This window comes from Stegostoma tigrinum (assembly GCF_030684315.1).
Source record: "Stegostoma tigrinum isolate sSteTig4 chromosome 35 unlocalized genomic scaffold, sSteTig4.hap1 SUPER_35_unloc_1, whole genome shotgun sequence".
Taxonomy (NCBI): domain Eukaryota; kingdom Metazoa; phylum Chordata; class Chondrichthyes; order Orectolobiformes; family Stegostomatidae; genus Stegostoma; species Stegostoma tigrinum.
The window spans coordinates 2174215-2303936 of record NW_026728047.1 but is presented as its reverse complement, the minus strand read 5'-3'; positions in this window follow the sequence as shown (position 1 = coordinate 2303936).

Below are 129722 nucleotides of genomic sequence, written 5' to 3'. Positions count from 1 at the left end.
GCCCCTCTGTGTCAGCCCCTCTGTTTCTCGCCCTCTGTTTCAGCCCCTCTGTTTCAGCCCCTCTGTTTCTCCCCCTCAGTTTCAGCCCCTCTGTTTCAGCCCCTCTGTTTCAGCCATTCTGTTTCAGCCCCTCTGTTTCTCGCCCTCTGTTTCTCGGCCTCTGTTTCAGCCCCTCTGTTTCAGCCCCTCTGTTTCAGCCCCTCTGTTTCTCGCCCTCTGTTTCTCGCCCTCTGTTTCTCGCCCTCTGTTTCTCGCTCTCTGTTTCTCGCCCTCTGTTTCTCGCCCTCTGTTTCAGCCTCTCTGTTTCAGCCCCTCTGTTTCAGCCCCTCTGATCCAGCCCCTCTGTTTCAGCCCCTCTGTTTCTCGCCCTCTGTTTCAGACCCTCTGTTTCAGCCCCTCAGTATCAGCCCCTCTCTTTCAGCCCCTCTGTTTCTCGCCCTCTGTTTCTCGCCCTCTGTTTCTGGCCCTCTGTTTCTCGCCCACTGTTTCAGCCCCTCTGTTTCAGCCCCACTGTATCAGCCCATCTATTTCAGCCCCTCTGTTTCAGCCCCTCTGTTTCAGCCCCTCTGTTTCAGCCCCTCTGTTTCTCGCCCTCTGTTTCTCGCCCTCTGTTTCATCCCCTCTGTTTCTCGCCCACTGTTTCAGCCCCTCTGTTTCTCGCCATCTGTTTCAGCCCCTCTGTTTCAGCCCCTCTGTTTCAGCCCCTCTGTTTCAGCCCCTCTGTTTCAGCCCCTCTGTTTCTCGCCCTCTGTTTCTCGCCCTCTGTTACATCCCCTCTGTTTCTCGCCCACTGTTTCAGCCCCTCTGTTTCTCGACCTCTGTTTCAGCCCCTCTGTTTCAGCCCCTCTGTTTCAGCCCCTCTGTTTCAGCCCCTCTGTTTCTCGCCCTCTGTTTCTCGCCCTCTGTTTCAGCCCCTCTGCTTCAGCCCCTCTGTTTCAGCCCCTCTGTTTCTCGCCCTCTGTTTCTCGCCCTCTGTTTCTCGCCCTCGGTTTCTCGATCTCTGTTTCTCGCCCTCTGTTTCTCGCCCTCTGTTTCAGCCCCTCTGTTTCAGCCCCTCTGTTTCAGCCCCTCTGTTTCAGCCCCTCTGTTTCAGCCCCTCTGTTTCTCGCCCTCTGTTTCTCGCCCTCTGTTTCAGACGCTCTGTTTCTCGCTCTCTGTTTCTCGCCCTCTGTTTCTCGCCCTCTGTTTCAGCCCCTCTGTTTCAGCCCCTCTGTTTCAGCCCCTCTGTTTCTCGCCCTCTGTTTGTCGCCCACTGTTTCTCGCCCTCTGTTTCAGCCCCTCTGTTTCAGCCCCTCTGTTTCAGCCCCTCTGTTTCAGCCCCTCTGTTTCAGCCCCTCTGTTTCTCGCCCTCTGTTTCTCGCCCACTGTTTCTCGCCCTCTGTTTCAGCCCCTCTGTTTCAGCCCCTCTGTTTCAGCCCCTCTGTTTCAGCCCCTCTGTTTCTCGCCATCTGTTTCTCGCCGTCTGTTTCTTGCCCTCTGTTTCTCGCTCTCTGTTTCTCGCCCTCTGTTTCTCGCCCTCTGTTTAAGCCCCTCTGTTTCAGCCCCTCTGTTTCAGCCCCTCTGATTCTCGCCCTCTGTTTCAGCTCCTCTGTTTCTCGCCCTCTGTTTCTCGCCCACTGTTTCTCGCCCTCTGTTTCAGCCCCTCTGTTTCAGCCCCTCTGTTTCAGCCACTCTGTTTCAGCCCCTCTGTTTCTCGCCCTCTGTTTCTCGCCCTCTGTTTCAGACCCTCTGTTTCAGCCCCTCAGTATCAGCCCCTCTCTTTCAGCCCCTCTGTTTCTCGCCCTCTGTTTCTCGCCCTCTGTTTCTCGCCCTCTGTTTCTCGCCCACTGTTTCAGCCCCTCTGTTTCAGCCCCACTGTATCAGCCCATGTGTTTCAGCCCCTCTGTTTCAGCCCCTCTGTTTCAGCCCCTCTGTTTCAGCCCCTCTGTTTCTCGCCCTCTGTTTCTCGCCCACTGTTTCTCGCCCTCTGTTTCATCCCCTCTGTTTCTCGCCCACTGTTTCAGCCCCTCTGTTTCTCGCCATCTGTTTCAGCCCCTCTGTTTCTCGCCCTCTGTTTCAGCCCCTCTGTTTCAGTCCCTCTGTTTCAGCCCCTCTGTTTGTGCCCCTCTGTTTCAGCCCCTCTGTTTCACGCCCTCTGTTTCAGCCCCTCTGTTTCAGCCCCTCTGTTTCTCGCCCTCTGTTTCTTTCCCTCTGTTTCTCGCCCTCTGTTTCAGCCCCTCTGTTTCAGTCCCTCTGTTTCAGCCCCTCTGTTTCAGCCCCTCTGTGTCAGCCCCTCTGTTTCTCGCCCTCTGTTTCAGCCCCTCTGTTTCAGCCCCTCTGTTTCTCCCCCTCAGTTTCAGCCCCTCTGTTTCAGCCCCTCTGTTTCAGCCACTCTGTTTCAGTCCCTCTGTTTCTCGCCCTCTGTTTCTCGGCCTCTGTTTCAGCCCCTCTGTTTCAGCCCCTCTGTTTCAGCCCCTCTGTTTCTCGCCCTCTGTTTCTCGCCCTCTGTTTCTCGCCCTCTGTTTCTCGCTCTCTGTTTCTCGCCCTCTGTTTCTCGCCCTCTGTTTCAGCCCCTCTGTTTCAGCCCCTCTGTTTCAGCCCCTCTGTTTCAGCCCCTCTGTTTCAGCCCCTCTGTTTCTCGCCCTCTGTTTCAGACCCTCTGTTTCAGCCCCTCAGTATCAGCCCCTCTCTTTCAGCCCCTCTGTTTCTCGCCCTCTGTTTCTCGCCCACTGTTTCTGGCCCTCTGTTTCTCGCCCACTGTTTCAGCCCCTCTGTTTCAGCCCCACTGTATCAGCCCATCTATTTCAGCCCCTCTGTTTCAGCCCCTCTGTTTCAGCCCCTCTGTTTCAGCCCCTCTGTTTCTCGCCCTCTGTTTCTCGCCCTCTGTTTCATCCCCTCTGTTTCTCGCCCACTGTTTCAGCCCCTCTGTTTCTCGCCATCTGTTTCAGCCCCTTGTTTCAGCCCCTCTGTTTCAGCCCCTCTGTTTCAGACCCTCTGTTTCAGCCCCTCTGTTTCTCGCCCTCTGTTTCTCGCCCTCTGTTACATCCCCTCTGTTTCTCGCCCACTGTTTCAGCCCCTCTGTTTCTCGACCTCTGTTTCAGCCCCTCTGTTTCAGCCCCTCTGGTTCAGCCCCTCTGTTTCAGCCCCTCTGTTTCTCGCCCTCTGTTTCTCGCCCTCTGTTTCAGCCCCTCTGCTTCAGCCCCTCTGTTTCAGCCCCTCTGTTTCTCGCCCTCTGTTTCTCGCCCTCTGTTTCTCGCCCTCTGTTTCTCGATCTCTGTTTCTCGCCCTCTGTTTCTCGCCCTCTGTTTCAGCCCCTCTGTTTCAGCCCCTCTGTTTCAGCCCCTCTGTTTCAGCCCCTCTGTTTCAGCCCCTCTGTTTCTCGCCCTCTGTTTCTCGCCCTCGGTTTCAGACGCTCTGTTTCTCGCTCTCTGTTTCTCGCCCTATGTTTCTCGCCCTCTGTTTCAGCCCCTCTGTTTCAGCCCCTCTGTTTCAGCCCCTCTGTTTCTCGCCCTCTGTTTGTCGCCCACTGTTTCTCGCCCTCTGTTTCAGCCCCTCTGTTTCAGCCCCTCTGTTTCAGCCCCTCTGTTTCAGCCCCTCTGTTTCTCGCCCTCTGTTTCTCGCCCTCTGTTTCTTGCCCTCTGTTTCTCGCTCTCTGTTTCTCGCCCTCTGTTTCTCGCCCTCTGTTTCAGCCCCTCTGTTTCAGCCCCTCTGTTTCAGCCCCTCTGTTTCTCGCCCTCTGTTTCAGCTCCTCTGTTTCTCGACCTCTGTTTTTCGCCCACTGTTTCTCGCCCTCTGTTTCAGCCCCTCTGTTTCAGCCCCTGTGTTTCAGCCACTCTGTTTCAGCCCCTCTGTTTCTCGCCCTCTGTTTCTCGCCCTCTGTTTCAGCCCCTCTGTTTCAGCCCCTCTATTTCAGCCCCTCTGTTTCTCGCCCTCTGTTTCTCGCCCTCTGTTTCTCGCCCTCTGTTTCTCGCTCTCTGTTTCTCGCCCTCTGTTTCTCGCCCTCTGTTTCAGCCCCTCTGTTTCAGCCCCTCTGTTTCAGCCCCTCTGTTTCAGCCCCTCTGTTTCTCGCCCTCTGTTTCAGACCCTCTGTTTCAGCCCCTCAGTATCAGCCCCTCTCTTTCAGCCCCTCTGTTTCTCGCCCTCTGTTTCTCGCCCTCTGTTTCTCGCCCTCTGTTTCTCGCCCACTGTTTCAGCCCCTCTGTTTCAGCCCCACTGTATCAGCCCATCTGTTTCAGCCCCTCTGTTTCAGCCCCTCTGTTTCAGCCCCTCTGTTTCAGCCCCTCTGTTTCTCGCCCTCTGTTTCTCGCCCTCTGTTTCTCACCCTCTGTTTCATCCCCTCTGTTTCTCGCCCACTGTTTCAGCCCCTCTGTTTCTCGCCATCTGTTTCAGCCCCTCTGTTTCAGCCCCTCTGTTTCTCGACCTCTGTTTCAGCACTTCTGTTTCAGCCCCTCTGTTTCTCGCCCTCTGTTTCAGCCCCTCTGTTTCAGCCCCTCTGTATCAGCCCCTCTGTTTCAGCCCCTCTGTTTCTCTCCCTCTTTTTGTCGCCCTCTGTTTCAGCCCCTGTGTTTCAGCCCCTCTGTTTCAGCCCCTCTGTTTCAGCCCCACTGTTTCTCGCCCTCTGCTTCTCGCTCTCTGTTTCTCGCCCTCTGTTTCTCGCCCTCTGTTTCAGTCCCTCTGTTTCAGCCCCTCTGTTTCAGCCCCTCTGTTTCAGACCCTCTGTTTCTCGCCTACTGTTTCTTTCCCTCTGATTCTCGCCCTCTGTTTCAGCCCCTCTGTTTCAGTCCCTCTGTTTCAGCCCCTCTGTTTCAGCCCCTCTGTTTCAGCCCCTCTGTTTCTCGCCCTCTGTTTCAGCCCCTCTGTTTCAGCCCCTCTGTTTCTCGCCCTCAGTTTCAGCCCCTCTGTTTCAGCCCCTCTGTTTCAGCCACTCTGTTTCAGCCCCTCTGTTTCTCGCCCTCTGTTTCTCGCCCTCTGTTTCAGCCCCTCTGATTCAGCCCCTCTGTTTCAGCCCCTCTGTTTCTCGCCCTCTGTTTCTCGCCCTCTGTTTCTCGCCCTCTGTTTCTCGCACTCTGTTTCTCGCCCTCTGTTTCTCGACCTCTGTTTCAGCCCCTCTGTTTCAGCCCCTCTGTTTCAGCCCCTCTGTTTCAGCCCCTCTGTTTCAGCCCCTCTGTTTCTCGCCCTCTGTTTCAGACCCTCTGTTTCAGCCCCTAAGTATCAGCCCCTCTCTTTCAGCCCCACTGTTTCTCGCCCACTGTTTCTCGCCCTCTGTTTCTGGCCCTCTGTTTCTCGCCCACTGTTTCAGCCCCTCTGTTTCAGCCCCACTGTATCAGCCCATCTATTTCAGCCCCTCTGTTTCAGCCCCTCTGTTTCAGCCCCTCTGTTTCAGACCCTATGTTTCTCGCCCTCTGTTTCTCGCCCTCTGTTTCTCGCCCTCTGTTTCATCCCCTCTGTTTCTCGCCCACTGTTTCAGCCCCTCTGTTTCTCGCCATCTGTTTCAGCCCCTCTGTTTCAGCCCCTCTGTTTCTCGACCTCTGTTTCAGCCCCTCTGTTTCAGCCCCTCTGTTTCAGCCCCTCTGTTTCAGCCCCTCTGTTTCTCGCCCTCTGTTTCTCGCCCTCTGTTTCAGCCACTCTGTTTCAGCCCCTCTGTTTCAGCCCCTCTGTTTCTCGCCCTCTGTTTCTCGCCCTCTGTTTCTCGCCCTCTGTTTCTCGATCTCTGTTTCTCGCCCTCTGTTTCTCGCCCTCTGTTTCAGCCCCTCTGTTTCAGCCCCTCTGTTTCAGCCCCTCTGTTTCAGCCCCTCTGTTTCTCGCCCTCTGTTTCTCGCCCTCTGTTTCAGACGCTCTGTTTCTCGCTCTCTGTTTCTCGCCCTCTGTTTCTCGCCCTCTGTTTCAGCCCCTCTGTTTCAGCGCCTCTGTTTCAGCCCCTCTGTTTCTCGCCCTCTGTTTCTCGCCCACTGTTTCTCGCCCTCTGTTTCAGCCCCTCTGTTTCAGCCCCTCTGTTTCAGCCCCTCTGTTTCAGACCCTCTGTTTCTCGCCCTCTGTTTCTCGCCCTCTGTTTCTTGCCCTCTGTTTCTCGCTCTCTGTTTCTCGCCCTCTGTTTCTCGCCCTCTGTTTCAGCCCCTCTGTTTCAGCCCCTCTGTTTCAGCCCCTCTGTTTCTCGCCCTCTGTTTCAGCTCCTCTGTTTCTCGCCCTCTGTTTCTCGCCCACTGTTTCTCGCCCTCTGTTTCAGCCACTCTGTTTCAGCCACTCTGTTACAGCCCCTCTGTTTCTCGCCCTCTGTTTCTCGCCCTCTGTTTCTCGCCCTCTGTTTCTCGCCCTCTGTTTCTCGCTCTCTGTTTCTCGCCCTCTGTTTCTCGCCCTCTGTTTCAGCCCCTCTGTTTCAGCCCCTCTGTTTCAGCCCCTCTGTTTCAGCCCCTCTGTTTCAGCCCCTCTGTTTCTCGCCCTCTGTTTCTCGCCCTCTGTTTCTCGCCCACATTTTCAGCCCCTCTGTTTCAGCCCCACTGTATCAGCCCATCTGTTTCAGCCCCTCTGTTTCAGCCCCTCTGTTTCAGCCCCTCTGTTTCAGCCCCTCTGTTTCTCGCCACCTGTTTCTCGCCCTCTGTTTCTCGCCCTCTGTTTCATCCCCTCTGTTTCTCGCCCACTGTTTCAGCCCCTCTGTTTCTCGCCATCTGTTTCAGCCCCTTTGTTTCTCGCCCTCTGTTTCAGCCCCTCTGTTTCAGTCCCTCTGTTTCAGCCCCTCTGTTTGTGCCCCTCTGTTTCAGCCCCTCTGTTTCACGCCCTCTGTTTCAGCCCCTCTGTTTCAGCCCCTCTGTTTCTCGCCCTCTGTTTCAGCCCCTCTGTTTCTCGCCCTCTGTTTGTCGCCCTCTGTTTCAGCCCCTCTGTTTCAGCCCCTCTGTTTCAGCCCCACTGTTTCTCGCCCTCTGCTTCTCGCTCTCTGTTTCTCGCCCTCTGTTTCTCGCCCTCTGTTTCTCGCCCTCTGTTTCAGCCCCTCTGTTTCAGCCCCTCTGTTTCTGCCCCTCTGTTTCTCGCCCTCTGTTTCTTTCCCTCTGTTTCTCGCCCTCTGTTTCAGCCCCTCTGTTTCAGTCCCTCTGTTTCATCCCCTCTGTTTCAGCCCCTCTGTGTCAGCCCCTCTGTTTCTCGCCCTCTGTTTCAGCCCCTCTGTTTCAGCCCCTCTGTTTCTCGCCCTCAGTTTCAGCCCCTCTGTTTCAGCTCCTCTGTTTCAGCCCCTCTGTTTCAGCCCCTCTGTTTCTCGCCCTCTGTTTCAGCCCCTCTGTTTCAGCCCCTCTGTTTCTCGCCCTCTGTTTGTCGCCCTCTGTTTCAGCCCCTCTGTTTCAGCCCCTCTGTTTCAGCCCCTCTGTTTCAGCCCCACTGTTTCTCGCCCTCTGCTTCTCGCTCTCTGTTTCTCGCCCTCTGTTTCTCGCCCTCTGTTTCAGTCCCTCTGTTTCAGCCCCACTGTTTCAGCCTCTCAGTTTCAGCCCCTCTGTTTCTCGCCCTCTGTTTCTTTCCCTCTGTTTCTCGCCCTCTGTTTCAACCCCTCTGTTTCAGTCCCTCTGTTTCAGCCCCTCTGTTTCAGCCCCTCTGTGTCAGCCCCTCTGTTTCTCGCCCTCTGTTTCAGCCCCTCTGTTTCAGCCACTCTGTTTCTCGCCCTCAGTTTCAGCCCCTCTATTTCAGCCCCTCTGTTTCAGCCACTCTGTTTCAGCCCCTCTGTTTCTCGCCCTCTGTTTCTCGCCCTCTGTTTCAGCCCCTCTGTTTCAGCCCCTCTGTTTCAGCCCCTCTGTTTCTCGCCCTCTGTTTCTCGCCCTCTGTTTCTCGCCCTCTGTTTCTCGCTCTCTGTTTCTCGCCCTCTGTTTCTCGCCCTCTGTTTCAGCCCCTCTGTTTCAGCCCCTCTGTTTCAGCCCCTCTGTTTCAGCCCCTCTGTTTCTCGCCCTCTGTTTCAGACCCTCTGTTTCAGCCCCTCAGTATCAGCCCCTCTCTTTCAGCCCCTCTGTTTCTCGCCCTCTGTTTCTCGCCCTCTGTTTCAGCCCCTCTGATTCAGCCCCTCTGTTTCAGCCCCTCTGTTTCTCGCCCTCTGTTTCTCGCCCTCTGTTTCTCGCCCTCTGTTTCTCGCACTCTGTTTCTCGCCCTCTGTTTCTCGACCTCTGTTTCAGCCCCTCTGTTTCAGCCCCTCTGTTTCAGCCCCTCTGTTTCAGCCCCTCTGTTTCAGCCCCTCTGTTTCTCGCCCTCTGTTTCAGACCCTCTGTTTCAGCCCCTAAGTATCAGCCCCTCTCTTTCAGCCCCACTGTTTCTCGCCCACTGTTTCTCGCCCTCTGTTTCTGGCCCTCTGTTTCTCGCCCACTGTTTCAGCCCCTCTGTTTCAGCCCCACTGTATCAGCCCATCTATTTCAGCCCCTCTGTTTCAGCCCCTCTGTTTCAGCCCCTCTGTTTCAGACCCTATGTTTCTCGCCCTCTGTTTCTCGCCCTCTGTTTCTCGCCCTCTGTTTCATCCCCTCTGTTTCTCGCCCACTGTTTCAGCCCCTCTGTTTCTCGCCATCTGTTTCAGCCCCTCTGTTTCAGCCCCTCTGTTTCTCGACCTCTGTTTCAGCCCCTCTGTTTCAGCCCCTCTGTTTCAGCCCCTCTGTTTCAGCCCCTCTGTTTCTCGCCCTCTGTTTCTCGCCCTCTGTTTCAGCCACTCTGTTTCAGCCCCTCTGTTTCAGCCCCTCTGTTTCTCGCCCTCTGTTTCTCGCCCTCTGTTTCTCGCCCTCTGTTTCTCGATCTCTGTTTCTCGCCCTCTGTTTCTCGCCCTCTGTTTCAGCCCCTCTGTTTCAGCCCCTCTGTTTCAGCCCCTCTGTTTCAGCCCCTCTGTTTCTCGCCCTCTGTTTCTCGCCCTCTGTTTCAGACGCTCTGTTTCTCGCTCTCTGTTTCTCGCCCTCTGTTTCTCGCCCTCTGTTTCAGCCCCTCTGTTTCAGCGCCTCTGTTTCAGCCCCTCTGTTTCTCGCCCTCTGTTTCTCGCCCACTGTTTCTCGCCCTCTGTTTCAGCCCCTCTGTTTCAGCCCCTCTGTTTCAGCCCCTCTGTTTCAGACCCTCTGTTTCTCGCCCTCTGTTTCTCGCCCTCTGTTTCTTGCCCTCTGTTTCTCTCTCTCTGTTTCTCGCCCTCTGTTTCTCGCCCTCTGTTTCAGCCCCTCTGTTTCAGCCCCTCTGTTTCAGCCCCTCTGTTTCTCGCCCTCTGTTTCAGCTCCTCTGTTTCTCGCCCTCTGTTTCTCGCCCACTGTTTCTCGCCCTCTGTTTCAGCCACTCTGTTTCAGCCACTCTGTTACAGCCCCTCTGTTTCTCGCCCTCTGTTTCTCGCCCTCTGTTTCTCGCCCTCTGTTTCTCGCCCTCTGTTTCTCGCTCTCTGTTTCTCGCCCTCTGTTTCTCGCCCTCTGTTTCAGCCCCTCTGTTTCAGCCCCTCTGTTTCAGCCCCTCTGTTTCAGCCCCTCTGTTTCAGCCCCTCTGTTTCTCGCCCTCTGTTTCTCGCCCTCTGTTTCTCGCCCACATTTTCAGCCCCTCTGTTTCAGCCCCACTGTATCAGCCCATCTGTTTCAGCCCCTCTGTTTCAGCCCCTCTGTTTCAGCCCCTCTGTTTCAGCCCCTCTGTTTCTCGCCCTCTGTTTCTCGCCCTCTGTTTCTCGCCCTCTGTTTCATCCCCTCTGTTTCTCGCCCACTGTTTCAGCCCCTCTGTTTCTCGCCATCTGTTTCAGCCCCTTTGTTTCTCGCCCTCTGTTTCAGCCCCTCTGTTTCAGTCCCTCTGTTTCAGCCCCTCTGTTTGTGCCCCTCTGTTTCAGCCCCTCTGTTTCACGCCCTCTGTTTCAGCCCCTCTGTTTCAGCCCCTCTGTTTCTCGCCCTCTGTTTCAGCCCCTCTGTTTCTCGCCCTCTGTTTGTCGCCCTCTGTTTCAGCCCCTCTGTTTCAGCCCCTCTGTTTCAGCCCCACTGTTTCTCGCCCTCTGCTTCTCGCTCTCTGTTTCTCGCCCTCTGTTTCTCGCCCTCTGTTTCTCGCCCTCTGTTTCAGCCCCTCTGTTTCAGCCCCTCTGTTTCCGCCCCTCTGTTTCTCGCCCTCTGTTTCTTTCCCTCTGTTTCTCGCCCTCTGTTTCAGCCCCTCTGTTTCAGTCCCTCTGTTTCATCCCCTCTGTTTCAGCCCCTCTGTGTCAGCCCCTCTGTTTCTCGCCCTCTGTTTCAGCCCCTCTGTTTCAGCCCCTCTGTTTCTCGCCCTCAGTTTCAGCCCCTCTGTTTCAGCTCCTCTGTTTCAGCCCCTCTGTTTCAGCCCCTCTGTTTCTCGCCCTCTGTTTCAGCCCCTCTGTTTCAGCCCCTCTGTTTCTCGCCCTCTGTTTGTCGCCCTCTGTTTCAGCCCCTCTGTTTCAGCCCCTCTGTTTCAGCCCCTCTGTTTCAGCCCCACTGTTTCTCGCCCTCTGCTTCTCGCTCTCTGTTTCTCGCCCTCTGTTTCTCGCCCTCTGTTTCAGTCCCTCTGTTTCAGCCCCACTGTTTCAGCCTCTCAGTTTCAGCCCCTCTGTTTCTCGCCCTCTGTTTCTTTCCCTCTGTTTCTCGCCCTCTGTTTCAACCCCTCTGTTTCAGTCCCTCTGTTTCAGCCCCTCTGTTTCAGCCCCTCTGTGTCAGCCCCTCTGTTTCTCGCCCTCTGTTTCAGCCCCTCTGTTTCAGCCACTCTGTTTCTCGCCCTCAGTTTCAGCCCCTCTATTTCAGCCCCTCTGTTTCAGCCACTCTGTTTCAGCCCCTCTGTTTCTCGCCCTCTGTTTCTCGCCCTCTGTTTCAGCCCCTCTGTTTCAGCCCCTCTGTTTCAGCCCCTCTGTTTCTCGCCCTCTGTTTCTCGCCCTCTGTTTCTCGCCCTCTGTTTCTCGCTCTCTGTTTCTCGCCCTCTGTTTCTCGCCCTCTGTTTCAGCCCCTCTGTTTCAGCCCCTCTGTTTCAGCCCCTCTGTTTCAGCCCCTCTGTTTCTCGCCCTCTGTTTCAGACCCTCTGTTTCAGCCCCTCAGTATCAGCCCCTCTCTTTCAGCCCCTCTGTTTCTCGCCCTCTGTTTCTCGCCCTCTGTTTCTGGCCCTCTGTTTCTCGCCCATTGTTTCAGCCCCTCTGTTTCAGCCCCACTGTATCAGCCCATCTATTTCAGCCCCTCTGTTTCAGCCCCTCTGTTTCTCGCCCTCTGTTTCTCGCCCTCTGTTTCTCGCCTCTGTTTCATCCCCTCTGTTTCTCGCCCACTGTTTCAGCCCCTCTGTTTCTCGCCATCTGTTTCAGCCCCTCTGTTTCAGCCCCTCTGTTTCAGCCCCTCTGTTTCTCGCCCTCTGTTTCAGCCCCTCTGTTTCAGCCCCTCTGTTTCTCGCCCTCTGTTTGTCGCCCTCTGTTTCAGCCCCTCTGTTTCAGCCCCTCTGTTTCAGCCCCTCTGTTTCAGCCCCACTGTTTCTCGCCCTCTGCTTCTCGCTCTCTGTTTCTCGCCCTCTGTTTCTCGCCCTCTGTTTCAGTCCCTCTGTTTCAGCCCCACTGTTTCAGCCTCTCAGTTTCAGCCCCTCTGTTTCTCGCCCTCTGTTTCTTTCCCTCTGTTTCTCGCCCTCTGTTTCAACCCCTCTGTTTCAGTCCCTCTGTTTCAGCCCCTCTGTTTCAGCCCCTCTGTGTCAGCCCCTCTGTTTCTCGCCCTCTGTTTCAGCCCCTCTGTTTCAGCCACTCTGTTTCTCGCCCTCAGTTTCAGCCCCTCTATTTCAGCCCCTCTGTTTCAGCCACTCTGTTTCAGCCCCTCTGTTTCTCGCCCTCTGTTTCTCGCCCTCTGTTTCAGCCCCTCTGTTTCAGCCCCTCTGTTTCAGCCCCTCTGTTTCTCGCCCTCTGTTTCTCGCCCTCTGTTTCTCGCCCTCTGTTTCTCTCTCTCTGTTTCTCGCCCTCTGTTTCTCGCCCTCTGTTTCAGCCCCTCTGTTTCAGCCCCTCTGTTTCAGCCCCTCTGTTTCAGCCCCTCTGTTTCTCGCCCTCTGTTTCAGACCCTCTGTTTCAGCCCCTCAGTATCAGCCCCTCTCTTTCAGCCCCTCTGTTTCTCGCCCTCTGTTTCTCGCCCTCTGTTTCTGGCCCTCTGTTTCTCGCCCATTGTTTCAGCCCCTCTGTTTCAGCCCCACTGTATCAGCCCATCTATTTCAGCCCCTCTGTTTCAGCCCCTCTGTTTCTCGCCCTCTGTTTCTCGCCCTCTGTTTCTCGCCCTCTGTTTCATCCCCTCTGTTTCTCGCCCACTTTTTCAGCCCCTCTGTTTCTCGCCATCTGTTTCAGCCCCTCTGTTTCAGCCCCTCTGTTTCTCGACCTCTGTTTCAGCCCCTCTGTTTCAGCCCCTCTGTTTCAGCCCCTCTGTTTCAGCCCCTCTGTTTCTCGCCCTCTGTTTCTCGCCCTCTGTTTCAGCCCCTCTGTTTCAGCCCCTCTGTTTCAGCCCCTCTGTTTCTCGCCCTCTGTTTCTCGCCCTCTGTTTCTCGACCTCTGTTTCTCGATCTCTGTTTCTAGCCCTCTGTTTCTCGCCCTCTGTTTCAGCCCCTCTGTTTCAGCCCCTCTGTTTCAGCCCCTCTGTTTCAGCCCCTCTGTTTCAGCCCCTCTGTTTCTCGCCCTCTGTTTCTCGCCCTCTGTTTCAGACGCTCTGTTTCTCGCTCTCTGTTTCTCGCCCTCTGTTTCTCGCCCTCTGTTTCAGCCCCTCTGTTTCAGCCCCTCTGTTTCAGCCCCTCTGTTTCTCGCCCTCTGTTTCTCGCCCACTGTTTCTCGCCCTCTGTTTCAGCCCCTCTGTTTCAGCCCCTCTGTTTCAGCCCCTCTGTTTCAGCCCCTGTGTTTCTCGCCCTCTGTTTCTCGCCCTCTGTTTCTTGCCCTCTGTTTCTCGCTCTCTGTTTCTCGCCCTCTGTTTCTCGCCCTCTGTTTCAGCCCCTCTGTTTCAGCCCCTCTGTTTCAGCCCCTCTGTTTCTCGCCCTCTGTTTCAGCTCCTCTGTTTCTCGCCCTCTGTTTCTCGCCCACTGTTTCTCGCCCTCTGTTTCAGCCCCTCTGTTTCAGCCCCTCTGTTTCAGCCACTCTGTTTCAGCCCCTCTGTTTCTCGCCCTCTGTTTCTCGCCCTCTGTTTCAGCCCCTCTGTTTCAGCCCCTCAGTTTCAGCCCCTCTGTTTCTCGCCCTCTGTTTCTCGCCCTCTGTTTCTCGCCGTCTGTTTCTCGCTCTCTGTTTCTCGCCCTCTGTTTCTCTCCCTCTGTTTCAGCCCCTCTGTTTCAGCCCCTCTGTTTCAGCCCCTCTGTTTCAGCCCCTCTGTTGCAGCCCCTCTGTTTCTCGCCCTCTGTTTCAGACCCTCTGTTTCAGCCCCTCAGAATCAGCCCCTCTCTTTCAGCCCCTCTGTTTCTCGCCCTCTGTTTCTCGCCCTCTGTTTCTCGCCCTCTGTTTCTCGCCCACTGTTTCAGCCCCTCTGTTTCAGCCCCACTGTATCAGCCCATCTGTTTCAGCCCCTCTGTTTCAGCCCCTCTGTTTCAGCCCCTCTGTTTCAGCCCCTCTGTTTCTCGCCCTCTGTTTCTCGCCCTCTGTTTCATCCCCTCTGTTTCTCGCCCACTGTTTCAGCCCCTCTGTTTCTCGCCCTCTGTTTCAGCCCCTCTGTTCCAGCCACTCTGTTTCTCGACCTCTGTTTCAGCCCCTCTGTTTCAGCCCCTCTGTTTCAGCCCCTCTGTTTCAGCCCCTCTGTTTCTCGCCCTCTGTTTCTCACCCTCTGTTTCAGCCCCTCTGTTTCAGCCCCTCTGTTTCAGCCCCACTGTTTCTCGCCCTCTGTTTCTCGCCCTCTGTTTCTCGCCCTCTGTTTCTCGATCTCTGTTTCTCGCCCTCTGTTTCTCGCCCTCTGATTCAGCCCCTCTGTTTCAGCCCCTCTGTTTCAGCCCCTCTGTTTAAGGCCCTCTGTTTCAGCCCCTCTGTTTCTCGCCCTCTGTTTCTCGCCCTCTGTTTCAGACGCTCTGTTTCTCGCTCTCTGTTTCTCGCCCTCTGTTTCTCGCCCTCTGTTTCAGCCCCTCTGTTTCAGCCCCTCTGTTTCAGCCCCTCTGTTTCTCGCCCTCTGTTTCTCGCCCACTGTTTCTCGCCCTCTGTTTCAGCCCCTCTGGTTCAGCCCCTCTGTTTCAGCCCCTCTGTTTCTCGCCCTCTGTTTCTCGCCCTCTGTTTCTTGCCCTCTGTTTCTCGCTCTCTGTTTCTCGCCCTCTGTTTCTCGCCCTCTGTTTCAGCCCCTCTGTTTCAGCCCCTCTGTTTCAGCCCCTCTGTTTCTCGCCCTCTGTTTCAGCTCCTCTGTTTCTCGCCCTCTGTTTCTCGCCCACTGTTTCTCGCCCTCTGTTTCAGCCCCTCTGTTTCAGCCCCTCTGTTTCAGCCCCTCTGTTTCTCGCCCTCTGTTTCTCGCCCACTGTTTCTCGCCCTCTGTTTCAGCCCCTCTGTTTCAGCCCCTCTTTTTCAGCCCCTCTGTTTCAGCCCCTCTGTATCTCGCCCTCTGTTTCTCGCCCTCTGTTTCTTGCCCTCTGTTTCTCGCTCTCTGTTTCTCGCCCTCTGTTTCTCGCCCTCTGTTTCAGCCCCTCTGTTTCAGCCCCTCTGTTTCAGCCCCTCTGTTTCTCGCCCTCTGTTTCTCGCCCTCTGTTTCTCGCCCTCAGTTTCAGCCCCTCTGTTTCAGCCCCTTTGTTTCAGCCCCTCTTTTTCTGCCCCTCTGTTTCTCGCCCACTGTTTCTCGCCCTCTGTTTCAGCCCCTCAGTTTCAGCCCCTCTGTTTCAGCCCCTCTGTTTCAGCCCCTCTGTTTCTCGCCCTCTGTTTCTCGCCCTCTGTTTTTCGCCCTCTGTTTCTCGCCCTCTGTTTCAGCCCCTCTGTTTAAGCCCCTCTGTTTCTCGCCCTCTGTTTCTCGCCCTCTGTTTCAGCCCCTCTGTTTCAGCCTCTCAGTTTCAGCCCCTCTGTTTCTTCCCCTCTGTTTCAGCACCTCTGTTTCTCGCCCTCTCTTTCAGCCCTTCTCTTTCTCGCCCACTGTTGCAGACCCTCTGTATCTCGCCCTCTGTTTCAGCCCCTCTGTTTCAGCCCCTCTGTTTCAGCCCCTCTGTTTCACCCCCTCTGTTTCTCGCCATCTGTTTCAGCCCCTCTGTTTCAGCCCCTCTGTTTCTCGCCCTCTGTTTCTGCCCCTCTGTTTCAGCCCCTCTGTTTCAGCCCCTCTGTTTCAGCACCTCTGTTTTTCGCCCTTTGTTTCTCGCCCTCTGTTTCAGCCATACTGTTTCTCGCCTTCTGTTTCAGCCCCTCTGTTTCTCGCCCTCTGTTTCAGCCCCTCTGTTTCACGCCCTCTGTTTCAGCCCCTCTGTTTCAGCCCCTCTGTTTCTCGCCCTCTGTTTCAGCCCCTCTGTTTCAGCCCCTCTGTATCAGCCCCTCTGTTTCAGCCCCTCTGTTTCTCGCCCTCTGTTTCTCGCCCTCTGTTTCAGCCCCTCTGTTTCAGCCCCTCTGTTTCAGCCCCTCTGTTTCAGCCCCACTGGTTCTCGCCCTCTGCTTCTCGCTCTCTGTTTCTCGCCCTCTGTTTCTCGCCCTCTGTTTCAGTCCCTCTGTTTCAGCCCCTCTGTTTCAGCCCCTCTGTTTCAGCCCCTCTGTTTCTCGCCCTCTGTTTCTTTCCCTCTGTTTCTCGCCCTCTGTTTCAGCCCCTCTGTATCAGTCCCTCTGTTTCAGCCCCTCTGTTTCAGCCCCTCTGTTTCAGCCCCACTGTTTCTCGCCCTCTGTTTCAGCCCCTCTGTTTCAGCCCCTCTGTTTCTCGCCAACAGTTTCAGCCCCTCTGTTTCAGCGCCTCTGTTTCAGCCACTCTGTTTCAGCCCCTCTGTTTCTCGCCCTCTGTTTCTCGCCCTCTGTTTCAGCCCCTCTGTTTCAGCCCCTCTGTTTCAGCCCCTCTGTTTCTCGCCCTCTGTTTCTCGCCCTCTGTTTCTCGCCCTCTGTTTCTCCCTCTCTGTTTCTCGCCTTCTGTTTCTCGCCCTCTGTTTCAGCCCCTCTGTTTCAGCCCCTCTGTTTCAGCCCCTCTGTTTCAGCCCCTCTGTTTCAGCCCCTCTGTTTCTCGCCCTCTGTTTCTCGCCCTCTGTTTCTCGCCCTCTGTTTCTCGCTCTCTGTTTCTCGCCCTCTGTTTCTCGCCCTCTGTTTCAGCCCCTCTGTTTCAGCCCCTCTGTTTCAGCCCCTCTGTTTCTCGCCCTCTGTTTCAGCTCCTCTGTTTCTCGCCCTCAGTTTCTGCCCCTCTGTTTCAGCCCCTCTGTTTCAGCCCCTCTGTTTCAGCCCCTCTGTTTCAGCCCCTCTGTTTCTCGCCCTCTGTTTCTCGCCCTCTGTTTCTCGCCCTCAGTTTCAGCCCCTCTGTTTCAGCCCCTTTGTTTCAGCCCCTCTGTTTCATCCCCTCTGTTTCTCGCCCACTGTTTCTCGCCCTCTGTTTCAGCCCCTCTGTTTCAGCCCCTCTGTTTCAGACCCTCTGTTTCAGCCCCTCTGTTTCAGCCCATCTGTTTCTCGCCCTCTGTTTCTCGCCCTCTGTTTCTCGCCCTCTGTTTCTCGCCCTCTGTTTCAGCCCCTCTGTTTCAGCCCCTCTGTTTCAGCCCCTCTGTTTCTCGCCTTCTGTTTCTCGCCCTCTGTTTCAGCCCCTCTGTTTCAGCCCCTCAGTTCCAGCCCCTCTGTTTCTCGCCCTCTGTTTCAGCACCTCTGTTTCTCGCCCTCTCTTTCAGCCCCTCTCTTTCTCGCCCTCTGTTGCAGACCCTCTGTTTCAGCCCCTCTGTTTCAGCCCCTCTGTTTCTCGCCCTCTGTTTCAGCCCCTCTGTTTCTCGCCCTCTGTTTCCGCCCCGCTGTTTCTCGCCCTCTGTTGCAGCCCCTCTGTTTCAGCCCCTCTGTTTCAGCCCCTCTGTTTCAGACCCTCTGTTTCTCGCCCTCTGTTTCTCGCCCTCTGTTTCAGCCCCTCTGTTTCAGCCCCTCTGTTTCAGCTCCTCTGTTTCTCGCCCTCTGTTTGAGCCCGGCTGTTTCAGCCCCTCTGTTTCAGCCCCTCTGTTTGAGCCCCTCTGTTTCAGCCCCTCTGTTTCTCGCCCTCTGTTTCTCGCCCTCGGTTTCAGCCCCTCTGTTTCTCGCCCTCTGTTTCAGCCCCTCTGTTTCAGCCCCTCTGTTTCACCCCCTCTGTTTCAGCCCTTCTGTTTCAGCCCCTCTGTTTCAGCCCCTCTGTTTCTCACCTTCTGTTTCAGCCCCTCTGTTTCTCGCCCTCTGTTTCAGACCCACTGTTTCAGCCCCTCAGTATCAGCCCCTCTGTTTCAGCCCCTATGTTTCTCGCCCTCTGTTTCTCGCCCTCTGTTTCTCGCCCACTGTTTCAGCCCCTCTGTTTCAGCCCCTCTGTTTCAGCCCATCTGTTTCAGCCCCACTGTTTCAGCCCCTCTGTTTCAGCCCCTTTGTTTCAGCCCCTCTGTTTCTCGCCCTCTGTTTCTCGCTCTCTGTTTCTCGCCCTCTGTTTCAGCCCCTCTGTTGCTCGCCCACTGTTTCAGCCCCTCTGTTTCTCGCCCTCTGTTTCTCGCCCTCTGTTTCTCGCCCTCTGTTTCTCGCTCTCTGTTTCTCGCCCTCTGTTTCTCGCCCTCTGTTTCAGCCCCTCTGTTTCAGCCCCTCTGTTTCAGCCCCTCTGTTTCAGCCCCTCTGTTTCTCGCCCTCTGTTTCAGACCCTCTGTTTCAGCCCCTCAGTATCAGCCCCTCTCTTTCAGCCCCTCTGTTTCTCGCCCTCTGTTTCTCGCCCTCTGTTTCTGGCCCTCTGTTTCTCGCCCATTGTTTCAGCCCCTCTGTTTCAGCCCCACTGTATCAGCCCATCTATTTCAGCCCCTCTGTTTCAGCCCCTCTGTTTCTCGCCCTCTGTTTCTCGCCCTCTGTTTCTCGCCCTCTGTTTCATCCCCTCTGTTTCTCGCCCACTGTTTCAGCCCCTCTGTTTCTCGCCATCTGTTTCAGCCCCTCTGTTTCAGCCCCTCTGTTTCAGCCCCTCTGTTTCTCGCCCTCTGTTTCAGCCCCTCTGTTTCAGCCCCTCTGTTTCTCGCCCTCTGTTTGTCGCCCTCTGTTTCAGCCCCTCTGTTTCAGCCCCTCTGTTTCAGCCCCTCTGTTTCAGCCCCACTGTTTCTCGCCCTCTGCTTCTCGCTCTCTGTTTCTCGCCCTCTGTTTCTCGCCCTCTGTTTCAGTCCCTCTGTTTCAGCCCCACTGTTTCAGCCTCTCAGTTTCAGCCCCTCTGTTTCTCGCCCTCTGTTTCTTTCCCTCTGTTTCTCGCCCTCTGTTTCAACCCCTCTGTTTCAGTCCCTCTGTTTCAGCCCCTCTGTTTCAGCCCCTCTGTGTCAGCCCCTCTGTTTCTCGCCCTCTGTTTCAGCCCCTCTGTTTCAGCCACTCTGTTTCTCGCCCTCAGTTTCAGCCCCTCTATTTCAGCCCCTCTGTTTCAGCCACTCTGTTTCAGCCCCTCTGTTTCTCGCCCTCTGTTTCTCGCCCTCTGTTTCAGCCCCTCTGTTTCAGCCCCTCTGTTTCAGCCCCTCTGTTTCTCGCCCTCTGTTTCTCGCCCTCTGTTTCTCGCCCTCTGTTTCTCTCTCTCTGTTTCTCGCCCTCTGTTTCTCGCCCTCTGTTTCAGCCCCTCTGTTTCAGCCCCTCTGTTTCAGCCCCTCTGTTTCAGCCCCTCTGTTTCTCGCCCTCTGTTTCAGACCCTCTGTTTCAGCCCCTCAGTATCAGCCCCTCTCTTTCAGCCCCTCTGTTTCTCGCCCTCTGTTTCTCGCCCTCTGTTTCTGGCCCTCTGTTTCTCGCCCATTGTTTCAGCCCCTCTGTTTCAGCCCCACTGTATCAGCCCATCTATTTCAGCCCCTCTGTTTCAGCCCCTCTGTTTCTCGCCCTCTGTTTCTCGCCCTCTGTTTCTCGCCCTCTGTTTCATCCCCTCTGTTTCTCGCCCACTTTTTCAGCCCCTCTGTTTCTCGCCATCTGTTTCAGCCCCTCTGTTTCAGCCCCTCTGTTTCTCGACCTCTGTTTCAGCCCCTCTGTTTCAGCCCCTCTGTTTCAGCCCCTCTGTTTCAGCCCCTCTGTTTCTCGCCCTCTGTTTCTCGCCCTCTGTTTCAGCCCCTCTGTTTCAGCCCCTCTGTTTCAGCCCCTCTGTTTCTCGCCCTCTGTTTCTCGCCCTCTGTTTCTCGACCTCTGTTTCTCGATCTCTGTTTCTAGCCCTCTGTTTCTCGCCCTCTGTTTCAGCCCCTCTGTTTCAGCCCCTCTGTTTCAGCCCCTCTGTTTCAGCCCCTCTGTTTCAGCCCCTCTGTTTCTCGCCCTCTGTTTCTCGCCCTCTGTTTCAGACGCTCTGTTTCTCGCTCTCTGTTTCTCGCCCTCTGTTTCTCGCCCTCTGTTTCAGCCCCTCTGTTTCAGCCCCTCTGTTTCAGCCCCTCTGTTTCTCGCCCTCTGTTTCTCGCCCACTGTTTCTCGCCCTCTGTTTCAGCCCCTCTGTTTCAGCCCCTCTGTTTCAGCCCCTCTGTTTCAGCCCCTGTGTTTCTCGCCCTCTGTTTCTCGCCCTCTGTTTCTTGCCCTCTGTTTCTCGCTCTCTGTTTCTCGCCCTCTGTTTCTCGCCCTCTGTTTCAGCCCCTCTGTTTCAGCCCCTCTGTTTCAGCCCCTCTGTTTCTCGCCCTCTGTTTCAGCTCCTCTGTTTCTCGCCCTCTGTTTCTCGCCCACTGTTTCTCGCCCTCTGTTTCAGCCCCTCTGTTTCAGCCCCTCTGTTTCAGCCACTCTGTTTCAGCCCCTCTGTTTCTCGCCCTCTGTTTCTCGCCCTCTGTTTCAGCCCCTCTGTTTCAGCCCCTCAGTTTCAGCCCCTCTGTTTCTCGCCCTCTGTTTCTCGCCCTCTGTTTCTCGCCGTCTGTTTCTCGCTCTCTGTTTCTCGCCCTCTGTTTCTCTCCCTCTGTTTCAGCCCCTCTGTTTCAGCCCCTCTGTTTCAGCCCCTCTGTTTCAGCCCCTCTGTTGCAGCCCCTCTGTTTCTCGCCCTCTGTTTCAGACCCTCTGTTTCAGCCCCTCAGAATCAGCCCCTCTCTTTCAGCCCCTCTGTTTCTCGCCCTCTGTTTCTCGCCCTCTGTTTCTCGCCCTCTGTTTCTCGCCCACTGTTTCAGCCCCTCTGTTTCAGCCCCACTGTATCAGCCCATCTGTTTCAGCCCCTCTGTTTCAGCCCCTCTGTTTCAGCCCCTCTGTTTCAGCCCCTCTGTTTCTCGCCCTCTGTTTCTCGCCCTCTGTTTCATCCCCTCTGTTTCTCGCCCACTGTTTCAGCCCCTCTGTTTCTCGCCCTCTGTTTCAGCCCCTCTGTTCCAGCCACTCTGTTTCTCGACCTCTGTTTCAGCCCCTCTGTTTCAGCCCCTCTGTTTCAGCCCCTCTGTTTCAGCCCCTCTGTTTCTCGCCCTCTGTTTCTCACCCTCTGTTTCAGCCCCTCTGTTTCAGCCCCTCTGTTTCAGCCCCACTGTTTCTCGCCCTCTGTTTCTCGCCCTCTGTTTCTCGCCCTCTGTTTCTCGATCTCTGTTTCTCGCCCTCTGTTTCTCGCCCTCTGATTCAGCCCCTCTGTTTCAGCCCCTCTGTTTCAGCCCCTCTGTTTAAGGCCCTCTGTTTCAGCCCCTCTGTTTCTCGCCCTCTGTTTCTCGCCCTCTGTTTCAGACGCTCTGTTTCTCGCTCTCTGTTTCTCGCCCTCTGTTTCTCGCCCTCTGTTTCAGCCCCTCTGTTTCAGCCCCTCTGTTTCAGCCCCTCTGTTTCTCGCCCTCTGTTTCTCGCCCACTGTTTCTCGCCCTCTGTTTCAGCCCCTCTGGTTCAGCCCCTCTGTTTCAGCCCCTCTGTTTCTCGCCCTCTGTTTCTCGCCCTCTGTTTCTTGCCCTCTGTTTCTCGCTCTCTGTTTCTCGCCCTCTGTTTCTCGCCCTCTGTTTCAGCCCCTCTGTTTCAGCCCCTCTGTTTCAGCCCCTCTGTTTCTCGCCCTCTGTTTCAGCTCCTCTGTTTCTCGCCCTCTGTTTCTCGCCCACTGTTTCTCGCCCTCTGTTTCAGCCCCTCTGTTTCAGCCCCTCTGTTTCAGCCCCTCTGTTTCTCGCCCTCTGTTTCTCGCCCACTGTTTCTCGCCCTCTGTTTCAGCCCCTCTGTTTCAGCCCCTCTTTTTCAGCCCCTCTGTTTCAGCCCCTCTGTATCTCGCCCTCTGTTTCTCGCCCTCTGTTTCTTGCCCTCTGTTTCTCGCTCTCTGTTTCTCGCCCTCTGTTTCTCGCCCTCTGTTTCAGCCCCTCTGTTTCAGCCCCTCTGTTTCAGCCCCTCTGTTTCTCGCCCTCTGTTTCTCGCCCTCTGTTTCTCGCCCTCAGTTTCAGCCCCTCTGTTTCAGCCCCTTTGTTTCAGCCCCTCTTTTTCTGCCCCTCTGTTTCTCGCCCACTGTTTCTCGCCCTCTGTTTCAGCCCCTCAGTTTCAGCCCCTCTGTTTCAGCCCCTCTGTTTCAGCCCCTCTGTTTCTCGCCCTCTGTTTCTCGCCCTCTGTTTTTCGCCCTCTGTTTCTCGCCCTCTGTTTCAGCCCCTCTGTTTAAGCCCCTCTGTTTCTCGCCCTCTGTTTCTCGCCCTCTGTTTCAGCCCCTCTGTTTCAGCCTCTCAGTTTCAGCCCCTCTGTTTCTTCCCCTCTGTTTCAGCACCTCTGTTTCTCGCCCTCTCTTTCAGCCCTTCTCTTTCTCGCCCACTGTTGCAGACCCTCTGTATCTCGCCCTCTGTTTCAGCCCCTCTGTTTCAGCCCCTCTGTTTCAGCCCCTCTGTTTCACCCCCTCTGTTTCTCGCCATCTGTTTCAGCCCCTCTGTTTCAGCCCCTCTGTTTCTCGCCCTCTGTTTCTGCCCCTCTGTTTCAGCCCCTCTGTTTCAGCCCCTCTGTTTCAGCACCTCTGTTTTTCGCCCTTTGTTTCTCGCCCTCTGTTTCAGCCATACTGTTTCTCGCCTTCTGTTTCAGCCCCTCTGTTTCTCGCCCTCTGTTTCAGCCCCTCTGTTTCACGCCCTCTGTTTCAGCCCCTCTGTTTCAGCCCCTCTGTTTCTCGCCCTCTGTTTCAGCCCCTCTGTTTCAGCCCCTCTGTATCAGCCCCTCTGTTTCAGCCCCTCTGTTTCTCGCCCTCTGTTTCTCGCCCTCTGTTTCAGCCCCTCTGTTTCAGCCCCTCTGTTTCAGCCCCTCTGTTTCAGCCCCACTGGTTCTCGCCCTCTGCTTCTCGCTCTCTGTTTCTCGCCCTCTGTTTCTCGCCCTCTGTTTCAGTCCCTCTGTTTCAGCCCCTCTGTTTCAGCCCCTCTGTTTCAGCCCCTCTGTTTCTCGCCCTCTGTTTCTTTCCCTCTGTTTCTCGCCCTCTGTTTCAGCCCCTCTGTATCAGTCCCTCTGTTTCAGCCCCTCTGTTTCAGCCCCTCTGTTTCAGCCCCACTGTTTCTCGCCCTCTGTTTCAGCCCCTCTGTTTCAGCCCCTCTGTTTCTCGCCAACAGTTTCAGCCCCTCTGTTTCAGCGCCTCTGTTTCAGCCACTCTGTTTCAGCCCCTCTGTTTCTCGCCCTCTGTTTCTCGCCCTCTGTTTCAGCCCCTCTGTTTCAGCCCCTCTGTTTCAGCCCCTCTGTTTCTCGCCCTCTGTTTCTCGCCCTCTGTTTCTCGCCCTCTGTTTCTCCCTCTCTGTTTCTCGCCTTCTGTTTCTCGCCCTCTGTTTCAGCCCCTCTGTTTCAGCCCCTCTGTTTCAGCCCCTCTGTTTCAGCCCCTCTGTTTCAGCCCCTCTGTTTCTCGCCCTCTGTTTCTCGCCCTCTGTTTCTCGCCCTCTGTTTCTCGCTCTCTGTTTCTCGCCCTCTGTTTCTCGCCCTCTGTTTCAGCCCCTCTGTTTCAGCCCCTCTGTTTCAGCCCCTCTGTTTCTCGCCCTCTGTTTCAGCTCCTCTGTTTCTCGCCCTCAGTTTCTGCCCCTCTGTTTCAGCCCCTCTGTTTCAGCCCCTCTGTTTCAGCCCCTCTGTTTCAGCCCCTCTGTTTCTCGCCCTCTGTTTCTCGCCCTCTGTTTCTCGCCCTCAGTTTCAGCCCCTCTGTTTCAGCCCCTTTGTTTCAGCCCCTCTGTTTCATCCCCTCTGTTTCTCGCCCACTGTTTCTCGCCCTCTGTTTCAGCCCCTCTGTTTCAGCCCCTCTGTTTCAGACCCTCTGTTTCAGCCCCTCTGTTTCAGCCCATCTGTTTCTCGCCCTCTGTTTCTCGCCCTCTGTTTCTCGCCCTCTGTTTCTCGCCCTCTGTTTCAGCCCCTCTGTTTCAGCCCCTCTGTTTCAGCCCCTCTGTTTCTCGCCTTCTGTTTCTCGCCCTCTGTTTCAGCCCCTCTGTTTCAGCCCCTCAGTTCCAGCCCCTCTGTTTCTCGCCCTCTGTTTCAGCACCTCTGTTTCTCGCCCTCTCTTTCAGCCCCTCTCTTTCTCGCCCTCTGTTGCAGACCCTCTGTTTCAGCCCCTCTGTTTCAGCCCCTCTGTTTCTCGCCCTCTGTTTCAGCCCCTCTGTTTCTCGCCCTCTGTTTCCGCCCCGCTGTTTCTCGCCCTCTGTTGCAGCCCCTCTGTTTCAGCCCCTCTGTTTCAGCCCCTCTGTTTCAGACCCTCTGTTTCTCGCCCTCTGTTTCTCGCCCTCTGTTTCAGCCCCTCTGTTTCAGCCCCTCTGTTTCAGCTCCTCTGTTTCTCGCCCTCTGTTTGAGCCCGGCTGTTTCAGCCCCTCTGTTTCAGCCCCTCTGTTTGAGCCCCTCTGTTTCAGCCCCTCTGTTTCTCGCCCTCTGTTTCTCGCCCTCGGTTTCAGCCCCTCTGTTTCTCGCCCTCTGTTTCAGCCCCTCTGTTTCAGCCCCTCTGTTTCACCCCCTCTGTTTCAGCCCTTCTGTTTCAGCCCCTCTGTTTCAGCCCCTCTGTTTCTCACCTTCTGTTTCAGCCCCTCTGTTTCTCGCCCTCTGTTTCAGACCCACTGTTTCAGCCCCTCAGTATCAGCCCCTCTGTTTCAGCCCCTATGTTTCTCGCCCTCTGTTTCTCGCCCTCTGTTTCTCGCCCACTGTTTCAGCCCCTCTGTTTCAGCCCCTCTGTTTCAGCCCATCTGTTTCAGCCCCACTGTTTCAGCCCCTCTGTTTCAGCCCCTTTGTTTCAGCCCCTCTGTTTCTCGCCCTCTGTTTCTCGCTCTCTGTTTCTCGCCCTCTGTTTCAGCCCCTCTGTTGCTCGCCCACTGTTTCAGCCCCTCTGTTTCTCGCCATCTGTTTCAGCCCCTCTGTTTCAGCCCCTCTGTTTCTCGCCCTCTGTTTCAGCCCCTCTGTTTCAGCCCCTCTGTTTCAGCCCCTCTGTTTCAGCCCCTCTGTTTCTCGCCCTTTGTTTCTCGCCCTCTGTTTCAGCCCCTCTTTTTCTCGCCCTCTGTTTCAGCCCCTCTGTTTCTCGTCCTCTGTTTCAGCCCCTCTGTTTCAGTCCCACTGTTTCAGGCCCTCTGTTTCCGCCCCTCTGTTTCAGCCCCTCTGTTTCACGCCCTCTGTTTCAGCCCCTCTGTTTCTCGCCCTCTGTTTCAGCCCCTCTGTTTCAGCGCCTCTGTATCAGCCCCTCTGTTTCTGCCCCTCTGTTTCTCGCCCTCTGTTTCTCGCCCTCTGTTTCAGCCCCTCTGTTTCAGACCCTCTGTTTCAGCCCCTCTGTTTCAGCCCCTCTGTTTCAGCCACTCTGTTTCTCGCCCTCTGTTTCTCGCCCTCTGTTTCTCGCTCTCTGTTTCTCGCCATCTGTTTCTCGCCCTCTGTTTCAGCCCCTCTGTTTCAGCCCATCTGATTCAGCCCCTCTGTTTCAGCCCCTCTGTTTCTCGCCCGCTGTTTCAGCCCCTCTGTTTCTCGCCCTCTGTTTCAGCCCCTCTGTTTCAGCTCCTCTGTATCAGCCCCTCTGTTTCAGCCCCTCTGTTTCTCGCCCTCTGTTTCTAGCCCTCTGTTTCTTGCCCTCTGTTTCTCGCTCTCTGTTTCTCGCCCTCTGTTTCTCGCCCTCTGTTTCTTGCCCTCTGTTTCTCGCTCTCTGTTTCTCGCCCTCTGTTTCTCGCCCTCTGTTTCAGCCCCTCTGTTTCAGCCCCTCTGTTTCAGCCCCTCTGTTTCTCGCCCTCTGTTTCTCGCCCTCTGTTTCTCGCCCTCTGTTTCTCCCTCTCTGTTTCTCGCCTTCTGTTTCTCGCCCTCTGTTTCAGCCCCTCTGTTTCAGCCCCTCTGTTTCAGCCCCTCTGTTTCAGCCCCTCTGTTTCAGCCCCTCTGTTTCTCGCCCTCTGTTTCTCGCCCTCTGTTTCTCGCCCTCTGTTTCTCGCTCTCTGTTTCTCGCCCTCTGTTTCTCGCCCTCTGTTTCAGCCCCTCTGTTTCAGCCCCTCTGTTTCAGCCCCTCTGTTTCTCGCCCTCTGTTTCAGCTCCTCTGTTTCTCGCCCTCAGTTTCTGCCCCTCTGTTTCAGCCCCTCTGTTTCAGCCCCTCTGTTTCAGCCCCTCTGTTTCAGCCCCTCTGTTTCTCGCCCTCTGTTTCTCGCCCTCTGTTTCTCGCCCTCAGTTTCAGCCCCTCTGTTTCAGCCCCTTTGTTTCAGCCCCTCTGTTTCATCCCCTCTGTTTCTCGCCCACTGTTTCTCGCCCTCTGTTTCAGCCCCTCTGTTTCAGCCCCTCTGTTTCAGACCCTCTGTTTCAGCCCCTCTGTTTCAGCCCATCTGTTTCTCGCCCTCTGTTTCTCGCCCTCTGTTTCTCGCCCTCTGTTTCTCGCCCTCTGTTTCAGCCCCTCTGTTTCAGCCCCTCTGTTTCAGCCCCTCTGTTTCTCGCCTTCTGTTTCTCGCCCTCTGTTTCAGCCCCTCTGTTTCAGCCCCTCAGTTCCAGCCCCTCTGTTTCTCGCCCTCTGTTTCAGCACCTCTGTTTCTCGCCCTCTCTTTCAGCCCCTCTCTTTCTCGCCCTCTGTTGCAGACCCTCTGTTTCAGCCCCTCTGTTTCAGCCCCTCTGTTTCTCGCCCTCTGTTTCAGCCCCTCTGTTTCTCGCCCTCTGTTTCCGCCCCGCTGTTTCTCGCCCTCTGTTGCAGCCCCTCTGTTTCAGCCCCTCTGTTTCAGCCCCTCTGTTTCAGACCCTCTGTTTCTCGCCCTCTGTTTCTCGCCCTCTGTTTCAGCCCCTCTGTTTCAGCCCCTCTGTTTCAGCTCCTCTGTTTCTCGCCCTCTGTTTGAGCCCGGCTGTTTCAGCCCCTCTGTTTCAGCCCCTCTGTTTGAGCCCCTCTGTTTCAGCCCCTCTGTTTCTCGCCCTCTGTTTCTCGCCCTCGGTTTCAGCCCCTCTGTTTCTCGCCCTCTGTTTCAGCCCCTCTGTTTCAGCCCCTCTGTTTCACCCCCTCTGTTTCAGCCCTTCTGTTTCAGCCCCTCTGTTTCAGCCCCTCTGTTTCTCACCTTCTGTTTCAGCCCCTCTGTTTCTCGCCCTCTGTTTCAGACCCACTGTTTCAGCCCCTCAGTATCAGCCCCTCTGTTTCAGCCCCTATGTTTCTCGCCCTCTGTTTCTCGCCCTCTGTTTCTCGCCCACTGTTTCAGCCCCTCTGTTTCAGCCCCTCTGTTTCAGCCCATCTGTTTCAGCCCCACTGTTTCAGCCCCTCTGTTTCAGCCCCTTTGTTTCAGCCCCTCTGTTTCTCGCCCTCTGTTTCTCGCTCTCTGTTTCTCGCCCTCTGTTTCAGCCCCTCTGTTGCTCGCCCACTGTTTCAGCCCCTCTGTTTCTCGCCATCTGTTTCAGCCCCTCTGTTTCAGCCCCTCTGTTTCTCGCCCTCTGTTTCAGCCCCTCTGTTTCAGCCCCTCTGTTTCAGCCCCTCTGTTTCAGCCCCTCTGTTTCTCGCCCTTTGTTTCTCGCCCTCTGTTTCAGCCCCTCTTTTTCTCGCCCTCTGTTTCAGCCCCTCTGTTTCTCGTCCTCTGTTTCAGCCCCTCTGTTTCAGTCCCACTGTTTCAGGCCCTCTGTTTCCGCCCCTCTGTTTCAGCCCCTCTGTTTCACGCCCTCTGTTTCAGCCCCTCTGTTTCTCGCCCTCTGTTTCAGCCCCTCTGTTTCAGCGCCTCTGTATCAGCCCCTCTGTTTCTGCCCCTCTGTTTCTCGCCCTCTGTTTCTCGCCCTCTGTTTCAGCCCCTCTGTTTCAGACCCTCTGTTTCAGCCCCTCTGTTTCAGCCCCTCTGTTTCAGCCACTCTGTTTCTCGCCCTCTGTTTCTCGCCCTCTGTTTCTCGCTCTCTGTTTCTCGCCATCTGTTTCTCGCCCTCTGTTTCAGCCCCTCTGTTTCAGCCCATCTGATTCAGCCCCTCTGTTTCAGCCCCTCTGTTTCTCGCCCGCTGTTTCAGCCCCTCTGTTTCTCGCCCTCTGTTTCAGCCCCTCTGTTTCAGCTCCTCTGTATCAGCCCCTCTGTTTCAGCCCCTCTGTTTCTCGCCCTCTGTTTCTAGCCCTCTGTTTCTTGCCCTCTGTTTCTCGCTCTCTGTTTCTCGCCCTCTGTTTCTCGCCCTCTGTTTCAGCCCCTCTGTTTCAGCCCCTCTGTTTCAGCCCCTCTGTTTCTCGCCCTCTGTTTCAGCTCCTCTGTTTCTCGCCCTCAGTTTCTCGCCCACTGTTTCTCGCCCTCTGTTTCAGCCCCTCTGTTTCAGCCCCTCTGTTTCAGCCACTCTGTTTCAGCCCCTCTGTTTCTCGCCCTCTGTTTCTCGCCCTCTGTTTCAGCCCCTCTGTTTCAGCCCCTCAGTTTCAGCCCCTCTGTTTCTCGCCCTCTGTTTCTCGCCCTCTGTTTCTCGCCGTCTGTTTCTCGCTCTCTGTTTCTCGCCCTCTGTTTCTCGCCCTCTGTTTCAGACCCTCTGTTTCAGCCCCTCTGTTTCAGCCCCTCTGTTTCAGCCCCTCTGTTGCAGCCCCTCAGTTTCTCGCCCTCTGTTTCAGACCCTCTGTTTCAGCCCCTCAGAATCAGCCCCTCTCTTTCAGCCCCTCTGTTTCTCGCCCTCTGTTTCTCGCCCTCTGTTTCTCGCCCTCTGTTTCTCGCCCACTGTTTCAGCCCCTCTGTTTCAGCCCCACTGTATCAGCCCATCTGTTTCAGCCCCTCTGTTTCAGCCCCTCTGTTTCAGCCCCTCTGTTTCAGCCCCTCTGTTTCTCGCCCTCTGTTTCTCGCCCTCTGTTTCTCGCCCTCTGTTTCATCCCCTCTGTTTCTCGCCCACTGTTTCAGCCCCTCTGTTTCTCGCCCTCTGTTTCAGCCCCTCTGTTCCAGCCACTCTGTTTCTCGACCTCTGTTTCAGCCCCTCTGTTTCAGCTCCTCTGTTTCAGCCCCTCTGTTTCAGCCCCTCTGTTTCTCGCCCTCTGTTTCTCGCCCTCTGTTTCAGCCCCTCTGTTTCAGCCCCTCTGTTTCAGCCCCACTGTTTCTCGCCCTCTGTTTCTCGCCCTCTGTTTCTCGCCCTCTGTTTCTCGATCTCTGTTTCTCGCCCTCTGTTTCTCGCCCTCTGTTTCAGCCCCTCTGTTTCAGCCCCTCTGTTTCAGACCCTCTGTTTCAGCCCCTCTGTTTCAGCCCCTCTGTTTCAACCACTCTGTTTCTCGCCCTCTGTTTCTCGCCCTCTGTTTCTCGCTCTCTGTTTCTCGCCATCTGTTTCTCGCCCTCTGTTTCAGCCCCTCTGTTTCAGCCCATCTGATTCAGCCCCTCTGTTTCAGCCCCTCTGTTTCTCGCCCGCTGTTTCAGCCCCTCTGTTTCTCGCCATCTGTTTCTCGCCCTCTGTTTCAGCCCCTCTGTTTCAGCCCCTCTGTTTCAGCTCCTCTGTATCAGCCCCTCTGTTTCAGCCCCTCTGTTTCTCGCCCTCTGTTTCTCGCCCTCTGTTTCTTGCCCTCTGTTTCTCGCTCTCTGTTTCTCGCCCTCTGTTTCTCGCCCTCTGTTTCAGCCCCTCTTTTTCTCGCCCTCTGTTTCAGCCCCTCTGTTTCTCGTCCTCTGTTTCAGCCCCTCTGTTTCAGTCCCACTGTTTCAGGCCCTCTGTTTCCGCCCCTCTGTTTCAGCCCCTCTGTTTCACGCCCTCTGTTTCAGCCCCTCTGTTTCAGCCCATCTGTTTCAGCCCCACTGTTTCAGCCCCTCTGTTTCAGCCCCTTTGTTTCAGCCCCTCTGTTTCTCGCCCTCTGTTTCTCGCTCTCTGTTTCTCGCCCTCTGTTTCAGCCCCTCTGTTGCTCGCCCACTGTTTCAGCCCCTCTGTTTCTCGCCATCTGTTTCAGCCCCTCTGTTTCAGCCCCTCTGTTTCTCGCCCTCTGTTTCAGCCCCTCTGTTTCAGCCCCTCTGTTTCAGCCCCTCTGTTTCAGCCCCTCTGTTTCTCGCCCTTTGTTTCTCGCCCTCTGTTTCAGCCCCTCTTTTTCTCGCCCTCTGTTTCAGCCCCTCTGTTTCTCGTCCTCTGTTTCAGCCCCTCTGTTTCAGTCCCACTGTTTCAGGCCCTCTGTTTCCGCCCCTCTGTTTCAGCCCCTCTGTTTCACGCCCTCTGTTTCAGCCCCTCTGTTTCTCGCCCTCTGTTTCAGCCCCTCTGTTTCAGCGCCTCTGTATCAGCCCCTCTGTTTCTGCCCCTCTGTTTCTCGCCCTCTGTTTCTCGCCCTCTGTTTCAGCCCCTCTGTTTCAGACCCTCTGTTTCAGCCCCTCTGTTTCAGCCCCTCTGTTTCAGCCACTCTGTTTCTCGCCCTCTGTTTCTCGCCCTCTGTTTCTCGCTCTCTGTTTCTCGCCATCTGTTTCTCGCCCTCTGTTTCAGCCCCTCTGTTTCAGCCCATCTGATTCAGCCCCTCTGTTTCAGCCCCTCTGTTTCTCGCCCGCTGTTTCAGCCCCTCTGTTTCTCGCCCTCTGTTTCAGCCCCTCTGTTTCAGCTCCTCTGTATCAGCCCCTCTGTTTCAGCCCCTCTGTTTCTCGCCCTCTGTTTCTAGCCCTCTGTTTCTTGCCCTCTGTTTCTCGCTCTCTGTTTCTCGCCCTCTGTTTCTCGCCCTCTGTTTCAGCCCCTCTGTTTCAGCCCCTCTGTTTCAGCCCCTCTGTTTCTCGCCCTCTGTTTCAGCTCCTCTGTTTCTCGCCCTCAGTTTCTCGCCCACTGTTTCTCGCCCTCTGTTTCAGCCCCTCTGTTTCAGCCCCTCTGTTTCAGCCACTCTGTTTCAGCCCCTCTGTTTCTCGCCCTCTGTTTCTCGCCCTCTGTTTCAGCCCCTCTGTTTCAGCCCCTCAGTTTCAGCCCCTCTGTTTCTCGCCCTCTGTTTCTCGCCCTCTGTTTCTCGCCGTCTGTTTCTCGCTCTCTGTTTCTCGCCCTCTGTTTCTCGCCCTCTGTTTCAGACCCTCTGTTTCAGCCCCTCTGTTTCAGCCCCTCTGTTTCAGCCCCTCTGTTGCAGCCCCTCAGTTTCTCGCCCTCTGTTTCAGACCCTCTGTTTCAGCCCCTCAGAATCAGCCCCTCTCTTTCAGCCCCTCTGTTTCTCGCCCTCTGTTTCTCGCCCTCTGTTTCTCGCCCTCTGTTTCTCGCCCACTGTTTCAGCCCCTCTGTTTCAGCCCCACTGTATCAGCCCATCTGTTTCAGCCCCTCTGTTTCAGCCCCTCTGTTTCAGCCCCTCTGTTTCAGCCCCTCTGTTTCTCGCCCTCTGTTTCTCGCCCTCTGTTTCTCGCCCTCTGTTTCATCCCCTCTGTTTCTCGCCCACTGTTTCAGCCCCTCTGTTTCTCGCCCTCTGTTTCAGCCCCTCTGTTCCAGCCACTCTGTTTCTCGACCTCTGTTTCAGCCCCTCTGTTTCAGCTCCTCTGTTTCAGCCCCTCTGTTTCAGCCCCTCTGTTTCTCGCCCTCTGTTTCTCGCCCTCTGTTTCAGCCCCTCTGTTTCAGCCCCTCTGTTTCAGCCCCACTGTTTCTCGCCCTCTGTTTCTCGCCCTCTGTTTCTCGCCCTCTGTTTCTCGATCTCTGTTTCTCGCCCTCTGTTTCTCGCCCTCTGTTTCAGCCCCTCTGTTTCAGCCCCTCTGTTTCAGACCCTCTGTTTCAGCCCCTCTGTTTCAGCCCCTCTGTTTCAACCACTCTGTTTCTCGCCCTCTGTTTCTCGCCCTCTGTTTCTCGCTCTCTGTTTCTCGCCATCTGTTTCTCGCCCTCTGTTTCAGCCCCTCTGTTTCAGCCCATCTGATTCAGCCCCTCTGTTTCAGCCCCTCTGTTTCTCGCCCGCTGTTTCAGCCCCTCTGTTTCTCGCCATCTGTTTCTCGCCCTCTGTTTCAGCCCCTCTGTTTCAGCCCCTCTGTTTCAGCTCCTCTGTATCAGCCCCTCTGTTTCAGCCCCTCTGTTTCTCGCCCTCTGTTTCTCGCCCTCTGTTTCTTGCCCTCTGTTTCTCGCTCTCTGTTTCTCGCCCTCTGTTTCTCGCCCTCTGTTTCAGCCCCTCTGTTTCAGCCCCTCTGTTTCAGCCACTCTGTTTCTCGCCCTCTGTTTCAGCTCCTCTGTTTCTCGCCCTCTGTTTCTCGCCCACTGTTTCTCGCCCTCTGTTTCAGCCCCTCTGTTTCAGCCCCTCTGTTTCAGCCACTCTGTTTCAGCCCCTCTGTTTCTCGCCCTCTGTTTCTCGCCCTCTGTTTCAGCCCCTCTGTTTCAGCCCCTCAGTTTCAGCCCCTCTGTTTCTCGCCCTCTGTTTCTCGCCCTCTGTTTCTCGCCGTCTGTTTCTCGCTCTCTGTTTCTCGCCCTCTGTTTCTCGCCCTCTGTTTCAGCCCCTCTGTTTCAGCCCCTCTGTTTCAGCCCATCTGTTTCAGACCCTCTGTTGCAGCCCCTCTGTTTCTCGCCCTCTGTTTCAGACCCTCTGTTTCAGCCCCTCAGAATCAGCCCCTCTCTTTCAGCCCCTCTGTGTCTCGCCCTCTGTTTCTCGCCCTCTGTTTCTCGCCCTCTGTTTCTCGCCCACTGTTTCAGCCCCTCTGTTTCAGCCCCACTGTATCAGCCCATCTGTTTCAGCCCCTCTGTTTCAGCCCCTCTGTTTCAGCCCCTCTGTTTCAGCCCCTCTGTTTCTCGCCCTCTGTTTCTCGCCCTCTGTTTCTCGCCCTCTGTTTCATCCCCTCTGTTTCTCGCCCACTGTTTCAGCCCCTCTGTTTCTCGCCCTCTGTTTCAGCCCCTCTGTTCCAGCCACTCTGTTTCTCGACCTCTGTTTCAGCCCCTCTGTTTCAGCCCCTCTGTTTCAGCCCCTCTGTTTCAGCCCCTCTGTTTCTCGCCCTCTGTTTCTCGCCCTCTGTTTCAGCCCCTCTGTTTCAGCCCCTCTGTTTCAGCCCCACTGTTTCTCGCCCTCTGTATCTCGCCCTCTGTTTCTCGCCCTCTGTTTCTCGATCTCTGTTTCTCGCCCTCTGTTTCTCGCCCTCTGTTTCAGCCCCTCTGTTTCAGCCCCTCTGTTTCAGCCCCTCTGTTTCAGCCCCTCTGTTTCAGCCCCTCTGTTTCTCGCCCTCTGTTTCTCGCCCTCTGTTTCAGACGCTCTGTTTCTCGCTCTCTGTTTCTCGCCCTCTGTTTCTCGCCCTCTGTTTCAGCCCCTCTGTTTCAGCCCCTCTGTTTCAGCCCCTCTGTTTCTCGCCCTCTGTTTCTCGCCCACTGTTTCTCGCCCTCTGTTTCAGCCCCTCTGTTTCAGCCCCTCTGTTTCAGCCCCTCTGTTTCTCGCCGTCTGTTTCTCGCCCTCTGTTTCTTGCCCTCTGTTTCTCGCTCTCTGTTTCTCGCCCTCTGTTTCTCGCCCTCTGTTTCAGCCCCTCTGTTTCAGCCCCTCTGTTTCAGCCCCTCTGTTTCTCGCCCTCTGTTTCAGCTACTCAGTTTCTCGCCCTCTGTTTCTCGCCCACTGTTTCTCGCCCTCTGTTTCATCCCCTCTGTTTCAGCCCCTCTGTTTCAGCCCCTCTGTTTCTCGCCCTCTGTTTCTCGCCCACTGTTTCTCGCCCTCTGTTTCAGCCCCTCTGTTTCAGCCCCTCTTTTTCAGCCCCTCTGTTTCAGCCCCTCTGTATCTCGCCCTCTGTTTCTCGCCCTCTGTTTCTTGCCCTCTGTTTCTCGCTCTCTGTTTCTCGCCCTCTGTTTCTCGCCCTCTGTTTCAGCCCCTCTGTTTCAGCCCCTCTGTTTCAGCCCCTCTGTTTCTCGCCCTCTGTTTCTCGCCCTCTGTTTCTCGCCCTCAGTTTCAGCCCCTCTGTTTCAGCCCCTTTGTTTCAGCCCCTCTTTTTCTGCCCCTCTGTTTCTCGCCCACTGTTTCTCGCCCTCTGTTTCAGCCCCTCTGTTTCAGCCCCTCTGTTTCAGCCCCTCTGTTTCAGCCCCTCTGTTTCAGCCCCTCTGTTTCTCGCCCTCTGTTTCTCGCCCTCTGTTTCTTGCCCTCTGTTTCTCGCCCTCTGTTTCTCGCCCTCTGTTTCTCGCTCTCTGTTTCTCGCCATCTGTTTCTCGCCCTCTGTTTCAGCCCCTCTGTTTCAGCCCATCTGATTCAGCCCCTCTGTTTCAGCCCCTCTGTTTCTCGCCCGCTGTTTCAGCCCCTCTGTTTCTCGCCCTCTGTTTCAGCCCCTCTGTTTCAGCTCCTCTGTATCAGCCCCTCTGTTTCAGCCCCTCTGTTTCTCGCCCTCTGTTTCTCGCCCTCTGTTTCTTGCCCTCTGTTTCTCGCTCTCTGTTTCTCGCCCTCTGTTTCTCGCCCTCTGTTTCAGCCCCTCTGTTTCAGCCCCTCTGTTTCAGCCCCTCTGTTTCTCGCCCTCTGTTTCAGCTCCTCTGTTTCTCGCCCTCTGTTTCTCGCCCACTGTTTCTCGCCCTCTGTTTCAGCCCCTCTGTTTCAGCCCCTCTGTTTCAGCCACTCTGTTTCAGCCCCTCTGTTTCTCGCCCTCTGTTTCTCGCCCTCTGTTTCAGCCCCTCTGTTTCAGCCCCTCAGTTTCAGCCCCTCTGTTTCTCGCCCTCTGTTTCTCGCCCTCTGTTTCTCGCCGTCTGTTTCTCGCTCTCTGTTTCTCGCCCTCTGTTTCTCGCCCTCTGTTTCAGCCCCTCTGTTTCAGCCCCTCTGTTTCAGCCCATCTGTTTCAGCCCCTCTGTTGCAGCCACTCTGTTTCTCGCCCTCTGTTTCAGACCCTCTGTTTCAGCCCCTCAGAATCAGCCCCTCTCTTTCAGCCCCTCTGTTTCTCGCCCTCTGTTTCTCGCCCTCTGTTTCTCGCCCTCTGTTTCTCGCCCACTGTTTCAGCCCCTCTGTTTCAGCCCCACCGTATCAGTCCATCTGTTTCAGCCCCTCTGTTTCAGCCCCTCTGTTTCAGCCCCTCTGTTTCAGCCCCTCTGTTTCTCGCCCTCTGTTTCTCGCCCTCTGTTTCTCGCCCTCTGTTTCATCCCCTCTGTTTCTCGCCCACTGTTTCAGCCCCTCTGTTTCTCGCCCTCTGTTTCAGCCCCTCTGTTCCAGCCACTCTGTTTCTCGACCTCTGTTTCAGCCCCTCTGTTTCAGCCCCTCTGTTTCAGCCCCTCTGTTTCAGCCCCTCTGTTTCTCGCCCTCTGTTTCTCGCCCTCTGTTTCAGCCCCTCTGTTTCAGCCCCTCTGTTTCAGCCCCACTGTTTCTCGCCCTCTGTATCTCGCCCTCTGTTTCTCGCCCTCTGTTTCTCGATCTCTGTTTCTCGCCCTCTGTTTCTCGCCCTCTGTTTCAGCCCCTCTGTTTCAGCCCCTCTGTTTCAGCCCCTCTGTTTCAGCCCCTCTGTTTCAGCCCCTCTGTTTCTCGCCCTCTGTTTCTCGCCCTCTGTTTCAGACGCTCTGTTTCTCGCTCTCTGTTTCTCGCCCTCTGTTTCTCGCCCTCTGTTTCAGCCCCTCTGTTTCAGCCCCTCTGTTTCAGCCCCTCTGTTTCTCGCCCTCTGTTTCTCGCCCACTGTTTCTCGCCCTCTGTTTCAGCCCCTCTGTTTCAGCCCCTCTGTTTCAGCCCCTCTGTTTCTCGCCCTCTGTTTCTCGCCCTCTGTTTCTTGCCCTCTGTTTCTCGCTCTCTGTTTCTCGCCCTCTGTTTCTCGCCCTCTGTTTCAGCCCCTCTGTTTCAGCCCCTCTGTTTCAGCCCCTCTGTTTCTCGCCCTCTGTTTCAGCTACTCAGTTTCTCGCCCTCTGTTTCTCGCCCACTGTTTCTCGCCCTCTGTTTCAGCCCCTCTGTTTCAGCCCCTCTGTTTCAGCCCCTCTGTTTCTCGCCCTCTGTTTCTCGCCCACTGTTTCTCGCCCTCTGTTTCAGCCCCTCTGTTTCAGCCCCTCTTTTTCAGCCCCTCTGTTTCAGCCCCTCTGTATCTCGCCCTCTGTTTCTCGCCCTCTGTTTCTTGCCCTCTGTTTCTCGCTCTCTGTTTCTCGCCCTCTGTTTCTCGCCCTCTGTTTCAGCCCCTCTGTTTCAGCCCCTCTGTTTCAGCCCCTCTGTTTCTCGCCCTCTGTTTCTCGCCCTCTGTTTCTCGCCCTCAGTTTCAGCCCCTCTGTTTCAGCCCCTTTGTTTCAGCCCCTCTTTTTCTGCCCCTCTGTTTCTCGCCCACTGTTTCTCGCCCTCTGTTTCAGCCCCTCTGTTTCAGCCCCTCTGTTTCAGCCCCTCTGTTTCAGCCCCTCTGTTTCAGCCCCTCTGTTTCTCGCCCTCTGTTTCTCGCCCTCTGTTTTTCGCCCTCTGTTTCTCGCCCGCTGTTTCAGCCCCTCTGTTTAAGCCCCTCTGTTTCTCGCCCTCTGTTTCTCGCCCTCTGTTTCAGCCCCTCTGTTTCAGCCTCTCAGTTTCAGCCCCTCTGTTTCTTCCCCGCTGTTTCAGCACCTCTGTTTCTCGCCCTCTCTTTCAGCCCCTCTCTTTCTCGCCCACTGTTGCAGACCCTCTGTATCTCGCCCTCTGTTTCAGCCCCTCTGTTTCAGCCCCTCTGTTTCAGCCCCTCTGTTTCAGCCCCTCTGTTTCTCGCCATCTGTTTCAGCCCCTCTGTTTCAGCCCCTCTGTTTCTCGCCCTCTGTTTCTGCCCCTCTGTTTCAGCCCCTCTGTTTCAGCCCCTCTGTTTCTCGCCCTTTGTTTCTCGCCCTCTGTTTCAGCCCCTCTGTTTCTCGCCTTTTGTTTCAGCCCCTCTGTTTCTCGCCCTCTGTTTCAGCCCCTCTGTTTCACGCCCTCTGTTTCAGCCCCTATGTTTCAGCCCCTCTGTTTCTCGCCCTCTGTTTCAGCCCCTCTGTTTCAGCCCCTCTGTATCAGCCCCTCTGTTTCATCCCCTCTGTTTCTCGCCCTCTGTTTCTCGCCCTCTGCTTCAGCCCCTGTGTTTCAGCCCCTCTGTTTCAGCCCCTCTGTTTCAGCCCCACTGTTTCTCGCCCTCTGCTTCTCGCTCTCTGTTTCTCGCCCTCTGTTTCTCGCCCTCTGTTTCAGTCCCTCTGTTTCAGCCCCTCTTTTTCAGCCCCTCTGTTTCAGCCCCTCTGTTTCTCGCCCTCTGTTTCTTTCCCTCTGTTTCTCGCCCTCTGTTTCAGCCCCTCTGTATCAGTCCCTCTGTTTCAGCCCCTCTGTTTCAGCCCCTCTGTTTCAGCCCCTCTGTTTCTCGCCCTCTGTTTCAGCCCCTCTGTTTCAGCCCCTCTGTTTCTCGCCAACAGTTTCAGCCCCTCTGTTTCAGCCCCTCTGTTTCAGCCACTCTGTTTCAGCCCCTCTGTTTCTCGCCCTCTGTTTCTCGCCCACTGTTTCAGCCCCTCTGTTTCTCGCCCTCTGTTTCAGCCCCTCTGTTCCAGCCACTCTGTTTCTCGACCTCTGTTTCAGCCCCTCTGTTTCAGCTCCTCTGTTTCAGCCCCTCTGTTTCAGCCCCTCTGTTTCTCGCCCTCTGTTTCTCGCCCTCTGTTTCAGCCCCTCTGTTTCAGCCCCTCTGTTTCAGCCCCACTGTTTCTCGCCCTCTGTTTCTCGCCCTCTGTTTCTCGCCCTCTGTTTCTCGATCTCTGTTTCTCGCCCTCTGTTTCTCGCCCTCTGTTTCAGCCCCTCTGTTTCAGCCCCTCTGTTTCAGACCCTCTGTTTCAGCCCCTCTGTTTCAGCCCCTCTGTTTCAGCCACTCTGTTTCTCGCCCTCTGTTTCTCGCCCTCTGTTTCTCGCTCTCTGTTTCTCGCCATCTGTTTCTCGCCCTCTGTTTCAGCCCCTCTGTTTCAGCCCATCTGATTCAGCCCCTCTGTTTCAGCCCCTCTGTTTCTCGCCCGCTGTTTCAGCCCCACTGTTTCTCGCCCTCTGTTTCAGCCCCTCTGTTTCAGCTCCTCTGTATCAGCCCCTCTGTTTCAGCCCCTCTGTTTCTCGCCCTCTGTTTCTCGCCCTCTGTTTCTTGCCCTCTGTTTCTCGCTCTCTGTTTCTCGCCCTCTGTTTCTCGCCCTCTGTTTCAGCCCCTCTGTTTCAGCCCCTCTGTTTCAGCCCCTCTGTTTCTCGCCCTCTGTTTCAGCTCCTCTGTTTCTCGCCCTCTGTTTCTCGCCCACTGTTTCTCGCCCTCTGTTTCAGCCCCTCTGTTTCAGCCCCTCTGTTTCAGCCACTCGGTTTCAGCCCCTCTGTTTCTCGCCCTCTGTTTCTCGCCCTCTGTTTCAGCCCCTCTGTTTCAGCCCCTCAGTTTCAGCCCCTCTGTTTCTCGCCCTCTGTTTCTCGCCCTCTGTTTCTCGCCGTCTGTTTCTCGCTCTCTGTTTCTCGCCCTCTGTTTCTCGCCCTCTGTTTCAGCCCCTCTGTTTCAGCCCCTCTGTTTCAGCCCCTCTGTTTCAGCCCCTCTGTTGCAGCCCCTCTGTTTCTCGCCCTCTGTTTCAGACCCTCTGTTTCAGCCCCTCAGAATCAGCCCCTCTCTTTCAGCCCCTCTGTTTCTCGCCCTCTGTTTCTCGCCCTCTGTTTCTCGCCCTCTGTTTCTCGCCCACTGTTTCAGCCCCTCTGTTTCAGCCCCACTGTATCAGCCCATATGTTTCAGCCCCTCTGTTTCAGCCCCTCTGTTTCAGCCCCTCTGTTTCAGCCCCTCTGTTTCTCGCCCTCTGTTTCTCGCCCTCTGTTTCTCGCCCTCTGTTTCATCCCCTCTGTTTCTCGCCCACTGTTTCAGCCCCTCTGTTTCTCGCCCTCTGTTTCAGCCCCTCTGTTCCAGCCACTCTGTTTCTCGACCTCTGTTTCAGCCCCTCTGTTTCAGCCCCTCTGTTTCAGCCCCTCTGTTTCAGCCCCTCTGTTTCTCGCCCTCTGTTTCTCGCCCTCTGTTTCAGCCCCTCTGTTTCAGCCCCTCTGTTTCAGCCCCTCTGTATCTCGCCCTCTGTTTCTCGCCCTCTGTTTCTCGATCTCTGTTTCTCGCCCTCTGTTTCTCGCCCTCTGTTTCAGCCCCTCTGTTTCAGCCCCTCTGTTTCAGCCCCTCTGTTTCAGCCCCTCTGTTTCAGCCCCTCTGTTTCTCGCCCTCTGTTTCTCGCCCTCTGTTTCAGACGCTCTGTTTCTCGCTCTCTGTTTCTCGCCCTCTGTTTCTCGCCCTCTGTTTCAGCCCCTCTGTTTCAGCCCCTCTGTTTCAGCCCCTCTGTTTCTCGCCCTCTGTTTCTCGCCCACTGTTTCTCGCCCTCTGTTTCAGCCCCTCTGTTTCAGCCCCTCTGTTTCAGCCCCTCTGTTTCTCGCCCTCTGTTTCTCGCCCTCTGTTTCTTGCCCTCTGTTTCTCGCTCTCTGTTTCTCGCCCTCTGTTTCTCGCCCTCTGTTTCAGCCCCTCTGTTTCAGCCCCTCTGTTTCAGCCCCTCTGTTTCTCGCCCTCTGTTTCAGCTACTCAGTTTCTCGCCCTCTGTTTCTCGCCCACTGTTTCTCGCCCTCTGTTTCAGCCCCTCTGTTTCAGCCCCTCTGTTTCAGCCCCTCTGTTTCTCGCCCTCTGTTTCTCGCCCACTGTTTCTCGCCCTCTGTTTCAGCCCCTCTGTTTCAGCCCCTCTTTTTCAGCCCCTCTGTTTCAGCCCCTCTGTATCTCGCCCTCTGTTTCTCGCCCTCTGTTTCTTGCCCTCTGTTTCTCGCTCTCTGTTTCTCGCCCTCTGTTTTTCGCCCTCTGTTTCAGCCCCTCTGTTTCAGCCGCTCTGTTTCAGCCCCTCTGTTTCTCGCCCTCTGTTTCTCGCCCTCTGTTTCTCGCCCTCAGTTTCAGCCCCTCTGTTTCAGCCCCTTTGTTTCAGCCCCTCTTTTTCTGCCCCTCTGTTTCTCGCCCACTGTTTCTCGCCCTCTGTTTCAGCCCCTCTGTTTCAGCCCCTCTGTTTCAGCCCCTCTGCTTCAGCCCCTCTGTTTCAGCCCCTCTGTTTCTCGCCCTCTGTTTCTCGCCCTCTGTTTTTCTCCCTCTGTTTCTCGCCCGCTGTTTCAGCCCCTCTGTTTAAGCCCCTCTGTTTCAGCCCCTCTGTTTCAGCCCCTCTGTTTCAGCCCCTCTGTTTCAGCCCCTCTGTTTCTCGCCCTCTGTTTCTCGCCCTCTGTTTCAGCCCCTCTGTTTCAGCCCCTCTGTTTCAGCCCCTCTCTTTCAGCCCCTCTGTTTCTCGCCCTCTGTTTCTCGCCCTCTGTTTCTCGCCCACTGTTTCAGCCCCTCTGTTTCAGCCCCACTGTATCAGCCCATCTGTTTCAGCCCCTCTGTTTCAGCCCCTCTGTTTCAGCCCCTCTGTTTCAGCCCCTCTGTTTCTCGCCCTCTGTTTCTCGCCCTCTGTTTCTCGCCCTCTGTTTCAACGCCTCTGTTTCTCGCCCACTGTTTCAGCCCCTCTGTTTCTCGCCCTCTGTTTCAGCCCCTCTGTTCCAGCCACTCTGTTTCTCGACCTCTGTTTCAGCCCCTCTGTTTCAGCCCCTCTGTTTCAGCCCCTCTGTTTCAGCCCCTCTGTTTCTCGCCCTCTGTTTCTCGCCCTCTGTTTCAGCCCCTCTGTTTCAGCCCCTCTGTTTCAGCCCCACTGTTTCTCGCCCTCTGTATCTCGCCCTCTGTTTCTCGCCCTCTGTTTCTCGATCTCTGTTTCTCGCCCTCTGTTTCTCGCCCTCTGTTTCAGCCCCTCTGTTTCAGCCCCTCTGTTTCAGCCCCTCTGTTTCAGCCCCTCTGTTTCAGCCCCTCTGTTTCTCGCCCTCTGTTTCTCGCCCTCTGTTTCAGACGCTCTGTTTCTCGCTCTCTGTTTCTCGCCCTCTGTTTCTCGCCCTCTGTTTCAGCCCCTCTGTTTCAGCCCCTCTGTTTCAGCCCCTCTGTTTCTCGCCCTCTGTTTCTCGCCCACTGTTTCTCGCCCTCTGTTTCAGCCCCTCTGTTTCAGCCCCTCTGTTTCAGCCCCTCTGTTTCTCGCCCTCTGTTTCTCGCCCTCTGTTTCTTGCCCTCTGTTTCTCGCTCTCTGTTTCTCGCCCTCTGTTTCTCGCCCTCTGTTTCAGCCCCTCTGTTTCAGCCCCTCTGTTTCAGCCCCTCTGTTTCTCGCCCTCTGTTTCAGCTACTCAGTTTCTCGCCCTCTGTTTCTCGCCCACTGTTTCTCGCCCTCTGTTTCAGCCCCTCTGTTTCAGCCCCTCTGTTTCAGCCCCTCTGTTTCTCGCCCTCTGTTTCTCGCCCACTGTTTCTCGCCCTCTGTTTCAGCCCCTCTGTTTCAGCCCCTCTTTTTCAGCCCCTCTGTTTCAGCCCCTCTGTATCTCGCCCTCTGTTTCTCGCCCTCTGTTTCTTGCCCTCTGTTTCTCGCTCTCTGTTTCTCGCCCTCTGTTTCTCGCCCTCTGTTTCAGCCCCTCTGTTTCAGCCCCTCTGTTTCAGCCCCTCTGTTTCTCGCCCTCTGTTTCTCGCCCTCTGTTTCTCGCCCTCAGTTTCAGCCCCTCTGTTTCAGCCCCTTTGTTTCAGCCCCTCTTTTTCTGCCCCTCTGTTTCTCGCCCACTGTTTCTCGCCCTCTGTTTCAGCCCCTCTGTTTCACCCCCTCTGTTTCAGCCCCTCTGTTTCAGCCCCTCTGTTTCAGCCCCTCTGTTTCTCGCCCTCTGTTTCTCGCCCTCTGTTTTTCGCCCTCTGTTTCTCGCCCGCTGTTTCAGCCCCTCTGTTTAAGCCCCTCTGTTTCTCGCCCTCTGTTTCTCGCCCTCTGTTTCAGCCCCTCTGTTTCAGCCTCTCAGTTTCAGCCCCTCTGTTTCTTCCCCTCTGTTTCAGCACCTCTGTTTCTCGCCCTCTCTTTCAGCCCCTCTCTTTCTCGCCCACTGTTGCAGACCCTCTGTATCTCGCCCTCTGTTTCAGCCCCTCTGTTTCAGCCCCTCTGTTTCAGAACCTCTGTTTCAGCCCCTCTGTTTCTCGCCATTTGTTTCAGCCCCTCTGTTTCAGCCCCTCTGTTTCTCGCCCTCTGTTTCTGCCCCTCTGTTTCAGCCCCTCTGTTTCAGCCCCTCTGTTTCAGCACCTCTGTTTCTCGCCCTTTGTTTCTCGCCCTCTGTTTCAGCCCCTCTGTTTCTCGCCTTCTGTTTCAGCCCCTCTGTTTCTCGCCCTCTGTTTCAGCCCCTCTGTTTCACGCCCTCTGTTTCAGCCCCTATGTTTCAGCCCCTCTGTTTCTCGCCCTCTGTTTCAGCCCCTCTGTTTCAGCCCCTCTGTTTCAGCCCATCTGTTTCAGCCCCTCTGTTGCAGCCCCTCTGTTTCTCGCCCTCTGTTTCAGACCCTCTGTTTCAGCCCCTCAGAATCAGCCCCTCTCTTTCAGCCCCTCTGTTTCTCGCCCTCTGTTTCTCGCCCTCTGTTTCTCGCCCTCTGTTTCTCTCCCACTGTTTCAGCCCCTCTGTTTCAGCCCCACCGTATCAGCCCATCTGTTTCAGCCCCTCTGTTTCAGCCCCTCTGTTTCAGCCCCTCTGTTTCAGCCCCTCTGTTTCTCGCCCTCTGTTTCTCGCCCTCTGTTTCTCGCCCTCTGTTTCATCCCCTCTGTTTCTCGCCCACTGTTTCAGCCCCTCTGTTTCTCGCCCTCTGTTTCAGCCCCTCTGTTCCAGCCACTCTGTTTCTCGACCTCTGTTTCAGCCCCTCTGTTTCAGCCCCTCTGTTTCAGCCCCTCTGTTTCAGCCCCTCTGTTTCTCGCCCTCTGTTTCTCGCCCTCTGTTTCAGCCCCTCTGTTTCAGCCCCTCTGTTTCAGCCCCACTGTTTCTCGCCCTCTGTATCTCGCCCTCTGTTTCTCGCCCTCTGTTTCTCGATCTCTGTTTCTCGCCCTCTGTTTCTCGCCGTCTGTTTCTCGCTCTCTGTTTCTCGCCCTCTGTTTCTCGCCCTCTGTTTCAGCCCCTCTGTTTCAGCCCCTCTGTTTCAGCCCATCTGTTTCAGCCCCTCTGTTGCAGCCCCTCTGTTTCTCGCCCTCTGTTTCAGACCCTCTGTTTCAGCCCCTCAGAATCAGCCCCTCTCTTTCAGCCCCTCTGTTTCTCGCCCTCTGTTTCTCGCCCTCTGTTTCTCGCCCTCTGTTTCTCGCCCACTGTTTCAGCCCCTCTGTTTCAGCCCCACCGTATCAGCCCATCTGTTTCAGCCCCTCTGTTTCAGCCCCTCTGTTTCAGCCCCTCTGTTTCTCGCCCTCTGTTTCTCGCCCTCTGTTTCTCGCCCTCTGTTTCATCCCCTCTGTTTCTCGCCCACTGTTTCAGCCCCTCTGTTTCTCGCCCTCTGTTTCAGCCCCTCTGTTCCAGCCACTCTGTTTCTCGACCTCTGTTTCAGCCCCTCTGTTTCAGCCCCTCTGTTTCAGCCCCTCTGTTTCAGCCCCTCTGTTTCTCGCCCTCTGTTTCTCGCCCTCTGTTTCAGCCCCTCTGTTTCAGCCCCTCTGTTTCAGCCCCACTGTTTCTCGCCCTCTGTATCTCGCCCTCTGTTTCTCGCCCTCTGTTTCTCGATCTCTGTTTCTCGCCCTCTGTTTCTCGCCCTCTGTTTCAGCCCCTCTGTTTCAGCCCCTCTGTTTCAGCCCCTCTGTTTCAGCCCCTCTGTTTCAGCCCCTCTGTTTCTCGCCCTCTGTTTCTCGCCCTCTGTTTCAGACGCTCTGTTTCTCGCTCTCTGTTTCTCGCCCTCTGTTTCTCGCCCTCTGTTTCAGCCCCTCTGTTTCAGCCCCTCTGTTTCAGCCCCTCTGTTTCTCGCCCTCTGTTTCTCGCCCACTGTTTCTCGCCCTCTGTTTCAGCCCCTCTGTTTCAGCCCCTCTGTTTCAGCCCCTCTGTTTCTCGCCCTCTGTTTCTCGCCCTCTGTTTCTTGCCCTCTGTTTCTCGCTCTCTGTTTCTCGCCCTCTGTTTCTCGCCCTCTGTTTCAGCCCCTCTGTTTCAGCCCCTCTGTTTCAGCCCCTCTGTTTCTCGCCCTCTGTTTCAGCTACTCAGTTTCTCGCCCTCTGTTTCTCGCCCACTGTTTCTCGCCCTCTGTTTCAGCCCCTCTGTTTCAGCCCCTCTGTTTCAGCCCCTCTGTTTCTCGCCCTCTGTTTCTCGCCCACTGTTTCTCGCCCTCTGTTTCAGCCCCTCTGTTTCAGCCCCTCTTTTTCAGCCCCTCTGTTTCAGCCCCTCTGTATCTCGCCCTCTGTTTCTCGCCCTCTGTTTCTTGCCCTCTGTTTCTCGCTCTCTGTTTCTCGCCCTCTGTTTCTCGCCCTCTGTTTCAGCCCCTCTGTTTCAGCCCCTCTGTTTCAGCCCCACTGTTTCTCGCCCTCTGTTTCTCGCCCTCTGTTTCTCGCCCTCAGTTTCAGCCCCTCTGTTTCAGCCCCTTTGTTTCAGCCCCTCTTTTTCTGCCCCTCTGTTTCTCGCCCACTGTTTCTCGCCCTCTGTTTCAGCCCCTCTGTTTCAGCCCCTCTGTTTCAGCCCCTCTGTTTCAGCCCCTCTGTTTCAGCCCCTCTGTTTCTCGCCCTCTGTTTCTCGCCCTCTGTTTTTCGCCCTCTGTTTCTCGCCCGCTGTTTCAGCCCCTCTGTTTAAGCCCCTCTGTTTCTCGCCCTCTGTTTCTCGCCCTCTGTTTCAGCCCCTCTGTTTCAGCCTCTCAGTTTCAGCCCCTCTGTTTCTTCCCCTCTGTTTCAGCACCTCTGTTTCTCGCCCTCTCTTTCAGCCCCTCTCTTTCTCGCCCACTGTTGCAGACCCTCTGTATCTCGCCCTCTGTTTCAGCCCCTCTGTTTCAGCCCCTCTGTTTCAGAACCTCTGTTTCAGCCCCTCTGTTTCTCGCCATCTGTTTCAGCCCCTCTGTTTCAGCCCCTCTGTTTCTCGCCCTCTGTTTCTGCCCTTCTGTTTCAGCCCCTCTGTTTCAGCCCCTCTGTTTCAGCACCTCTGTTTCTCGCCCTTTGTTTCTCGCCCTCTGTTTCAGCCCCTCTGTTTCTCGCCTTCTGTTTCAGCCCCTCTGTTTCTCGCCCTCTGTTTCAGCCCCTCTGTTTCACGCCCTCTGTTTCAGCCCCTATGTTTCAGCCCCTCTGTTTCTCGCCCTCTGTTTCAGCCCCTCTGTTTCAGCCCCTCTGTATCAGCCCCTCTGTTTCATCCCCTCTGTTTCTCGCCCTCTGTTTCTCGCCCTCTGTTTCAGCCCCTCTGTTTCAGCCCCTCTGTTTCAGCCCCTCTGTTTCAGCCCCACTGTTTCTCGCCCTCTGCTTCTCGCTCTCTGTTTCTCGCCCTCTGTTTCTCGCCCTCTGTTTCAGTCCCTCTGTTTCAGCCCCTCTTTTTCAGCCCCTCTGTTTCAGCCCCTCTGTTTCTCGCCCTCTGTTTCTTTCCCTCTGTTTCTCGCCCTCTGTTTCAGCCCCTCTGTATCAGTCCCTCTGTTTCAGCCCCTCTGTTTCAGCCCCTCTGTTTCAGCCCCTCTGTTTCTCGCCCTCTGTTTCAGCCCCTCTGTTTCAGCCCCTCTGTTTCTCGCCAACAGTTTCAGCCCCTCTGTTTCAGCCCCTCTGTTTCAGCCACTCTGTTTCAGCCCCTCTGTTTCTCGCCCTCTGTTTCTCGCCCACTGTTTCAGCCCCTCTGTTTCTCGCCCTCTGTTTCAGCCCCTCTGTTCCAGCCACTCTGTTTCTCGACCTCTGTTTCAGCCCCTCTGTTTCAGCTCCTCTGTTTCAGCCCCTCTGTTTCAGCCCCTCTGTTTCTCGCCCTCTGTTTCTCGCCCTCTGTTTCAGCCCCTCTGTTTCAGCCCCTCTGTTTCAGCCCCACTGTTTCTCGCCCTCTGTTTCTCGCCCTCTGTTTCTCGTCCTCTGTTTCTCGATCTCTGTTTCTCGCCCTCTGTTTCTCGCCCTCTGTTTCAGCCCCTCTGTTTCAGCCCCTCTGTTTCAGACCCTCTGTTTCAGCCCCTCTGTTTCAGCCCCTCTGTTTCAGCCACTCTGTTTCTCGCCCTCTGTTTCTCGCCCTCTGTTTCTCGCTCTCTGTTTCTCGCCATCTGTTTCTCGCCCTCTGTTTCAGCCCCTCTGTTTCAGCCCATCTGATTCAGCCCCTCTGTTTCAGCCCCTCTGTTTCTCGCCCGCTGTTTCAGCCCCTCTGTTTCTCTCCCTCTGTTTCAGCCCCTCTGTTTCAGCTCCTCTGTATCAGCCCCTCTGTTTCAGCCCCTCTGTTTCTCGCCCTCTGTTTCTCGCCCTCTGTTTCTTGCCCTCTGTTTCTCGCTCTCTGTTTCTCGCCCTCTGTTTCTCGCCCTCTGTTTCAGCCCCTCTGTTTCAGCCCCTCTGTTTCAGCCCCTCTGTTTCTCGCCCTCTGTTTCAGCTCCTCTGTTTCTCGCCCTCTGTTTCTCGCCCACTGTTTCTCGCCCTCTGTTTCAGCCCCTCTGTTTCAGCCCCTCTGTTTCAGCCACTCGGTTTCAGCCCCTCTGTTTCTCGCCCTCTGTTTCTCGCCCTCTGTTTCAGCCCCTCTGTTTCAGCCCCTCAGTTTCAGCCCCTCTGTTTCTCGCCCTCTGTTTCTCGCCCTCTGTTTCTCGCCGTCTGTTTCTCACTCTCTGTTTCTCGCCCTCTGTTTCTCGCCCTCTGTTTCAGCCCCTCTGTTTCAGCCCCTCTGTTTCAGCCCCTCTGTTTCAGCCCCTCTGTTGCAGCCCCTCTGTTTCTCGCCCTCTGTTTCAGACCCTCTGTTTCAGCCCCTCAGAATCAGCCCCTCTCTTTCAGCCCCTCTGTTTCTCGCCCTCTGTTTCTCGCCCTCTGTTTCTCGCCCTCTGTTTCTCGCCCACTGTTTCAGCCCCTCTGTTTCAGCCCCACTGTATCAGCCCATATGTTTCAGCCCCTCTGTTTCAGCCCCTCTGTTTCAGCCCCTCTGTTTCAGCCCCTCTGTTTCTCGCCCTCTGTTTCTCGCCCTCTGTTTCTCGCCCTCTGTTTCATCCCCTCTGTTTCTCGCCCACTGTTTCAGCCCCTCTGTTTCTCGCCCTCTGTTTCAGCCCCTCTGTTCCAGCCACTCTGTTTCTCGACCTCTGTTTCAGCCCCTCTGTTTCAGCCCCTCTGTTTCAGCCCCTCTGTTTCAGCCCCTCTGTTTCTCGCACTCTGTTTCTCGCCCTCTGTTTCAGCCCCTCTGTTTCAGCCCCTCTGTTTCAGCCCCTCTGTATCTCGCCCTCTGTTTCTCGCCCTCTGTTTCTCGATCTCTGTTTCTCGCCCTCTGTTTCTCGCCCTCTGTTTCAGCCCCTCTGTTTCAGCCCCTCTGTTTCAGCCCCTCTGTTTCAGCCCCTCTGTTTCAGCCCCTCTGTTTCTCGCCCTCTGTTTCTCGCCCTCTGTTTCAGACGCTCTGTTTCTCGCTCTCTGTTTCTCGCCCTCTGTTTCTCGCCCTCTGTTTCAGCCCCTCTGTTTCAGCCCCTCTGTTTCAGCCCCTCTGTTTCTCGCCCTCTGTTTCTCGCCCACTGTTTCTCGCCCTCTGTTTCAGCCCCTCTGTTTCAGCCCCTCTGTTTCAGCCCCTCTGTTTCTCGCCCTCTGTTTCTCGCCCTCTGTTTCTTGCCCTCTGTTTCTCGCTCTCTGTTTCTCGCCCTCTGTTTCTCGCCCTCTGTTTCAGCCCCTCTGTTTCAGCCCCTCTGTTTCAGCCCCTCTGTTTCTCGCCCTCTGTTTCAGCTACTCAGTTTCTCGCCCTCTGTTTCTCGCCCACTGTTTCTCGCCCTCTGTTTCAGCCCCTCTGTTTCAGCCCCTCTGTTTCAGCCCCTCTGTTTCTCGCCCTCTGTTTCTCGCCCACTGTTTCTCGCCCTCTGTTTCAGCCCCTCTGTTTCAGCCCCTCTTTTTCAGCCCCTCTGTTTCAGCCCCTCTGTATCTCGCCCTCTGTTTCTCGCCCTCTGTTTCTTGCCCTCTGTTTCTCGCTCTCTGTTTCTCGCTCTCTGTTTTTCGCCCTCTGTTTCAGCCCCTCTGTTTCAGCCCCTCTGTTTCAGCCCCTCTGTTTCTCGCCCTCTGTTTCTCGCCCTCTGTTTCTCGCCCTCAGTTTCAGCCCCTCTGTTTCAGCCCCTTTGTTTCAGCCCCTCTTTTTCTGCCCCTCTGTTTCTCGCCCACTGTTTCTCGCCCTCTGTTTCAGCCCCTCTGTTTCAGCCCCTCTGTTTCAGCCCCTCTGCTTCAGCCCCTCTGTTTCAGCCCCTCTGTTTCTCGCCCTCTGTTTCTCGCCCTCTGTTTTTCGCCCTCTGTTTCTCGCCCGCTGTTTCAGCCCCTCTGTTTAAGCCCCTCTGTTTCAGCCCCTCTGTTTCAGCCCCTCTGTTTCAGCCCCTCTGTTTCAGCCCCTCTGTTGCAGCCCCTCTGTTTCTCGCCCTCTGTTTCAGACCCTCTGTTTCAGCCCCTCAGAATCAGCCCCTCTCTTTCAGCCCCTCTGTTTCTCGCCCTCTGTTTCTCGCCCTCTGTTTCTCGCCCTCTGTTTCTCGCCCACTGTTTCAGCCCCTCTGTTTCAGCCCCACTGTATCAGCCCATCTGTTTCAGCCCCTCTGTTTCAGCCCCTCTGTTTCAGCCCCTCAGTTTCAGCCCCTCTGTTTCTCGCCCTCTGTTTCTCGCCCTCTGTTTCTCGCCCTCTGTTTCAACGCCTCTGTTTCTCGCCCACTGTTTCAGCCCCTCTGTTTCTCGCCCTCTGTTTCAGCCCCTCTGTTCCAGCCACTCTGTTTCTCGACCTCTGTTTCAGCCCCTCTGTTTCAGCCCCTCTGTTTCAGCCCCTCTGTTTCAGCCCCTCTGTTTCTCGCCCTCTGTTTCTCGCCCTCTGTTTCAGCCCCTCTGTTTCAGCCCCTCTGTTTCAGCCCCACTGTTTCTCGCCCTCTGTATCTCGCCCTCTGTTTCTCGCCCTCTGTTTCTCGATCTCTGTTTCTCGCCCTCTGTTTCTCGCCCTCTGTTTCAGCCCCTCTGTTTCAGCCCCTCTGTTTCAGCCCCTCTGTTTCAGCCCCTCTGTTTCAGCCCCTCTGTTTCTCGCCCTCTGTTTCTCGCCCTCTGTTTCAGACGCTCTGTTTCTCGCTCTCTGTTTCTCGCCCTCTGTTTCTCGCCCTCTGTTTCAGCCCCTCTGTTTCAGCCCCTCTGTTTCAGCCCCTCTGTTTCTCGCCCTCTGTTTCTCGCCCACTGTTTCTCGCCCTCTGTTTCAGCCCCTCTGTTTCAGCCCCTCTGTTTCAGCCCCTCTGTTTCTCGCCCTCTGTTTCTCGCCCTCTGTTTCTTGCCCTCTGTTTCTCGCTCTCTGTTTCTCGCCCTCTGTTTCAGCCCCTCTGTTTCAGCCCCTCTGTTTCAGCCCCTCTGTTTCTCGCCCTCTGTTTCAGCTACTCAGTTTCTCGCCCTCTGTTTCTCGCCCACTGTTTCTCGCCCTCTGTTTCAGCCCCTCTGTTTCAGCCCCTCTGTTTCAGCCCCTCTGTTTCTCGCCCTCTGTTTCTCGCCCACTGTTTCTCGCCCTCTGTTTCAGCCCCTCTGTTTCAGCCCCTCTTTTTCAGCCCCTCTGTTTCAGCCCCTCTGTATCTCGCCCTCTGTTTCTCGCCCTCTGTTTCTTGCCCTCTGTTTCTCGCTCTCTGTTTCTCGCCCTCTGTTTCTCGCCCTCTGTTTCAGCCCCTCTGTTTCAGCCCCTCTGTTTCAGCCCCTCTGTTTCTCGCCCTCTGTTTCTCGCCCTCTGTTTCTCGCCCTCAGTTTCAGCCCCTCTGTTTCAGCCCCTTTGTTTCAGCCCCTCTTTTTCTGCCCCTCTGTTTCTCGCCCACTGTTTCTCGCCCTCTGTTTCAGCCCCTCTGTTTCAGCCCCTCTGTTTCAGCCCCTCTGTTTCAGCCCCTCTGTTTCAGCCCCTCTGTTTCTCGCCCTCTGTTTCTCGCCCTCTGTTTTTCGCCCTCTGTTTCTCGCCCGCTGTTTCAGCCCCTCTGTTTAAGCCCCTCTGTTTCTCGCCCTCTGTTTCTCGCCCTCTGTTTCAGCCCCTCTGTTTCAGCCTCTCAGTTTCAGCCGCTCTGTTTCTTCCCCTCTGTTTCAGCACCTCTGTTTCTCGCCCTCTCTTTCAGCCCCTCTCTTTCTCGCCCACTGTTGCAGACCCTCTGTATCTCGCCCTCTGTTTCAGCCCCTCTGTTTCAGCCCCTCTGTTTCAGAACCTCTGTTTCAGCCCCTCTGTTTCTCGCCATCTGTTTCAGCCCCTCTGTTTCAGCCCCTCTGTTTCTCGCCCTCTGTTTCTGCCCCTCTGTTTCAGCCCCTCTGTTTCAGCCCCTCTGTTTCAGCACCTCTGTTTCTCGCCCTTTGTTTCTCGCCCTCTGTTTCAGCCCCTCTGTTTCTCGCCTTCTGTTTCAGCCCCTCTGTTTCTCGCCCTCTGTTTCAGCCCCTCTGTTTCACGCCCTCTGTTTCAGCCCCTATGTTTCAGCCCCTCTGTTTCTCGCCCTCTGTTTCAGCCCCTCTGTTTCAGCCCCTCTGTATCAGCCCCTCTGTTTCATCCCCTCTGTTTCTCGCCCTCTGTTTCTCGCCCTCTGTTTCAGCCCCTCTGTTTCAGCCCCTCTGTTTCAGCCCCTCTGTTTCAGCCCCACTGTTTCTCGCCCTCTGCTTCTCGCTCTCTGTTTCTCGCCCTCTGTTTCTCGCCCTCTGTTTCAGTCCCTCTGTTTCAGCCCCTCTTTTTCAGCCCCTCTGTTTCAGCCCCTCTGTTTCTCGCCCTCTGTTTCTTTCCCTCTGTTTCTCGCCCTCTGTTTCAGCCCCTCTGTATCAGTCCCTCTGTTTCAGCCCCTCTGTTTCAGCCCCTCTGTTTCAGCCCCTCTGTTTCTCGCCCTCTGTTTCAGCCCCTCTGTTTCAGCCCCTCTGTTTCTCGCCAACAGTTTCAGCCCCTCTGTTTCAGCCCCTCTGTTTCAGCCACTCTGTTTCAGCCCCTCTGTTTCTCGCCCTCTGTTTCTCGCCCACTGTTTCAGCCCCTCTGTTTCTCGCCCTCTGTTTCAGCCCCTCTGTTCCAGCCACTCTGTTTCTCGACCTCTGTTTCAGCCCCTCTGTTTCAGCTCCTCTGTTTCAGCCCCTCTGTTTCAGCCCCTCTGTTTCTCGCCCTCTGTTTCTCGCCCTCTGTTTCAGCCCCTCTGTTTCAGCCCCTCTGTTTCAGCCCCACTGTTTCTCGCCCTCTGTTTCTCGCCCTCTGTTTCTCGCCCTCTGTTTCTCGATCTCTGTTTCTCGCCCTCTGTTTCTCGCCCTCTGTTTCAGCCCCTCTGTTTCAGCCCCTCTGTTTCAGACCCTCTGTTTCAGCCCCTCTGTTTCAGCCCCTCTGTTTCAGCCACTCTGTTTCTCGCCCTCTGTTTCTCGCCCTCTGTTTCTCGCTCTCTGTTTCTCGCCATCTGTTTCTCGCCCTCTGTTTCAGCCCCTCTGTTTCAGCCCATCTGATTCAGCCCCTCTGTTTCAGCCCCTCTGTTTCTCGCCCGCTGTTTCAGCCCCTCTGTTTCTCGCCCTCTGTTTCAGCCCCTCTGTTTCAGCTCCTCTGTATCAGCCCCTCTGTTTCAGCCCCTCTGTTTCTCGCCCTCTGTTTCTCGCCCTCTGTTTCTTGCCCTCTGTTTCTCGCTCTCTGTTTCTCGCCCTCTGTTTCTCGCCCTCTGTTTCAGCCCCTCTGTTTCAGCCCCTCTGTTTCAGCCCCTCTGTTTCTCGCCCTCTGTTTCAGCTCCTCTGTTTCTCGCCCTCTGTTTCTCGCCCACTGTTTCTCGCCCTCTGTTTCAGCCCCTCTGTTTCAGCCCCTCTGTTTCAGCCACTCGGTTTCAGCCCCTCTGTTTCTCGCCCTCTGTTTCTCGCCCTCTGTTTCAGCCCCTCTGTTTCAGCCCCTCAGTTTCAGCCCCTCTGTTTCTCGCCCTCTGTTTCTCGCCCTCTGTTTCTCGCCGTCTGTTTCTCGCTCTCTGTTTCTCGCCCTCTGTTTCTCGCCCTCTGTTTCAGCCCCTCTGTTTCAGCCCCTCTGTTTCAGCCCCTCTGTTTCAGCCCCTCTGTTGCAGCCCCTCTGTTTCTCGCCCTCTGTTTCAGACCCTCTGTTTCAGCCCCTCAGAATCAGCCCCTCTCTTTCAGCCCCTCTGTTTCTCGCCCTCTGTTTCTCGCCCTCTGTTTCTCGCCCTCTGTTTCTCGCCCACTGTTTCAGCCCCTCTGTTTCAGCCCCACTGTATCAGCCCATCTGTTTCAGCCCCTCTGTTTCAGCCCCTCTGTTTCAGCCCCTCTGTTTCAGCCCCTCTGTTTCTCGCCCTCTGTTTCTCGCCCTCTGTTTCTCGCCCTCTGTTTCATCCCCTCTGTTTCTCGCCCACTGTTTCAGCCCCTCTGTTTCTCGCCCTCTGTTTCAGCCCCTCTGTTGCAGCCACTCTGTTTTTCGACCTCTGTTTCAGCCCCTCTGTTTCAGCCCCTCTGTTTCAGCCCCTCTGTTTCAGCCCCTCTGTTTCTCGCCCTCTGTTTCTCGCCCTCTGTTTCAGCCCCTCTGTTTCAGCCCCTCTGTTTCAGCCCCTCTGTATCTCGCCCTCTGTTTCTCGCCCTCTGTTTCTCGATCTCTGTTTCTCGCCCTCTGTTTCTCGCCCTCTGTTTCAGCCCCTCTGTTTCAGCCCCTCTGTTTCAGCCCCTCTGTTTCAGCCCCTCTGTTTCAGCCCCTCTGTTTCTCGCCCTCTGTTTCTCGCCCTCTGTTTCAGACGCTCTGTTTCTCGCTCTCTGTTTCTCGCCCTCTGTTTCTCGCCCTCTGTTTCAGCCCCTCTGTTTCAGCCCCTCTGTTTCAGCCCCTCTGTTTCTCGCCCTCTGTTTCTCGCCCACTGTTTCTCGCCCTCTGTTTCAGCCCCTCTGTTTCAGCCCCTCTGTTTCAGCCCCTCTGTTTCTCGCCCTCTGTTTCTCGCCCTCTGTTTCTTGCCCTCTGTTTCTCGCTCTCTGTTTCTCGCCCTCTGTTTCTCGCCCTCTGTTTCAGCCCCTCTGTTTCAGCCCCTCTGTTTCAGCCCCTCTGTTTCTCGCCCGCTGTTTCAGCTACTCAGTTTCTCGCCCTCTGTTTCTCTCCCACTGTTTCTCGCCCTCTGTTTCAGCCCCTCTGTTTCAGCCCCTCTGTTTCAGCCCCTCTGTTTCTCGCCCTCTGTTTCTCGCCCACTGTTTCTCGCCCTCTGTTTCAGCCCCTCTGTTTCAGCCCCTCTTTTTCAGCCCCTCTGTTTCAGCCCCTCTGTATCTCGCCCTCTGTTTCTCGCCCTCTGTTTCTTGCCCTCTGTTTCTCGCTCTCTGTTTCTCGCCCTCTGTTTCTCGCCCTCTGTTTCAGCCCCTCTGTTTCAGCCCCTCTGTTTCAGCCCCTCTGTTTCTCGCCCTCTGTTTCTCGCCCTCTGTTTCTCGCCCTCAGTTTCAGCCCCTCTGTTTCAGCCCCTTTGTTTCAGCCCCTCTTTTTCTGCCCCTCTGTTTCTCGCCCACTGTTTCTCGCCCTCTGTTTCAGCCCCTCTGTTTCAGCCCCTCTGTTTCAGCCCCTCTGTTTCAGCCCCTCTGTTTCTCGCCCTCTGTTTCTCGCCCTCTGTTTTTCGCCCTCTGTTTCTCGCCCGCTGTTTCAGCCCCTCTGTTTAAGCCCCTCTGTTTCAGCCCCTCTGTTTCAGCCCCTCTGTTTCAGCCACTCTGTTTCAGCCCCTCTGTTGCAGCCCCTCTGTTTCTCGCCCTCTGTTTCAGACCCTCTGTTTCAGCCCCTCAGAATCAGCCCCTCTCTTTCAGCCCCTCTGTTTCTCGCCCTCTGTTTCTCGCCCTCTGTTTCTCGCCCTCTGTTTCTCGCCCACTGTTTCAGCCCCTCTGTTTCAGCCCCACTGTATCAGCCCATCTGTTTCAGCCCCTCTGTTTCAGCCCCTCTGTTTCAGCCCCTCTGTTTCTCGCCCTCTGTTTCTCGCCCTCTGTTTCTCGCCCTCTGTTTCAACGCCTCTGTTTCTCGCCCACTGTTTCAGCCCCTCTGTTTCTCGCCCTCTGTTTCAGCCCCTCTGTTCCAGCCACTCTGTTTCTCGACCTCTGTTTCAGCCCCTCTGTTTCAGCCCCTCTGTTTCAGCCCCTCTGTTTCAGCCCCTCTGTTTCTCGCCCTCTGTTTCTCGCCCTCTGTTTCAGCCCCTCTGTTTCAGCCCCTCTGTTTCAGCCCCACTGTTTCTCGCCCTCTGTATCTCGCCCTCTGTTTCTCGCCCTCTGTTTCTCGATCTCTGTTTCTCGCCCTCTGTTTCTCGCCCTCTGTTTCAGCCCCTCTGTTTCAGCCCCTCTGTTTCAGCCCCTCTGTTTCAGCCCCTCTGTTTCAGCCCCTCTGTTTCTCGCCCTCTGTTTCTCGCCCTCTGTTTCAGACGCTCTGTTTCTCGCTCTCTGTTTCTCGCCCTCTGTTTCTCGCCCTCTGTTTCAGCCCCTCTGTTTCAGCCCCTCTGTTTCAGCCCCTCTGTTTCTCGCCCTCTGTTTCTCGCCCACTGTTTCTCGCCCTCTGTTTCAGCCCCTCTGTTTCAGCCCCTCTGTTTCAGCCCCTCTGTTTCTCGCCCTCTGTTTCTCGCCCTCTGTTTCTTGCCCTCTGTTTCTCGCTCTCTGTTTCTCGCCCTCTGTTTCTCGCCCTCTGTTTCAGCCCCTCTGTTTCAGCCCCTCTGTTTCAGCCCCTCTGTTTCTCGCCCTCTGTTTCAGCTACTCAGTTTCTCGCCCTCTGTTTCTCGCCCACTGTTTCTCGCCCTCTGTTTCAGCCCCTCTGTTTCAGCCCCTCTGTTTCAGCCCCTCTGTTTCTCGCCCTCTGTTTCTCGCCCACTGTTTCTCGCCCTCTGTTTCAGCCCCTCTGTTTCAGCCCCTCTTTTTCAGCCCCTCTGTTTCAGCCCCTCTGTATCTCGCCCTCTGTTTCTCGCCCTCTGTTTCTTGCCCTCTGTTTCTCGCTCTCTGTTTCTCGCCCTCTGTTTCTCGCCCTCTGTTTCAGCCCCTCTGTTTCAGCCCCTCTGTTTCAGCCCCTCTGTTTCTCGCCCTCTGTTTCTCGCCCTCTGTTTCTCGCCCTCAGTTTCAGCCCCTCTGTTTCAGCCCCTTTGTTTCAGCCCCTCTTTTTCTGCCCCTCTGTTTCTCGCCCACTGTTTCTCGCCCTCTGTTTCAGCCCCTCTGTTTCAGCCCCTCTGTTTCAGGCCCTCTGTTTCAGCCCCTCTGTTTCAGCCCCTCTGTTTCTCGCCCTCTGTTTCTCGCCCTCTGTTTTTCGCCCTCTGTTTCTCGCCCGCTGTTTCAGCCCCTCTGTTTAAGCCCCTCTGTTTCTCGCCCTCTGTTTCTCGCCCTCTGTTTCAGCCCCTCTGTTTCAGCCTCTCAGTTTCAGCCCCTCTGTTTCTTCCCCTCTGTTTCAGCACCTCTGTTTCTCGCCCTCTCTTTCAGCCCCTCTCTTTCTCGCCCACTGTTGCAGACCCTCTGTATCTCGCCCTCTGTTTCAGCCCCTCTGTTTCAGCCCCTCTGTTTCAGCCCCTCTGTTTCAGCCCCTCTGTTTCTCGCCATCTGTTTCAGCCCCTCTGTTTCAGCCCCTCTGTTTCTCGCCCTCTGTTTCTGCCCCTCTGTTTCAGCCCCTCTGTTTCAGCCCCTCTGTTTCAGCACCTCTGTTTCTCGCCCTTTGTTTCTCGCCCTCTGTTTCAGCCCCTCTGTTTCTCGCCTTCTGTTTCAGCCCCTCTGTTTCTCGCCCTCTGTTTCAGCCCCTCTGTTTCACGCCCTCTGTTTCAGCCCCTATGTTTCAGCCCCTCTGTTTCTCGCCCTCTGTTTCAGCCCCTCTGTTTCAGCCCCTCTGTATCAGCCCCTCTGTTTCATCCCCTCTGTTTCTCGCCCTCTGTTTCTCGCCCTCTGTTTCAGCCCCTCTGTTTCAGCCCCTCTGTTTCAGCCCCTCTGTTTCAGCCCCACTGTTTCTCGCCCTCTGCTTCTCGCTCTCTGTTTCTCGCCCTCTGTTTCTCGCCCTCTGTTTCAGTCCCTCTGTTTCAGCCCCTCTTTTTCAGCCCCTCTGTTTCAGCCCCTCTGTTTCTCGCCCTCTGTTTCTTTCCCTCTGTTTCTCGCCCTCTGTTTCAGCCCCTCTGTATCAGTCCCTCTGTTTCAGCCCCTCTGTTTCAGCCCCTCTGTTTCAGCCCCTCTGTTTCTCGCCCTCTGTTTCAGCCCCGCTGTTTCAGCCCCTCTGTTTCTCGCCAACAGTTTCAGCCCCTCTGTTTCAGCCCCTCTGTTTCAGCCACTCTGTTTCAGCCCCTCTGTTTCTCGCCCTCTGTTTCTCGCCCACTGTTTCAGCCCCTCTGTTTCTCGCCCTCTGTTTCAGCCCCTCTGTTCCAGCCACTCTGTTTCTCGACCTCTGTTTCAGCCCCTCTGTTTCAGCTCCTCTGTTTCAGCCCCTCTGTTTCAGCCCCTCTGTTTCTCGCCCTCTGTTTCTCGCCCTCTGTTTCAGCCCCTCTGTTTCAGCCCCTCTGTTTCAGCCCCACTGTTTCTCGCCCTCTGTTTCTCGCCCTCTGTTTCTCGCCCTCTGTTTCTCGATCTCTGTTTCTCGCCCTCTGTTTCTCGCCCTCTGTTTCAGCCCCTCTGTTTCAGCCCCTCTGTTTCAGACCCTCTGTTTCAGCCCCTCTGTTTCAGCCCCTCTGTTTCAGCCACTCTGTTTCTCGCCCTCTGTTTCTCGCCCTCTGTTTCTCGCTCTCTGTTTCTCGCCATCTGTTTCTCGCCCTCTGTTTCAGCCCCTTTGTTTCAGCCCATCTGATTCAGCCCCTCTGTTTCAGCCCCTCTGTTTCTCGCCCGCTGTTTCAGCCCCTCTGTTTCTCGCCCTCTGTTTCAGCCCCTCTGTTTCAGCTCCTCTGTATCAGCCCCTCTGTTTCAGCCCCTCTGTTTCTCGCCCTCTGTTTCTCGCCCTCTGTTTCTTGCCCTCTGTTTCTCGCTCTCTGTTTCTCGCCCTCTGTTTCTCGCCCTCTGTTTCAGCCCCTCTGTTTCAGCCCCTCTGTTTCAGCCCCTCTGTTTCTCGCCCTCTGTTTCAGCTCCTCTGTTTCTCGCCCTCTGTTTCTCGCCCACTGTTTCTCGCCCTCTGTTTCAGCCCCTCTGTTTCAGCCCCTCTGTTTCAGCCACTCGGTTTCAGCCCCTCTGTTTCTCGCCCTCTGTTTCTCGCCCTCTGTTTCAGCCCCTCTGTTTCAGCCCCTCAGTTTCAGCCCCTCTGTTTCTCGCCCTCTGTTTCTCGCCCTCTGTTTCTCGCCGTCTGTTTCTCGCTCTCTGTTTCTCGCCCTCTGTTTCTCGCCCTCTGTTTCAGCCCCTCTGTTTCAGCCCCTCTGTTTCAGCCCCTCTGTTTCAGCCCCTCTGTTCCAGCCCCTCTGTTTCTCGCCCTCTGTTTCAGACCCTCTGTTTCAGCCCCTCAGAATCAGCCCCTCTCTTTCAGCCCCTCTGTTTCTCGCCCTCTGTTTCTCGCCCTCTGTTTCTCGCCCACTGTTTCAGCCCCTCTGTTTCAGCCCCACTGTATCAGCCCATCTGTTTCAGCCCCTCTGTTTCAGCCCCTCTGTTTCAGCCCCTCTGTTTCAGCCCCTCTGTTTCTCGCCCTCTGTTTCTCGCCCTCTGTTTCTCGCCCTCTGTTTCATCCCCTCTGTTTCTCGCCCACTGTTTCAGCCCCTCTGTTTCTCGCCCTCTGTTTCAGCCCCTCTGTTGCAGCCACTCTGTTTTTCGACCTCTGTTTCAGCCCCTCTGTTTCAGCCCCTCTGTTTCAGCCCCTCTGTTTCAGCCCCTCTGTTTCTCGCCCTCTGTTTCTCGCCCTCTGTTTCAGCCCCTCTGTTTCAGCCCCTCTGTTTCAGCCCCTCTGTATCTCGCCCTCTGTTTCTCGCCCTCTGTTTCTCGATCTCTGTTTCTCGCCCTCTGTTTCTCGCCCTCTGTTTCAGCCCCTCTGTTTCAGCCCCTCTGTTTCAGCCCCTCTGTTTCAGCCCCTCTGTTTCAGCCCCTCTGTTTCTCGCCCTCTGTTTCTCGCCCTCTGTTTCAGACGCTCTGTTTCTCGCTCTCTGTTTCTCGCCCTCTGTTTCTCGCCCTCTGTTTCAGCCCCTCTGTTTCAGCCCCTCTGTTTCAGCCCCTCTGTTTCTCGCCCTCTGTTTCTCGCCCACTGTTTCTCGCCCTCTGTTTCAGCCCCTCTGTTTCAGCCCCTCTGTTTCAGCCCCTCTGTTTCTCGCCCTCTGTTTCTCGCCCTCTGTTTCTTGCCCTCTGTTTCTCGCTCTCTGTTTCTCGCCCTCTGTTTCTCGCCCTCTGTTTCAGCCCCTCTGTTTCAGCCCCTCTGTTTCAGCCCCTCTGTTTCTCGCCCTCTGTTTCAGCTACTCAGTTTCTCGCCCTCTGTTTCTCGCCCACTGTTTCTCGCCCTCTGTTTCAGCCCCTCTGTTTCAGCCCCTCTGTTTCAGCCCCTCTGTTTCTCGCCCTCTGTTTCTCGCCCACTGTTTCTCGCCCTCTGTTTCAGCCCCTCTGTTTCAGCCCCTCTTTTTCAGCCCCTCTGTTTCAGCCCCTCTGTATCTCGCCCTCTGTTTCTCGCCCTCTGTTTCTTGCCCTCTGTTTCTCGCTCTCTGTTTCTCGCCCTCTGTTTCTCGCCCTCTGTTTCAGCCCCTCTGTTTCAGCGCCTCTGTTTCAGCCCCTCTGTTTCTCGCCCTCTGTTTCTCGCCCTCTGTTTCTCGCCCTCAGTTTCAGCCCCTCTGTTTCAGCCCCTTTGTTTCAGCCCCACTTTTTCTGCCCCTCTGTTTCTCGCCCACTGTTTCTCGCCCTCTGTTTCAGCCCCTCTGTTTCAGCCCCTCTGTTTCAGCCCCTCTGTTTCAGCCCCTCTGTTTCAGCCCCTCTGTTTCTCGCCCTCTGTTTCTCGCCCTCTGTTTTTCGCCCTCTGTTTCTCGCCCGCTGTTTCAGCCCCTCTGTTTAAGCCCCTCTGTTTCAGCCCCTCTGTTTCAGCCCCTCTGTTTCAGCCCCTCTGTTGCAGCCCCTCTGTTTCTCGCCCTCTGTTTCAGACCCTCTGTTTCAGCCCCTCAGAATCAGCCCCTCTCTTTCAGCCCCTCTGTTTCTCGCCCTCTGTTTCTCGCCCTCTGTTTCTCGCCCTCTGTTTCTCGCCCACTGTTTCAGCCCCTCTGTTTCAGCCCCACTGTATCAGCCCATCTGTTTCAGCCCCTCTGTTTCAGCCCCTCTGTTTCAGCCCCTCTGTTTCTCGCCCTCTGTTTCTCGCCCTCTGTTTCTCGCCCTCTGTTTCAACGCCTCTGTTTCTCGCCCACTGTTTCAGCCCCTCTGTTTCTCGCCCTCTGTTTCAGCCCCTCTGTTCCAGCCACTCTGTTTCTCGACCTCTGTTTCAGCCCCTCTGTTTCAGCCCCTCTGTTTCAGCCCCTCTGTTTCAGCCCCTCTGTTTCTCGCCCTCTGTTTCTCGCCCTCTGTTTCAGCCCCTCTGTTTCAGCCCCTCTGTTTCAGCCCCACTGTTTCTCGCCCTCTGTATCTCGCCCTCTGTTTCTCGCCCTCTGTTTCTCGATCTCTGTTTCTCGCCCTCTGTTTCTCGCCCTCTGTTTCAGCCCCTCTGTTTCAGCCCCTCTGTTTCAGCCCCTCTGTTTCAGCCCCTCTGTTTCAGCCCCTCTGTTTCTCGCCCTCTGTTTCTCGCCCTCTGTTTCAGACGCTCTGTTTCTCGCTCTCTGTTTCTCGCCCTCTGTTTCTCGCCCTCTGTTTCAGCCCCTCTGTTTCAGCCCCTCTGTTTCAGCCACTCTGTTTCTCGCCCTCTGTTTCTCGCCCACTGTTTCTCGCCCTCTGTTTCAGCCCCTCTGTTTCAGCCCCTCTGTTTCAGCCCCTCTGTTTCTCGCCCTCTGTTTCTCGCCCTCTGTTTCTTGCCCTCTGTTTCTCGCTCTCTGTTTCTCGCCCTCTGTTTCTCGCCCTCTGTTTCAGCCCCTCTGTTTCAGCCCCTCTGTTTCAGCCCCTCTGTTTCTCGCCCTCTGTTTCAGCTACTCAGATTCTCGCCCTCTGTTTCTCGCCCACTGTTTCTCGCCCTCTGTTTCAGCCCCTCTGTTTCAGCCCCTCTGTTTCAGCCCCTCTGTTTCTCGCCCTCTGTTTCTCGCCCACTGTTTCTCGCCCTCTGTTTCAGCCCCTCTGTTTCAGCCCCTCTTTTTCAGCCCCTCTGTTTCAGCCCCTCTGTATCTCGCCCTCTGTTTCTCGCCCTCTGTTTCTTGCCCTCTGTTTCTCGCTCTCTGTTTCTCGCCCTCTGTTTCTCGCCCTCTGTTTCAGCCCCTCTGTTTCAGCCCCTCTGTTTCAGCCCCTCTGTTTCTCGCCCTCTGTTTCTCGCCCTCTGTTTCTCGCCCTCAGTTTCAGCCCCTCTGTTTCAGCCCCTTTGTTTCAGCCCCTCTTTTTCTGCCCCTCTGTTTCTCGCCCACTGTTTCTCGCCCTCTGTTTCAGCCCCTCTGTTTCAGCCCCTCTGTTTCAGCCCCTCTGTTTCAGCCCCTCTGTTTCAGCCCCTCTGTTTCTCGCCCTCTGTTTCTCGCCCTCTGTTTTTCGCCCTCTGTTTCTCGCCCGCTGTTTCAGCCCCTCTGTTTAAGCCCCTCTGTTTCTCGCCCTCTGTTTCTCGCCCTCTGTTTCAGCCCCTCTGTTTCAGCCTCTCAGTTTCAGCCCCTCTGTTTCTTCCCCTCTGTTTCAGCACCTCTGTTTCTCGCCCTCTCTTTCAGCCCCTCTCTTTCTCGCCCACTGTTGCAGACCCTCTGTATCTCGCCCTCTGTTTCAGCCCCTCTGTTTCAGCCCCTCTGTTTCAGCCCCTCTGTTTCAGCCCCTCTGTTTCTCGCCATCTGTTTCAGCCCCTCTGTTTCAGCCCCTCTGTTTCTCGCCCTCTGTTTCTGCCCCTCTGTTTCAGCCCCTCTGTTTCAGCCCCTCTGTTTCAGCACCTCTGTTTCTCGCCCTTTGTTTCTCGCCCTCTGTTTCAGCCCCTCTGTTTCTCGCCTTCTGTTTCAGCCCCTCTGTTTCTCGCCCTCTGTTTCAGCCCCTCTGTTTCACGCCCTCTGTTTCAGCCCCTATGTTTCAGCCCCTCTGTTTCTCGCCCTCTGTTTCAGCCCCTCTGTTTCAGCCCCTCTGTATCAGCCCCTCTGTTTCATCCCCTCTGTTTCTCGCCCTCTGTTTCTCGCCCTCTGTTTCAGCCCCTCTGTTTCAGCCCCTCTGTTTCAGCCCCTCTGTTTCAGCCCCACTGTTTCTCGCCCTCTGCTTCTCGCTCTCTGTTTCTCGCCCTCTGTTTCTCGCCCTCTGTTTCAGTCCCTCTGTTTCAGCCCCTCTTTTTCAGCCCCTCTGTTTCAGCCCCTCTGTTTCTCGCCCTCTGTTTCTTTCCCTCTGTTTCTCGCCCTCTGTTTCAGCCCCTCTGTATCAGTCCCTCTGTTTCAGCCCCTCTGTTTCAGCCCCTCTGTTTCAGCCCCTCTGTTTCTCGCCCTCTGTTTCAGCCCCGCTGTTTCAGCCCCTCTGTTTCTCGCCAACAGTTTCAGCCCCTCTGTTTCAGCCCCTCTGTTTCAGCCACTCTGTTTCAGCCCCTCTGTTTCTCGCCCTCTGTTTCTCGCCCACTGTTTCAGCCCCTCTGTTTCTCGCCCTCTGTTTCAGCCCCTCTGTTCCAGCCACTCTGTTTCTCGACCTCTGTTTCAGCCCCTCTGTTTCAGCTCCTCTGTTTCAGCCCCTCTGTTTCAGCCCCTCTGTTTCTCGCCCTCTGTTTCTCGCCCTCTGTTTCAGCCCCTCTGTTTCAGCCCCTCTGTTTCAGCCCCACTGTTTCTCGCCCTCTGTTTCTCGCCCTCTGTTTCTCGCCCTCTGTTTCTCGATCTCTGTTTCTCGCCCTCTGTTTCTCGCCCTCTGTTTCAGCCCCTCTGTTTCAGCCCCTCTGTTTCAGACCCTCTGTTTCAGCCCCTCTGTTTCAGCCCCTCTGTTTCAGCCACTCTGTTTCTCGCCCTCTGTTTCTCGCCCTCTGTTTCTCGCTCTCTGTTTCTCGCCATCTGTTTCTCGCCCTCTGTTTCAGCCCCTCTGTTTCTGCCCATCTGATTCAGCCCCTCTGTTTCAGCCCCTCTGTTTCTCGCCCGCTGTTTCAGCCCCTCTGTTTCTCGCCCTCTGTTTCAGCCCCTCTGTTTCAGCTCCTCTGTATCAGCCCCTCTGTTTCAGCCCCTCTGTTTCTCGCCCTCTGTTTCTCGCCCTCTGTTTCTTGCCCTCTGTTTCTCGCTCTCTGTTTCTCGCCCTCTGTTTCTCGCCCTCTGTTTCAGCCCCTCTGTTTCAGCCCCTCTGTTTCAGCCCCTCTGTTTCTCGCCCTCTGTTTCAGCTCCTCTGTTTCTCGCCCTCTGTTTCTCGCCCACTGTTTCTCGCCCTCTGTTTCAGCCCCTCTGTTTCAGCCCCTCTGTTTCAGCCCCTCTGTTTCAGCCCCTCTGTTTCTCGCCCTCTGTTTCTCGCCCTCTGTTTCAGCCCCTCTGTTTCAGCCCCTCAGTTTCAGCCCCTCTGTTTCTCGCCCTCTGTTTCTCGCCCTCTGTTTCTCGCCGTCTGATTCTCGCTCTCTGTTTCTCGCCCTCTGTTTCTCGCCCTCTGTTTCAGCCCCTCTGTTTCAGCCCCTCTGTTTCAGCCCCTCTGTTTCAGCCCCTCTGTTGCAGCCCCTCTGTTTCTCGCCCTCTGTTTCAGACCCTCTGTTTCAGCCCCTCAGAATCAGCCCCTCTCTTTCAGCCCCTCTGTTTCTCGCCCTCTGTTTCTCGCCCTCTGTTTCTCGCCCTCTGTTTCTCGCCCACTGTTTCAGCCCCTCTGTTTCAGCCCCACTGTATCAGCCCATCTGTTTCAGCCCCTCTGTTTCAGCCCCTCTGTTTCAGCCCCTCTGTTTCAGCCCCTCTGTTTCTCGCCCTCTGTTTCTCGCCCTCTGTTTCTCGCCCTCTGTTTCATCCCCTCTGTTTCTCGCCCACTGTTTCAGCCCCTCTGTTTCTCGCCCTCTGTTTCAGCCCCTCTGTTCCAGCCACTCTGTTTCTCGACCTCTGTTTCAGCCCCTCTGTTTCAGCCCCTCTGTTTCAGCCCCTCTGTTTCAGCCCCTCTGTTTCTCGCCCTCTGTTTCTCGCCCTCTGTTTCAGCCCCTCTGTTTCAGCCCCTCTGTTTCAGCCCCACTGTTTCTCGCCCTCTGTATCTCGCCCTCTGATTCTCGCCCTCTGTTTCTCGATCTCTGTTTCTCGCCCTCTGTTTCTCGCCCTCTGTTTCAGCCCCTCTGTTTCAGCCCCTCTGTTTCAGCCCCTCTGTTTCAGCCCCTCTGTTTCAGCCCCTCTGTTTCTCGCCCTCTGTTTCTCGCCCTCTGTTTCAGACGCTCTGTTTCTCGCTCTCTGTTTCTCGCCCTCTGTTTCTCGCCCTCTGTTTCAGCCCCTCTGTTTCAGCCCCTCTGTTTCAGCCCCTCTGTTTCTCGCCCTCTGTTTCTCGCCCACTGTTTCTCGCCCTCTGTTTCAGCCCCTCTGTTTCAGCCCCTCTGTTTCAGCCCCTCTGTTTCTCGCCCTCTGTTTCTCGCCCTCTGTTTCTTGCCCTCTGTTTCTCGCTCTCTGTTTCTCGCCCTCTGTTTCTCGCCCTCTGTTTCAGCCCCTCTGTTTCAGCCCCTCTGTTTCAGCCCCTCTGTTTCTCGCCCTCTGTTTCAGCTACTCAGTTTCTCGCCCTCTGTTTCTCGCCCACTGTTTCTCGCCCTCTGTTTCAGCCCCTCTGTTTCAGCCCCTCTGTTTCAGCCCCTCTGTTTCTCGCCCTCTGTTTCTCGCCCACTGTTTCTCGCCCTCTGTTTCAGCCCCTCTGTTTCAGCCCCTCTTTTTCAGCCCCTCTGTTTCAGCCCCTCTGTATCTCGCCCTCTGTTTCTCGCCCTCTGTTTCTTGCCCTCTGTTTCTCGCTCTCTGTTTCTCGCCCTCTGTTTCTCGCCCTCTGTTTCAGCCCCTCTGTTTCAGCCCCTCTGTTTCAGCCCCTCTGTTTCTCGCCCTCTGTTTCTCGCCCTCTGTTTCTCGCCCTCAGTTTCAGCCCCTCTGTTTCAGCCCCTTTGTTTCAGCCCCTCTTTTTCTGCCCCTCTGTTTCTCGCCCACTGTTTCTCGCCCTCTGTTTCAGCCCCTCTGTTTCAGCCCCTCTGTTTCAGCCCCTCTGTTTCAGCCCCTCTGTTTCAGCCCCTCTGTTTCTCGCCCTCTGTTTCTCGCCCTCTGTTTTTCGCCCTCTGTTTCTCGCCCGCTGTTTCAGCCCCTCTGTTTAAGCCCCTCTGTTTCTCGCCCTCTGTTTCTCGCCCTCTGTTTCAGCCCCTCTGTTTCAGCCTCTCAGTTTCAGCCCCTCTGTTTCTTCCCCTCTGTTTCAGCACCTCTGTTTCTCGCCCTCTCTTTCAGCCCCTCTCTTTCTCGCCCACTGTTGCAGACCCTCTGTATCTCGCCCGCTGTTTCAGCCCCTCTGTTTCAGCCCCTCTGTTTCAGCCCCTCTGTTTCAGCCCCTCTGTTTCTCGCCATCTGTTTCAGCCCCTCTGTTTCAGCCCCTCTGTTTCTCGCCCTCTGTTTCTGCCCCTCTGTTTCAGCCCCTCTGTTTCAGCCCCTCTGTTTCAGCACCTCTGTTTCTCGCCCTTTGTTTCTCGCCCTCTGTTTCAGCCCCTCTGTTTCTCGCCTTCTGTTTCAGCCCCTCTGTTTCTCGCCCTCTGTTTCAGCCCCTCTGTTTCACGCCCTCTGTTTCAGCCCCTATGTTTCAGCCCCTCTGTTTCTCGCCCTCTGTTTCAGCCCCTCTGTTTCAGCCCCTCTGTATCAGCCCCTCTGTTTCATCCCCTCTGTTTCTCGCCCTCTGTTTCTCGCCCTCTGTTTCAGCCCCTCTGTTTCAGCCCCTCTGTTTCAGCCCCTCTGTTTCAGCCCCACTGTTTCTCGCCCTCTGCTTCTCGCTCTCTGTTTCTCGCCCTCTGTTTCTCGCCCTCTGTTTCAGTCCCTCTGTTTCAGCCCCTCTTTTTCAGCCCCTCTGTTTCAGCCCCTCTGTTTCTCGCCCTCTGTTTCTTTCCCTCTGTTTCTCGCCCTCTGTTTCAGCCCCTCTGTATCAGTCCCTCTGTTTCAGCCCCTCTGTTTCAGCCCCTCTGTTTCAGCCCCTCTGTTTCTCGCCCTCTGTTTCAGCCCCTCTGTTTCAGCCCCTCTGTTTCTCGCCAACAGTTTCAGCCCCTCTGTTTCAGCCCCTCTGTTTCAGCCACTCTGTTTCAGCCCCTCTGTTTCTCGCCCTCTGTTTCTCGCCCTCTGTCTCAGCCCCTCTGTTTCAGCCCCTCTGTTTCAGCCCCTCTGTTTCTCGCCCTCTGTTTCTCGCCCTCTGTTTCTCGCCCTCTGTTTCTCGCTCTCTGTTTCTCGCCTTCTGTTTCTCGCCCTCTGTTTCAGCCCCTGTGTTTCAGCCCCTCTGTTTCAGCCCCTCTGTTTCAGCCCCTCTGTTTCAGCCCCTCTGTTTATCGCCCTCTGTTTCTCGCCCTCTGTTTCTCGCCCTCTGTTTCTCGCTCTCTGTTACTCGCCCTCTGTTTCTCGCCCTGTGTTTCAGCCCCTCTGTTTCAGCCCCTCTGTTTCAGCCCCTCTGTTTCTCGCCCTCTGTTTCTCGCCCACTGTTTCTCGCCCTCTGTTTCTGCCCCTCTGTTTCAGCCCCTCTGTTTCAGCCCCTCTGTTTCAGCCCCTCTGTTTCAGCCCCTCTGTTTCTCGCCCTCTGTTTCTCGCCCTCTGTTTCTCGCCCTCAGTTTCAGCCCCTCTGTTTCAGCCCCTTTGTTTCAGCCCCTCTGTTTCATCCCCTCTGTTTCTCGCCCACTGTTTCTCGCCCTCTGTTTCAGCCCCTCTGTTTCAGCCCCTCTGTTTCAGACCCTCTGTTTCAGCCCCTCTGTTTCAGCCCATCTGTTTCTCGCCCTCTGTTTCTCGCCCTCTGTTTCTCGCCCTCTGTTTCTCGCCCTCTGTTTCAGCCCCTCTGTTTCAGCCCCTCTGTTTCAGCCCCTCTGTTTCTCGCCCTCTGTTTCTCGCCCTCTGTTTCAGCCCCTCTGTTTCAGCCCCTCAGTTCCAGCCCCTCTGTTTCTCGCCCTCTGTTTCAGCACCTCTGTTTCTCGCCCTCTCTTTCAGCCCCTCTCTTTCTCGCCCTCTGTTGCAGACCCTCTGTTTCAGCCCCTCTGTTTCAGCCCCTCTGTTTCTCGCCCTCTGTTTCAGCCCCTCTGTTTCTCGCCCTCTGTTTCCGCCCCGCTGTTTCTCGCCCTCTGTTGCAGCCCCTCTGTTTCAGCCCCTCTGTTTCAGCCCCTCTGTTTCAGACCCTCTGTTTCTCGCCCTCTGTTTCTCGCCCTCTGTTTCAGCCCCTCTGTTTCAGCCCCTCTGTTTCAGCTCCTCTGTTTCTCGCCCTCTGTTTGAGCCCGTCTGTTTCAGCCCCTCTGTTTCAGCCCCTCTGTTTGAGCCCCTCTGTTTCAGCCCCTCTGTTTCTCGCCCTCTGTTTCTCGCCCTCGGTTTCAGCCCCTCTGTTTCTCGCCCTCTGTTTCAGCCCCTCTGTTTCAGCCCCTCTGTTTCACCCCCTCTGTTTCAGCCCTTCTGTTTCAGCCCCTCTGTTTCAGCCCCTCTGTTTCTCACCTTCTGTTTCAGCCCCTCTGTTTCTCGCCCTCTGTTTCAGACCCACTGTTTCAGCCCCTCAGTATCAGCCCCTCTGTTTCAGCCCCTATGTTTCTCGCCCTCTGTTTCTCGCCCTCTGTTTCTCGCCCACTGTTTCAGCCCCTCTGTTTCAGCCCCTCTGTTTCAGCCCATCTGTTTCAGCCCCACTGTTTCAGCCCCTCTGTTTCAGCCCCTGTGTTTCAGCCCCTCTGTTTCTCGCCCTCTGTTTCTCGCTCTCTGTTTCTCGCCCTCTGTTTCAGCCCCTCTGTTGCTCGCCCACTGTTTCAGCCCCTCTGTTTCTCGCCATCTGTTTCAGCCCCTCTGTTTCAGCCACTCTGTTTCTCGCCCTCTGTTTCAGCACCTCTGTTTCAGCCCCTCTGTTTCAGCCCCTCTGTTTCAGCCCCTCTGTTTCTCGCCCTTTGTTTCTCGCCCTCTGTTTCAGCCCCTCTTTTTCTCGCCCTCTGTTTCAGCCCCTCTGTTTCACGTCCTCTGTTTCAGCCCCTCTGTTTCAGTCCCACTGTTTCAGGCCCTCTGTTTCAGCCCCTCTGTTTCAGCCCCTCTGTTTCACGCCCTCTGTTTCAGCCCCTCTGTTTCTCGCCCTCTGTTTCAGCCACTCTGTTTCAGCGCCTCTGTATCAGCCCCTCTGTTTCTGCCCCTCTGTTTCTCGCCCTCTGTTTCTCGCCCTCTGTTTCAGCCCCTCTGTTTCAGACCCTCTGTTTCAGCCCCTCTGTTTCAGCCCCTCTGTTTCAGCCACTCTGTTTCTCGCCCTCTGTTTCTCGCCCTCTGTTTCTCGCTCTCTGTTTCTCGCCATCTGTTTCTCGCCCTCTGTTTCAGCCCCTCTGTTTCAGCCCATCTGATTCAGCCCCTCTGTTTCAGCCCCTCTGTTTCTCGCCCGCTGTTTCAGCCCCTCTGTTTCTCGCCCTCTGTTTCAGCCCCTCTGTTTCAGCTCCTCTGTATCAGCCCCTCTGTTTCAGCCCCTCTGTTTCTCGCCCTCTGTTTCTCGCCCGCTGTTTCAGCCCCTCTGTTTCAGCCCCTCTGTTTCAGCCCCTCTGTTTCAGCCCCTCTGTTTCTCGCCCTCTGTTTCTCGCCTTCTGTTTCTCGCTCTCTGTTTCTCGCCCTCTGTTTCTCGCCCTCTGTTTCAGCCCCTCTGTTTCAGCCCCTCTGTTTCAGCCCCGCTGTTTCTCGCCCTCTGTTTCTCGCCCACTGTTTCTCGCCCTCTGTTTCAGCCCCTCTGTTTCAGCCCCTCTGTTTCAGCCCCTCTGTTTCAGCCCCACTGTTTCAGCCCCTCTGTTTCTCGCCCTCTGTTTCTCGCCCTCTGTTTCTCGCTCTCTGTTTCTCGCCCTCTGTTTCTCGCCCTCTGTTTCAGCCCCTCTGTTTCAGCCCCTCTGTTTCAGCCCCTCTCTTTCAGCCCCTCTGTTTCTCGCCCTCTGTTTTTCGCCCTCTGTTTCTCGCCCTCTGTTTCAGCCGCTCTGTTTCAGTCCCTCTGTTTCAGCCCCTCTGTTTCTCGCCCTCTGTTTCTCGCCCTCTGTTTCAGCCCCTCTGTATCAGCCCCTCTGTTTCAGCCCCTCTGTTTCTCGCCCTCTGTTTCTCGCCCTCTGTTTCAGCCCCTCTGTTTCAGCCCCTCTGTTTCAGCCCCTCTGTTTCAGCCCGTCTGTTTCAGCCCCTCTGTATCAGCCCCTCTGTTTCAGCCCCTCTGTTTCTCGCCCTCTGTTTCTCGCCCTCTGTTTCAGCCCCTCTGTTTCAGCCCCTCTGTTTCAGCCCCTCTGTTTCAGCCCCTCTGTTTCTCGCCCTCTGTTTCTCGCCCTCTGTTTCTCGCCCTCTGTTTCTCGCTCTCTGTTTCTCGCCTCTGTTTCAGCCCCTCTGTTTCTCGCCCACTGTTTCAGCCCCTCTGTTTCTCGCCATCTGTTTCAGCCCCTCTGTTTCAGCCCATCTGTTTCTCGCCCTCTGTTTCAGACCCTCTGTTTCAGCCCCTCTGTTTCAGCCCCTCTTTTTCAGCACCTCTGTTTCTCGCCCTTTGTTTCTCGCCCTCTGTTTCAGCCCCTCTGTTTCTCGCCCTCTGTTTCTGCCCCTCTGTTTCAGCCCCTCTGTATCAGCCCCTCTGTTTCAGCCCCTCTGTTTCTCGCCCTCTGTTTCTCGCCCTCTGTTTCAGCCCCTCTGTTTCAGCCCCTCTGTTTCAGCCCCTCTGTTTCAGCCCCTCTGATTCTCGCCCTCTGTTTCTCGCCATCTGTTTCTCGCCCTCTGTTTCTCGCTCTCTGTTTCTCGCCCTCTCTTTCTCGCCCTCTGTTTCAGCCCCTCTGTTTCTGCCACTCTGTTTCAGCCTCTCTGTTTCAGCCCCTCTGTTTCAGCCCCTCTGTTTCTCGCCCTCTGTTTCTCGCCCTCTGTTTCTTGCCCTCTGTTTCTCGGTCTCTGTTTCTCGCCCTCTGTTTCAGCCCCTCTGTTTCTCGCCTTCTGTTTCAGCCCCTCTGTTTCTCGCCCTCTGTTTCAGCCCCTCTGTTTCAGTCCCTCTGTTTCAGCCCCTCTGTTTCAGCCCCTCTGTTTCAGCGCCTCTGTTTCACGCCCTCTGTTTCAGCCCCTCTGTTTCAGCGCCTCTGTTTCTGGCCCTCTGTTTCAGCCCCTCTGTTTCAGCCCCTCTGTATCAGCCCCTCTGTTTCAGCCCCTCTGTTTCTCGCCCTCTGTTTCTCGCCCTCTGTTTCTCGCCCTCTGTTTCTCGATCTCTGTTTCTCGCCCTCTGTTTCTCGCCATCTGTTTCAGCCCCTCTGTTTCAGCCCCTCTGTTTCTCGCCCTCTGTTTCTCGCCCACTGTTTCTCGCCCTCTGTTTCAGCCCCTCTGTTTCAGCCCCTCTGTTTCAGCCCCTCTGTTTCTCGCCCTCTGTTTCTCGCCCTCTGTTTCTTGCCCTCTGTTTCTCGCTCTCTGTTTCTCGCCCTCTGTTTCTCGCCCTCTGTTTCAGCCCCTCTGTTTCAGCCCCTCTGTTTCAGCCCCTCTGTTTCTCGCCCTCTGTTTCAGCTACTCAGTTTCTCGCCCTCTGTTTCTCGCCCACTGTTTCTCGCCCTCTGTTTCAGCCCCTCTGTTTCAGCCCCTCTGTTTCAGCCCCTCTGTTTCTCGCCCTCTGTTTCTCGCCCACTGTTTCTCGCCCTCTGTTTCAGCCCCTCTGTTTCAGCCCCTCTTTTTCAGCCCCTCTGTTTCAGCCCCTCTGTATCTCGCCCTCTGTTTCTCGCCCTCTGTTTCTTGCCCTCTGTTTCTCGCTCTCTGTTTCTCGCCCTCTGTTTCTCGCCCTCTGTTTCAGCCCCTCTGTTTCAGCCCCTCTGTTTCAGCCCCTCTGTTTCTCGCCCTCTGTTTCTCGCCCTCTGTTTCTCGCCCTCAGTTTCAGCCCCTCTGTTTCAGCCCCTTTGTTTCAGCCCCTCTTTTTCTGCCCCTCTGTTTCTCGCCCACTGTTTCTCGCCCTCTGTTTCAGCCCCTCTGTTTCAGCCCCTCTGTTTCAGCCCCTCTGTTTCAGCCCCTCTGTTTCAGCCCCTCTGTTTCTCGCCCTCTGTTTCTCGCCCTCTGTTTTTCGCCCTCTGTTTCTCGCCCGCTGTTTCAGCCCCTCTGTTTAAGCCCCTCTGTTTCTCGCCCTCTGTTTCTCGCCCTCTGTTTCAGCCCCTCTGTTTCAGCCTCTCAGTTTCAGCCCCTCTGTTTCTTCCCCTCTGTTTCAGCACCTCTGTTTCTCGCCCTCTCTTTCAGCCCCTCTCTTTCTCGCCCACTGTTGCAGACCCTCTGTAACTCGCCCTCTGTTTCAGCCCCTCTGTTTCAGCCCCTCTGTTTCAGCCCCTCTGTTTCAGCCCCTCTGTTTCTCGCCATCTGTTTCAGCCCCTCTGTTTCAGCTCCTCTGTTTCTCGCCATCTCTTTCTGCCCCTCTGTTTCAGCCCCTCTGTTTCAGCCCCTCTGTTTCAGCACCTCTGTTTCTCGCCCTTTGTTTCTCGCCCTCTGTTTCAGCCCCTCTGTTTCTCGCCTTCTGTTTCAGCCCCTCTGTTTCTCGCCCTCTGTTTCTCGCCCACTGTTTCTCGCCCTCTGTTTCAGCCCCTCTGTTTCAGCCCCTCTGTTTCAGCCCCTCTGTTTCTCGCCCTCTGTTTCTCGCCCTCTGTTTCTTGCCCTCTGTTTCTCGCTCTCTGTTTCTCGCCCTCTGTTTCTCGCCCTCTGTTTCAGCCCCTCTGTTTCAGCCCCTCTGTTTCAGCCCCTCTGTTTCTCGCCCTCTGTTTCAGCTACTCAGATTCTCGCCCTCTGTTTCTCGCCCACTGTTTCTCGCCCTCTGTTTCAGCCCCTCTGTTTCAGCCCCTCTGTTTCAGCCCCTCTGTTTCTCGCCCTCTGTTTCTCGCCCACTGTTTCTCGCCCTCTGTTTCAGCCCCTCTGTTTCAGCCCCTCTTTTTCAGCCCCTCTGTTTCAGCCCCTCTGTATCTCGCCCTCTGTTTCTCGCCCTCTGTTTCTTGCCCTCTGTTTCTCGCTCTCTGTTTCTCGCCCTCTGTTTCTCGCCCTCTGTTTCAGCCCCTCTGTTTCAGCCCCTCTGTTTCAGCCCCTCTGTTTCTCGCCCTCTGTTTCTCGCCCTCTGTTTCTCGCCCTCAGTTTCAGCCCCTCTGTTTCAGCCCCTTTGTTTCAGCCCCTCTTTTTCTGCCCCTCTGTTTCTCGCCCACTGTTTCTCGCCCTCTGTTTCAGCCCCTCTGTTTCAGCCCCTCTGTTTCAGCCCCTCTGTTTCAGCCCCTCTGTTTCAGCCCCTCTGTTTCTCGCCCTCTGTTTCTCGCCCTCTGTTTTTCGCCCTCTGTTTCTCGCCCGCTGTTTCAGCCCCTCTGTTTAAGCCCCTCTGTTTCTCGCCCTCTGTTTCTCGCCCTCTGTTTCAGCCCCTCTGTTTCAGCCTCTCAGTTTCAGCCCCTCTGTTTCTTCCCCTCTGTTTCAGCACCTCTGTTTCTCGCCCTCTCTTTCAGCCCCTCTCTTTCTCGCCCACTGTTGCAGACCCTCTGTATCTCGCCCTCTGTTTCAGCCCCTCTGTTTCAGCCCCTCTGTTTCAGCCCCTCTGTTTCAGCCCCTCTGTTTCTCGCCATCTGTTTCAGCCCCTCTGTTTCAGCCCCTCTGTTTCTCGCCCTCTGTTTCTGCCCCTCTGTTTCAGCCCCTCTGTTTCAGCCCCTCTGTTTCAGCACCTCTGTTTCTCGCCCTTTGTTTCTCGCCCTCTGTTTCAGCCCCTCTGTTTCTCGCCTTCTGTTTCAGCCCCTCTGTTTCTCGCCCTCTGTTTCAGCCCCTCTGTTTCACGCCCTCTGTTTCAGCCCCTATGTTTCAGCCCCTCTGTTTCTCGCCCTCTGTTTCAGCCCCTCTGTTTCAGCCCCTCTGTATCAGCCCCTCTGTTTCATCCCCTCTGTTTCTCGCCCTCTGTTTCTCGCCCTCTGTTTCAGCCCCTCTGTTTCAGCCCCTCTGTTTCAGCCCCTCTGTTTCAGCCCCACTGTTTCTCGCCCTCTGCTTCTCGCTCTCTGTTTCTCGCCCTCTGTTTCTCGCCCTCTGTTTCAGTCCCTCTGTTTCAGCCCCTCTTTTTCAGCCCCTCTGTTTCAGCCCCTCTGTTTCTCGCCCTCTGTTTCTTTCCCTCTGTTTCTCGCCCTCTGTTTCAGCCCCTCTGTATCAGTCCCTCTGTTTCAGCCCCTCTGTTTCAGCCCCTCTGTTTCAGCCCCTCTGTTTCTCGCCCTCTGTTTCAGCCCCGCTGTTTCAGCCCCTCTGTTTCTCGCCAACAGTTTCAGCCCCTCTGTTTCAGCCCCTCTGTTTCAGCCACTCTGTTTCAGCCCCTCTGTTTCTCGCCCTCTGTTTCTCGCCCACTGTTTCAGCCCCTCTGTTTCTCGCCCTCTGTTTCAGCCCCTCTGTTCCAGCCACTCTGTTTCTCGACCTCTGTTTCAGCCCCTCTGTTTCAGCTCCTCTGTTTCAGCCCCTCTGTTTCAGCCCCTCTGTTTCTCGCCCTCTGTTTCTCGCCCTCTGTTTCAGCCCCTCTGTTTCAGCCCCTCTGTTTCAGCCCCACTGTTTCTCGCCCTCTGTTTCTCGCCCTCTGTTTCTCGCCCTCTGTTTCTCGATCTCTGTTTCTCGCCCTCTGTTTCTCGCCCTCTGTTTCAGCCCCTCTGTTTCAGCCCCTCTGTTTCAGACCCTCTGTTTCAGCCCCTCTGTTTCAGCCCCTCTGTTTCAGCCACTCTGTTTCTCGCCCTCTGTTTCTCGCCCTCTGTTTCTCGCTCTCTGTTTCTCGCCATCTGTTTCTCGCCCTCTGTTTCAGCCCCTCTGTTTCAGCCCATCTGATTCAGCCCCTCTGTTTCAGCCCCTCTGTTTCTCGCCCGCTGTTTCAGCCCCTCTGTTTCTCGCCCTCTGTTTCAGCCCCTCTGTTTCAGCTCCTCTGTATCAGCCCCTCTGTTTCAGCCCCTCTGTTTCTCGCCCTCTGTTTCTCGCCCTCTGTTTCTTGCCCTCTGTTTCTCGCTCTCTGTTTCTCGCCCTCTGTTTCTCGCCCTCTGTTTCAGCCCCTCTGTTTCAGCCCCTCTGTTTCAGCCCCTCTGTTTCTCGCCCTCTGTTTCAGCTCCTCTGTTTCTCGCCCTCTGTTTCTCGCCCACTGTTTCTCGCCCTCTGTTTCAGCCCCTCTGTTTCAGCCCCTCTGTTTCAGCCCCTCTGTTTCAGCCCCTCTGTTTCTCGCCCTCTGTTTCTCGCCCTCTGTTTCAGCCCCTCTGTTTCAGCCCCTCAGTTTCAGCCCCTCTGTTTCTCGCCCTCTGTTTCTCGCCCTCTGTTTCTCGCCGTCTGATTCTCGCTCTCTGTTTCTCGCCCTCTGTTTCTCGCCCTCTGTTTCAGCCCCTCTGTTTCAGCCCCTCTGTTTCAGCCCCTCTGTTTCAGCCCCTCTGTTGCAGCCCCTCTGTTTCTCGCCCTCTGTTTCAGACCCTCTGTTTCAGCCCCTCAGAATCAGCCCCTCTCTTTCAGCCCCTCTGTTTCTCGCCCTCTGTTTCTCGCCCTCTGTTTCTCGCCCTCTGTTTCTCGCCCACTGTTTCAGCCCCTCTGTTTCAGCCCCACTGTATCAGCCCATCTGTTTCAGCCCCTCTGTTTCAGCCCCTCTGTTTCAGCCCCTCTGTTTCAGCCCCTCTGTTTCTCGCCCTCTGTTTCTCGCCCTCTGTTTCTCGCCCTCTGTTTCATCCCCTCTGTTTCTCGCCCACTGTTTCAGCCCCTCTGTTTCTCGCCCTCTGTTTCAGCCCCTCTGTTCCAGCCACTCTGTTTCTCGACCTCTGTTTCAGCCCCTCTGTTTCAGCCCCTCTGTTTCAGCCCCTCTGTTTCAGCCCCTCTGTTTCTCGCCCTCTGTTTCTCGCCCTCTGTTTCAGCCCCTCTGTTTCAGCCCCTCTGTTTCAGCCCCACTGTTTCTCGCCCTCTGTATCTCGCCCTCTGATTCTCGCCCTCTGTTTCTCGATCTCTGTTTCTCGCCCTCTGTTTCTCGCCCTCTGTTTCAGCCCCTCTGTTTCAGCCCCTCTGTTTCAGCCCCTCTGTTTCAGCCCCTCTGTTTCAGCCCCTCTGTTTCTCGCCCTCTGTTTCTCGCCCTCTGTTTCAGACGCTCTGTTTCTCGCTCTCTGTTTCTCGCCCTCTGTTTCTCGCCCTCTGTTTCAGCCCCTCTGTTTCAGCCCCTCTGTTTCAGCCCCTCTGTTTCTCGCCCTCTGTTTCTCGCCCACTGTTTCTCGCCCTCTGTTTCAGCCCCTCTGTTTCAGCCCCTCTGTTTCAGCCCCTCTGTTTCTCGCCCTCTGTTTCTCGCCCTCTGTTTCATGCCCTCTGTTTCTCGCTCTCTGTTTCTCGCCCTCTGTTTCTCGCCCTCTGTTTCAGCCCCTCTGTTTCAGCCCCTCTGTTTCAGCCCCTCTGTTTCTCGCCCTCTGTTTCAGCTACTCAGTTTCTCGCCCTCTGTTTCTCGCCCACTGTTTCTCGCCCTCTGTTTCAGCCCCTCTGTTTCAGCCCCTCTGTTTCAGCCCCTCTGTTTCTCGCCCTCTGTTTCTCGCCCACTGTTTCTCGCCCTCTGTTTCAGCCCCTCTGTTTCAGCCCCTCTTTTTCAGCCCCTCTGTTTCAGCCCCTCTGTATCTCGCCCTCTGTTTCTCGCCCTCTGTTTCTTGCCCTCTGTTTCTCGCTCTCTGTTTCTCGCCCTCTGTTTCTCGCCCTCTGTTTCAGCCCCTCTGTTTCAGCCCCTCTGTTTCAGCCCCTCTGTTTCTCGCCCTCTGTTTCTCGCCCTCTGTTTCTCGCCCTCAGTTTCAGCCCCTCTGTTTCAGCCCCTTTGTTTCAGCCCCTCTTTTTCTGCCCCTCTGTTTCTCGCCCACTGTTTCTCGCCCTCTGTTTCAGCCCCTCTGTTTCAGCCCCTCTGTTTCAGCCCCTCTGTTTCAGCCCCTCTGTTTCAGCCCCTCTGTTTCTCGCCCTCTGTTTCTCGCCCTCTGTTTTTCGCCCTCTGTTTCTCGCCCGCTGTTTCAGCCCCTCTGTTTAAGCCCCTCTGTTTCTCGCCCTCTGTTTCTCGCCCTCTGTTTCAGCCCCTCTGTTTCAGCCTCTCAGTTTCAGCCCCTCTGTTTCTTCCCCTCTGTTTCAGCACCTCTGTTTCTCGCCCTCTCTTTCAGCCCCTCTCTTTCTCGCCCACTGTTGCAGACCCTCTGTATCTCGCCCGCTGTTTCAGCCCCTCTGTTTCAGCCCCTCTGTTTCAGCCCCTCTGTTTCAGCCCCTCTGTTTCTCGCCATCTGTTTCAGCCCCTCTGTTTCAGCCCCTCTGTTTCTCGCCCTCTGTTTCTGCCCCTCTGTTTCAGCCCCTCTGTTTCAGCCCCTCTGTTTCAGCACCTCTGTTTCTCGCCCTTTGTTTCTCGCCCTCTGTTTCAGCCCCTCTGTTTCTCGCCTTCTGTTTCAGCCCCTCTGTTTCTCGCCCTCTGTTTCAGCCCCTCTGTTTCACGCCCTCTGTTTCAGCCCCTATGTTTCAGCCCCTCTGTTTCTCGCCCTCTGTTTCAGCCCCTCTGTTTCAGCCCCTCTGTATCAGCCCCTCTGTTTCATCCCCTCTGTTTCTCGCCCTCTGTTTCTCGCCCTCTGTTTCAGCCCCTCTGTTTCAGCCCCTCTGTTTCAGCCCCTCTGTTTCAGCCCCACTGTTTCTCGCCCTCTGCTTCTCGCTCTCTGTTTCTCGCCCTCTGTTTCTCGCCCTCTGTTTCAGTCCCTCTGTTTCAGCCCCTCTTTTTCAGCCCCTCTGTTTCAGCCCCTCTGTTTCTCGCCCTCTGTTTCTTTCCCTCTGTTTCTCGCCCTCTGTTTCAGCCCCTCTGTATCAGTCCCTCTGTTTCAGCCCCTCTGTTTCAGCCCCTCTGTTTCAGCCCCTCTGTTTCTCGCCCTCTGTTTCAGCCCCTCTGTTTCAGCCCCTCTGTTTCTCGCCAACAGTTTCAGCCCCTCTGTTTCAGCCCCTCTGTTTCAGCCACTCTGTTTCAGCCCCTCTGTTTCTCGCCCTCTGTTTCTCGCCCTCTGTCTCAGCCCCTCTGTTTCAGCCCCTCTGTTTCAGCCCCTCTGTTTCTCGCCCTCTGTTTCTCGCCCTCTGTTTCTCGCCCTCTGTTTCTCGCTCTCTGTTTCTCGCCTTCTGTTTCTCGCCCTCTGTTTCAGCCCCTGTGTTTCAGCCCCTCTGTTTCAGCCCCTCTGTTTCAGCCCCTCTGTTTCAGCCCCTCTGTTTATCGCCCTCTGTTTCTCGCCCTCTGTTTCTCGCCCTCTGTTTCTCGCTCTCTGTTACTCGCCCTCTGTTTCTCGCCCTGTGTTTCAGCCCCTCTGTTTCAGCCCCTCTGTTTCAGCCCCTCTGTTTCTCGCCCTCTGTTTCTCGCCCACTGTTTCTCGCCCTCTGTTTCTGCCCCTCTGTTTCAGCCCCTCTGTTTCAGCCCCTCTGTTTCAGCCCCTCTGTTTCAGCCCCTCTGTTTCTCGCCCTCTGTTTCTCGCCCTCTGTTTCTCGCCCTCAGTTTCAGCCCCTCTGTTTCAGCCCCTTTGTTTCAGCCCCTCTGTTTCATCCCCTCTGTTTCTCGCCCACTGTTTCTCGCCCTCTGTTTCAGCCCCTCTGTTTCAGCCCCTCTGTTTCAGACCCTCTGTTTCAGCCCCTCTGTTTCAGCCCATCTGTTTCTCGCCCTCTGTTTCTCGCCCTCTGTTTCTCGCCCTCTGTTTCTCGCCCTCTGTTTCAGCCCCTCTGTTTCAGCCCCTCTGTTTCAGCCCCTCTGTTTCTCGCCCTCTGTTTCTCGCCCTCTGTTTCAGCCCCTCTGTTTCAGCCCCTCAGTTCCAGCCCCTCTGTTTCTCGCCCTCTGTTTCAGCACCTCTGTTTCTCGCCCTCTCTTTCAGCCCCTCTCTTTCTCGCCCTCTGTTGCAGACCCTCTGTTTCAGCCCCTCTGTTTCAGCCCCTCTGTTTCTCGCCCTCTGTTTCAGCCCCTCTGTTTCTCGCCCTCTGTTTCCGCCCCGCTGTTTCTCGCCCTCTGTTGCAGCCCCTCTGTTTCAGCCCCTCTGTTTCAGCCCCTCTGTTTCAGACCCTCTGTTTCTCGCCCTCTGTTTCTCGCCCTCTGTTTCAGCCCCTCTGTTTCAGCCCCTCTGTTTCAGCTCCTCTGTTTCTCGCCCTCTGTTTGAGCCCGTCTGTTTCAGCCCCTCTGTTTCAGCCCCTCTGTTTGAGCCCCTCTGTTTCAGCCCCTCTGTTTCTCGCCCTCTGTTTCTCGCCCTCGGTTTCAGCCCCTCTGTTTCTCGCCCTCTGTTTCAGCCCCTCTGTTTCAGCCCCTCTGTTTCACCCCCTCTGTTTCAGCCCTTCTGTTTCAGCCCCTCTGTTTCAGCCCCTCTGTTTCTCACCTTCTGTTTCAGCCCCTCTGTTTCTCGCCCTCTGTTTCAGACCCACTGTTTCAGCCCCTCAGTATCAGCCCCTCTGTTTCAGCCCCTATGTTTCTCGCCCTCTGTTTCTCGCCCTCTGTTTCTCGCCCACTGTTTCAGCCCCTCTGTTTCAGCCCCTCTGTTTCAGCCCATCTGTTTCAGCCCCACTGTTTCAGCCCCTCTGTTTCAGCCCCTGTGTTTCAGCCCCTCTGTTTCTCGCCCTCTGTTTCTCGCTCTCTGTTTCTCGCCCTCTGTTTCAGCCCCTCTGTTGCTCGCCCACTGTTTCAGCCCCTCTGTTTCTCGCCATCTGTTTCAGCCCCTCTGTTTCAGCCACTCTGTTTCTCGCCCTCTGTTTCAGCACCTCTGTTCCAGCCCCTCTGTTTCAGCCCCTCTGTTTCAGCCCCTCTGTTTCTCGCCCTTTGTTTCTCGCCCTCTGTTTCAGCCCCTCTTTTTCTCGCCCTCTGTTTCAGCCCCTCTGTTTCACGTCCTCTGTTTCAGCCCCTCTGTTTCAGTCCCACTGTTTCAGGCCCTCTGTTTCAGCCCCTCTGTTTCAGCCCCTCTGTTTCACGCCCTCTGTTTCAGCCCCTCTGTTTCTCGCCCTCTGTTTCAGCCCCTCTGTTTCAGCGCCTCTGTATCAGCCCCTCTGTTTCTGCCCCTCTGTTTCTCGCCCTCTGTTTCTCGCCCTCTGTTTCAGCCCCTCTGTTTCAGACCCTCTGTTTCAGCCCCTCTGTTTCAGCCCCTCTGTTTCAGCCACTCTGTTTCTCGCCCTCTGTTTCTCGCCCTCTGTTTCTCGCTCTCTGTTTCTCGCCATCTGTTTCTCGCCCTCTGTTTCAGCCCCTCTGTTTCAGCCCATCTGATTCAGCCCCTCTGTTTCAGCCCCTCTGTTTCTCGCCCGCTGTTTCAGCCCCTCTGTTTCTCGCCCTCTGTTTCAGCCCCTCTGTTTCAGCTCCTCTGTATCAGCCCCTCTGTTTCAGCCCCTCTGTTTCTCGCCCTCTGTTTCTCGCCCGCTGTTTCAGCCCCTCTGTTTCAGCCCCTCTGTTTCAGCCCCTCTGTTTCAGCCCCTCTGTTTCTCGCCCTCTGTTTCTCGCCTTCTGTTTCTCGCTCTCTGTTTCTCGCCCTCTGTTTCTCGCCCTCTGTTTCAGCCCCTCTGTTTCAGCCCCTCTGTTTCAGCCCCGCTGTTTCTCGCCCTCTGTTTCTCGCCCACTGTTTCTCGCCCTCTGTTTCAGCCCCTCTGTTTCAGCCCCTCTGTTTCAGCCCCTCTGTTTCAGCCCCACTGTTTCAGCCCCTCTGTTTCTCGCCCTCTGTTTCTCGCCCTCTGTTTCTCGCTCTCTGTTTCTCGCCCTCTGTTTCTCGCCCTCTGTTTCAGCCCCTCTGTTTCAGCCCCTCTGTTTCAGCCCCTCTCTTTCAGCCCCTCTGTTTCTCGCCCTCTGTTTTTCGCCCTCTGTTTCTCGCCCTCTGTTTCAGCCGCTCTGTTTCAGTCCCTCTGTTTCAGCCCCTCTGTTTCTCGCCCTCTGTTTCTCGCCCTCTGTTTCAGCCCCTCTGTATCAGCCCCTCTGTTTCAGCCCCTCTGTTTCTCGCCCTCTGTTTCTCGCCCTCTGTTTCAGCCCCTCTGTTTCAGCCCCTCTGTTTCAGCCCCTCTGTTTCAGCCCGTCTGTTTCAGCCCCTCTGTATCAGCCCCTCTGTTTCAGCCCCTCTGTTTCTCGCCCTCTGTTTCTCGCCCTCTGTTTCAGCCCCTCTGTTTCAGCCCCTCTGTTTCAGCCCCTCTGTTTCAGCCCCTCTGTTTCTCGCCCTCTGTTTCTCGCCCTCTGTTTCTCGCCCTCTGTTTCTCGCTCTCTGTTTCTCGCCTCTGTTTCAGCCCCTCTGTTTCTCGCCCACTGTTTCAGCCCCTCTGTTTCTCGCCATCTGTTTCAGCCCCTCTGTTTCAGCCCATCTGTTTCTCGCCCTCTGTTTCAGACCCTCTGTTTCAGCCCCTCTGTTTCAGCCCCTCTTTTTCAGCACCTCTGTTTCTCGCCCTTTGTTTCTCGCCCTCTGTTTCAGCCCCTCTGTTTCTCGCCCTCTGTTTCTGCCCCTCTGTTTCAGCCCCTCTGTATCAGCCCCTCTGTTTCAGCCCCTCTGTTTCTCGCCCTCTGTTTCTCGCCCTCTGTTTCAGCCCCTCTGTTTCAGCCCCTCTGTTTCAGCCCCTCTGTTTCAGCCCCTCTGATTCTCGCCCTCTGTTTCTCGCCATCTGTTTCTCGCCCTCTGTTTCTCGCTCTCTGTTTCTCGCCCTCTCTTTCTCGCCCTCTGTTTCAGCCCCTCTGTTTCTGCCACTCTGTTTCAGCCTCTCTGTTTCAGCCCCTCTGTTTCAGCCCCTCTGTTTCTCGCCCTCTGTTTCTCGCCCTCTGTTTCTTGCCCTCTGTTTCTCGGTCTCTGTTTCTCGCCCTCTGTTTCAGCCCCTCTGTTTCTCGCCTTCTGTTTCAGCCCCTCTGTTTCTCGCCCTCTGTTTCAGCCCCTCTGTTTCAGTCCCTCTGTTTCAGCCCCTCTGTTTCAGCCCCTCTGTTTCAGCCCCTCTGTTTCACGCCCTCTGTTTCAGCCCCTCTGTTTCAGCGCCTCTGTTTCTGGCCCTCTGTTTCAGCCCCTCTGTTTCAGCCCCTCTGTATCAGCCCCTCTGTTTCAGCCCCTCTGTTTCTCGCCCTCTGTTTCTCGCCCTCTGTTTCTCGCCCTCTGTTTCTCGATCTCTGTTTCTCGCCCTCTGTTTCTCGCCATCTGTTTCAGCCCCTCTGTTTCAGCCCCTCTGTTTCTCGCCCTCTGTTTCTCGCCCACTGTTTCTCGCCCTCTGTTTCAGCCCCTCTGTTTCAGTCCCTCTGTTTCAGCCCCTCTGTTTCTCGCCCTCTGTTTCTCGCCCTCTGTTTCTTGCCCTCTGTTTCTCGCTCTCTGTTTCTCGCCCTCTGTTTCTCGCCCTCTGTTTCAGCCCCTCTGTTTCAGCCCCTCTGTTTCAGCCCCTCTGTTTCTCGCCCTCTGTTTCAGCTACTCAGTTTCTCGCCCTCTGTTTCTCGCCCACTGTTTCTCGCCCTCTGTTTCAGCCCCTCTGTTTCAGCCCCTCTGTTTCAGCCCCTCTGTTTCTCGCCCTCTGTTTCTCGCCCACTGTTTCTCGCCCTCTGTTTCAGCCCCTCTGTTTCAGCCCCTCTTTTTCAGCCCCTCTGTTTCAGCCCCTCTGTATCTCGCCCTCTGTTTCTCGCCCTCTGTTTCTTGCCCTCTGTTTCTCGCTCTCTGTTTCTCGCCCTCTGTTTCTCGCCCTCTGTTTCAGCCCCTCTGTTTCAGCCCCTCTGTTTCAGCCCCTCTGTTTCTCGCCCTCTGTTTCTCGCCCTCTGTTTCTCGCCCTCAGTTTCAGCCCCTCTGTTTCAGCCCCTTTGTTTCAGCCCCTCTTTTTCTGCCCCTCTGTTTCTCGCCCACTGTTTCTCGCCCTCTGTTTCAGCCCCTCTGTTTCAGCCCCTCTGTTTCAGCCCCTCTGTTTCAGCCCCTCTGTTTCTCGCCCTCTGTTTCTCGCCCTCTGTTTTTCGCCCTCTGTTTCTCGCCCGCTGTTTCAGCCCCTCTGTTTAAGCCCCTCTGTTTCTCGCCCTCTGTTTCTCGCCCTCTGTTTCAGCCCCTCTGTTTCAGCCTCTCAGTTTCAGCCCCTCTGTTTCTTCCCCTCTGTTTCAGCACCTCTGTTTCTCGCCCTCTCTTTCAGCCCCTCTCTTTCTCGCCCACTGTTGCAGACCCTCTGTAACTCGCCCTCTGTTTCAGCCCCTCTGTTTCAGCCCCTCTGTTTCAGCCCCTCTGTTTCAGCCCCTCTGTTTCTCGCCATCTGTTTCAGCCCCTCTGTTTCAGCTCCTCTGTTTCTCGCCATCTCTTTCTGCCCCTCTGTTTCAGCCCCTCTGTTTCAGCCCCTCTGTTTCAGCACCTCTGTTTCTCGCCCTTTGTTTCTCGCCCTCTGTTTCAGCCCCTCTGTTTCTCGCCTTCTGTTTCAGCCCCTCTGTTTCTCGCCCTCTGTTTCAGCCCCTCTGTTTCACGCCCTCTGTTTCAGCCCCTATGTTTCAGCCCCTCTGTTTCTCGCCCTCTGTTTCAGCCCCTCTGTTTCAGCCCCTCTGTATCAGCCCCTCTGTTTCATCCCCTCTGTTTCTCGCCCTCTGTTTCTCGCCCTCTGTTTCAGCCCCTCTGTTTCAGCCCCTCTGTTTCAGCCCCTCTGTTTCAGCCCCACTGTTTCTCGCCCTCTGCTTCTCGCTCTCTGTTTCTCGCCCTCTGTTTCTCGCCCTCTGTTTCAGTCCCTCTGTTTCAGCCCCTCTTTTAAAGCCCCTCTGTTTCAGCCCCTCTGTTTCTCGCCCTCTGTTTCTTTCCCTCTGTTTCTCGCCCTCTGTTTCAGCCCCTCTGTATCAGTCCCTCTGTTTCAGCCCCTCTGTTTCAGCCCCTCTGTTTCAGCCCCTCTGTTTCTCGCCCTCTGTTTCAGCCCCTCTGTTTCAGCCCCTCTGTTTCTCGCCAACAGTTTCAGCCCCTCTGTTTCAGCCCCTCTGTTTCAGCCACTCTGTTTCAGCCCCTCTGTTTCTCGCCCTCTGTTTCTCGCCCTCTGTTTCAGCCCCTCTGTTTCAGCCACTCTGTTTCAGCCCCTCTGTTTCTCGCCCTCTGTTTCTCGCCCTCTGTTTCTCGCCCTCTGTTTCTCGCTCTCTGTTTCTCGCCTTCTGTTTCTCGCCCTCTGTTTCAGCCCCTGTGTTTCAGCCCCTCTGTTTCAGCCCCTCTGTTTCAGCCCCTCTGTTTCAGCCCCTCTGTTTAACGCCCTCTGTTTCTCGCCCTCTGTTTCTCGCCCTCTGTTTCTCGCTCTCTGTTTCTCGCCCTCTGTTTCTCGCCCTGTGTTTCAGCCCCTCTGTTTCAGCCCCTCTGTTTCAGCCCCTCTGTTTCTCGCCCTCTGTTTCTCGCCCACTGTTTCTCGCCCTCTGTTTCTGCCCCTCTGTTTCAGCCCCTCTGTTTCAGCCCCTCTGTTTCAGCCCCTCTGTTTCAGCCCCTCTGATTCTCGCCCTCTGTTTCTCGCCCTCTGTTTCTCGCCCTCAGTTTCAGCCCCTCTGTTTCAGCCCCTTTGTTTCAGCCCCTCTGTTTCATCCCCTCTGTTTCTCGCCCACTGTTTCTCGCCCTCTGTTTCAGCCCCTCTGTTTCAGCCCCTCTGTTTCAGACCCTCTGTTTCAGCCCCTCTGTTTCAGCCCATCTGTTTCTCGCCCTCTGTTTCTCGCCCTCTGTTTCTCGCCCTCTGTTTCTCGCCCTCTGTTTCAGCCCCTCTGTTTCAGCCCCTCTGTTTCAGCCCCTCTGTTTCTCGCCCTCTGTTTCTCGCCCTCTGTTTCAGCCCCTCTGTTTCAGCCCCTCAGTTCCAGCCCCTCTGTTTCTCGCCCTCTGTTTCAGCACCTCTGTTTCTCGCCCTCTCTTTCAGCCCCTCTCTTTCTCGCCCTCTGTTGCAGACCCTCTGTTTCAGCCCCTCTGTTTCAGCCCCTCTGTTTCTCGCCCTCTGTTTCAGCCCCTCTGTTTCTCGCCCTCTGTTTCCGCCCCGCTGTTTCTCGCCCTCTGTTGCAGCCCCTCTGTTTCAGCCCCTCTGTTTCAGCCCCTCTGTTTCAGACCCTCTGTTTCTCGCCCTCTGTTTCTCGCCCTCTGTTTCAGCCCCTCTGTTTCAGCCCCTCTGTTTCAGCTCCTCTGTTTCTCGCCCTCTGTTTGAGCCCGTCTGTTTCAGCCCCTCTGTTTCAGCCCCTCGGTTTGAGCCCCTCTGTTTCAGCCCCTCTGTTTCTCGCCCACTGTTTCTCGCACCCGGTTTCAGCCCCTCTGTTTCTCGCCCTCTGTTTCAGCCCCTCTGTTTCAGCCCCTCTGTTTCACCCCCTCTGTTTCAGCCCTTCTGTTTCAGCCCCTCTGTTTCAGCCCCTCTGTTTCTCACCTTCTGTTTCAGCCCCTCTGTTTCTCGCCCTCTGTTTCAGACCCACTGTTTCAGCCCCTCAGTATCAGCCCCTCTGTTTCAGCCCCTATGTTTCTCGCCCTCTGTTTCTCGCCCTCTGTTTCTCGCCCACTGTTTCAGCCCCTCTGTTTCAGCCCCTCTGTTTCAGCCCATCTGTTTCAGCCCCACTGTTTCAGCCCCTCTGTTTCAGCCCCTGTGTTTCAGCCCCTCTGTTTCTCGCCCTCTGTTTCTCGCTCTCTGTTTCTCGCCCTCTGTTTCAGCCCCTCTGTTGCTCGCCCACTGTTTCAGCCCCTCTGTTTCTCGCCATCTGTTTCAGCCCCTCTGTTTCTGCCCCTCTGTTTCTCGCCCTCTGTTTCAGCCCCTCTGTTTCAGCCCCTCTGTTTCAGCCCCTCTGTTTCAGCCCCTCTGTTTCTCGCCCTTTGTTTCTCGCCCTCTGTTTCAGCCCCTCTTTTTCTCGCCCTCTGTTTCAGCCCCTCTGTTTCTCGTCCTCTGTTTCAGCCCCTCTGTTTCAGTCCCACTGTTTCAGGCCCTCTGTTTCAGCCCCTCTGTTTCAGCCCCTCTGTTTCACGCCCTCTGTTTCAGCCCCTCTGTTTCTCGCCCTCTGTTTCAGCCCCTCTGTTTCAGCGCCTCTGTATCAGCCCCTCTGTTTCTGCCCCTCTGTTTCTCGCCCTCTGTTTCTCGCCCTCTGTTTCAGCCCCTCTGTTTCAGACCCTCTGTTTCAGCCCCTCTGTTTCAGCCCCTCTGTTTCAGCCACTCTGTTTCTCGCCCTCTGTTTCTCGCCCTCTGTTTCTCGCTCTCTGTTTCTCGCCATCTGTTTCTCGCCCTCTGTTTCAGCCCCTCTGTTTCAGCCCATCTGATTCAGCCCCTCTGTTTCAGCCCCTCTGTTTCTCGCCCGCTGTTTCAGCCCCTCTGTTTCTCGCCCTCTGTTTCAGCCCCTCTGTTTCAGCCCATCTGTTTCTCGCCCTCTGTTTCTCGCCCGCTGTTTCAGCCCCTCTGTTTCAGCCCCTCTGTTTCAGCCCCTCTGTTTCAGCCCCTCTGTTTCTCGCCCTCTGTTTCTCGCCTTCTGTTTCTCGCTCTCTGTTTCTCGCCCTCTGTTTCTCGCCCTCTGTTTCAGCCCCTCTGTTTCAGCCCCTCTGTTTCAGCCCCGCTGTTTCTCGCCCTCTGTTTCTCGCCCACTGTTTCTCGCCCTCTGTTTCAGCCCCTCTGTTTCAGCCCCTCTGTTTCAGCCCCTCTGTTTCAGCCCCTCTGTTTCAGCCCCTCTGTTTCTCGCCCTCTGTTTCTCGCCCTCTGTTTCTCGCTCTCTGTTTCTCGCCCTCTGTTTCTCGCCCTCTGTTTCAGCCCCTCTGTTTCAGCCCCTCTGTTTCAGCCCCTCTCTTTCAGCCCCTCTGTTTCTCGCCCTCTGTTTTTCGCCCTCTGTTTCTCGCCCTCTGTTTCAGCCGCTCTGTTTCAGTCCCTCTGTTTCAGCCCCTCTGTTTCTCGCCCTCTGTTTCTCGCCCTCTGTTTCAGCCCCTCTGTATCAGCCCCTCTGTTTCAGCCCCTCTGTTTCTCGCCCTCTGTTTCTCGCCCTCTGTTTCAGCCCCTCTGTTTCAGCCCCTCTGTTTCAGCCCCTCTGTTTCAGCCCGTCTGTTTCAGCCCCTCTGTATCAGCCCCTCTGTTTCAGCCCCTCTGTTTCTCGCCCTCTGTTTCTCGCCCTCTGTTTCAGCCCCTCTGTTTCAGCCCCTCTGTTTCAGCCCCTCTGTTTCTCGCCCTCTGTTTCTCGCCCTCTGTTTCTCGCCCTCTGTTTCTCGCTCTCTGTTTCTCGCCTCTGTTTCAGCCCCTCTGTTTCTCGCCCACTGTTTCAGCCCCTCTGTTTCTCGCCATCTGTTTCAGCCCCTCTGTTTCAGCCCATCTGTTTCTCGCCCTCTGTTTCAGACCCTCTGTTTCAGCCCCTCTGTTTCAGCCCCTCTTTTTCAGCACCTCTGTTTCTCGCCCTTTGTTTCTCGCCCTCTGTTTCAGCCCCTCTGTTTCTCGCCCTCTGTTTCTGCCCCTCTGTTTCAGCCCCTCTGTATCAGCCCCTCTGTTTCAGCCCCTCTGTTTCTCGCCCTCTGTTTCTCGCCCTCTGTTTCAGCCCCTCTGTTTCAGCCCCTCTGTTTCAGCCCCTCTGTTTCAGCCCCTCTGATTCTCGCCCTCTGTTTCTCGCCATCTGTTTCTCGCCCTCTGTTTCTCGCTCTCTGTTTCTCGCCCTCTCTTTCTCGCCCTCTGTTTCAGCCCCTCTGTTTCTGCCCCTCTGTTTCAGCCTCTCTGTTTCTCGCCCTCTGTTTCTCGCCCTCTGTTTCTTGCCCTCTGTTTCTCGCTCTCTGTTTCTCGCCCTCTGTTTCAGCCCCTCTGTTTCTCGCCTTCTGTTTCAGCCCCTCTGTTTCTCGCCCTCTGTTTCAGCCCCTCTGTTTCAGTCCCTCTGTTTCAGCCCCTCTGTTTCAGCCCCTCTGTTTCAGCCCCTCTGTTTCACGCCCTCTGTTTCAGCCCCTCTGTTTCAGCGCCTCTGTTTCTCGCCCTCTGTTTCAGCCCCTCTGTTTCAGCCCCTCTGTATCAGCCCCTCTGTTTCAGCCCCTCTGTTTCTCGCCCTCTGTTTCTCGCCCTCTGTTTCTCGCCCTCTGTTTCTCGATCTCTGTTTCTCGCCCTCTGTTTCTCGCCCTCTGTTTCAGCCCCTCTGTTTCTCGCCCTCTGTTTCAGACGCTCTGTTTCTCGCTCTCTGTTTCTCGCCCTCTGTTTCTCGCCCTCTGTTTCTCGCCCTCTGTTTCTCGATCTCTGTTTCTCGCCCTCTGTTTCTCGCCCTCTGTTTCAGCCCCTCTGTTTGTCGCCCTCTGTTTCAGCCCCTCTGTTTCAGCCCCTCTGTTTCAGCCCCTCTGTTTCTCGCCCTCTGTTTCTCGCCCACTGTTTCTCGCCCTCTGTTTCAGCCCCTCTGTTTCAGCCCCTCTGTTTCAGCCCCTCTGTTTCAGCCCCTCTGTTTCTCGCCCTCTGTTTCTCGCCCTCTGTTTCTTGCCCTCTGTTTCTCGCTCTCTGTTTCTCGCCCTCTGTTTCTCGCCCTCTGTTTCAGCCCCTCTGTTTCAGCCCCTCTGTTTCAGCCCCTCTGTTTCTCGCCCTCTGTTTCAGCTCCTCTGTTTCTCGCCCTCTGTTTCTCGCCCACTGTTTCTCGCCCTCTGTTTCAGCCCCTCTGTTTCAGCCCCTCTGTATCAGCCCCTCTGTTTCTCGCCCTCTGTTTCTCGCCCACTGTTTCTCGCCCTCTGTTTCAGCCCCTCTGTTTCAGCCCCTCTTTTTCAGCCCCTCTGTTTCAGCCCCTCTGTATCTCGCCCTCTGTTTCTCGCCCTATGTTTCTTGCCCTCTGTTTCTCGCTCTCTGTTTCTCGCCCTCTGTTTCTCGCCCTCTGTTTCAGCCCCTCTGTTTCAGCCCCTCTGTTTCAGCCCCTCTGTTTCTCGCCCTCTGTTTCTCGCCCTCTGTTTCTCGCCCTCAGTTTCAGCCCCTCTGTTTCAGCCCCTTTGTTTCAGCCCCTCTTTTTCTGCCCCTCTGTTTCTCGCCCACTGTTTCTCGCCCTCTGTTTCAGCCCCTCTGTTTCAGCCCCTCTGTTTCAGCCCCCCTGTTTCAGCTCCTCTGTTTCTCGCCCACTGTTTCTCGCCCTCTGTTTCTCGCCCTCTGTTTCTCGCCCTCTGTTTCTCGCCCTCTGTTTCAGCCCCTCTGTTTAAGCCCCTCTGTTTCTCGCCCTCTGTATCTCGCCCTCTGTTTCAGCCCCTCTGTTTCAGCCTCTCAGTTTCAGCCCCTCTGTTTCTTCCCCTCTGTTTCAGCACCTCTGTTTCTCGCCCTCTGTTTCAGCCCCTCTGTTTCAGCCCCTCTGTTTCAGCCCCTCTGTTTCAGCCCCTCTGTTTCTCGCCCTCTGTTTCTCGCCCTCTGTTTCAGCCCCTCTGTTTCAGCCCCTCTGTTTCAGCCCCACTGTTTCTCGCCCTCTGTATCTCGCCCTCTGATTCTCGCCCTCTGTTTCTCGATCTCTGTTTCTCGCCCTCTGTTTCTCGCCTTCTGTTTCAGCCCCTCTGTTTCAGCCCCTCTGTTTCAGCCCCTCTGTTTCAGCCCCTCTGTTTCAGCCCCTCTGTTTCTCGCCCTCTGTTTCTCGCCCTCCCTCTGTTTCAGACGCTCTGTTTCTCGCTCTCTGTTTCTCGCCCTCTGTTTCTCGCCCTCTGTTTCAGCCCCTCTGTTTCAGCCCCTCTGTTTCAGCCCCTCTGTTTCTCGCCCTCTGTTTCTCGCCCACTGTTTCTCGCCCTCTGTTTCAGCCCCTCTATTTCAGCCCCTCTGTTTCAGCCCCTCTGTTTCTCGCCCTCTGTTTCTCGCCCTCTGTTTCTTGCCCTCTGTTTCTCGCTCTCTGTTTCTCGCCCTCTGTTTCTCGCCCTCTGTTTCAGCCCCTCTGTTTCAGCCCCTCTGTTTCAGCCCCTCTGTTTCTCGCCCTCTGTTTCAGCTACTCAGTTTCTCGCCCTCTGTTTCTCGCCCACTGTTTCTCGCCCTCTGTTTCAGCCCCTCTGTTTCAGCCCCTCTGTTTCAGCCCCTCTGTTTCTCGCCCTCTGTTTCTCGCCCACTGTTTCTCGCCCTCTGTTTCAGCCCCTCTGTTTCAGCCCCTATTTTTCAGCCCCTCTGTTTCAGCCCCTCTGTATCTCGCCCTCTGTTTCTCGCCCTCTGTTTCTTGCCCTCTGTTTCTCGCTCTCTGTTTCTCGCCCTCTGTTTCTCGCCCTCTGTTTCAGCCCCTCTGTTTCAGCCCCTCTGTTTCAGCCCCTCTGTTTCTCGCCCTCTGTTTCTCGCCCTCTGTTTCTCGCCCTCAGTTTCAGCCCCTCTGTTTCAGCCCCTTTGTTTCAGCCCCTCTTTTTCTGCCCCTCTGTTTCTCGCCAACTGTTTCTCGCCCTCTGTTTCAGCCCCTCTGTTTCAGCCCCTCTGTTTCAGCCCCTCTGTTTCAGCCCCTCTGTTTCAGCCCCTCTGTTTCTCGCCCTCTGTTTCTCGCCCTCTGTTTTTCGCCCTCTGTTTCTCGCCCGCTGTTTCAGCCCCTCTGTTTAAGCCCCTCTGTTTCTCGCCCTCTGTTTCTCGCCCTCTGTTTCAGCCCCTCTGTTTCAGCCTCTCAGTTTCAGCCCCTCTGTTTCTTCCCCTCTGTTTCAGCACCTCTGTTTCTCGCCCTCTCTTTCAGCCCCTCTCTTTCTCGCCCACTGTTGCAGACCCTCTGTATCTCGCCCTCTGTTTCAGCCCCTCTGTTTCAGCCCCTCTGTTTCAGCCCCTCTGTTTCAGCCCCTCTGTTTCTCGCCATCTGTTTCAGCCCCTCTGTTTCAGCCCCTCTGTTTCTCGCCCTCTGTTTCTGCCCCTCTGTTTCAGCCCCTCTGTTTCAGCCCCTCTGTTTCAGCACCTCTGTTTCTCGCCCTTTGTTTCTCGCCCTCTGTTTCAGCCCCTCTGTTTCTCGCCTTCTGTTTCAGCCCCTCTGTTTCTCGCCCTCTGTTTCAGCCCCTCTGTTTCACGCCCTCTGTTTCAGCCCCTATGTTTCAGCCCCTCTGTTTCTCGCCCTCTGTTTCAGCCCCTCTGTTTCAGCCCCTCTGTATCAGCCCCTCTGTTTCATCCCCTCTGTTTCTCGCCCTCTGTTTCTCGCCCTCTGTTTCAGCCCCTCTGTTTCAGCCCCTCTGTTTCAGCCCCTCTGTTTCAGCCCCACTGTTTCTCGCCCTCTGCTTCTCGCTCTCTGTTTCTCGCCCTCTGTTTCTCGCCCTCTGTTTCAGTCCCTCTGTTTCAGCCCCTCTTTTTCAGCCCCTCTGTTTCAGCCCCTCTGTTTCTCGCCCTCTGTTTCTTTCCCTCTGTTTCTCGCCCTCTGTTTCAGCCCCTCTGTATCAGTCCCTCTGTTTCAGCCCCTCTGTTTCAGCCCCTCTGTTTCAGCCCCTCTGTTTCTCGCCCTCTGTTTCAGCCCCTCTGTTTCAGCCCCTCTGTTTCTCGCCAACAGTTTCAGCCCCTCTGTTTCAGCCCCTCTGTTTCAGCCACTCTGTTTCAGCCCCTCTGTTTCTCGCCCTCTGTTTCTCGCCCTCTGTTTCAGCCCCTCTGTTTCAGCCCCTCTGTTTCAGCCCCTATGTTTCTCGCCCTCTGTTTCTCGCCCTCTGTTTCTCGCCCTCTGTTTCTCGCTCTCTGTTTCTCGCCTTCTGTTTCTCGCCCTCTGTTTCAGCCCCTGTGTTTCAGCCCCTCTGTTTCAGCCCCTCTGTTTCAGCCCCTCTGTTTCAGCCCCTCTGTTTATCGCCCTCTGTTTCTCGCCCTCTGTTTCTCGCCCTCTGTTTCTCGCTCTCTGTTTCTCGCCCTCTGTTTCTCGCCCTGTGTTTCAGCCCCTCTGTTTCAGCCCCTCTGTTTCAGCCCCTCTGTTTCTCGCCCTCTGGTTCTCGCCCACTGTTTCTCGCCCTCTGTTTCTGCCCCTCTGTTTCAGCCCCTCTGTTTCAGCCCCTCTGTTTCAGCCCCTCTGTTTCAGCCCCTCTGTTTCTCGCCCTCTGTTTCTCGCCCTCTGTTTCTCGCCCTCAGTTTCAGCCCCTCTGTTTCAGCCCCTTTGTTTCAGCCCCTCTGTTTCATCCCCTCTGTTTCTCGCCCACTGTTTCTCGCCCTCTGTTTCAGCCCCTCTGTTTCAGCCCCTCTGTTTCAGACCCTCTGTTTCAGCCCCTCTGTTTCAGCCCATCTGTTTCTCGCCCTCTGTTTCTCGCCCTCTGTTTCTCGCCCTCTGTTTCTCGCCCTCTGTTTCAGCCCCTCTGTTTCAGCCCCTCTGTTTCAGCCCCTCTGTTTCTCGCCCTCTGTTTCTCGCCCTCTGTTTCAGCCCCTCTGTTTCAGCCCCTCACTTCCAGCCCCTCTGTTTCTCGCCCTCTGTTTCAGCACCTCTGTTTCTCGCCCTCTCTTTCAGCCCCTCTCTTTCTCGCCCTCTGTTGCAGACCCTCTGTTTCAGCCCCTCTGTTTCAGCCCCTCTGTTTCTCGCCCTCTGTTTCAGCCCCTCTGTTTCTCGCCCTCTGTTTCCGCCCCGCTGTTTCTCGCCCTCTGTTGCAGCCCCTCTGTTTCAGCCCCTCTGTTTCAGCCCCTCTGTTTCAGACCCTCTGTTTCTCGCCCTCTGTTTCTCGCCCTCTGTTTCAGCCCCTCTGTTTCAGCCCCTCTGTTTCAGCTCCTCTGTTTCTCGCCCTCTGTTTGAGCCCGTCTGTTTCAGCCCCTCTGTTTCAGCCCCTCTGTTTGAGCCCCTCTGTTTCAGCCCCTCTGTTTCTCGCCCTCTGTTTCTCGCCCTCGGTTTCAGCCCCTCTGTTTCTCGCCCTCTGTTTCAGCCCCTCTGTTTCAGCCCCTCTGTTTCACCCCCTCTGTTTCAGCCCTTCTGTTTCAGCCCCTCTGTTTCAGCCCCTCTGTTTCTCACCTTCTGTTTCAGCCCCTCTGTTTCTCGCCCTCTGTTTCAGACCCACTGTTTCAGCCCCTCAGTATCAGCCCCTCTGTTTCAGCCCCTATGTTTCTCGCCCTCTGTTTCTCGCCCTCTGTTTCTCGCCCACTGTTTCAGCCCCTCTGTTTCAGCCCCTCTGTTTCAGCCCATCTGTTTCAGCCCCACTGTTTCAGCCCCTCTGTTTCAGCCCCTGTGTTTCAGCCCCTCTGTTTCTCGCCCTCTGTTTCTCGCTCTCTGTTTCTCGCCCTCTGTTTCAGCCCCTCTGTTGCTCGCCCACTGTTTCAGCCCCTCTGTTTCTCGCCATCTGTTTCAGCCCCTCTGTTTCAGCCCCTCTGTTTCTCGCCCTCTGTTTCAGCCCCTCTGTTTCAGCCCCTCTGTTTCAGCCCCTCTGTTTCAGCCCCTCTGTTTCTCGCCCTTTGTTTCTCGCCCTCTGTTTCAGCCCCTCTTTTTCTCGCCCTCTGTTTCAGCCCCTCTGTTTCTCGTCCTCTGTTTCAGCCCCTCTGTTTCAGTCCCACTGTTTCAGGCCCTCTGTTTCAGCCCCTCTGTTTCAGCCCCTCTGTTTCACGCCCTCTGTTTCAGCCCCTCTGTTTCTCGCCCTCTGTTTCAGCCCCTCTGTTTCAGCGCCTCTGTATCAGCCCCTCTGTTTCTGCCCCTCTGTTTCTCGCCCTCTGTTTCTCGCCCTCTGTTTCAGCCCCTCTGTTTCAGACCCTCTGTTTCAGCCCCTCTGTTTCAGCCCCTCTGTTTCAGCCACTCTGTTTCTCGCCCTCTGTTTCTCGCCCTCTGTTTCTCGCTCTCTCTTTCTCGCCATCTGTTTCTCGCCCTCTGTTTCAGCCCCTCTGTTTCAGCCCATCTGATTCAGCCCCTCTGTTTCAGCCCCTCTGTTTCTCGCCCGCTGTTTCAGCCCCTCTGTTTCTCGCCCTCTGTTTCAGCCCCTCTGTTTCAGCTCCTCTGTATCAGCCCCTCTGTTTCAGCCCCTCTGTTTCTCGCCCTCTGTTTCTCGCCCGCTGTTTCAGCCCCTCTGTTTCTGCCCCTCTGTTTCAGCCCCTCTGTTTCAGCCCCTCTGTTTCTCGCCCTCTGTTTCTCGCCTTCTGTTTCTCGCTCTCTGTTTCTCGCCATCTGTTTCTCGCCCTCTGTTTCAGCCCCTCTGTTTCAGCCCCTCTGTTTCAGCCCCGCTGTTTCTCGCCCTCTGTTTCTCGCCCACTGTTTCTCGCCCTCTGTTTCAGCCCCTCTGTTTCAGCCCCTCTGTTTCAGCCCCTCTGTTTCAGCCCCTCTGTTTCAGCCCCTCTGTTTCTCGCCCTCTGTTTCTCGCCCTCTGTTTCTCGCTCTCTGTTTCTCGCCCTCTGTTTCTCGCCCTCTGTTTCAGCCCCTCTGTTTCAGCCCCTCTGTTTCAGCCCCTCTCTTTCAGCCCCTCTGTTTCTCGCCCTCTGTTTTTCGCCCTCTGTTTCTCGCCCTCTGTTTCAGCCGCTCTGTTTCAGTCCCTCTGTTTCAGCCCCTCTGTTTCTCGCCCTCTGTTTCTCGCCCTCTGTTTCAGCCCCTCTGTATCAGCCCCTCTGTTTCAGCCCCTCTGTTTCTCGCCCTCAGTTTCTCGCCCTCTGTTTCAGCCCCTCTGTTTCAGCCCCTCTGTTTCAGCCCGTCTGTTTCAGCCCCTCTGTATCAGCCCCTCTGTTTCAGCCCCTCTGTTTCTCGCCCTCTGTTTCTCGCCCTCTGTTTCAGCCCCTCTGTTTCAGCCCCTCTGTTTCAGCCCCTCTGTTTCAGCCCCTCTGTTTCTCGCCCTCTGTTTCTCGCCCTCTGTTTCTCGCCCTCTGTTTCTCGCTCTCTGTTTCTCGCCTCTGTTTCAGCCCCTCTGTTTCTCGCCCACTGTTTCAGCCCCTCTGTTTCTCGCCATCTGTTTCAGCCCCTCTGTTTCAGCCCATCTGTTTCTCGCCCTCTGTTTCAGACCCTCTGTTTCAGCCCCTCTGTTTCAGCCCCTCTTTTTCAGCACCTCTGTTTCTCGCCCTTTGTTTCTCGCCCTCTGTTTCAGCCCCTCTGTTTCTCGCCCTCTGTTTCTGCCCCTCTGTTTCAGCCCCTCTGTATCAGCCCCTCTGTTTCAGCCCCTCTGTTTCTCGCCCTCTGTTTCTCGCCCTCTGTTTCAGCCCCTCTGTTTCAGCCCCTCTGTTTCAGCCCCTCTGTTTCAGCCCCTCTGATTCTCGCCCTCTGTTTCTCGCCATCTGTTTCTCGCCCTCTGTTTCTCGCTCTCTGTTTCTCGCCCACTCTTTCTCGCCCTCTGTTTCAGCCCCTCTGTTTCTGCCCCTCTGTTTCAGCCTCTCTGTTTCAGCCCCTCTGTTTCAGCCCCTCTGTTTCTCGCCCTCTGTTTCTCGCCCTCTGTTTCTTGCCCTCTGTTTCTCGCTCTCTGTTTCTCGCCCTCTGTTTCAGCCCCTCTGTTTCTCGCCTTCTGTTTCAGCCCCTCTGTTTCTCGCCCTCTGTTTCAGCCCCTCTGTTTCAGTCCCTCTGTTTCAGCCCCTCTGTTTCAGCCCCTCTGTTTCAGCCCCTCTGTTTCACGCCCTCTGTTTCAGCCCCTCTGTTTCAGCGCCTCTGTTTCTCGCCCTCTGTTTCAGCCCCTCTGTTTCAGCCCCTCTGTATCAGCCCCTCTGTTTCAGCCCCTCTGTTTCTCGCCCTCTGTTTCTCGCCCTCTGTTTCTCGCCCTCTGTTTCTCGATCTCTGTTTCTCGCCCTCTGTTTCTCGCCATCTGTTTCAGCCCCTCTGTTTCAGCCCCTCTGTATCAGCCCCTCTGTTTCAGCCCCTCTGTTTCAGCTCCTCTGTTTCTCGCCCTCTGTTTCTCGCCCTCTGTTTCAGACGCTCTGTTTCTCGCTCTCTGTTTCTCGCCCTCTGTTTCTCGCCCTCTGTTTCAGCCCCTCTGTTTCAGCCCCTCTGTTTCAGCCCCTCTGTTTCTCGCCCTCTGTTTCTCGCCCACTGTTTCTCGCCCTCTGTTTCAGCCCCTCTGTTTCAGCCCCTCTGTTTCAGCCCCTCTGTTTCAGCCCCTCTGTTTCTCGCCCTCTGTTTCTCGCCCTCTGTTTCTTGCCCTCTGTTTCTCGCTCTCTGTTTCTCGCCCTCTGTTTCTCGCCCTCTGTTTCAGCCCCTCTGTTTCAGCCCCTCTGTTTCAGCCTCTCTGTTTCTCGCCCTCTGTTTCAGCTCCTCTGTTTCTCGCCCTCTGTTTCTCGCCCACTGTTTCTCGCCCTCTGTTTCAGCCCCTCTGTTTCAGCCCCTCTGTTTCAGCCCCTCTGTTTCTCGCCCTCTGTTTCTCGCCCACTGTTTCTCGCCCTCTGTTTCAGCCCCTCTGTTTCAGCCCCTCTCTTTCAGCCCCTCTGTTTCAGCCCCTCTGTATCTCGCCCTCTGTTTCTCGCCCTATGTTTCTTGCCCTCTGTTTCTCGCTCTCTGTTTCTCGCCCTCTGTTTCTCGCCCTCTGTTTCAGCCCCTCTGTTTCAGCCCCTCTGTTTCAGCCCCTCTGTTTCTCGCCCTCTGTTTCTCGCCCTCTGTTTCTCGCCCTCAGTTTCAGCCCCTCTGTTTCAGCCCCTTTGTTTCAGCCCCTCTTTTTCTGCCCCTCTGTTTCTCGCCCACTGTTTCTCGCCCTCTGTTTCAGCCCCTCTGTTTCAGCCCCTCTGTTTCAGCCCCCCTGTTTCAGCCCCTCTGTTTCTCGCCCACTGTTTCTCGCCCTCTGTTTCTCGCCCTCTGTTTCTCGCCCTCTGTTTCTCGCCCTCTGTTTCAGCCCCTCTGTTTAAGCCCCTCTGTTTCTCGCCCTCTGTATCTCGCCCTCTGTTTCAGCCCCTCTGTTTCAGCCTCTCAGTTTTAGCCCCTCTGTTTCTTCCCCTCTGTTTCAGCACCTCTGTTTCTCGCCCTCTCTTTCAGCCCCTCTCTTTCTCGCCCACTGTTGCAGACTCTCTGTACCTCGCCCTCTGTTTCAGCCCCTCTGTTTCAGCCCCTCTGTTTCAGCCCCTCTGTTTCAGCCCCTCTGTTTCTCGCCATCTGTTTCAGCCCCTCTGTTTCAGCCCCTCTGTTTCTCGCCCTCTGTTTCAGCCCCTCTGTTTCAGCCCCTCTGTTTCAGCCCCTCTGTTTCAGCACCTCTGTTTCTCGCCCTTTGTTTCTCGCCCTCTGTTTCAGCCCCTCTGTTTCTCGCCTTCTGTTTCAGCCCCTCTGTTTCTCGCCCTCTGTTTCAGCCCCTCTGTTTCACGCCCTCTGTTTCAGCCCCCCTGTTTCAGCCCCTCTGTTTCTCGCCCTCTGTTTCAGCCCCTCTGTTTCAGCCCCTCTGTATCAGCCCCTCTGTTTCAGCCCCTCTGTTTCTCGCCCTCTGTTTCTCGCCCTATGTTTCAGCCCCTCTGTTTCATCCCCTCTGTTTCAGCCCCTCTGTTTCAGACCCACTGTTTCTCGCCCTCTGCTTCTCGCTCTCTGTTTCTCGCCCTCTGTTTCTCGCCCTCTGTTTAAGTCCCTCTGTTTCAGCCCCTCTGTTTCAGCCCCTCTGTTTCAGCCCCTCTGTTTCTCGCCCTCTGTTTCTTTCCCTCTGTTTCTCGCCCTCTGTTTCAGCCCCTCTGTTTCAGTCCCTCTGTTTCAGCCCCTCTGTTTCAGCCCCTCTGTTTCAGCCCCTCTGTTTCTCGCCCTCTGTTTCAGCCCCTCTGTTTCAGCCCCTCTGTTTCTCGCCCTCAGTTTCAGCCCCTCTGTTTCAGCCCCTCTGTTTCAGCCCCTCTGTTTCAGCCCCTCTGTTTCAGCCCCTCTGTTTCAGCCCCTCTGTTTCAGCCACTCTGTTTATCGCCCTCTGTTTCTCGCCCTCTGTTTCTCGCCCTCTGTTTCTGGCTCTCTGTTTCTCGCCCTCTGTTTCTCGCCCTCTGTTTCAGCCCCTCTGTTTCAGCCCCTCTGTTTCAGCCCCTCTGTTTCTCGCCCTCTGTTTCTCGCCCACTGTTTCTCGCCCTCTGTTTCTGCCCCTCTGTTTCAGCCCCTCTGTTTCAGCCCCTCTGTTTCAGCCCCTCTGTTTCAGCCCCTCTGTTTCTCGCCCTCTGTTTCTCGCCCTCTGTTTCTCGCCCTCAGTTTCAGCCCCTCTGTTTCAGCCCCTTTGTTTCAGCCACTCTGTTTCATCCCCTCTGTTTCTCGCCCACTGTTTCTCGCCCTCTGTATCAGACCCTCTGTTTCAGCCCCTCTGTTTCAGACCCTCTGTTTCAGCCCCTCTGTTTCAGCCCATCTGTTTCTCGCCCTCTGTTTCTCGCCCTCTGTTTCTCGCCCTCTGTTTCTGCCCCTCTGTATCAGCCCCTCTGTTTCAGCCCCTCTGTTTCAGCCCCTCTGTTTCAGCCCCTCTGTTTCTCGCCCTCTGTTTCTCGCCCTCTGTTTCTCGCCCTCAGTTTCAGCCCCTCTGTTTCAGCCCCTTTGTTTCAGCCACTCTGTTTCATCCCCTCTGTTTCTCGCCCACTGTTTCTCGCCCTCTGTATCAGACCCTCTGTTTCAGCCCCTCTGTTTCAGACCCTCTGTTTCAGCCCCTCTGTTTCAGCCCATCTGTTTCTCGCCCTCTGTTTCTCGCCCTCTGTTTCTCGCCCTCTGTTTCTCGCCCTCTGTTTCAGCCCCTCTGTTTCAGCCCCTCTGTTTCAGCCCCTCTGTTTCTCGCCCTCTGTTTCTCGCCCTCTGTTTCAGCCCCTCTGTTTCAGCCCCTCAGTTCCAGCCCCTCTGTTTCTCGCCCTCTGTTTCAGCACCTCTGTTTCTCGCCCTCTCTTTCAGCCCCTCTCTTTCTCGCCCTCTGTTGCAGACCCTCTGTTTCAGCGCCTCTGTTTCAGCCCCTTTGTTTCTCGCACTCTGTTTCAGCCCCTCTGTTTCTCGCCCTCTGTTTCCGCCCCGCTGTTTCTCGCCCTCTGTTGCAACCCCTCTGTTTCAGCCCCTCGGTTTCAGCCCCTCTGTTTCAGACCCTCTGTTTCTCGCCCTCTGTTTCTCGCCCTCTGTTTCAGCCCCTCTGTTTCAGCCCCTCTGTTTCAGCTCCTCTGTTTCTCGCCCTCTGTTAGAGCCCGTCTGTTTCAGACCCTCTGTTTCAGCCCCTCTGTTTGAGCCCCTCTGTTTCAGCCCCTCTGTTTCTCGCCCTCTGTTTCTCGCCCTCGGTTTCAGCCCCTCTGTTTCTCGCCCTCTGTTTCAGCCCCTCTGTTTCAGCCCCTCTGTTTCACCCCCTCTGTTTCAGCCCTTCTGTTTCAGCCCCTCTGTTTAAGCCCCTCTGTTTCTCACCTTCTGTTTCAGCCCCTCTCTTTCTCGCCCTCTGTTTCTCGCCCTCGGTTTCAGCCCCTCTGTTTCTCGCCCTCTGTTTCTGCCCGTCTGTTTCAGCCCCTCTGTTTCAGCCCCTCTGTTTCAGCCCCTCTGTTTCAGCCCCTCTGTTTCTCGCCCTCTGTTTCTCGCCCTCTGTTTCTCGCCCTCAGTTTCAGCCCCTCTGTTTCAGCCCCTTTGTTTTAGCCACTCTGTTTCATCCCCTCTGTTTCTCGCCCACTGTTTCTCGCCCTCTGTATCAGACCCTCTGTTTCAGCCCCTCTGTTTCAGACCCTCTGTTTCAGCCCCTCTGTTTCAGCCCATCTGTTTCTCGCCCTCTGTTTCTCGCCCTCTGTTTCTCGCCCTCTGTTTCTGCCCCTCTGTTTCAGCCCCTCTGTTTCAGCCCCTCTGTTTCAGCCCCTCTGTTTCAGCCCCTCTGTTTCTCGCCCTCTGTTTCTCGCCCTCTGTTTCTCGCCCTCAGTTTCAGCCCCTCTGTTTCAGCCCCTTTGTTTCAGCCACTCTGTTTCATCCCCTCTGTTTCTCGCCCACTGTTTCTCGCCCTCTGTATCAGACCCTCTGTTTCAGCCCCTCTGTTTCAGACCCTCTGTTTCAGCCCCTCTGTTTCAGCCCATCTGTTTCTCGCCCTCTGTTTCTCGCCCTCTGTTTCTCGCCCTCTGTTTCTCGCCCTCTGTTTCAGCCCCTCTGTTTCAGCCCCTCTGTTTCAGCCCCTCTGTTTCTCGCCCTCTGTTTCTCGCCCTCTGTTTCAGCCCCTCTGTTTCAGCCCCTCAGTTCCAGCCCCTCTGTTTCTCGCCCTCTGTTTCAGCACCTCTGTTTCTCGCCCTCTCTTTCAGCCCCTCTCTTTCTCGCCCTCTGTTGCAGACCCTCTGTTTCAGCCCCTCTGTTTCAGCCCCTTTGTTTCTCGCACTCTGTTTCAGCCCCTCTGTTTCTCCCCCTCTGTTTCCGCCCCGCTGTTTCTCGCCCTCTGTTGCAGCCCCTCTGTTTCAGCCCCTCTGTTTCAGCCCCTCTGTTTCAGACCCTCTGTTTCTCGCCCTCTGTTTCTCGCCCTCTGTTTCAGCCCCTCTGTTTCAGCCCCTCTGTTTCAGCTCCTCTGTTTCTCGCCCTCTGTTAGAGCCCGTCTGTTTCAGACCCTCTGTTTCAGCCCCTCTGTTTGAGCCCCTCTGTTTCAGCCCCTCTGTTTCTCGCCCTCTGTTTCTCGCCCTCGGTTTCAGCCCCTCTGTTTCTCGCCCTCTGTTTCAGCCCCTCTGTTTCAGCCCCTCTGTTTCACCCCCTCTGTTTCAGCCCTTCTGTTTCAGCCCCTCTGTTTAAGCCCCTCTGTTTCTCACCTTCTGTTTCAGCCCCTCTCTTTCTCGCCCTCTGTTTCAGACCCACTGTTTCAGCCCCTCAGTATCAGCCCCTCTGTTTCAGCCCCTATGTTTCTCGCCCTCTGTTTCTCGCCCTCTGTTTCTGGCCCACTGTTTCAGCCCCTCTGTTTCAGCCCCTCTGTTTCAGCCCATCTGTTTCAGCCCCACTGTTTCAGCCCCTCTGTTTCAGCCCCTGTGTTTCAGCCCCTCTGTTTCTCGCCCTCTGTTTCTCGCTCTCTGTTTCTCGCCCTCTGTTTCAGCCCCTCTGTTGCTCGCCCACTGTTTCAGCCCCTCTGTTTCTCGCCATCTGTTTCAGCCCCTCTGTTTCAGCCCCTCTGTTTCTCGCCCTCTGTTTCAGCCCCTCTGTTTCAGCCCCTCTGTTTCAGCCCCTCTGTTTCAGCACCTCTGTTTCTCGCCCTTTGTTTCTCGCCCTCTGTTTCAGCCCCTCTGTTTCTCGCCCTCTGTTTCAGCCCCTCTGTTTCTCGTCCTCTGTTTCAGCCCCTCTGTTTCAGTCCCACTGTTTCAGGCCCTCTGTTTCAGCCCCTCTGTTTCAGCCCCTCTGTTTCACGCCCTCTGTTTCAGCCCCTCTGTTTCTCGCCCTCTGTTTCAGCCCCTCTGTTTCAGCCCCTCTGTATCAGCCCCTCTGTTTCTGCCCCTCTGTTTCTCGCCCTCTGTTTCTCGCCCTCTGTTTCAGCCCCTCTGTTTCAGCCCCTCTGTTTCAGCCCCTCTGTTTCAGCCCCTCTGTTTCAGCCCCTCTGTTTCTCGCCCTCTGTTTCTCGCCCTCTGTTTCTCGCTCTCTGTTTCTCGCCATCTGTTTCTCGCCCTCTGTTTCAGCCCCTCTGTTTCAGCCCATCTGATTCAGCCCCTCTGTTTCAGCCCCTCTGTTTCTCGCCCGCTGTTTCAGCCCCTCTGTTTCTCGCCCTCTGTTTCAGCCCCTCTGTTTCAGCCCCTCTGTATCAGCCCCTCTGTTTCAGCCCCTCTGTTTCTCGCCCTCTGTTTCTCGCCCGCTGTTTCAGCCCCTCTGTTTCAGCCCCTCTGTTTCAGCCCCTCTGTTTCAGCCCCTCTGTTTCTCGCCCTCTGTTTCTCGCCCTCTGTTTCTCGCTCTCTGTTTCTCGCCCTCTGTTTCTCGCCCTCTGTTTCAGCCCCTCTGTTTCAGCCCCTCTGTTTCAGCCCCGCTGTTTCTCGCCCTCTGTTTCTCGCCCACTGTTCCTCGCCTCTGTTTCAGCCCCTCTGTTTCAGCCCCTCTGTTTCAGCCCCTCTGTTTCAGCCCCTCTGTTTCAGCCCCTCTGTTTCTCGCCCTCTGTTTCTCGCCCTCTGTTTCTCGCTCTCTGTTTCTCGCCCTCTGTTTCTCGCCCTCTGTTTCAGCCCCTCTGTTTCAGCCCCTCTGTTTCAGCCCCTCTGTTTCAGCCCCTCTGTTTCTCGCCCTCTGTTTTTCGCCCTCTGTTTCTCGCCCTCTGTTTCAGCCCCTCTGTTTCAGTCCCTCTGTTTCAGCCCCTCTGTTTCTCGCCCTCTGTTTCTCGCCCTCTGTTTCAGCCCCTCTGTATCAGCCCCTCTGTTTCAGCCCCTCTGTTTCTCGCCCTCTGTTTCTCGCCCTCTGTTTCAGCCCCACTGTTTCAGCCCCTCTGTTTCAGCCCCTCTGTTTCAGCCCGTCTGTTTCAGCCCCTCTGTATCAGCCCCTCTGTTTCAGCCCCTCTGTTTCTCGCCCTCTGTTTCTCGCCCTCTGTTTCAGCCCCTCTGTTTCAGCCCCTCTGTTTCAGCCCCTCTGTTTCTCGCCCTATGTTTCTCGCCCTCTGTTTCTCGCCCTCTGTTTCTCGCTCTCTGTTTCTCGCCTCTGTTTCAGCCCCTCTGTTTCTCGCCCACTGTTTCAGCCCCTCTGTTTCTCGCCATCTGTTTCAGCCCCTCTGTTTCAGCCCCTCTGTTTCTCGCCCTCTGTTTCAGACCCTCTGTTTCAGCCCCTCTGTTTCAGCCCCTCTGTTTCAGCACCTCTGTTTCTCGCCCTTTGTTTCTCGCCCTCTGTTTCAGCCCCTCTGTTTCTCGCCCTCTGTTTCAGCCCCTCTGTTTCTCGCACTCTGTTTCAGCCCCTCTGTTTCAGCCCCTCTGTTTCTCGCCCACTGTTTCAGCCCCTCTGTTTGAGCACCTCTGTATCAGCCCCTCTGTTTCAGCCCCTCTGTTTCTCGCCCTCTGTTTCTCGCCCTCTGTTTCAGCCCCTCTGTTTCAGCCCCTCTGTTTCAGCCCCTCTGTTTCCGCCACTCTGATTCACGCCCTCTGTTTCTCGCCATCTGTTTCTCGCCCTCTGTTTCTCGCCCTCTGTTTCTGCCCCTCTGTTTCAGCCCCTCTGTTTCAGCCCCTCTGTTTCAGCCCCTCTGTTTCAGCCCCTCTGTTTCTCGCCCTCTGTTTCTCGCCCTCTGTTTCTCGCCCTCAGTTACAGCCCCTCTGTTTCAGCCCCTTTGTTTCAGCCACTCTGTTTCATCCCCTCTGTTTCTCGCCCACTGTTTCTCGCCCTCTGTATCAGACCCTCTGTTTCAGCCCCTCTGTTTCAGACCCTCTGTTTCAGCCCCTCTGTTTCAGCCCATCTGTTTCTCGCCCTCTGTTTCTCGCCCTCTGTTTCTCGCCCTCTGTTTCTCGCCCTCTGTTTCAGCCCCTCTGTTTCAGCCCCTCTGTTTCAGCCCCTCTGTTTCTCGCCCTCTGTTTCTCGCCCTCTGTTTCAGCCCCTCTGTTTCAGCCCCTCAGTTCCAGCCCCTCTGTTTCTCGCCCTCTGTTTCAGCACCTCTGTTTCTCGCCCTCTCTTTCAGCCCCTCTCTTTCTCGCCCTCTGTTGCAGACCCTCTGTTTCAGCCCCTCTGTTTCAGCCCCTTTGTTTCTCGCACTCTGTTTCAGCCCCTCTGTTTCTCGCCCTCTGTTTCCGCCCCGCTGTTTCTCGCCCTCTGTTGCAGCCCCTCTGTTTCAGCCCCTCTGTTTCAGCCCCTCTGTTTCAGACCCTCTGTTTCTCGCCCTCTGTTTCTCGCCCTCTGTTTCAGCCCCTCTGTTTCAGCCCCTCTGTTTCAGCTCCTCTGTTTCTCGCCCTCTGTTAGAGCCCGTCTGTTTCAGACCCTCTGTTTCAGCCCCTCTGTTTGAGCCCCTCTGTTTCAGCCCCTCTGTTTCTCGCCCTCTGTTTCTCGCCCTCGGTTTCAGCCCCTCTGTTTCTCGCCCTCTGTTTCAGCCCCTCTGTTTCAGCCCCTCTGTTTCACCCCCTCTGTTTCAGCCCTTCTGTTTCAGCCCCTCTGTTTAAGCCCCTCTGTTTCTCACCTTCTGTTTCAGCCCCTCTCTTTCTCGCCCTCTGTTTCAGACCCACTGTTTCAGCCCCTCAGTATCAGCCCCTCTGTTTCAGCCCCTATGTTTCTCGCCCTCTGTTTCTCACCCTCTGTTTCTGGCCCACTGTTTCAGCCCCTCTGTTTCAGCCCCTCTGTTTCAGCCCATCTATTTCAGCCCCACTGTTTCAGCCCCTCTGTTTCAGCCCCTGTGTTTCAGCCCCTCTGTTTCTCGCCCTCTGTTTCTCGCTCTCTGTTTCTCGCCCTCTGTTTCAGCCCCTCTGTTGCTCGCCCACTGTTTCAGCCCCTCTGTTTCTCGCCATCTGTTTCAGCCCCTCTGTTTCAGCCCCTCTGTTTCTCGCCCTCTGTTTCAGCCCCTCTGTTTCAGCCCCTCTGTTTCAGCCCCTCTGTTTCTCGCCCTCTGTTTCAGCCCCTCTGTTTCTCGTCCTCTGTTTCAGCCCAACTGTTTCAGTCCCACTGTTTCAGGCCCTCTGTTTCAGCCCCTCTGTTTCAGCCCCTCTGTTTCACGCCCTCTGTTTCAGCCCCTCTGTTTCTCGCCCTCTGTTTCAGCCCCTCTGTTTCAGCCCCTCTGTATCAGCCCCTCTGTTTCTGCCCCTCTGTTTCTCGCCCTCTGTTTCTCGCCCTCTGTTTCAGCCCCTCTGTTTCAGACCCTCTGTTTCAGCCCCTCTGTTTCTGCCCCTCTGTTTCAGCCCCTCTGTTTCTCGCCCTCTGTTTCTCGCCCTCTGTTTCTCGCTCTCTTTTTCTCGCCATCTGTTTCTCGCCCTCTTTTTCAGCCCCTCTGTTTCAGCCCATCTGATTCAGCCCCTCTGTTTCAGCCCCTCTGTTTCTCGCCCGCTGTTTCAGCCCCTCTGTTTCTCGCCCTCTGTTTCAGCCCCTCTGTTTCAGCCCCTCTGTATCAGCCCCTCTGTTTCAGCCCCTCTGTTTCTCGCCCTCTGTTTCTCGCCCGCTGTTTCAGCCCCTCTGTTTCAGCCCCTCTGTTTCAGCCCCTCTGTTTCAGCCCCTCTGTTTCTCGCCCTCTGTTTCTCGCCCTCTGTTTCTCGCTCTCTGTTTCTCGCCCTCTGTTTCTCGCCCTCTGTTTCAGCCCCTCTGTTTCAGCCCCTCTGTTTCAGCCCCGCTGTTTCTCGCCCTCTGTTTCTCGCCCACTGTTCCTCGCCTCTGTTTCAGCCCCTCTGTTTCAGCCCCTCTGTTTCAGCCCCTCTGTTTCAGCCCCTCTGTTTCAGCCCCTCTGTTTCTCGCCCTCTGTTTCTCGCCCTCTGTTTCTCGCTCTCTGTTTCTCGCCCTCTGTTTCTCGCCCTCTGTTTCAGCCCCTCTGTTTCAGCCCCTCTGTTTCAGCCCCTCTGTTTCAGCCCCTCTGTTTCTCGCCCTCTGTTTTTCGCCCTCTGTTTCTCGCCCTCTGTTTCAGCCCCTCTGTTTCAGTCCCTCTGTTTCAGCCCCTCTGTTTCTCGCCCTCTGTTTCTCGCCCTCTGTTTCAGCCCCTCTGTATCAGCCCCTCTGTTTCAGCCCCTCTGTTTCTCGCCCTCTGTTTCTCGCCCTCTGTTTCAGCCCCACTGTTTCAGCCCCTCTGTTTCAGCCCCTCTGTTTCAGCCCGTCTGTTTCAGCCCCTCTGTATCAGCCCCTCTGTTTCAGCCCCTCTGTTTCTCGCCCTCTGTTTCTCGCCCTCTGTTTCAGCCCCTCTGTTTCAGCCCCTCTGTTTCAGCCCCTCTGTTTCTCGCCCTATGATTCTCGCCCTCTGTTTCTCGCCCTCTGTTTCTCGCTCTCTGTTTCTCGCCTCTGTTTCAGCCCCTCTGTTTCTCGCCCACTGTTTCAGCCCCTCTGTTTCTCGCCATCTGTTTCAGCCCCTCTGTTTCAGCCCCTCTGTTTCTCGCCCTCTGTTTCAGACCCTCTGTTTCAGCCCCTCTGTTTCAGCCCCTCTGTTTCAGCACCTCTGTTTCTCGCCCTTTGTTTCTCGCCCTCTGTTTCAGCCCCTCTGTTTCTCGCCCTCTGTTTCAGCCCCTCTGTTTCTCGCACTCTGTTTCAGCCCCTCTGTTTCAGCCCCTCTGTTTCTCGCCCACTGTTTCAGCCCCTCTGTTTGAGCACCTCTGTATCAGCCCCTCTGTTTCAGCCCCTCTGTTTCTCGCCCTCTGTTTCTCGCCCTCTGTTTCAGCCCCTCTGTTTCAGCCCCTCTGTTTCAGCCCCTCTGTTTCAGCCACTCTGATTCACGCCCTCTGTTTCTCGCCATCTGTTTCTCGCCCTCTGTTTCTCGCTCTCTGTTTCTCGCCCTCTGTTTCTCGCCCTCTGTTTCAGCCCCTCTGTTTCTGCCGCTCTGTTTCAGCCCCTCTGTTTCAGCCCCTCTGTTTCAGCCCCTCTGTTTCTCGCCCTCTGTTTCTCGCCCTCTGTTTCTTGCCCTCTGTTTCTCGCTCTCTGTTTCTCGCCCTCTGTTTCAGCCCCTCTGTTTCTCGCCTTCTGTTTCAGCCCCTCTGTTTCTCGCCCTCTGTTTCAGCCCCTCTGTTTCAGTCCCTCTGTTTCAGCCCCTCTGTTTCAGCCCCTCTGTTTCAGCCCCTCTGTTTCACGCCCTCTGTTTCAGCCCCTCTGTTTCAGCGCCTCTGTTTCTCGCCCTCTGTTTCAGCCCCTCTGTTTCAGCCCCTCTGTATCAGCCCCTCTGTTTCAGCCCCTCTGTTTCTCGCCCTCTGTTTCTCGCCCTCTGTTTCAGCCCCTCTGTTTCAGCCCCTCTGTTTCAGCCCCTCTGTTTCAGCCCCACTGTTTCTCGCCCTCTGGTTCTCGCTCTCTGTTTCTCGCCCTCTGTTTCTCGCCCTCTGTTTCAGTCCCTCTGTTTCAGCCCCTCTGTTTCAGCCCCTCTGTTTCAGCCCCTCTGTTTCTCGCAATCTGTTTCTTTCCCTCTGTTTCTCGCCCTCTGTTTCAGCCCCTCTGTTTCAGTCCCTCTGTTTCAGCCCCTCTGTTTCAGCCCCTCTGTTTCAGCCCCTCTGTTTCTCGCCCTCTGTTTCAGCCCCTCTGTTTCAGCCCCTCTGTTTCTCGCCCTCAGTTTCAGCCCCTCTCTTTCAGCCAATCTGTTTCAGCCACTCTGTTTCAGCCCCTCTGTTTCTCGCCCTCTGTTTCTCGCCCTCTGTTTCAGCCCCTCTGTTTCAGCCCCTCTGTTTCAGTCCCTCTGTTTCTCGCCCTCTGTTTCTCGCCCTCTGTTTCTCGCCCTCTGTTTCTCGCTCTCCGTTACTCGCCCTCTGTTTCTCGCCCTCTGTTTCAGCCCCTCTGTTTCAGCCCCTCTGTTTCAGCCCCTCTGTTTCAGCCCCTCTGTTTCAGCCCCTCTGTTTATCGCCCTCTGTTTCTCGCCCTCTGTTTCTCGCCCTCTGTTTCTCGCTCTCTGTTTCTCGCCCTCTGTTTCTCGCCCTCTGTTTCAGCCCCTCTGTTTCAGCCCCTCTGTTTCAGCCCCTCTGTTTCTCGCCCTCTGTTTCTCGCCCACTGTTTCTCGCCCTCTGTTTCTGCCCCTCTGTTTCAGCCCCTCTGTTTCAGCCCCTCTGTTTCAGCCCCTCTGTTTCAGCCCCTCTGTTTCTCGCCCTCTGTTTCTCGCCCTCTGTTTCTCGCCCTCAGTTTCAGCCCCTCTGTTTCAGCCCCTTTGTTTCAGCCCCTCTGTTTCATCCCCTCTGTTTCTCGCCCACTGTTTCTCGCCCTCTGTTTCAGCCCCTCTGTTTCAGCCCCTCTGTTTCAGACCCTCTGTTTCAGCCCCTCTGTTTCAGCCCATCTGTTTCTCGCCCTCTGTTTCTCGCCCTCTGTTTCTCGCCCTCTGTTTCTCGCCCTCTGTTTCAGCCCCTCTGTTTCAGCCCCTCTGTTTCAGCCCCTCTGTTTCTCGCCCTCTGTTTCTCGCCCTCTGTTTCAGCCCCTCTGTTTCAGCGCCTCAGTTCCAGCCCCTCTGTTTCTCGCCCTCTGTTTCAGCACCTCTGTTTCTCGCCCTCTCTTTCAGCCCCTCTCTTTCTCGCCCTCTGTTGCAGACCCTCTGTTTCAGCCCCACTGTTTCAGCCCCTCTGTTTCTCGCCCTCTGTTTCAGCCCCTCTGTTTCTCCCCCTCTGTTTCCGCCCCTCTGTTTCACTCCCTCTGTTGCAGCCCCTCTGTTTCAGCCCCTCTGTTTCAGCCCCTCTGTTTCAGACCCTCTGTTTCTCGCCCTCTGTTTCTCGCCCTCTGTTTCAGCCCCTCTGTTTCAGCCCCTCTGTTTCAGCTCCTCTGTTTCTCGCCCTCTGTTTGAGCCCATCTGTTTCAGCCCCTCTGTTTCAGCCCCTCTGTTTGAGCCCCTCTGTTTCAGCTCCTCTGTTTCTCGCCCTCTGTTTCTCGCCCTCGGTTTCAGCCCCTCTGTTTCTCGCCCTCTGTTTCAGCCCCTCTGTTTCTCGCCCTCTGTTTCAGCCCCTCTGTTTCAGCCCCTCTGTTTCACCCCCTCTGTTTCAGCCCTTCTGTTTCAGCCCCTCTGTTTCAGCCCCTCTGTTTCTCACCTTCTGTTTCAGCCCCTCTGTTTCTCGCCCTCAGTTTCAGACCCTCTGTTTCAGCCCCTCAGTATCAGCCCCTCTGTTTCAGCCCCTATGTTTCTCTCCCTCTGTTTCTCGCCCTCTTTTTCTCGCCCACTGTTTCAGCCCCTCTGTTTCAGCCCCTCTGTTTCAATCCATCTGTTTCAGCCCCACTGTTTCAGCCCCTATGTTTCAGCCCCTGTGTTTCAGCCCCTCTGTTTCTCGCCCTCTGTTTCTCGCTCTCTGTTTCTCGCCCTCTGTTTCAGCCCCTCTGTTGCTCACCCATTGTTTCAGCCCCTCTGTTTCTCGCCATCTGTTTCAGCCCCTCTGTTTCAGCCCCTCTGTTTCTCGCCCTCTGTTTCAGCCCCTCTGTTTCAGCCCCTCTGTTTCAGCCCCTCTGTTTCAGCACCTCTGTTTCTCGCCCTTTGTTTCTCGCCCTCTCTTTCAGCCCCTCTGTTTCTCGCCCTCTGTTTCAGCCCCTCTGTTTCTCGTCCTCTGTTTCAGCCCCTCTGTTTCAGTCCCACTGTTTCAGGCCCTCTGTTTCAGCCCCTCTGTTTCAGCCCCTCTGTTTCACGCCCTCTGTTTCAGCCCCTCTGTTTCTCGCCCTCTGTTTCAGCCCCTCTGTTTCAGCCCCTCTGTATCAGCCCCTCTGTTTCTGCCCCTCTGTTTCTCGCCCTCTGTTTCTCGCCCTCTGTTTCAGCCCCTCTGTTTCAGCCCCTCTGTTTCAGCCCCTCTGTTTCAGCCCCTCTGTTTCTCGCTCTCTGTTTCTCGCCATCTGTTTCTCGCCCTCTGTTTCAGCCCCTCTGTTTCAGCCCATCTGATTCAGCCCCTCTGTTTCAGCCCCTCTGTTTCTCGCCCTCTGATTCAGCCCCTCTGTTTCAGCCCCTCTGTATCAGCCCCTCTGTTTCAGCCCCTCTGTTTCTCGCCCTCTGTTTCTCGCCCGCTGTTTCAGCCCCTCTGTTTCAGCCCCTCTGTTTCAGCCCCTCTGTTTCAGCCCCTCTGTTTCTCGCCCTCTGTTTCTCGCCCTCTGTTTCTCGCTCTCTGTTTCTCGCCCTCTGTTTCTCGCCCTCTGTTTCAGCCCCTCTGTTTCAGCCCCTCTGTTTCAGCCCCGCTGTTTCGCGCCCTCTGTTTCTCGCCCACTGTTTCTCGCCCTCTGTTTCAGCCCCTCTGTTTCAGCCCCTCTGTTTCAGCCCCTCTGTTTCAGCCCCTCTGTTTCAGCCCCTCTGTTTCTCGCCCTCTGTTTCTCGCCCTCTGTTTCTCGCTCTCTGTTTCTCGCCCTCTGTTTCTCGCCCTCTGTTTCAGCCCCTCTGTTTCAGCCCCTCTGTTTCAGCCCCTCTGTTTCAGCCCCTCTGTTTCTCGCCCTCTGTTTTTCGCCCTCTGTTTCTCGCCCTCTGTTTCTCGCCCTCTGTTTCAGCCCCTCTGTTTCAGTCCCTCTGTTTCAGCCCCTCTGTTTCTCGACCTCTGTTTCTCGCCCTCTGTTTCAGCCCCTCTCTATCAGCCCCTCTGTTTCAGCCCCTCTGTTTCAGCCCCTCTGTTTCAGCCCCTCTGTTTCAGCACCTCTGTTTCTCGCCCTTTGTTTCTCGCCCTCTGTTTCAGCCCCTCTGTTTCTCGCCCTCTGTTTCAGCCCCTCTGTTTCTCGCACTCTGTTTCAGCCCCTCTGTTTCAGCCCCTCTGTTTCTCGCCCTCTGTTTCAGCCCCTCTGTTTCAGCCCCTCTGTATCAGCCCCTCTGTTTCAGCCCCTCTGTTTCTCGCCCTCTGTTTCCCGCCCTCTGTTTCAGCCCCTCTGTTTCAGCCCCTCTGTTTCAGCCCCTCTGTTTCAGCACCTCTGTTTCAGCCCCTCTGTTTCAGACCCTCTGTTTCTCGCCCTCTGTTTCTCGCCCTCTGTTTCTCGCCCTCAGTTTCAGCCACTCTGTTTCAGCCCCTTTGTTTCAGCCCCTCTGTTTCAGCCCCTCTGTTTCTCGCCCACTGTTTCTCGCCCACTGTTTCAGCCCCTCTGTTTCAGCCCCTCTGTTTCAGCCCCTCTGTTTCAGCCCCTCTCTTTCAGCACCTCTGTTTCAGCCCCTCTGTTTCTCGCCCTCTGTTTCTCGCCCTCTGTTTCTCGCCCTCTGTTTCTCGCCCTCTGTTTCAGCCCCTCTGTTTCAGCCCCTCTGTTTCAGCCCCTCTGTTTCTCGCCCTCTGTTACTCGCCCTCTGTTTCAGCCCCTCTGTTTCTGCCCCTCAGTTCCAGACCCTCTGTTTCTTGCCCACTGTTTCAGCACCTCTTTTTCTCGCCCTCTCTTTCAGCCCCTCTCTTTCTCGCCCTCTGTTGCAGACCCTCTGTTTCAGCCCGTCTATTTCAGCCCCTCTGTTACAGCCCCTCTGTTTCTCGCCCTCTGTTTCAGCCCCTCTGTTTCTCGCCCTCTGTTTCCGCCCCTCTGTTTCTTGCCCTCTGTTGCAGCCCCTCTGTTTCAGCCCCTCTGTTTCAGCCCCTCTGTTTCAGATCCTCTGTTTCAGACCCTCTGTTTCTCGCCCTCTGTTTCTCGCCCTCTGTTTCAGCCCCTCTGTTTCAGCCCTTCTGTTTCAGCCCCTCTGTTTCTCGCCCTCTGTTTGAGCCCCTCTGTTTCAGCCCCTCTGTTTCAGCCCCTCTGTTTCAGCCCCTCTGTTTCAGCCCCTCGGTTTCAGCCCCTCTGTTTCTCGCCCTCTGTTTCAGCCCCTCTGTTTCAGCCCCTCTGTTTCAGCCCCTCTTTTTCAGCCCCTCTGTTTCTCGCCCTCTGTTTCTCGCCCTCTGTTTCTCGCTCTCTGTTTCTCGCCCTCTGTTTCTCGCCCTCTGTTTCAGCCCCTCTGTTTCAGCCACTCTGTTTCAGCTCCTCTGTTTCTCGCCCTCTGTTTCTCGCCCACTGTTTCTCGCCCTCTGTTTCAGCCCCTCTGTTTCAGCCCCTCTGTTTCAGCCCCTCTGTTTCAGCCCCTCTGTTTCTCGCCCTCTGTTTCTCGCTCTCTCTTTCTCGCCCTCTGTTTCTCGCCCTCTGTTTCAGCACCTCTGTTTCAGCCCCTCTGTTTCTCGCCCTCTGTTTCTCGCCCTCTGTTTCTCGCCCTCTGTTTCTCGCCCTCTGTTTCAGCCCCTCTGTTTCAGCACCTTTGTTTCAGCCCCTCTGTTTCAGCCCCTCTGTTTCTCGCCCTCTGTTTCAGCCCCTCTGTTTCAGCCCCTCTGTTTCAGCCCCTCTGTTTCAGCCCCTCTGTTTCAGCCCCTCTGTTTCTCGCCCTCTGTTTCTCGCCCTCTGTTTCTCGCCCTCTGTTTCTCGCCCTCTGTTTCAGCCCCTCTGTTTCAGCCCCTCCGTTTCAGCCCCTCTGTTTCTCGCCCTCTGTTTCTCGCCCTCTGTTTCTCGCTCTCTGTTTCTCGCCCTCTGTTTCTCGCCCTCTGTTTCAGCCCCTCTGTTTCAGCTCCTCTGTTCCTCGCTCTCTGTTTCTCGCCCTCTGTTTCAGCCCCTCTGTTTCTCGCCCACTGTTTCAGCCCCTCTGTTTCTCGCCATCTCTTTCAGCCCCTCTGTTTCTGCCCCTCTGTTTCTCGCCCTCTGTTTCAGCCCCTCTGTTTCAGCCCCTCTGTTTCTCGCCCTCTGTTTCAGCCCCTCTGTTTCAGCACCTCTGTTTCTCGCCCTTTGTTTCTCGCCCTCTGTTTCAGCCACTCTGTTTCTCGCCCTCTGTTTCAGCCCCTCTGTTTCAGCCCCTCTGTTTCAGCCCCTCTGTTTCTCGCCCTCTGTTTCAGACCCTCTGTTTCAGCCCCTCTGTTTCAGCCCCTCTGTTTCAGCACCTCTGTTTCTCGCCCTTTGTTTCTCGCCCTCTGTTTCAGCCCCTCTGTTTCTCGCCCTCTGTTTCAGCCCCTCTGTTTCTCGCACTCTGTTTCAGCCCCTCTGTTTCAGCCCCTCTGTTTCTCGCCCTCTGTTTCAGCCCCTCTGTTTCAGCCCCTCTGTATCAGCCCCTCTGTTTCAGCCCCTCTGTTTCTCGCCCTCTGTTTCTCGCCCTCTGTTTCAGCCCCTCTGTTTCAGCCCCTCTGTTTCAGCCCCTCTGTTTCAGCCCCTCTGATTCTCGCCCTCTGTTTCTCGCCATCTGTTTCTCGCCCTCTGTTTCTCGCTCTCTGTTTCTCGCCCTCTGTTTCTCGCCCTCTGTTTCAGCCCCTCTGTTTCTGCCACTCTGTTTCAGCCCCTCTGTTTCAGCCCCTCTGTTTCAGCACCTCTGTTTCCCGCCCTTTGTTTCTCGCCCTCTGTTTCAGCCCCTCTGTTTCACGCCCTCTGTTTCAGCCCCTCTGTTTCAGCCCCTCTGTTTCTCGCCCTCTGTTTCAGCCCCTCTGTTTCAGCCCCTCTGTATGAGCCCCTCTGTTTCAGCCCCTCTGTTTCTCGCCCTCTGTTTCTCGCCCTCTGTTTCAGCCCCTCTGTTTCATCCCCTCTGTTTCAGCCCCTCTGTTTCAGCCCCACTGTTTCTCGCCCTCTGCTTCTCGCTCTCTGTTTCTCGCCCTCTGTTTCTCGCCCTCTGTTTCAGTCCCTCTGTTTCAGCCCCTCTGTTTCAGCCCCTCTGTTTCAGCCCCTCTGTTTCTCGCCCTCTGTTTCTTTCCCTCTGTTTCTCGCCCTCTGTTTCAGCCCCTCTGTTTCAGTCCCTCTGTTTCAGCCCCTCTGTTTCAGCCCCTCTGTTTCAGCCCCTCTGTTTCTCGCCCTCTGTTTCAGCCCCTCTGTTTCAGCCCCTCTGTTTCTCGCCCTCAGTTTCAGCCCCTCTGTTTCAGCTCCTCTGTTCAGCCCCTCTGTTTCAGCCCCTCTGTTTCTCGCCCTCTGTTTCTCGCCCTCTGTTTCTCGCCCTCTGTTTCTCGCTCTCTGTTTCTCGCCCTCTGTTTCTCGCCCTCTGTTTCAGCCCCTCTGTTTCAGCCCCTCTGTTTCAGCGCCTCTGTTTCAGCCCCTCTGTTTATCGCCCTCTGTTTCTCGCCCTCTGTTTCTCGCCCTCTGTTTCTCGCTCTCTGTTTCTCGCCCTCTGTTTCTCGCCCTCTGTTTCAGCCCCTCTGTTTCAGCCACTCTGTTTCAGCCCCTCTGTTTCTCGCCCTCTGTTTCTCGCCCACTGTTTCTCGCCCTCTGTTTCTGCCCCTCTGTTTCAGCCCCTCTGTTTCAGCCCCTCTGTTTCAGCCCCTCTGTTTCAGCCCCTCTGTTTCTCGCCCTCTGTTTCTCGCCCTCTGTTTCTCGCCCTCAGTTTCAGCCCCTCTGTTTCAGCCCCTTTGTTTCAGCCACTCTGTTTCATCCCCTCTGTTTCTCGCCCACTGTTTCTCGCCCTCTGTATCAGACCCTCTGTTTCAGCCCCTCTGTTTCAGACCCTCTGTTTCAGCCCCTCTGTTTCAGCCCATCTGTTTCTCGCCCTCTGTTTCTCGCCCTCTGTTTCTCGCCCTCTGTTTCTCGCCCTCTGTTTCAGCCCCTCTGTTTCAGCCCCTCTGTTTCAGCCCCTCTGTTTCTCGCCCTCTGTTTCTCGCCCTCTGTTTCAGCCCCTCTGTTTCAGCCCCTCAGTTCCAGCCCCTCTGTTTCTCGCCCTCTGTTTCAGCACCTCTGTTTATAGCCCTCTCTTTCAGCCCCTCTCTTTCTCGCCCTCTGTTGCAGACCCTCTGTTTCAGCCCCTCTCTTTCAGCCCCTTTGTTTCTCGCCCTCTGTTTCAGCCCCTCTGTTTCTCGCCCTCTGTTTCCGCCCCGCTGTTTCTCGCCCTCTGTTGCAGCCCCTCTGTTTCAGCCCCTCTGTTTCAGCCCCTCTGTTTCAGACCCTCTGTTTCTCGCCCTCTGTTTCTCGCCCTCTGTTTCAGCCCCTCTGTTTCAGCCCCTCTGTTTCAGCTCCTCTGTTTCTCGCCCTCTGTTAGAGCCCGTCTGTTTCAGACCCTCTGTTTCAGCCCCTCTGTTTGAGCCCCTCTGTTTCAGCCCCTCTGTTTCTCGCCCTCTGTTTCTCGCCCTCGGTTTCAGCCCCTCTGTTTCTCGCCCTCTGTTTCAGCCCCTCTGTTTCAGCCCCTCTGTTTCACCCCCTCTGTTTCAGCCCTTCTGTTTCAGCCCCTCTGTTTAAGCCCCTCTGTTTCTCACCTTCTGTTTCAGCCCCTCTGTTTCTCGCCCTCTGTTTCAGACCCACTGTTTCAGCCCCTCAGTATCAGCCCCTCTGTTTCAGCCCCTATGTTTCTCGCCCTCTGTTTCTCGCCCTCTGTTTCTCGCCCACTGTTTCAGCCCCTCTGTTTCAGCCCCTCTGTTTCAGCCCATCTGTTTCAGCCCCACTGTTTCAGCCCCTCTGTTTCAGCCCCTGTGTTTCAGCCCCTCTGTTTCTCGCCCTCTGTTTCTCGCTCTCTGTTTCTCGCCCTCTGTTTCAGCCCCTCTGTTGCTCGCCCACTGTTTCAGCCCCTCTGTTTCTCGCCATCTGTTTCAGCCCCTCTGTTTCAGCCCCCCTGTTTCTCGCCCTCTGTTTCAGCCCCTCATTTCAGCCCCTCTGTTTCAGCCCCTCGGTTTCAGCACCTCTGTTTCTCGCCCTTTGTTTCTCGCCCTCTGTTTCAGCCCCTCTGTTTCTCGCCCTCTGTTTCAGCCCCTCTGTTTCTCGTCCTCTGTTTCAGCCCCTCTGTTTCAGTCCCACTGTTTCAGGCCCTCTGTTTCAGTCCCTCTGTTTCAGCCCCTCTGTTTCACGCCCTCTGTTTCAGCCCCTCTGTTTCTCGAACTCTGTTTCAGCCCCTCTGTTTCAGCCCCTCTGTATCAGCCCCTCTGTTTCTGCCCCTCTGTTTCTCGCCCTCTGTTTCTCGCCCTCTGTTTCAGCCCCTCTGTTTCAGACCCTCTGTTTCAGCCCCTCTGTTTCAGCCCCTCTGTTTCAGCCCCTCTGTTTCTCGCCCTCTGTTTCTCGCCCTCTGTTTCTCGCTCTCTGTTTCTCGCCATCTGTTTCTCGCCCTCTGTTTCAGCCCCTCTGTTTCTCGTCCTCTGTTTCAGCCCCTCTGTTTCAGTCCCACTGTTTCAGGCCCTCTGTTTCAGTCCCTCTGTTTCAGCCCCTCTGTTTCACGCCCTCTGTTTCAGCCCCTCTGTTTCTCGAACTCTGTTTCAGCCCCTCTGTTTCAGCCCCTCTGTTTCAGCCCATCTGATTCAGCCCCTCTGTTTCAGCCCCTCTGTTTCTCTCCCGCTGTTTCAGCCCCTCTGTTTCTCGCCCTCTGTTTCAGCCCCTCTGTTTCAGCCCCTCTGTATCAGCCCCTCTGTTTCAGCCCCTCTGTTTCTCGCCCTCTGTTTCTCGCCCGCTGTTTCAGCCCCTCTGTTTCAGCCCCTCTGTTTCAGCCCCTCAGTTTCTCGCCCTCTGTTTCTCGCCCTCTGTTTCTCGCTCTCTGTTTCTCGCCCTCTGTTTCTCGCCCTCTGTTTCAGCCCCTCTGTTTCAGCCCCTCTGTTTCAGCCCCGCTGTTTCTCGCCCTCTGTTTCTCGCCCACTGTTTCTCGCCCTCTGTTTCAGCCCCTCTGTTTCAGCCCCTCTGTTTCAGCCCCTCTGTTTCAGCCCCTCTGTTTCAGCCCCTCTGTTTCTCGCCCTCTGTTTCTCGCCCTCTGTTTCTCGCTCTCTGTTTCTCGCCCTCTGTTTCTCGCCCTCTGTTTCAGCCCCTCTGTTTCAGCCCCTCTGTTTCAGCCCCTCTGTTTCAGCCCCTCTGTTTCTCGCCCTCTGTTTTTCGCCCTCTGTTTCTCGCCCTCTGTTTCAGCCCCTCTGTTTCAGTCCCTCTGTTTCAGCCCCTCTGTTTCTCGCCCTCTGTTTCTCGCCCTCTGTTTCAGCCCCTCTGTATCAGCCCCTCTGTTTCAGCCCCTCTGTTTCTCGCCCTCTGTTTCTCGCCCTCTGTTTCAGCCCCACTGTTTCAGCCCCTCTGTTTCAGCCCCTCTGTTTCAGCCCGTCTGTTTCAGCCCCTCTGTATCAGCCCCTCTGTTTCAGCCCCTCTGTTTCTCGCCCTCTGTTTCTCGCCCTCTGTTTCAGCCCCTCTGTTTCAGCCCCTCTGTTTCAGCCCCTCTGTTTCTCGCCCTCTGTTTCTCGCCCTCTGTTTCTCGCCCTCTGTTTCTCGCTCTCTGTTTCTCGCCTCTGTTTCAGCCCCTCTGTTTCTCGCCCACTGTTTCAGCCCCTCTGTTTCTCGCCATCTGTTTCAGCCCCTCTGTTTCAGCCCCTCTGTTTCTCGCCCTCTGTTTCAGACCCTCTGTTTCTCGCCCTCTGTTTCAGCCCCTCTGTTTCTGCCACTCTGTTTCAGCCCCTCTGTTTCAGCCCCTCTGTTTCAGCACCTCTGTTTCCCGCCCTTTGTTTCTCGCCCTCTGTTTCAGCCCCTCTGTTTCACGCCCTCTGTTTCAGCCCCTCTGTTTCAGCCCCTCTGTTTCTCGCCCTCTGTTTCAGCCCCTCTGTTTCAGCCCCTCTGTATGAGCCCCTCTGTTTCAGCCCCTCTGTTTCTCGCCCTCTGTTTCTCGCCCTCTGTTTCAGCCCCTCTGTTTCATCCCCTCTGTTTCAGCCCCTCTGTTTCAGCCCCACTGTTTCTCGCCCTCTGCTTCTCGCTCTCTGTTTCTCGCCCTCTGTTTCTCGCCCTCTGTTTCAGTCCCTCTGTTTCAGCCCCTCTGTTTCAGCCCCTCTGTTTCAGCCCCTCTGTTTCTCGCCCTCTGTTTCTTTCCCTCTGTTTCTCGCCCTCTGTTTCAGCCCCTCTGTTTCAGTCCCTCTGTTTCAGCCCCTCTGTTTCAGCCCCTCTGTTTCAGCCCCTCTGTTTCTCGCCCTCTGTTTCAGCCCCTCTGTTTCAGCCCCTCTGTTTCTCGCCCTCAGTTTCAGCCCCTCTGTTTCAGCTCCTCTGTTCAGCCCCTCTGTTTCAGCCCCTCTGTTTCTCGCCCTCTGTTTCTCGCCCTCTGTTTCTCGCCCTCTGTTTCTCGCTCTCTGTTTCTCGCCCTCTGTTTCTCGCCCTCTGTTTCAGCCCCTCTGTTTCAGCCCCTCTGTTTCAGCGCCTCTGTTTCAGCCCCTCTGTTTATCGCCCTCTGTTTCTCGCCCTCTGTTTCTCGCCCTCTGTTTCTCGCTCTCTGTTTCTCGCCCTCTGTTTCTCGCCCTCTGTTTCAGCCCCTCTGTTTCAGCCACTCTGTTTCAGCCCCTCTGTTTCTCGCCCTCTGTTTCTCGCCCACTGTTTCTCGCCCTCTGTTTCTGCCCCTCTGTTTCAGCCCCTCTGTTTCAGCCCCTCTGTTTCAGCCCCTCTGTTTCTCGCCCTCTGTTTCTCGCCCTCTGTTTCTCGCCCTCAGTTTCAGCCCCTCTGTTTCAGCCCCTTTGTTTCAGCCACTCTGTTTCATCCCCTCTGTTTCTCGCCCACTGTTTCTCGCCCTCTGTATCAGACCCTCTGTTTCAGCCCCTCTGTTTCAGACCCTCTGTTTCAGCCCCTCTGTTTCAGCCCATCTGTTTCTCGCCCTCTGTTTCTCGCCCTCTGTTTCTCGCCCTCTGTTTCTCGCCCTCTGTTTCAGCCCCTCTGTTTCAGCCCCTCTGTTTCAGCCCCTCTGTTTCTCGCCCTCTGTTTCTCGCCCTCTGTTTCAGCCCCTCTGTTTCAGCCCCTCAGTTCCAGCCCCTCTGTTTCTCGCCCTCTGTTTCAGCACCTCTGTTTATAGCCCTCTCTTTCAGCCCCTCTCTTTCTCGCCCTCTGTTGCAGACCCTCTGTTTCAGCCCCTCTCTTTCAGCCCCTTTGTTTCTCGCCCTCTGTTTCAGCCCCTCTGTTTCTCGCCCTCTGTTTCCGCCCCGCTGTTTCTCGCCCTCTGTTGCAGCCCCTCTGTTTCAGCCCCTCTGTTTCAGCCCCTCTGTTTCAGACCCTCTGTTTCTCGCCCTCTGTTTCTCGCCCTCTGTTTCAGCCCCTCTGTTTCAGCCCCTCTGTTTCAGCTCCTCTGTTTCTCGCCCTCTGTTAGAGCCCGTCTGTTTCAGACCCTCTGTTTCAGCCCCTCTGTTTGAGCCCCTCTGTTTCAGCCCCTCTGTTTCTCGCCCTCTGTTTCTCGCCCTCGGTTTCAGCCCCTCTGTTTCTCGCCCTCTGTTTCAGCCCCTCTGTTTCAGCCCCTCTGTTTCACCCCCTCTGTTTCAGCCCTTCTGTTTCAGCCCCTCTGTTTAAGCACCTCTGTTTCTCACCTTCTGTTTCAGCCCCTCTGTTTCTCGCCCTCTGTTTCAGACCCACTGTTTCAGCCCCTCAGTATCAGCCCCTCTGTTTCAGCCCCTATGTTTCTCGCCCTCTGTTTCTCGCCCTCTGTTTCTCGCCCACTGTTTCAGCCCCTCTGTTTCAGCCCCTCTGTTTCAGCCCATCTGTTTCAGCCCCACTGTTTCAGCCCCTCTGTTTCAGCCCCTGTGTTTCAGCCCCTCTGTTTCTCGCCCTCTGTTTCTCGCTCTCTGTTTCTCGCCCTCTGTTTCAGCCCCTCTGTTGCTCGCCCACTGTTTCAGCCCCTCTGTTTCTCGCCATCTGTTTCAGCCCCTCTGTTTCAGCCCCCCTGTTTCTCGCCCTCTGTTTCAGCCCCTCATTTCAGCCCCTCTGTTTCAGCCCCTCGGTTTCAGCACCTCTGTTTCTCGCCCTTTGTTTCTCGCCCTCTGTTTCAGCCCCTCTGTTTCTCGCCCTCTGTTTCAGCCCCTCTGTTTCTCGTCCTCTGTTTCAGCCCCTCTGTTTCAGTCCCACTGTTTCAGGCCCTCTGTTTCAGTCCCTCTGTTTCAGCCCCTCTGTTTCACGCCCTCTGTTTCAGCCCCTCTGTTTCTCGAACTCTGTTTCAGCCCCTCTGTTTCAGCCCCTCTGTATCAGCCCCTCTGTTTCTGCCCCTCTGTTTCTCGCCCTCTGTTTCTCGCCCTCTGTTTCAGCCCCTCTGTTTCAGACCCTCTGTTTCAGCCCCTCGGTTTCAGCCCCTCTGTTTCAGCCCCTCTGTTTCTCGCCCTCTGTTTCTCGCCCTCTGTTTCTCGCTCTCTGTTTCTCGCCATCTGTTTCTCGCCCTCTGTTTCAGCCCCTCTGTTTCTCGTCCTCTGTTTCAGCCCCTCTGTTTCAGTCCCACTGTTTCAGGCCCTCTGTTTCAGTCCCTCTGTTTCAGCCCCTCTGTTTCACGCCCTCTGTTTCAGCCCCTCTGTTTCTCGAACTCTGTTTCAGCCCCTCTGTTTCAGCCCCTCTGTTTCAGCCCATCTGATTCAGCCCCTCTGTTTCAGCCCCTCTGTTTCTCTCCCGCTGTTTCAGCCCCTCTGTTTCTCGCCCTCTGTTTCAGCCCCTCTGTTTCAGCCCCTCTGTATCAGCCCCTCTGTTTCAGCCCCTCTGTTTCTCGCCCTCTGTTTCTCGCCCGCTGTTTCAGCCCCTCTGTTTCAGCCCCTCTGTTTCAGCCCCTCTGTTTCAGCCCCTCTGTTTCTCGCCCTCTGTTTCTCGCCCTCTGTTTCTCGCTCTCTGTTTCTCGCCCTCTGTTTCTCGCCCTCTGTTTCAGCCCCTCTGTTTCAGCCCCTCTGTTTCAGCCCCGCTGTTTCTCGCCCTCTGTTTCTCGCCCACTGTTTCTCGCCCTCTGTTTCAGCCCCTCTGTTTCAGCCCCTCTGTTTCAGCCCCTCTGTTTCAGCCCCTCTGTTTCAGCCCCTCTGTTTCTCGCCCTCTGTTTCTCGCCCTCTGTTTCTCGCTCTCTGTTTCTCGCCCTCTGTTTCTCGCCCTCTGTTTCAGCCCCTCTGTTTCAGCCCCTCTGTTTCAGCCCCTCTGTTTCAGCCCCTCTGTTTCTCGCCCTCTGTTTTTCGCCCTCTGTTTCTCGCCCTCTGTTTCAGCCCCTCTGTTTCAGTCCCTCTGTTTCAGCCCCTCTGTTTCTCGCCCTCTGTTTCTCGCCCTCTGTTTCAGCCCCTCTGTATCAGCCCCTCTGTTTCAGCCCCTCTGTTTCTCGCCCTCTGTTTCTCGCCCTCTGTTTCAGCCCCACTGTTTCAGCCCCTCTGTTTCAGCCCCTCTGTTTCAGCCCGTCTGTTTCAGCCCCTCTGTATCAGCCCCTCTGTTTCAGCCCCTCTGTTTCTCGCCCTCTGTTTCTCGCCCTCTGTTTCAGCCCCTCTGTTTCAGCCCCTCTGTTTCAGCCCCTCTGTTTCTCGCCCTCTGTTTCTCGCCCTCTGTTTCTCGCCCTCTGTTTCTCGCTCTCTGTTTCTCGCCTCTGTTTCAGCCCCTCTGTTTCTCGCCCACTGTTTCAGCCCCTCTGTTTCTCGCCATCTGTTTCAGCCCCTCTGTTTCAGCCCCTCTGTTTCTCGCCCTCTGTTTCAGACCCTCTGTTTCAGCCCCTCTGTTTCAGCCCCTCTGTTTCAGCACCTCTGTTTCTCGCCCTTTGTTTCTCGCCCTCTGTTTCAGCCCCTCTGTTTCTCGCCCTCTGTTTCAGCCCCTCTGTTTCTCGCACTCTGTTTCAGCCCCTCTGTTTCAGCCCCTCTGTTTCTCGCCCACTGTTTCAGCCCCTCTGTTTCAGCCCCTCTGTATCAGCCCCTCTGTTTCAGCCCCTCTGTTTCTCGCCCTCTGTTTCTCGCCCTCTGTTTCAGCCCCTCTGTTTCAGCCCCTCTGTTTCAGCCCCTCTGTTTCAGCCACTCTGATTCTCGCCCTCTGTTTCTCGCCATCTGTTTCTCGCCCTCTGTTTCTCGCTCTCTGTTTCTCGCCCTCTGTTTCTCGCCCTCTGTTTCAGCCCCTCTGTTTCTGCCCCTCTGTTTCAGCCCCTCATTTTCAGCCCCTCTGTTTCAGCCCCTCTGTTTCTCGCCCTCTGTTTCTCGCCCTCTGTTTCTTGCCCTCTGTTTCTCGCTCTCTGTTTCTCGCCCTCTGTTTCAGCCCCTCTGTTTCTCGCCTTCTGTTTCAGCCCCTCTGTTTCTCGCCCTCTGTTCCAGCCCCTCTGTTTCAGTCCCTCTGTTCCAGCCCCTCTGTTTCAGCCCCTCTGTTTCAGCCCCTCTGTTTCACGCCCTCTGTTTCAGCCCCTCTGTTTCAGCGCCTCTGTTTCTCGCCCTCTGTTTCAGCCCCTCTGTTTCAGCCCCTCTGTATCAGCCCCTCTGTTTCAGCCCCTCTGTTTCTCGCCCTCTGTTTCTCGCCCTCTGTTTCAGCCCCTCTGTTTCAGCCCCTCTGTTTCAGCCCCTCTGTTTCAGCCCCACTGTGTCTCGCCCTCTGCTTCTCGCTCTCTGTTTCTCGCCCTCTGTTTCTCGCCCTCTGTTTCAGTCCCTCTGTTTCAGCCCGTCTGTTTCAGCCCCTCTGTTTCAGCCCCTCTGTTTCAGTCCCTCTCTTTCAGCCCCTCTGTTTCAGCCCCTCTGTTTCAGCCCCTCTTTTTTTCGCCCACTGTTTCAGCCCCTCTGTTTCAGCCCCTCTGTTTCTCGCCCTCAGTTTCAGCCCCTCTCTTTCAGCCAATCTGTTTCAGCCACTCTGTTTCAGCCCCTCTGTTTCTCGCCCTCTGTTTCTCGCCCTCTGTTTCAGCCCCTCTGTTTCAGCCCCTCTGTTTCAGCCCCTCTGTTTCTCGCCCTCTGTTTCTCGCCCTCTGTTTCTCGCCCTCTGTTTCTCGCTCTCCGTTACTCGCCCTCTGTTTCTCGCCCTCTGTTTCAGCCCCTCTGTTTCAGCCCCTCTGTTTCAGCCCCTCTGTTTCAGCCCCTCTGTTTCAGCCCCTCTGTTTATCGCCCTCTGTTTCTCGCCCTCTGTTTCTCGCCCTCTGTTTCTCGCTCTCTGTTTCTCGCCCTCTGTTTCTCGCCCTCTGTTTCAGCCCGTCTGTTTCAGCCCCTCTGTTTCAGCCCCTCTGTTTCTCGCCCTCTGTTTCTCGCCCACTGTTTCTCGCCCTCTGTTTCTGCCCCTCTGTTTCAGCCCCTCTGTTTCAGCCCCTCTGTTTCAGCCCCTCTGTTTCAGCCCCTCTGTTTCTCGCCCTCTGTTTCTCGCCCTCTGTTTCTCGCCCTCAGTTTCAGCCCCTCTGTTTCAGCCCCTTTGTTTCAGCCCCTCTGTTTCATCCCCTCTGTTTCTCGCCCACTGTTTCTCGCCCTCTGTTTCAGCCGCTCTGTTTCAGCCCCTCTGTTTCAGACCCTCTGTTTCAGCCCCTCTGTTTCAGCCCATCTGTTTCTCGCCCTCTGTTTCTCGCCCTCTGTTTCTCGCCCTCTGTTTCTCGCCCTCTGTTTCAGCCCCTCTGTTTCAGCCCCTCTGTTTCAGCCCCTCTGTTTCTCGCCCTCTGTTTCTCGCCCTCTGTTTCAGCCCCTCTGTTTCAGCGCCTCAGTTCCAGCCCCTCTGTTTCTCGCCCTCTGTTTCAGCACCTCTGTTTCTCGCCCTCTCTTTCAGCCCCTCTCTTTCTCGCCCTCTGTTGCAGACCCTCTGTTTCAGCCCCTCTGTTTCAGCCCCTCTGTTTCTCGCCCTCTGTTTCAGCACCTCTGTTTCTCGCCCTCTGTTTCCGCCCCTCTGTTTCTCTCCCTCTGTTGCAGCCCCTCTGTTTCAGCCCCTCTGTTTCAGCCCCTCTGTTTCAGACCCTCTGTTTCTCGCCCTCTGTTTCTCGCCCTCTGTTTCAGCCCCTCTGTTTCAGCCCCTCTGTTTCAGCTCCTCTGTTTCTCGCCCTCTGTTTGAGCCCATCTGTTTCAGCCCCTCTGTTTCAGCCCCTCTGTTTGAGCCCCTCTGTTTCAGCTCCTCTGTTTCTCGCCCTCTGTTTCTCGCCCTCGGTTTCAGCCCCTCTGTTTCTCGCCCTCTGTTTCAGCCCCTCTGTTTCTCGCCCACTGTTTCAGCCCCTCTGTTTCAGCCCCTCTGTTTCACCCCCTCTGTTTCAGCCCTTCTGTTTCAGCCCCTCTGTTTCAGCCCCTCTGTTTCTCACCTTCTGTTTCAGCCCCTCTGTTTCTCGCCCTCAGTTTCAGACCCTCTGTTTCAGCCCCTCAGTATCAGCCCCTCTGTTTCAGCCCCTATGTTTCTCGCCCTCTGTTTCTCGCCCTCTGTTTCTCGCCCACTGTTTCAGCCCCTCTGTTTCAGCCCCTCTGTTTCAATCCATCTGTTTCAGCCCCACTGTTTCAGCCCCTATGTTTCAGCACCTGTGTTTCAGCCCCTCTGTTTCTCGCCCTCTGTTTCTCGCTCTCTGTTTCTCGCCCTCTGTTTCAGCCCCTCTGTTGCTCGCCCATTGTTTCAGCCCCTCTGTTTCTCGCCATCTGTTTCAGCCCCTCTGTTTCAGCCCCTCTGTTTCTCGCCCTCTGTTTCAGCCCCTCTGTTTCAGCCCCTCTGTTTCAGCCCCTCTGTTTCAGCACCTCTGTTTCTCGCCCTTTGTTTCTCGCCCTCTCTTTCAGCCCCTCTGTTTCTCGCCCTCTGTTTCAGCCCCTCTGTTTCTCGTCCTCTGTTTCAGAACCTCTGTTTCAGTCCCACTGTTTCAGGCCCTCTGTTTCAGCCCCTCTGTTTCAGCCCCTCTGTTTCACGCCCTCTGTTTCAGCCCCTCTGTTTCTCGCCCTCTGTTTCAGCCCCTCTGTTTCAGCCCCTCTGTATCAGCCCCTCTGTTTCTGCCCCTCTGTTTCTCGCCCTCTGTTTCTCGCCCTCTGTTTCAGCCCCGCTGTTTCGCGCCCTCTGTTTCTCGCCCACTGTTTCTCGCCCTCTGTTTCAGCCCCTCTGTTTCAGGCCCTCTGTTTCAGCCCCTCTGTTTCAGCCCCTCTGTTTCAGCCCCTCTGTTTCTCGCCCTCTGTTTCTCGCCCTCTGTTTCTCGCTCTCTGTTTCTCGCCCTCTGTTTCTCGCCCTCTGTTTCAGCCCCTCTGTTTCAGCCCCTCTGTTTCAGCCCCTCTGTTTCAGCCCCTCTGTTTCTCGCCCTCTGTTTTTCGCCCTCTGTTTCTCGCCCTCTGTTTCTCGCCCTCTGTTTCAGCCCCTCTGTTTCAGTCCCTCTGTTTCAGCCCCTCTGTTTCTCGACCTCTGTTTCTCGCCCTCTGTTTCAGCCCGTCTCTATCAGCCCCTCTGTTTCAGCCCCTCTGTTTCTCGCCCTCTGTTTCTCGCCCTCTGTTTCAGCCCCTCTGTTTCAGCCCCTCTGTTTCAGCCCCTCTGTTTCAGCCCGTCTGTTTCATCCCCTTTGTATCAGCCCCTCTGTTTCAGCCCCTCTGTTTCTCGCCCTCTGTTTCTCGCCCTCTGTTTCAGCCCCTCTGTTTCAGCCCCTCTGTTTCAGCCCCTCTGTTTCAGCCCCTCTGTTTCTCGCCCTCTGTTTCTCGCCCTCTGTTTCTCGCCCTCTGTTTCTCGCTCTCTGTTTCTCGCCTCTGTTTCAGCCCCTCTGTTTCTCGCCCACTGTTTCAGCCCCTCTGTTTCTCGCCATCTGTTTCAGCCCCTCTGTTTCAGCCCCTCTGTTTCTCGCCCTCTGTTTCAGACCCTCTGTTTCAGCCCCTCTGTTTCAGCTTCTCTGTTTCAGCCCCTCTGTTTCAGCACCTCTGTTTCTCGCCCTTTGTTTCTCGCCCTCTGTTTCAGCCCCTCTGTTTCTCGCCCTCTCTTTCAGCCCCTCTGTTTCTCGCACTCTGTTTCAGCCCCTCTGTTTCAGCCCCTCTGTTTCTCGCCCTCTGTTTCAGCCCCTCTGTTTCAGCCCCTCTGTATCAGCCCCTCTGTTTCAGCCCCTCTGTTTCTCGCCCTCTGTTTCCCGCCCTCTGTTTCAGCCCCTCTGTTTCAGCCCCTCTGTTTCAGCCCCTCTGTTTCAGCACCTCTGTTTCAGCCCCTCTGTTTCAGCCCCTCTGTTTCTCGCCCTCTGTTTCTCGCCCTCTGTTTCTCGCCCTCAGTTTCAGCCACTCTGTTTCAGCCCCTTTGTTTCAGCCCCTCTGTTTCAGCCCCTCTGTTTCTCGCCCACTGTTTCTCGCCCACTGTTTCAGCCCCTCTGTTTCAGCCCCTCTGTTTCAGCCCCTCTGTTTAAGCCCCTCTGTTTCAGCACCTCTGTTTCAGCCCCTCTGTTTCTCGCCCTCTGTTTCTCGCCCTCTGTTTCTGGCCCTCTGTTTCTCGCCCTCTGTTTCAGCCCCTCTGTTTCAGCCCCTCTGTTTCAGCCCCTCTGTTTCTCGCCCTCTGTTTCTCGCCCTCTGTTTCAGCCCCTCTGTTTCTGCCCCTCAGTTCCAGACCCTCTGTTTCTTGCCCTCTGTTTCAGCACCTCTGTTTCTCGCCCTCTCTTTCAGCCCCTCTCTTTCTCGCCCTCTGTTGCAGACCCTCTGTTTCAGCCCGTCTATTTCAGCCCCTCTGTTACAGCCCCTCTGTTTCTCGCCCTCTGTTTCAGCCCCTCTGTTTCTCGCCCTCTGTTTCCGCACCTCTGTTTCTCGCCCTCTGTTGCAGCCCCTCTGTTTCAGCCCCTCTGTTTCAGCCCCTCTGTTTCAGATCCTCTGTTTCAGACCCTCTGTTTCTCGCCCTCTGTTTCTCGCCCTCTGTTTCAGCCCCTCTGTTTCAGCCCTTCTGTTTCAGCCCCTCTGTTTCTCGCCCTCTGTTTGAGCCCCTCTGTTTCAGCCCCTCTGTTTCTCGCCCTCTGTTTCTCGCTCTCTCTTTCTCGCCCTCTGTTTCTCGCCCTCTGTTTCAGCACCTCTGTTTCAGCCCCTCTGTTTCTCGCCCTCTGTTTCTCGCCCTCTGTTTCTCGCCCTCTGTTTCTCGCCCTCTGTTTCAGCCCCTCTGTTTCAGCCCCTTTGTTTCAGCCCCTCTGTTTCAGCCCCTCTGTTTCTCGCCCTCTGTTTCAGCCCCTCTGTTTCAGCCCCTCTGTTTCAGCCCCTCTGTTTCAGCCCCTCTGTTTCAGCCCCTCTGTTTCTCGCCCTCTGTTTCTCGCCCTCTGTTTCTCGCCCTCTGTTTCTCGCCCTCTCTTTCAGCCCCTCTGTTTCAGCCCCTCTGTTTCAGCCCCTCTGTTTCTCGCCCTCTGTTTCTCGCCCTCTGTTTCTCGCTCTCTGTTTCTCGCCCTCTGTTTCTCGCCCTCTGTTTCAGCCCCTCTGTTTCAGCTCCTCTTTTCCTCGCTCTCTGTTTCTCGCCCTCTGTTCCAGCCCCTCTGTTTCTCGCCCACTGTTTCAGCCCCTCTGTTTCTCGCCATCTCTTTCAGCCCCTCTGTTTCAGCCCCTCTGTTTCTCGCCCTCTGTTTCAGCCCCTCTGTTTCAGCCCCTCTGTTTCTCGCCCTCTGTTTCAGCCCCTCTGTTTCAGCACCTCTGTTTCTCGCCCTTTGTTTCTCGCCCTCTGTTTCAGCCCCTCTGTTTCTCGCCCTCTGTTTCAGCCCCTCTGTTTCAGCCCCTCTGTTTCAGCCCCTCTGTTTCTCGCCCTCTGTTTCAGACCCTCTGTTTCAGCCCCTCTGTTTCAGCCCCTCTGTTTCAGCACCTCTGTTTCTCGCCCTTTGTTTCTCGCCCTCTGTTTCAGCCCCTCTGTTTCTCGCCCTCTGTTTCAGCCCCTCTGTTTCTCGCACTCTGTTTCAGCCCCTCTGTTTCAGCCCCTCTGTTTCTCGCCCTCTGTTTCAGCCCCTCTGTTTCAGCACCTCTGTATCAGCCCCTCTGTTTCAGCCCCTCTGTTTCTCGCCCTCTGTTTCTCGCCCTCTGTTTCAGCCCCTCAGATTCAGCCCCTCTGTTTCAGCCCCTCTGTTAAAGCCCCTCTGATTCTCGCCCTCTGTTTCTCGCCATCTGTTTCTCGCCCTCTGTTTCTCGCTCTCTGTTTCTCGCCCTCTGTTTCTCGCCCTCTGTTTCAGCCCCTCTGTTTCTGCCACTCTGTTTCAGCCCCTCTGTTTCAGCCCCTCTGTTTCAGCCCCTCTGTTTCTCGCCCACTGTTTCTCGCCCTCTGTTTCTTGCCCTCTGTTTCTCGCTCTCTGTTTCTCGCCCTCTGTTTCTCGCCCTCTGTTTCAGCACCTCTGTTTCAGCCCCTCTGTTTCAGCCCCTCTGTTTCTCGCCCTCTGTTTCTCGCCCTCTGTTTCTCGCCCTCAGTTTCAGCCACTCTGTTTCAGCCCCTCTGTTTCAGCCCCTCTGTTTCAGCCCCTCTGTTTCTCGCCCACTGTTTCTCGCCCTCTGTTTCAGCCCTTCTGTTTCAGCCCCTCTGTTTCAGCCCCTCTGTTTCAGCCCCTCTGTTTCAGCACCTCTGTTTCAGCCCCTCTGTTTCTCGCCCTCTGTTTCTCGCCCTCTGTTTCTCGCCCTCTGTTTCTCGCCCTCTATTTCAGCCCCTCTGTTTCAGCCCCTCTGTTTCACCCCCTCTGTTTCTCGCCCTCTGTTTCTCGCCCTCTGTTTCAGCCCCTCTGTTTCTGCCCCTCAGTTCCAGCCCCTCAGTTTCTTTCCCTCTGTTTCAGCACCTCTGTTTCTCGCCCTCTCTTTCAGCCCCTCTCTTTCTCGCCCTCTGTTGCAGACCCTCTGTTTCAGCCCGTCTATTTCAGCCCCTCTGTTACAGCCCCTCTGTTTCTCGCCCTCTGTTTCAGCCCCTCTGTTTCTCGCCCTCTGTTTCCGCCCCTCTGTTTCTCGCCCTCTGTTGCAGCCCCTCTGTTTCAGCCCCTCTGTTTCAGCCCCTCTGTTTCAGCTCCTCTGTTTCAGACCCTCTGTTTCTCGCCCTCTGTTTCTCGCCCTCTGTTTCAGCCCCTCTGTTTCAGCCCCTCTGTTTCAGCCCCTCTGTTTCTCGCCCTCTGTTTCAGCCCCTCTGTTTCAGCCCCTCTGTTTCAGCCCCTCTGTTTCAGTCTCTCTGTTTCAGGCCCACTGTTTCAGCCCCTCTGTTTCTCGCCATCTGTTTCAGCCCCTCTGTTTCAGCCCCTCTGTTTCTCGCCCTCTGTTTCAGCCCCTCTGTTTCAGCCCCTCTGTTTCAGCCCCTCTTTTTCAGCCCCTCTGTTTCTCGCCCTCTGTTTCTCGCCCTCTGTTTCTCGCTCTCTGTTTCTCGCCCTCTGTTTCTCGCCCTCTGTTTCACCCCCTCTGTTTCAGCCACTGTTTCAGCTCCTCTGTTTCTCGCCCTCTGTTTCTCGCCCACTGTTTCTCACCCTCTGTTTCAGCCCCTCTGTTTCAGCCCCCCTGTTTCAGCCCCTCTGTTTCAGCCCCTCTGTTTCTCGCCCTCTGTTTCTCGCTCTCTCTTTCTCGCCCTCTGTTTCTCGCCCTCTGTTTCAGCACCTCTGTTTCAGCCCCTCTGTTTCTCGCCCTCTGTTTCTCGCCCTCTGTTTCTCGCTCTCTCTTTCTCGCCCTCTGTTTCTCGCCCTCTGTTTCAGCACCTCTGTTTCAGCCCCTCTGTTTCTCGCCCTCTGTTTCTCGCCCTCTGTTTCTCGCCCTCTGTTTCTCGCCCTCTGTTTCAGCCCGTCTGTTTCAGCCCCTTTGTTTCAGCCCCTCTGTTTCAGCTCCTCTGTTTCTCGCCCTCTGTTTCAGCCCCTCTGTTTCAGCCCCTCTGTTTCAGCCCCTCTGTTTCAGCCCCTCTGTTTCTCGCCCTCTGTTTCTCGCCCTCTGTTTCTCGCCCTCTGTTTCTCGCTCTCTGTTTCTCGCCTCTGTTTCAGCCCCTCTGTTTCTCGCCCACTGTTTCAGCCCCTCTGTTTCTCGCCATCTGTTTCAGCCCCTCTGTTTCAGCCCCTCTGTTTCTCGCCCTCTGTTTCAGACCCTCTGTTTCAGCCCCTCTGTTTCAGCTTCTCTGTTTCAGCCCCTCTGTTTCAGCACCTCTGTTTCTCGCCCTTTGTTTCTCGCCCTCTGTTTCAGCCCCTCTGTTTCTCGCCCTCTCTTTCAGCCCCTCTGTTTCTCGCACTCTGTTTCAGCCCCTCTGTTTCAGCCCCTCTGTTTCTCGCCCTCTGTTTCAGCCCCTCTGTTTCAGCCCCTCTGTATCAGCCCCTCTGTTTCAGCCCCTCTGTTTCTCGCCCTCTGTTTCCCGCCCTCTGTTTCAGCCCCTCTGTTTCAGCCCCTCTGTTTCAGCCCCTCTGTTTCAGCACCTCTGTTTCAGCCCCTCTGTTTCAGCCCCTCTGTTTCTCGCCCTCTGTTTCTCGCCCTCTGTTTCTCGCCCTCAGTTTCAGCCACTCTGTTTCAGCCCCTTTGTTTCAGCCCCTCTGTTTCAGCCCCTCTGTTTCTCGCCCACTGTTTCTCGCCCACTGTTTCAGCCCCTCTGTTTCAGCCCCTCTGTTTCAGCCCCTCTGTTTAAGCCCCTCTGTTTCAGCACCTCTGTTTCAGCCCCTCTGTTTCTCGCCCTCTGTTTCTCGCCCTCTGTTTCTCGCCCTCTGTTTCTCGCCCTCTGTTTCAGCCCCTCTGTTTCAGCCCCTCTGTTTCAGCCCCTCTGTTTCTCGCCCTCTGTTTCTCGCCCTCTGTTTCAGCCCCTCTGTTTCTGCCCCTCAGTTCCAGACCCTCTGTTTCTTGCCCTCTGTTTCAGCACCTCTGTTTCTCGCCCTCTCTTTCAGCCCCTCTCTTTCTCGCCCTCTGTTGCAGACCCTCTGTTTCAGCCCGTCTATTTCAGCCCCTCTGTTACAGCCCCTCTGTTTCTCGCCCTCTGTTTCAGCCCCTCTGTTTCTCGCCCTCTGTTTCCGCACCTCTGTTTCTCGCCCTCTGTTGCAGCCCCTCTGTTTCAGCCCCTCTGTTTCAGCCCCTCTGTTTCAGATCCTCTGTTTCAGACCCTCTGTTTCTCGCCCTCTGTTTCTCGCCCTCTGTTTCAGCCCCTCTGTTTCAGCCCTTCTGTTTCAGCCCCTCTGTTTCTCGCCCTCTGTTTGAGCCCCTCTGTTTCAGCCCCTCTGTTTCTCGCCCTCTGTTTCTCGCTCTCTCTTTCTCGCCCTCTGTTTCTCGCCCTCTGTTTCAGCACCTCTGTTTCAGCCCCTCTGTTTCTCGCCCTCTGTTTCTCGCCCTCTGTTTCTCGCCCTCTGTTTCTCGCCCTCTGTTTCAGCCCCTCTGTTTCAGCCCCTTTGTTTCAGCCCCTCTGTTTCAGCCCCTCTGTTTCTCGCCCTCTGTTTCAGCCCCTCTGTTTCAGCCCCTCTGTTTCAGCCCCTCTGTTTCAGCCCCTCTGTTTCAGCCCCTCTGTTTCTCGCCCTCTGTTTCTCGCCCTCTGTTTCTCGCCCTCTGTTTCTCGCCCTCTCTTTCAGCCCCTCTGTTTCAGCCCCTCTGTTTCAGCCCCTCTGTTTCTCGCCCTCTGTTTCTCGCCCTCTGTTTCTCGCTCTCTGTTTCTCGCCCTCTGTTTCTCGCCCTCTGTTTCAGCCCCTCTGTTTCAGCTCCTCTTTTCCTCGCTCTCTGTTTCTCGCCCTCTGTTCCAGCCCCTCTGTTTCTCGCCCACTGTTTCAGCCCCTCTGTTTCTCGCCATCTCTTTCAGCCCCTCTGTTTCAGCCCCTCTGTTTCTCGCCCTCTGTTTCAGCCCCTCTGTTTCAGCCCCTCTGTTTCTCGCCCTCTGTTTCAGCCCCTCTGTTTCAGCACCTCTGTTTCTCGCCCTTTGTTTCTCGCCCTCTGTTTCAGCCCCTCTGTTTCTCGCCCTCTGTTTCAGCCCCTCTGTTTCAGCCCCTCTGTTTCAGCCCCTCTGTTTCTCGCCCTCTGTTTCAGACCCTCTGTTTCAGCCCCTCTGTTTCAGCCCCTCTGTTTCAGCACCTCTGTTTCTCGCCCTTTGTTTCTCGCCCTCTGTTTCAGCCCCTCTGTTTCTCGCCCTCTGTTTCAGCCCCTCTGTTTCTCGCACTCTGTTTCAGCCCCTCTGTTTCAGCCCCTCTGTTTCTCGCCCTCTGTTTCAGCCCCTCTGTTTCAGCACCTCTGTATCAGCCCCTCTGTTTCAGCCCCTCTGTTTCTCGCCCTCTGTTTCTCGCCCTCTGTTTCAGCCCCTCAGATTCAGCCCCTCTGTTTCAGCCCCTCTGTTAAAGCCCCTCTGATTCTCGCCCTCTGTTTCTCGCCATCTGTTTCTCGCCCTCTGTTTCTCGCTCTCTGTTTCTCGCCCTCTGTTTCTCGCCCTCTGTTTCAGCCCCTCTGTTTCTGCCACTCTGTTTCAGCCCCTCTGTTTCAGCCCCTCTGTTTCAGCCCCTCTGTTTCTCGCCCACTGTTTCTCGCCCTCTGTTTCTTGCCCTCTGTTTCTCGCTCTCTGTTTCTCGCCCTCTGTTTCTCGCCCTCTGTTTCAGCACCTCTGTTTCAGCCCCTCTGTTTCAGCCCCTCTGTTTCTCGCCCTCTGTTTCTCGCCCTCTGTTTCTCGCCCTCAGTTTCAGCCACTCTGTTTCAGCCCCTCTGTTTCAGCCCCTCTGTTTCAGCCCCTCTGTTTCTCGCCCACTGTTTCTCGCCCTCTGTTTCAGCCCCTCTGTTTCAGCCCCTCTGTTTCAGCCCCTCTGTTTCAGCCCCTCTGTTTCAGCACCTCTGTTTCAGCCCCTCTGTTTCTCGCCCTCTGTTTCTCGCCCTCTGTTTCTCGCCCTCTGTTTCTCGCCCTCTATTTCAGCCCCTCTGTTTCAGCCCCTCTGTTTCACCCCCTCTGTTTCTCGCCCTCTGTTTCTCGCCCTCTGTTTCAGCCCCTCTGTTTCTGCCCCTCAGTTCCAGCCCCTCTGTTTCTTGCCCTCTGTTTCAGCACCTCTGTTTCTCGCCCTCTCTTTCAGCCCCTCTCTTTCTCGCCCTCTGTTGCAGACCCTCTGTTTCAGCCCGTCTATTTCAGCCCCTCTGTTACAGCCCCTCTGTTTCTCGCCCTCTGTTTCAGCCCCTCTGTTTCTCGCCCTCTGTTTCCGCCCCTCTGTTTCTCGCCCTCTGTTGCAGCCCCTCTGTTTCAGCCCCTCTGTTTCAGCCCCTCTGTTTCAGCTCCTCTGTTTCAGACCCTCTGTTTCTCGCCCTCTGTTTCTCGCCCTCTGTTTCAGCCCCTCTGTTTCAGCCCCTCTGTTTCAGCCCCTCTGTTTCTCGCCCTCTGTTTCAGCCCCTCTGTTTCAGCCCCTCTGTTTCAGCCCCTCTGTTTCAGTCTCTCTGTTTCAGGCCCACTGTTTCAGCCCCTCTGTTTCTCGCCATCTGTTTCAGCCCCTCTGTTTCAGCCCCTCTGTTTCTCGCCCTCTGTTTCAGCCCCTCTGTTTCAGCCCCTCTGTTTCAGCCCCTCTTTTTCAGCCCCTCTGTTTCTCGCCCTCTGTTTCTCGCCCTCTGTTTCTCGCTCTCTGTTTCTCGCCCTCTGTTTCTCGCCCTCTGTTTCACCCCCTCTGTTTCAGCCACTGTTTCAGCTCCTCTGTTTCTCGCCCTCTGTTTCTCGCCCACTGTTTCTCACCCTCTGTTTCAGCCCCTCTGTTTCAGCCCCCCTGTTTCAGCCCCTCTGTTTCAGCCCCTCTGTTTCTCGCCCTCTGTTTCTCGCTCTCTCTTTCTCGCCCTCTGTTTCTCGCCCTCTGTTTCAGCACCTCTGTTTCAGCCCCTCTGTTTCTCGCCCTCTGTTTCTCGCCCTCTGTTTCTCGCCCTCTGTTTCTCGCCCTCTGTTTCAGCCCGTCTGTTTCAGCCCCTTTGTTTCAGCCCCTCTGTTTCAGCTCCTCTGTTTCTCGCCCTCTGTTTCAGCCCCTCTGTTTCAGCCCCTCTGTTTCAGCCCCTCTGTTTCTCGCCCTCTGTTTCTCGCCCTCTGTTTCTCGCTCTCTGTTTCTCGCCCTCTGTTTCTCGCCCTCTGTTTCAGCCCGTCTGTTTCAGCCCCTCTGTTTCAGCCCCTCTGTTTCTCGCCCTCTGTTTCTCGCTCTCTCTTTCTCGCCCTCTGTTTCTCGCCCTCTGTTTCAGCACCTCTGTTTCAGCCCCTCTGTTTCTCGCCCTCTGTTTCTCGCCCTCTGTTTCTCGCCCTCTGTTTCTCGCCCTCTGTTTCAGCCCGTCTGTTTCAGCCCCTTTGTTTCAGCCCCTCTGTTTCAGCCCCTCTGTTTCTCGCCCTCTGTTAGGCCCCTCTGTTTCAGCCCCTCTGTTTCAGCCCCTCTGTTTCACGCCCTCTGTTTCTCGCCCTCTGTTTCTCGCTCTCTGTTTCTCGC